This window comes from Dendrobates tinctorius, unplaced genomic scaffold (genome assembly GCF_039654945.1).
Source record: "Dendrobates tinctorius isolate UK_male_01 unplaced genomic scaffold, ASM3965494v1 ptg000086l, whole genome shotgun sequence".
In the NCBI taxonomy this organism is placed as follows: domain Eukaryota; kingdom Metazoa; phylum Chordata; class Amphibia; order Anura; family Dendrobatidae; genus Dendrobates; species Dendrobates tinctorius.
Window position 1 is genome coordinate 57920836 of NW_027361754.1, and position 144179 is coordinate 58065014.

Genomic DNA, 144179 nt, shown 5'->3' on the forward strand with positions numbered 1-144179 from the left:
AGATGGACCTCAGCCATCTCCAGAATCTTTCCCGCGATAGACATCAGTGGCATTGACCGCGTGCCTCCTTGCCGGTTTATATAGGCCACTGCGGTGGTATTGTCTGTCTGGATCTTTACGTGGGCGCCTCTTAACTGCGGGAGAAAGTAGGATAACGCGTAAAAAAAATCGCTGTTAGCTCCTTTACATTAGAGGAGGCCTCTTTCATTCTCCTGAGGGGTCTTGGGGTCCTTACTCTCCGGCAACCCCATGGTGTTTCGGACAGACTTCACAAGATTACTGACACTGTCCGTGGGGAAACACGTCTGATCCTCGTCCTCTGAGGAAAGATACTCCTGGGACTTATCGGAATCTAGTTCTCCGGTATCTGATGGCGACTTTGACGCCAGCGAGACTCCTCCTTTATGCGAACGTATTTCTCTCACGGAGGAGTGACCCCCTAGACTACTGGAACCGCCTAAGGCCCGTAGTTCCTCTCTTATCATTGCCCGGATATCCTCCTTCTTATGTGAGGATTCCTCCTGTAAGGCCTCCTCAATACATGATTGGCATAATCTCTTTGGGTGGCCATCCGGGAGGGGCTGCGAACATAAGGCACACTCTCTATGTTTCGCCTTCTCTGTTCTTTTAGCCTAAAGGGGGTATGGACCAGAAAGAGAAGGCTATCAATTATCTATCCTGACCAAAAAAACACTCACCCGTGAATTTCGTCAGCAACTACCGGCTGCGGTGTCCGAGACCCAGGCTGAGGCGAGGCATGGGACAACTTCTTTTCCTTACGTTTCTTCTTTAACGGCTCATCTTGCCTGGAAGGTCCACTGGATTCCTTCCTAGAGCTGCCACTTTTTCTGGTGCTGTTGGTTCTCCTTGTAGCACTGCTCTGTCTACTGCCAAGTGGGGATACCACTAGCTGACCTAATGGGAGCGAAGCTGGGTCATCTAAGGACGACATGACTGCGCACTAGCGCCGTGTCTGTGGCTTCCTTTTAAGCCTTTGCCATAGCTGCTCCTCTTTTTTTTTTTTTCTGTCCACCATTTTTTTTTTTTTCCCCTCCCCCTACTGCGCATGTGCGGGCGTTGTCCCGCGGTCTCTGCCTTCAGCCTGATCCCGGAAGTCCTCCTCCACTTCCGGGTTGCCTCTCCTGGAGCGCTGGGTCACCGCAAATAGTGATGCGGCCGGCGACACCACGCGTCTGCGCCCCTTCTCCACGCACGGGGTCCTTCTCCTGCCGCAGGTATGACTCCCAGCGGCGCCGCTCAGCACACACGCTCAAGCCCTTCTGCCACTCAGGAGGGGGGCGCGCGCCTCAGTACGCCGCTAGTAATGCGTCTACCCCCGGGGGGGGGGGGGGGGGGGTACGGGGGGAGTATAGCCATGCCCCCAGTGAGCTTTGGCACCACTGTCGCCTCCAGCCTCACCTGCATTACACCAGCTCTGGGGGGGAATACACCTCTCCGCCCGACGCTGCCTCCGGTCCTGGGGCCCCTGCTGCTCATATTCTGCACGCAGGCGGCTACCAGACCAGGCATCCTCTTCTGCGGGTTCCTTCCCAGGAACAGGAAACCAAACTGAGGGAGCGAGGGGGACCGCCCCATTTATCTCTCTGTAGGTTTCCTGTTCCGGGGGCGGATCCCCTCTCTCAGTGGGTGCTGTCGTGGCGAAGAGGAAAAAAAAGTGTTTTATAGTCCGAAAAATACGGTACTTCAATTATTTTCTAATAAAAGTTTGATTCATGGGGTGCACTTCATTCCCCCCCACCACTTCTGCCATTTGGCAAATAATGATATGATGTGGTTTGTTGTGGGTACTTAAGCTTTTCTGATGCCGTTGTACCAGTAGCCAGTTATTTCCAAGTCCTACATGGCTGTAGGGGATAGAAAGACACGAAGATGACACTTTAAATATAAAATCCAATACTTTATTGAGTAAAGAGGAATAAAGCTTGGATATACCAATAAAACTGATATGGCCAGCTGTGGTAGGTTTCCATAGACCTGGTAAACAAGCAGAAAGACTAAACCTTCTTAGATATACTTGAGATATCAAATATCCTGAGTAGAATGTCACACACGTCCTATCGATTACAGGACGGTCTGTGGGTGGGCTGCACGTGTCCGGCACGGGCATGTAAAGATATAAAATAATCTATGATACAGAAGTGTCCAGGTCCATCACTCACTGTGCACGTGTAACTCAGATATGTACAAATGTCCAAAATGCTATGGTCGCTCCCGTAACAAGAGAATCCGAAACATTTAGCTCTGACCTAATGTAGGTCTACATGAAAAGAACGTCTACATCCATAATGTACTGTTCAGATACATCGCGTTACTGACTGTCTATTCAGACTAGGTGGGCTATGAACTTTAGCACTCAACTTTCCAAAGAAATATAAAATAAATGCCCCTAAAATTCCGGTTTTGGGTTTTTAACTAGCACCAGAATAATCCGTAGTCATATCCATGGCTCTGATCAATATCCATCCGGCAGAAATTTTCATCTTCGGTGATGGCTGTGACCCGGATATTCGCGGTCATAATGCCGATGCGGCACTCTCTCAAAAGACCGAGAACGCTCTCGCCGACGGTCGCGGTAATAGTGACTTTTCTTCTTGTACTTCCTGGAGTCTGGACTTCCACGTGAGCGGCTATGAGGGGAAGAACTCCTGCTGCGGGAACGTCTTTTCCTCCCCGTGTATTTGTAGTCATTATCCTTTCCATGTAACTGGCTTTTGGAGGAGCCGTGGTTTGCTTTTCGAGGTGGGGAGTCGCTTCGACTTCTGGAGTGGCTACGAGACTTTGAACCGCTGGAGGTAGAGTAGCTTTCACTTTTCCTAGGGGAGGGGGGTTAAGAGACACCAGGATTAGTAGACTCCTTGCTGGCACAACATGAATATTTACCTCATTCTTCAAAATCTGGCTTGGCACATTACATATTGGAATTAAAAGGGCATATTCAAACTGCAGAAGCATAGAAACCATACAACAGCAAAGTCAAACGCACCTTCGTTTTGGAGACGCAGATCGGGATCGGGAGTAGCTCTTGTCACGGCTTCTGCTACCACTTCGGCTTTCTCTCCCTTTTATGACACTGTTACAAGAAACCAAAATATTGTCAGAAAAGTGAGGAGGAAGGGGAGGTGTCATCAATTTCTGCAAACTAATTATATGAATAGGAGCAGAGCTGTAGTTTTATGCAATGGTTACTAAAACAGTGTACAGAGCAGATCGTTGTGGGGGTGATGTGTGTCGGACCCCCATTGATTTGATATTGATGACCTAACGGGTACCATTATAAATATGCAAGTCCCTTTAACCCCTTAATGACCAGGGGTATTTTAGGTTTTGCATTTTCATTTTTCCCTCCCCTTCTTTCCAGAGCCATAACTTTATTTTTCCGTCTATATGGCCATGTGATGGCTTATTTTTTGCGGGACGAGTTGTACTTTTAAATGACACCATTGGTTTTACCATGTTGTGTACTCGAAAACGGGAAAAAAAATTCCAAGTGCGGTGAAATTGCAAAAAAAGTGCAATCCCACACTTGCTTTTTGCTTGGCTTTTTTGCTAGGTTCACTAGATGCGCAATTTTCCGAGACCCGTAGCGTCTCCATTTTTCAGGATCTGGGGTCGGGTGAGAGCTTATTTTTTCCGTGCCGGGCTGACGTTTTTAGTAATACCACTTTTGTGCAGATATGTTCGTTTCATCGCCCGTTGTTGCATTTTAATGCAATGTCTTGGCGACCAAAAAAACGTAATTCTGGCGTTTTGAATTTTTTTCTCGCTACGTCGTTTAGCAATCTGGTTAATGCTTTTTTTTTATTGATAGATCGGGCGATTCTGAACGCGGCGATACCTAATATGTGGGATTTTTTTTTTTTACTGTTTTATTTTGATTGGGGCGAAAGGGGGGTGATTTGAAGTTTTAGGTTTTTAATTTTTTTAAATTTTTAAACATTTTTTTTTTTTTTACTTTTGGCATGCTTCAATAGCCTCCATAGGAGGCTAGAAGCATGCGCAACCCGATCGGCTCTGCTACATATGGGCGATGAGCAGATCGGCCATATGTAGATTTACTGCTGTGCTTTCAGCGCCGACCACCGGGTGGTGCTGAAAGCCATATGCCTGGAACAACCATAGAGTAGAGACCTCTGGGTTGTCCAGGCAACATGACGCCGACCCCAGATCACGTGAAGGGGGGGGGGGGGGGGGTCGACGATGAGGTCATTTCCGGCCCGGCGGCCGGAAATGCTAAATGCCCGCTGTCAGCTTTGACAGCGGGATTTAACTAGTTAATAGGCACGGACGGCGATTCCACTCGTGCCTATTGCGGGCACATGTCAGCTGTTCATAACAGCTGACATGTGCCGGCTTTGATGCGGGCTCAGCGCCGGAGCCCTCATCAAAGCAGGGGAGATGTCTGATGACGGACTGTGTATGTCATTGGACATTAAGGGGTTAACTGTGCGTTCATAAGTTACTACTCACCCATTCACAGGGCTTGATGACGTGATCCTTTTTGCATCCTCCACTTTTCTTTTGACGTTTTTCAGTGCATGTACAGTCTCGGGTGAAGGTTTGTTCAATTTTCCTTCCTTAGGAGACACTATAAGAAGAAATGATTTGTCATCTTACTTGTGCAGGAAAAAAAACAAAACAAACAAAAAAAAACAAAACACAAACATGGCAAGTTAGAAAACGTCCAAGAATGTGCAAACATACCAGTTTTCACATTAGGTGAGAACTCGGGGGCATTATCGATACGTGGGGTGCCATCGGGTAGTAACCCTTTCGCCTTGGCTTTAGCCTCCTCCAGCATTAGCCTTTTCTTCTCAACTGTACCGTCCAGGTCAGTCAGATCAGCCTGTAACATAGGAGAAGGGTTTTATCATGTCACTCATGTGCAAGTGTAGAAGTCGTGGTGAATTCGACATCCTACATACCTTCTTTCTCGTGTACAGCCTTAAAATCTGAAGACAGATCTCCCGAATGTTTTCTTCGGAAGCACCAAACAGAAGGAACCAGTGAGGACGATTTGGGAGGCAGATCTATAAAAATAAATAAAGTGAATAAAAACAAAAAGGTTTTTCATACAGATAAAGAAGTATCTTCACAGCACCTTCATCCCCCCCCATTTAAGAGTAAGGCTTAAAGACCACAATTTCCTTACCGGCCACAGCATCTCACTGGTTGTCAGCTCAATGGCTGGTCTGAAAATTGTACTGCATGCATGAACATGTGAATTCAATCTTACTCCTGTTGTTGAAAGTCATTACCTATGGATTTTGCGGGGGTCCCAACTATGAGGCCCTTAAATACAGTGGTGGGGTGGAACCCACAGATGACTTAATGCCATGTTTAAAAGTTAACCCATTAAAGGGGGGGGTCCCAGGATTCAGAAAACCACTGGTTCCCCAGATGAGATAGATTTAAAAACCACTGTGCTTTACTCACCCTACCCAGTTCAAGCACCAAGTCTCCGTTGCAGCAACGGCTTCACAACCACAGCACTGCAGCTACTATGCTAGCTCAGAGGATTTGCCCAAGTCGAGGGCACGATCCGCTGGTGTCAGATTAGCTGCAGCGCTGCAGATAATAGAAACCAGGAGCAGCAGGAGACTCAGCGCTGGAACCATGGAAGTCAAGTAAAGCACAAGGTTATTTTCAAAGAAACCACAGCTAGGGGATAGACAGGAGTTCTCCCGAAACCAACAAATACTTTTAGTCCTACAATGAAAGATTCTTGGTGCATACCAACCTCCAGTGTTCTTGCTGCCAGGTAGATGCAGGCGCATGCAATCGTTTCAGGATTGAACCTCTCAAAGACATCGGTGCGGAGGCTGTCATTCATGTAGTTCCTGAAATGGCACAAAAGGAAGCAAAAATGTTGTAGCCGCGACTTAACGTACAATCATCTGGTCATTAGATGTTTCAGGCATATAAAAGTGTTAAATTGTGAAGGATGGAGAACATATTTTAACTTCTTGTTGGGAGTGCCAAAAAAGGCTTTACATATATAGATGGTGTGCCAGACTAAAAATCAGTGCCAATAAAGAGTTCAATTTGGCTTCATCCAGATGGAGAGTCCTAATATCATCCACCGGCGGTGTGCGGCCAGCATACAACCTCCATGTGGTAGAGACATTCTGCTGCAAAATACGGCATGGGATTTTCACAAGGATGGCAGACCTAGACAAGGCTAATCAAAATTACAGAAAGAACAGAATAAAAACTATTACAAGTCAGAGGTTAATATACAGTCTATGGAAATATACTGGTACTTCAACTACAAAATAAACGGCAAATTAAAATAAAAACTACTGTTCATTTTAAATTAGGTCATAAAAGGTAAAAAAAACAAAAAAAAAAAAAACAAAAAAAAAAACAAAGAAAGGAAAAGGAAACCATAAGGAGCGGTGAGCCCCCTTACTCCACGGGATGTATACCACCTGACCAGAGGCAGCCTTCGTTTCTGGGGAACCTGCTTGGGATTGACTGAAGACGGCAGCCATCCCTGCACCGAAGCGCTTGGACAGCAGAGGAGAAGTCTTAGTCACTTACCCTCAGAGGCTAGCCTTTGATCAAAAGAGTACAGAAAACAAAAGTTAATATAGGTTCTCCATCCATTGAACAATTAAAACAGCACCAGACATTTGTCAGCATCCCTCCCAACCATACAACATTTTAAAACTATTTAAAAAGGGGTATTCTGATGGAGTATCCCTAGGATGTGCCACCACTATGAAAGTGATCCAGAAAAAGGAGAAGCAGCACTGAATTAGGGCTGTGCTTTTTTTTTTTTTTTTTAAGTTCTGTACATTTTTAAAGGATTGCACTACAACTGCCAGCACAGCAGATGGTCCTGGAAGTGACCATTTTTGCTTTACCATCACTCTCACCTAGTGATATTCCATCACTTTATAACATAAGAAAACCCCTTTAACGTCAAGAGTCTTGATAAACCCAAATACATAAAAACGTTAAAATGCAAAACCCTTCCCAGGAGTGCACCATAGTCAATCCACACATTTCATTCCGCTATAACATTTTTTTATGTCCCTTAAAGAAAAATGCAAAACTAGGATTGTGAGTTTACACTTGAGCTACAAAACCATGAGAAGAGCCTTGAAAATGTGCCAAGGCAGTCGGCGGCACACATCAAATGTCTCCCAGCTCTTCGCTCCAAATAGGGGAAAGCTGAAGCCATTTCCCATGTATTTCCCTTCAGATCTTCTACAGGTCAACAGTAGATAACGGCTGCAATTGACTGATCTGTTAAAAATTGCCTCGATTCCCCAGGATTCGTACAGCATCGCTTTGGCAATGCTCTACAGATCCTGCAGCTTACAGGGTACATACGAACTACAGGAGAAAGCGACACTCACCATGAAGTCTGGACCAGATGCTTATTGCGTTCACACTCCAAAACTTGTAGGTACATCACAATAATCTAAGAAAAGAGGGAGAAAAAACAAGTTATACTTTTATGAGGGCCACTACAGCATCTAGTAAGAGAAGGGCTCACACAACGGTCTACTAGGAGTTTGGCAAATCTATGAGTTTTCACCCAGAACTACACACATTACATCCCACATCACTGGGCATCATACGTGGATATAATAGGAGCAGCTGATCGCTGTAGGAAAATCAGTCGAAATATAAACCTGCACAAAGTAATATCTGCAAACACCAAAATAACTCACTTTATGGGGGTGTTTCACATGCACACAAAAGCCCAATTCCTTCAGAACCCTCCGCTCCGCTTTTATTATTTGGTTCTTCAAGTTCACGTAGTCCTGATCCAACACCAAAGGTGACAGCTTCCTGAAAAAGTCAGACTTGGAAGGTTAGATTAAGATCAGTCTGTGCGAAACCCCAGCCGAGGGCAAAACCCCAAGAACTTACTGCTTCTCCCTTAACTGTCGTAGACGATGAAACACATTGATCACGTCCCTGATGCGTCTTGGAGCCTCTTCGATCTTGGATGCTAGATGGACGCAGGCCATGGACACGTGCTAGGAAGAAAAAAAAGGCGAACACGATACCCTGAAGATGACCAGCAAACACAGAACATGGCAATAAAGAGCCCCTCAAAGATCTAAAAATGTAGCAGAACACAGATGATGACGCTTACCTCCATTGAATACTTTACAAACGATTTGGAATAGAAGAACCGCTGGAATAATACTTGCCCTGTGGCCATTGCGACCTGAAAAGCAAGAGACATGAGACTAAGCATCGCAGAACTGGCAGGCAGAAAGCCAGGAACACACTGTGATCAACACCTCTGCGTGGGCTGCAATGAGAATGTTACGCTGGGATGATCTAGAGGCGATCACTTGATCAGATGATAAACTATAAGGCGGCACGAGTCACTTGAATTACTATATAGACACCCCGAATTAATAAAAATACCTCTAACTACTATGGGCCTAAAAATTAATAGGCAGCTAGGTGTCATCTCAGAGAGGTCATGGATCACTCTTCTTCTGGGCTGCGACCAACAACGTCATGCTGAATGATAGCCAGCTCCCTGCAGTGAGGGAGTGGGGAGTCGGCTGTCAATCAGCATGACGTAGGCAGTTGCAGAGTAGAGTAGAAGTTGCTGCTCTCTCAACAAGACCTCCGCTGAAATCGGTGAATAGTCAGAAATGGCCTGTGACCGCTCTATCTGCTGAGATCAGTGCCCGCCACAACACACTACTAATTAGTACCATAAGAAATAGTCCCAAATAACCCGTGAAAAAAAATATGGTAATATAGGAATCACATTGTTCTTCATGGCTTATCTAGAGTGAAGACACTGTACAGAAAGTCCACCTGTGCTTCCAGGGTCGACCATGCTGACTTCCCACCCTCAATATTCCTGGTCATTTTTTTTTTTTTTTTTAACAAAAGCAAAGAGGTCAGCAACCACAAAACAGAAAAAAAAAAAAAAGCCATAAAAATAAAAAATTGCTCCAGTTTCATGATGCACCTTCTGCTTCAAAAATGTGGGAAAGTTCACTGTGACGTCAGAAACTAGGAGGTTTAATTTCAGACCATGAAGCAACAAATCTAATATTAAACATTTCCTTGTATATCGTCAGGCTCAGCCGTGTCCTACTTGTGCTGGGACACAGGCCGAAACATTGAGTAACAGCAGATGACATGAGTCAGGTACAGGTGTCTGGTCACATGCAGAGGACACGGCGCCCTCGCAGGGTGGATCTGAGGAGTAACGTGACGCGAGCTACACAGAACAGGACTGCCTCGGTTTCTCAGAAACGGAACAAAGGAGCAGCTGGCTGGGAGCGGACGTCATGTCCCAGAGATCAGCAGGGAGGCCGCCTCATCCACTTACGGGACCACTACATTAGCTGCGACCCCTCCCATTAACCCTGAGGTGTAAAAAACAAAACGTATAGGTAGCCAAAGAAACCAGAGTACACACACCCAAACATAAGCAGAGACTAAAGAGGGGGCATATGTCTGACATTGGGGACAGCAAGAGGGATGCAATAGAAGACAAGGCACTACTGGGGTCTGTACACCAGTACAGTAATGACTGACTGGATGGGCCCCTCAAAAAACAAAAAAAAAAAAAAAAAAACCCACATACGGGTATATGGCTGGAGGCCAACTTTAAAACTTATCACGATCCAAAAGGATTAGCGCTGTGGCTCACATCAATCAGAAGGATTTGTCCCTAAACTGTCCGGTAGGAATGGAGTGATGGCCGGGCACCGCTGCTCTAATAACTTTACGGGACGGCCAAGTGCAGCTCTCCAAGATTACTGGTGGAATGGAGCAAACCGCTACATGGACGACTACCGCTTCATGCCAATCGAGCGCCTTCGTTTTCCTCCACTGCACCCACAAATACACGAAGAATCAAAGTGTCGCCCCAAAAACGGCGCCAATAAAGCCATCAGCTCAAGAACAAGACAGCAGAAAATAGCAACAAAAGCAGGTTTCTTTATAAATATAGGAATAAAAAAAAAAATATTACAAGTTGGTTGCTGCTGTATTCTCACTGCCAGGTCACCTGTACAGTAACGTCACAGCTCGGTTTGGTTTCCCCCGTTTTTCAAGTACATTGAAAGAAAAATCAAAACAGCAACAAGTCCAACAAAAAAAACAAAAAACAAAAAAAAACACAAGCCTTTATACAGCTATGGGTCTGGAGAAAAAAAAAAAAAAAAAAGAGGACGGGGTTCGGATTAGTTGGCCCCCCAAAAAGCAGATTATGCTTAGACGTGTCTGCCCCTCACTCCCATAGGAGGGGTCCCGGCCCCCTAGCTTGCACACGTAGGACAGGGGGAGCGAGTGTATGGGGAGGACTGGATTGTACCCCAGATGACATGGAGTAGGGGGCTCGGGTAGAAATTATGACGGTAAATATAGGGAGTCAGGAGATAAGTGACGGAGTACAGGTTTTGGGGGTCCCGCACCGCTCTGCCCCTTTCACCCCCGTCAGTGCAGCTGTGCTCCGCCATTCATTCCCCATGGAGCTCTCTGGGAGCAGGCGGAGCGGTGGTCCGGGGAATAACACATCCGCCGTCTCCTGACCGGTCGGTGCGGGGCCTAGTTGTCACCGGATAACCCCTGTAAAACGGAGTACATTTCTGAAAACCCCATAGAAGAAAATAATTGGCTAGAAGTGTATTTTCCCAAACGTCTCCGTGATCACCCGGAATCCCCTATAGTCCGGCACTCCCCTGTCACACATGAATGGCCATTCGCGCAGATTCCTCCCATACTCCGGCCTGCCCGCACGGCAGCCATTGTCTGCTCACTCTAGGGCAGGCCTCGGGGCCGGTGTAGGCCGCAGCGCGCTCCCCGGTGACACAGCAGGCCCGGCTCCGCTCCCGGCTCCCCCACTCCGGCACGGGCCGCTCTTACCTGCGGGAGCCGCAGCAGGATGCCGGCGGACTGGATGAGCTCGCAGCCCACACAGCGCAGGTCCGTCTCCGTCTCGGCGTCCAGCCCGTCCACGATGGAAGGGGTGAGCGCGCACTTGTCCTCCGGCATCAGGCAGTTCTCCAGAGAGATGAGGACGCCGGAGTACATCTTGTCCCCGATCAGGATGCCCTCGGCAGGGCCGGTAGTCGCGGCGGCCATCTTCTCGTCTTCCTTTCCTCTGAGCTTCCAGCGCGGCGCTGTCCTGCGATTTCTTTTTTTTTACAAATTCTTAAGTGTCGAACCCGAACGTTCTGATTGGCTGGCGTCGCCTCGGCTTCGGCTCTGATTGGATACAATCTAAGTCATTCAACGTATGAGGCAATCTTTAGCGACGTCACTGAACGTGCCTGGACGCCCGGGCTGGCCCCGCCCATATCCGGTCCGATGACGCAAACCAGGAGTTTTCTAACAAACACGTCCCAGAATGCAGCGCGGCGGCCGCCATGATTCTGCCCTATTGTTATTCGGTGCCAGACAGAAACTGCTGTGTGTTTGTGCTTAGGAGGGCAGGTGGTCCCCTCCCCTGAGTGAGGGGGCGGCGGGGCAAGGCAAAGTGTATTTACATGACAAAAATCGCCTGTTGTGACTTGTGCTCATGTCACACCATAAGGTCCAGTTCACACGTCGCAAATCTGCATTGCGATATTGTGGCTTTTTGCAGTCACAGCCAGTCCATTATTTTGCATTTAAAGACATTTAGAAAGTTCTTGCCCTTAAAATCAATGTTTTTGTTAATCTGCAAGGTATGACGTTGGCCTAAGAGTGCGAAGACAGGTGACAAACACCTGGTGACGACAAGAAATTCAGCTAAAAAAAAATAGCGTTTTTCCCTCTAAGTCCAGGATCACACTTGGGAGAAACTCGCACGAGTTTCGCACCTCAATACCCGGCACTCGGGACCGGAGCACTCAGCTCCATGTATTTCTATGCAGCCACATGCTCCGCTCCATGTGCCGGGTATTAAGATGCGAGACTCGTCCAAGTTTCTTGCAAGTGTGATCCCGGCCTAAGAGAACAGGTTTTGGCTGCAGAAAAAAAAACAACGACAATGAAGATGGCCTAACTTTCATTTTTAGTTAATCATTGGTACTTGTGAAAATAAGAAGCTTTGTAACATATCAGGAAAACCTCCCTTTCCTCTTAGACTGATCTCTAAATTCACAGGTAAAATCTGTCTTCTCTCAAGATTTTCCCATTACTGGGATATGGGAAGACAGTTGGTGCCTTTAAAGTTCTATGGAGGCAGACAGACATTCTGCAGTAAGTTCTCCTGAAATTAGTCAGTTCTCCATTTATGAGCCCCATTTTTTTGGAGTTTATATTGGGGTGTGTCACCTCCATCTGTACACATCCTCTCCAGACAAGGTTTTAATTGCGAGCTACGCCTGGTCTCCTTTCCCTCCCCGTTCAGATGAGGCCTGGTTTGGTACATGGAGAGGTAGAACATACAGTGTGTAGGGACCATCCATACTTAGGTACACCGCGACATGATTGGATGGCTTTACGTTCCTTAAGTACTGTACGTTACGTTTTTAGCATTTCCAGCAATACTGCTGTTCATGTATTCATACCTCGCAGTGTGCTGATGCATCGTGTATGTATATTGGCCACAGTTGATTTGTGTATCTGTACATTAATTTTATACTAAAGTTGTATCAAACTCTTCTGTGCAACATACACCACTATCTGTCTTATCTCCCGACCTTTATGACTGACAGAACAGAGCCTAAGACCGGGGTCACACTAAGCGACTTACCTTGATATCAGTGTCAGGATCGCTAGTAAGTCGCTATGTGATCGCTGGTGAGCTGTCACACAGACAGCTTCACCAGCGATCAGCACAGCGATGCCGAGCGCCCGGCATCACTGGCCATCCTGTAAAAAATAGAATCAAAATAAAAAATATATTCTCACCTTCCGACGTCCCGTTCAGCCATCCTGCCTCTCTCCACGCTCCGGTCCCAGTGATCCTTTGCACGAATGACCGCGAGATGTCACGGTCTCGCGGGATAACAAAGTCTCGCGGTCATTCGTGCAAAGGATCACTGGGACCGGAGCGTGGAGAGAGGCAGGATGGCTGAATGGGACGTCGGAAGGTGAGAATAACTATATTTTTTATTTTTTTAATTATTTTTTTTTACACCTGATCGCTGGTCTCCTGCTGTCACACACAGCGATGCGTGCTGGCCAGCGGGAGACCAGCGACCAAAGAAATGTCCAGAGGTTTCTTCCAGCGATCAGCGATACCGGCAGAGGGGGCGCTCGCTGATCGCTGTCACACACAGCGATCTCGCTGGTGAGATCGCTGTTACGTCACAAAAGTTGTGACTCAGCAGCGATCTCGCTACCGAGATCGCATAGCGAGACGGGGCCTTAACCAACGCAAAATACGGTCAGTATTTTACATGCGTAATACGGATGAATGACCCCTAAACAGTGCTCCGTATGTCATCCATAATCAAGGTGAGGTCGCGTATTTTGCGCATGTAAGCATCCGTATGTAATCCGTATGGCGAGATTTTCTCGCAGGCTTGCAAAATGGACATATAATGGAGCCCAATGACAGGGCTTCTAACAGAAACCAAAGAATAGATATAGACACATATATATATATATATCCATTCGTTTCTTTATTAAAACTGTCAGTGTGAGTTTACAGTATAGCGCACTGAATTGCCGGCTTTGCTAAAAGACACCTGGTGCGTATTTCTCACAAGTCACACGTGTGTTCCGTGTGTAATCCGTATTTTTGGCGCACCCATAGACTTGCATTGGCGTATTACGGGCGTAGTACGCTGACAATCGCAGCATGCTGCGATTGGCACGGAGCGTAGAATACGGATGAGAAATATACGGCTGGTGCGAGGGACCCCATAGGGAATCATTGGTCCGTGTCTAATGCGTGCTTTTAGCGCCTCTCACTCGGCCGTATTCCTCGCCAGTGTGACCCCGGCCTAAGTGCTCGTTCACACCTCAGCTTTTCTCATACGAATGCTATCCGTTTTTTTCACAGATCATGCTATGGGGCTGTGCACATGCTCAATTTTTTCTTCGGACCAAGTGGTCAGCAGTAAATATTAGAAACATGTCTGGTTTTGATCCAAGGGTTGGATCAAAATCAGCAATGCAGGTCTATGGGAAAGCCCTCTGATGCCATCAAAGTGCAGTCTGATTTTCACAAAAAAGAGAAAGTTGAGAACTAGTAATGAGCAAACGTGCTGGGATAAGGTGTTATCTGAGCATGTTCTTGTGCTGGCCGAGTGTCTTCGGCGTTCTCAAATAATATGTTCCAAGTCCCCGCGGCTGCATGTCTCGCAGAAGTTTGACAGTCGCAACACATACAGGGATTGTCTATCAAACAGGCAATCCCTGCATGTGTTGAGGTTGTCGAACAGCCACGAGACTTGCAGCCGCGGGGACTTGAACATATTCGAACACGCCGAAGACATTCAGTTAGCACCAGAGCATGCTCAGATAACACCTTATCCCAGCACATGCACTCATCACTATTGAGAACCTTTTTTCTCTCTCCATGTGCAAGAGTCAAACCCTGCTCAAACTCACTGGTCTATTTTTCTTGTATGTGGAAAAAACAGACTTCTGAACAATCCCTTCGGTTGGACATATTTCATGGTCTGTATATGGACCCCGATCCCGGACTAACCGTGGATCCCCCAACCCAAAACTTTGAGCTTCCAAGACATATATGAGGTTGGACATTCGGATAGCCAGACCGGGCATTCGGTCCATATATAGGTCATGAAATACACTATTTTTTTTTAAAGTTGGTTGCAATCAATCAAAAAATAAAGTCCAATGTGCAAATACCTTCAGGAAAAAAGTCTAGATTCCAATATTCCCCTGCAGATAACCACTACTGAGGCCATCAAAAATCACAGAATCTTTTTAATGGTCATAGAAAAGTTATAAGATGTCAAGTAAATAAACCAGACATATGCAACACATGACGACAAAAAAATCAAAACTGCCTCACTGCCGGGTGTATCCTCTTCTTCTGACTGCCGATGTAAAATGTAGGACACCCAGGTCTTCTCAGATCTTTTCTTCTATGGTCCAAGATGGTGAATACCTACCAGCCAACAACTTGGAAATTGTGTAAATTTTAGTTACACACATGAGCGAGGCGCCAACTTTCAGCGCTCTGTACAGTTCAGTCAGTTCTCAGCTACAGATTTTTTTTTGGAACTAGTGATAATGAACCACCCGAGAAAATATTCCTTCAGGTTCCTTCTCATCTCCAAGTGCTGAGACCAAACCTTCTTCTCCTCTCCTCTTAGCCAGAGCGGCCAATGATTTGAACGTTTTGGGTTCACAGATGGCCAAATCTGACAGCACCTTCCTGTTAAGAGCCACCTGACACTGAGAAATGATTAAAAAGACAAAAAAAAAAAAATAGAAAAATATTAAAAAAAAAATATGGAAAGGAATAATTATATGGTTCTAGATGAGACAACTCAAATTATACACGAGGCATCAAATCTGGAGCTTGAGTTTTAGGAAAAGAAAAACAAAACTTACTTTGGCAAGATTGGAAATAAAGTGCGGATACTTCATGCCATGTTCCTGGACAGCGGCGGTCATGCGGGTTATCCACAGCTAAAAGGAAGCGAGCACAAATAATATGACTGAAAGCAAGGCACGGCTCTTAGAGAAGTAGGCCCAGTGTCCGTCAGTAGCAGGACGAGCTGCAGCTCCTAAAGGACACTGACTTTTTTTTTTTTTTTTTTTTTTTATTCCCGCTTTTAGTTTTTTGTTTTTTTATTTTTTTCCGCCAACGTAGGTCGTTATAATATTTGCAGGATGACTTTAGGTTTGAATGACACCATTTACTTTACCATGCTGTAAAAAAAGAAAAAACTCCTAGTGGGGGTAATTTTGATGTAAAAACAGGGAAGAGGTTTCTTCTGGTCAGTACAAATAGGGCAATACCAAACTTGTATCAGTTTTTTATATTTTATTGATTAAAAATGAAATAAAAGAATAAATAAATACATTTGTTTTGTCGCCATATTCGGAGATCAGTAACTTTATTTTTCCTTCTATAGAGCGGTGTAAGGATTTTTTTCCCCATATACAATGATCAGTTTTTGGGAGGAGGTGTAGTGACTGAAAAATGACAATTCTGCCTTTTCAAAACATTTTTGTTCCTTTCACCCTATTGGTTCATTTATTTTATTATGTTTTCCTAAATTAAACTTTTTCCTATGAAGCAATACAAAATGTTTTTTTTCCTTTATATTTGAACGTTTTTATTCTTTAAAAAAATCCAATATGTATATTTTAAAAGCTATCTAGTATTATCGTTGCACATTTTTAACAATTAAAAATAAGTCATTTCTTGAATTACTTACATTGCGGTACGTGTCACACGGATGTAATCTGTGTGCGGTATGTGTTTTACATGGGTCTATAGACTTGTAAAAAACTGATGTCTCTGTGTGTGGGGAAACAGACTGCACTCGGATGGCATCTGAGGGCAGTCTGATTTCCAAGGACTGACAGAATGAAGTTAGGAGAATTTTGCTTCTCCATCTTTTCCTCATCCGGAAGACTCTAAGCCACACTCTGGCTTAATTGATCCAATTTTCTCAGATGACAATTAAAAAAAAACCAAAAAAAAAAACACGTGGCCTGCACCTAAGCCTGTTATCCCACCTTTACCATGAAGTGGTATGAAACAGGTCTGTGTATGAAGGTGGTAATATCTGTATCCCTGCTGTTCTATTCTATGGACCTTTGGTGTTGTTTTCACTCAAATAATAAAAAGGGATCCGTGGCAGCCGCAGGTGGAGTGTGAAACTGCAAGTGTCAATGGGGCAGGGATAATGTTTATTGTGGCAACTCAAGTTTTCTGCACCTTTCAATGATGAAAACGAATTGAAGAATGCCCCATTGTTGGCTTTTGTGATTCGGGAAGGACTTCCTAAAGGTCATCCCAAAGGTCATCCCAGACAAGATGTCTGTACAGAAAGGGGGGGGGACATAGATACTTTTTTTTTTTTTTTAAATTTTACCGTTCTCATGATGCGTGGCTTAACCTTCCTGGCTTTCGTTGAATACACAAAGGCTCGGCGGACAGCTCGTATCGCCATGCTGAAGCAGCGATTTTTTCTTCCACGGAAATGCTATTGAAAAAAAAAAAAAAAAAAAAAAAAAAAAGAAAAGCAAGTTATAAGCATCCAAAAGTATAAACAGCACCGATATATAAAGGAGGCAAAAACTAAAAAGTCAACAAGTCTTTATAAGGCATGTCTACCTTTGGAACCATTATTTTTTTTATTAATACACCCACATTTTCTGCAGTCGTAGATATACAGGAAGGTATGGAGTAGGGAAGAAACCATGGAGATCTGTGTGTTTGCATAGGAGATGGATGCACAGAACGGTAAAGGCCCCGTCACACACAGCGATCTCACTAGCGTGTGCTAGTGAGATCACTGATTTTGTGACGCGCCAGCGAGATCGCTGTGTGTGACGGGGATCAGCGACCGGCCCCCCTGCCGGGTATCGCTGATCGTGCTCAATCGTCCTGGGCATTCTTTTAATCTCTGGTCTCCTGCTGGCCAGCGCGCATCGCTGCGTGTGGCAACGAGAGACCAGCGATCAGCGACGCTGGTTTCTAATGTAAACAACGGGTATCTAAGAGCTGCGCGGCTCTTAGATACCCACTGTTTACATTGGAAACCAGCTTGCTCGCTGGTCCTGATCGCTGGAGGGGCTGTCTATGTGACAGCTCACCAGCGATCAGCCTAACGATGTCCCAGCGATCCCATCGTGTCGGATCGTTGGTGGGATCGCTGGGACATCGTTATGTGTAACGGGGCCTTAAGGTTACGTTCCCGTGATGAGATTTTGCGTACTTTGGCAGCAAAAAAATACAGCCTCTCAACGTTCCAGTAATGTGGATAAGATTTCTACAAATCTCACGGCGACGTTTTTTTTTTTTTTAAATGCAGCGCAAATTGACCTGCAGTGCGAGTTTCAAATCCACAACATGCCAATTTCTCGTGGGTACGCCGAGATTTATGTGCGGATCTTCCCCATAGACTTGCACTAGATGTGGAAAATCTGCAGATACAAACAAAGAATATAAGAGCTAAAAACCCATGTAATCCGCACATGACTCCTATAGGGCCAAAAAGGGTTTACATATCGTACGGGGGACAATAAAGAAGTATTTTTGGTGGCATACAGGGGAGTTAGGGGATGGTGGACACATTTGGGTGATGCAGGACAGGCGCTCAGAAAGGAGGTGGCATTGGATCACACACTGAACAGCTGCTGATGGGCTCTCTTTACTGGGTAGGGTCATCCTTTTGAGACTAGCATTAGCCTTTGGCTAGTGTTGGCGTCATACTTTCCTTACTGCATTTCATTCACTAATCTGTCTTTAGGGATTGGGTCGCTTGTGAGCTACGTGTTTTGATTAATCAAAATAATCTACAGCTTTTAGGAGTCATTTACACTGATTGCTAATAACTAGCAATCAGCTTTCCTAGGAACAGTCATTTCCAAATAATGTACACAGATTGTCGATCGCCTGAAAAGGCAAAGCATTAGTTTGTCAGTAGAGAGGAGCGAACCTGAACTGTAAAGTTCAGTACGTACCGGACACCTAGTGGGGTTCTCCCGGAAGTCCATTTTAGAGTTTGGCTGGAGAGAGATAGCGATATAGACAGATAGATAGTGTTGGAATCCCCATTGACTTCATGGGGTTCGGGTTCAAGTTCGGGTAGAGTACTGGTACCTGCACGACCAACCAAGAGCATGGGAGGTACAGTCTGCCTGTCTAAAATGGCTGCTAAATGACTGCAGACAGGTTTTCACGCTTAACTGCTGCCAACGGGCAGTGTACATTTTGTCCAAATGATGGTAAACAGAGGCTGAAGTCGACCAGCGACAACATATTGGTTGTAGCAGTCACAAGATGGCGGCACGCTGGCAGCGCTGGGGTCCTGGGTTCGAATCCCACCAAGGACAACATCTGCAAGGAGTTTGTATGTTCTCCCCGTGTTTGCGTGGGTTTCCTCCCACATTCCAAAGACATACTGATAGAGAATTTAGATTGTGAGCCCCATCGGGGACAGCGATGATAATGTGTGCAAACTGTAAAGCGCTGCGGAATATGTTAGCGCTATATAAAAATAAAGATTATTATTATTAAAGACATCCAGATCAGATGTTGACTGAAGTGGACAGTGTGAAAGGAAAAGGTTGAGAACTAGTGATGAGCGAACGTGCTTGGTTAAAGTGTTATCTGAGCATGCTCAGATGCTAACCAAGTGTCTTCGGCGTGCTGGAAAATTAGGTTCAAGTGGCCGCGCCCGAATGTCTCGCGGCTGTTCAACAGCCGAAACACATGCAGGGATTACCTGTTTGGTAGCAGCAGGGACTCGAACATTTTTTTTTTCTCCCACCCCGAACCTACTGAAAAGAAAAAAAAAATAAAAAATCTTTAAGGCTATGTGCCCACGTTAGCGTTTAAAACCTGACACAAAACCGGACTCCTTTTCAGAAAACGCGCATTTTACTTCCGCGCGTTTTTGATGCTTTCTTTTCCACGCATCTTCTGGACTCAAAGGAAATAGCTAAAAACGCGGACTTATGCGGAAAATAATGAGCATGCTGCGTTTTTAGCTGCTAAGTGTTTCCTATGCGGAAAAAAACCACATCAATTGGCACAAAAAAGGCCAAAATGCATTAAAATGAATGGGATGCTTATTTTAAGCGTTTGCGAAGTGTCTGATCCGGCACAAACGCTTAAAAAAAACGCAACGTGGGCACGCAGCCTAAAAGTGGGCTAAATCCCTTTAAGGGACTAGTATCAGCATCTGTCTTTCCAGGGCCAAAGGCTTACATTCTTTACATTTGTACAAATTACTTTTGGATTTATGTATTCTCTATAAGTTCCAGTGCTGCTGCTTCAGGTCTGCTGTGCCCGCCATTGGTGATGTGCCGCGCAGCCTTTATGTGACTTCCGCAGTCATATGCCTTATCACAGCTTAGGCCAGTGACTGGCTGCAAAGGTGAGGTAAATGGTGTATGGCAGGCAACCATCTGCAGGACTGGTGGAAACCACTGACATTGCAAGGGGGTTTGCAAGGCAAGCTATGGGTATTTATTACTTTACATCATTGCCTGCTGCTGCATAAATGTCAGAAAATCATATGCAAAAGCCACAAAAAAAAATGAGTACGTGGAATTCAAACTCCTCATTCACTGAAATTGCTCATCAAAAGCAAGAAATGTGTAGCACAAGTCACATTATCGATTTTATCCACCAGAAGGCAACAAAACAGACTCCAAGTCATATGTCGCTATGTTTTAATGTCATAACTAGCACATAGTAGGTTGTCATGTAGAGTCAGGCCATTTTTCCTTGCATAATGGCTGAACCAGACTCCGTGTAATCCTTGGATGTGATCCACATCTCTGTTATGATTGGGTCACCGAGGAGGAAAGCAAGACCAAGCTAAGCCACAGAAAACCAGAGAGGTTGGTAACTAAGTGGATTGCAGACCCCTGATCCTATCCACACAACTAACAGTAGCCGTGGAGCGTACCTACGATGATTCTAGACGCCTCGACACAGCCGGAGAACTAAATAAGCCTTAAGCAAGAAAGGGGAAATCTAAACTGCCCCAGAGCAGACACCAAAGGAATAGATAGCCCCCAAACATATATTGTCGGTGAGACAAGATGAAAACACAAACACAGGTAGGAAAATAGACTGAGCAAATGATGGGGCCCACACTAACTAGACAGGACAGGAAAGGAAAGACACTGTCTGCAATCACGCAAAAAAACCTGCAAAAAATGCCCAACACGTCTGATAGAAAAATACTGAAGTCACTCGACTTCGCCCACTATATCAGCACTCTGGTATATTCTGAAAGCAGAGCAAAAAGAGGCCACTCTAATAAGGGACAAAAACAAACTGGCACAAACAGTAACAAAGATGGAAATTCAGCACAGCCCCAGCCGGAGCTGGCTGCCCACACAAAACTTAAATAGACAAAACCAAATCAAATGTGAACAATAGCAAAAGAACACTTAGTTTCCAGCTCAGTCCCTGCATGCTCAAGCTAAGACCTCAAGAGGCAGGAAAAAAATCACCAGCAGGGATAGAGGGAGTCGGCTGTCTTAAATCCAATCAGAAACTCCAGACGTCCAATCGTCCTCATTATCAGGTGGCAGACCTCTGTCAATTAGATCAGATCCATTACCTCCTGTAACCACCAGAGGGAGCCCGGAAAGAGAACTTGTGACCCCTCTGTCAATACAACCATCTCCACTACCTTCACTAGCAACCAGAGGTAGGCCAGAAAGTGAATTCACAACACATCTCCTTAAGAGACTCTAAGCAGGTCAGGACTGATCCTCCAATCCACGCAGAAAATGTCAGGTCACTCGGGGCAATAACTTTAACCTCAACAGTCTCTGGTGCCAGGGTTCCGATTTCTTTGTAAATTCTATCCTGAAGATCCCGGAAGAGGGTAGATGCACCAGTCAATAAGATGTTCTTGAAAAGAGACCTTCGGACATCTATATCACATCCATAAATGCTCTTGAGGATCATTTTGTGCACATCCAGGGTAACCATCCTACTGATACATGGAGAAAATAGGCTCTATAGTGCAAGAAACTTCTAGGGGCCAATGGTAACGACCTTCCCATCAGGGAAGCATGTATTCAGCAGGACACTTTTCCGCTTCCTCCTTTGGATCTAAAGCCACATAGCAAAGTTTCTCCTTCATATGCCTTGCAATCTCTTTCTCTGCCCTGCTGGAAAAGAAAAGTGTCACGGTCACTGTGTGTCTGGACGCAGATGTTACCGCAAGGCGAACCCATAACACACGTGACCCTGGATACAGCGCCTCCAGTGGGGCGAATTTAAATAATAAAACGTGCAGATGGATACACCGCCTCCACCTGGCGAATTTAGGTATTACACGTTAATATAAATTCTGGAAACCCCGCCTCCAGTACGGCAAATTTAAATAATAAGGGGGACCTGGGAAACATTAACAATGGTGGGCCCTGCGATAGGGAAAAGGGAATTGGAGACCTCCTGAGCTCCCCCCGAGCCAGTGTCCCTGCACTCCTAACGTTCCCTATGCCGGTTCCGCACCGGGCGCCGCACGCGTACCTCAAAGCCCTTGCTCGCCCTTACCCTAAACCCTCACTAGGGAGTAGGCCGGTGTGGAAACTAATCCCACCACTGCACTAACAACAAACATGAGGGAAAGAGACAATACAGGGGGACACCACTTAGCTTTATGCTCTGTGCTTATGCTCCTGCAACAGAGCCCTCCACCTGCGTGCGTCTTCTCCTCCACCCGGATCCATCACCATAACAGGATCCTTCACCATAGTGCAGCCTTGGAGCAGGGTCCACCACCAGTTGCTGCTGCTTAGTAACAGAGTCCCAAAGAGGAGTTCAGCTTCTGCCACGAAGTCAAGCATGCTTGAGTACAGCTCAGCAGCCAAGTCCCACATGGTGAGTGCCACTCTCCATAGTCGCCACTCCACCAGTCCATGCACACTTCCCGCTGACACCATCACTGCGACCCCACCACGCCATGCCAGCCCTTCGTCCAGACACCATAGCTGACACACTTTCCCCCTGGCTAAGCTGCACAGGACTCCTCCTCAGCTCCATCCTTCCACCAGGCTCTCACCAACTCAGAATCCATGAATGAATATCACCAGCAGTGATTGCACACCCTGAGACTCATTTATAGAGCCCCACACCTGAATCATAATTACAGAGAACTTTAAACTGAAAACCTAAGGTGCGATACCACTAACCACCACCGGGGACAGTCAAGTCACCTTGGCAACTTGCCAAAAGGAAAAAAAGTTCACTCTGTGCTTTTAAAACTGTCAGATCACTTCAGATCATGACAAAAAGTCTCCAAAAGAAGCCCCAATAAATAGTCTGTGATGCCCAGCGTAGTTAAGATGTTTTCCTGCATGGGGCAGTGGAGTACCTTCAAAAATGGGGAACGTAGTGGTGACGCCATCTCCAATGTCTACGACTAAGCCGGATGTGCGACCACTGGCATAGAGAGACGGCAGCATGTAAAGCCACATACTTGGCTGGGACATTAAAGCTTTCAAACATCACTTCTGCCAACATCTCACGGTTGCTACTTGGATTGAAAGGAACTTCGGATAGCAAGACGGGACTTTCATTGGACTGAATGTGAAGTTCATACTCATACACATGCTTCCAGATCTTCTCATCTTCTCCATGTACGGCCATGATTTCACAATGCTGTGCTCTATGGGATATTTCAAATCCAAGACTCCTCTTATGGCCTGAGCTTCTTCGCCAACATAGTAAGCTTTTCTGTTGGCTCCCAGCATACTGTATTTGGTTCTGAGCTAATGACTGATCTTGGAATATTATCACTGGATAGTCCGGCTTTACATATGCTAGATCCATTGTCAAAAATGACGACTGGAGCATCTAGATAAATGGACATTCACGCCTTGGCCAGATCTTCACTGAGAGACGAGGACTTGTTGGTGTCCAATGCGCAGCAACAATCGGTGACGTCACGACATTCTGAGCGTATTTAACCCCTTCACCTGAAGCCTGTCTTCATCTTCCTGACCAAGCCAATTTTTTCAATTCTGACCAGTGTCACTTTACGACTCTGGAACGCTTCAATAGATTCCACTGATTTGAAGACCTTTTTCATGACATGGTGTACTTCATAATAGTGGTAAAATTTATTTGATATGACAAGTTAATTTGAGGAAAAAAAACAAAATGGAAATTTGGTGAAAATTTTGCAATTTTCAGACATTTAATTTTTATGCCCTTAAATCAGAGAGTTACGTCACAAAAAATAGTTAATAAATAACATTTCCCACATGCCTGCTTTACATCAGCACAATTTTTGAAATTTTTTTTTTTGTTAGGAAGTTATAAGAGAGTTAAAAGTTGACAGTTTCTCATTGTAACAAAATTTACAAAAACATTTTTTAGGGACCACATCACATTTGAAGTGACTTTGAGGGTCTAGATGACAGAAAATGCCTAAATGTGACACCATTCTAAAAACTGCAACCCTCAAGGTGCTCAAAAACACATTCAAGAAGTTTATTAACCCTTCAGGTGCTTCACAGGAATTAATGGAATGTGGAAGGAAAAAATAAACATTTAACACTTTTTCACAAAAATTTTCCTTTAGACCCAATTTTTATTTATTTTCACAAGGGTAACAAGAGAAAATTGACCACAAAATTTGTTGTGCAATTTCTCCTTAGTACGCAGATACCCCACATGTGGGGGAAAACCACTGTTTGGGCGCACGGCAGGGCTCGGAAGGGAAGGAGCTCCATTTGACTTTTTCAAAGTAAAATTCACTGGCATAATTAACGGACGCCATGTTGCGTCTGGAGAGCCTCTGATGTGCCTAAACAATGGAAACCTCCCAAAAGCGTCACCATTTTGGAAAGCAGACCCCTCAGGGAACTTATATAGATGTATGGTGAGCACCTCGAACCCCAGGTGCTTCACAGAAGTTTATAACATTGAGCTGTGAAAATACCTCAAATAAAAATATCTAAAAAATGGAGCATATTTGTTTACATGTCACCACTTCAGAAAAATATGTTACTCTGTTCCAACAATAGAGCACCATGAGCTGTCATTACAGGGGATATAAAGGGAACCTATCACCCCCCCGGGCCTTTTTTTAATTAAAAGAGCCACCATCAGCAGCACTAAGGCTCCATTCTGTGAAGGTGGCTCTTATGTTTTTTTTATCCCTAGGAACGCTGAAATACAGACTTTTATAAATTGCCCGCCATAACTCTATTGTGTCCTGGAGGTATGTTTTCTCCCCGTGTCAACCGCCTCGCAGCCGTCCATCATCGCCCTCTTGCCTCTGTGCGCCTCGTTACGTGACCGCTGCCTGTGCTCTGCAAAGACTTTTCGGGCATGCGCCGTGCGTGCTACCCGTGATTATGTAATGATATCGCGCCTGCGTGTAGCGGTGGCCCCAGATCCCGTCCCGCAGTGTGTTATGATGTATTCACACTGCGGGGCTGGGAATCTGGCGCCTGCACACTGGTGATCTCCCTCCTCCTCTTTCCTACACTGTAATACGTCGCCACTTCAGCTCACTAAGACGCTGCCAAGTGCCGACGTATTACGGTGGAGGAAAGCGCAAAGTGAAGACTAATATGAAAACCTGTGAAAAAAATAAAATAAAAACAATATCCCTCATCTGTCCGAAGTTGTAAGAATCCATAGTGTCCCACTCCGTAATCCTTCTGTGCGACATTTGCTTATCAGCATGAGCAGTGGCCGGAGGCAACCACTACTTCTGAAGAGCAGGGGAGAATGACTTGCTGCAGCAAAAACAGGCCCATGAACTTCGCTGACCTCAGTAAGATCAACGCAGTTCGCAGCTGGGGAACCGCGCGAGTAGTACCACTGATTCCCAGGCACCAATACGTGTCACACTGATGACACACAGATTTCAACCGTGTGTCATCCACGTGCAGGACGTTTTGCAGCCTGTGCTGTTAAAAAATGGATATGTCTGCGTGTGTTGCCCATGGATACACAGTCTGTGAAAACACACTGACATATGCAGAGACCCATTCACTTGAATGGCTCGAAGTGTCTTCAGTACGTGTGAAAACTGTCATCACATGTACATGAGACACAGACTTGTAAAGGGGGCCTAATGCTACATATTTGCCCCAAACCCAACCTGCAAGACAAGAAAAAAATAGAATTAGTCTTACTAGCAATTCGGTTTCTAGGAACCTTCGACAACAGCAGCATCGGAGGATGTCTCCCTGCCCTACTGGGGGACAAGAAACACACTGAGGTTAAATACCCCTCCCTACAACCTCCAGTGTTTTTCCTGACACACTAGCATGAATAGTTGTCAAAGTGCAGGAATGATCCAATAATTAAATCTGATAGGGAGGGAAATTAGTGCTGTCGTGGAAGGTTCCTAGAAACCGAATTACCGGTAAGACTAATTCTATTTTCTCCAGTCACCTTCCACGACAGCATCGTTGAGTAATACCAGCAATTAATTTCTTAGGGAGGGACCACAGCCTGCAGCACTCGTCTGTCGAATGTTAAATCCCTATTAAAATTCCGTCCTGATGGCTGAATGAATAAGTTTTGGTCGATCCTCCAACCTTTGATTTGTTGGAGGTAATACAGAACCACCCTACGAACATCAAGGGTGTGAAAGGATTTGGGCAGAATGAGGGCAGCACAATATCCTGACCTCTATGAAAGTCCGAGACTACCTTAGGCATAAGGAAGGGATCTAAGCGGAGAATAATGCTATCTGCAGTAACTATTAAGGCTCCTGTATTGATAGGGCCTGCAGCTCTCCTACCCGCCTAGTGGAAGTAATTGCCACCAGAAAGACAGTTTTAAGGGAAAGGTTTTTTTAAACTCATGGATGACAGGGGTTCAAATGGATCTCTGGCTAAACTGTTAAGCACCAGATCTGAATCCCAAAGGGGGATCTGGCTACGAAGTCTAGGTCGGATTCTAGCTGCTGAGGTCATAAAATCCTTTATCCAGCAATGACCAGCTAAGTTCTGGTCAAGGTAAGAGCTAAGAGGTGACACTTGTACCTTCAGGGTACTAGGTGTAAGATCTAGATCAAGTCCATTCTGAAGAAAATCCAAAATCTGATCAATGTTAGGATGAAAAGGATCAGGAATATTCGGAGAACAACAGAACAAGAATTTCTTCCAAACCTTGCCATAAATGGTGTTGTTCACTGGCTTCCTACTCTTTTGGAGAGTTTGTATTACTTCCTCTGAAAGCCCCTTAGCTCTTAGGATCCTGGCTTCAGAAACCAGGCCACAAGGTTCAACCTGTGAGGGTCCAGAGGTAGCAGAGCGCCCTGGTGAAGGAGGTAGTCTTTCTGGGATAGAAGTGGACCTTCCTGGGCCATGTCCATCAAAATGCTGAACCAACTTCTCTCCGGCCACATGAGAGCGATTAGAATCATGGTGACCTGACTGGACTGTATCTTCTGCAACGTCCTTGCTACAATCGGGATCTGTGGGAAGGCATAGGCCAGGGTGAACTTTGAAGGGTGAGCAAAGGCGTCTATTCCTCATGCTCCGCTCACAGGACTGAGGGAAAAGAACATCTTCACCTTCGCATTCTGGCCACTTGCAAATAGAACCACATCCGGAATCCCCCATCTTGATACAAGGGATAGAAAGACTGCTTGGTCCAGGCACCACTCCCATGAATGGACCTCCTTTCTGCTGAGGAAGTCCGCCTGGACATTGGTGGACCCCTTCAGATGGACTGCTGTGATGGACAGAAGATGTTTCTCTGCCCAGGAAAAAATTCTTGCAGCGGTCAACTTCAATCTGGTGTATTTCGTGGCTCCCTGGTGATTGAGGTAGGCCACTATGGTCATACTATCAGAATAGACACGTACATGATGACCTTGGACAAGGGCAGATGCGGCTTTTAATGCCTCCTCTACCGCCTTTAGTTCTCTGAGGTTTGAGGAACGGTATCTGACGTCTGCGGACCATAAATACTGGAAGTGAGTTCTCTCTACTACAGCACCCCAGCCCCTCTGACTGGCGTCTGAAATTAATATCTTCAGGGGAAGCTGATCCCAGCTGACTCCCCGCTGGAAGTTCCGGTAGTTTAGCCACCATGAAAGAGAAGACGTCACAAGACCGGGAAGGAGAACTCTAGGCCAGAAAATTTTGATGCCCGTCCCAAGACAAAAGAACATGAGTCTGGAGGACTCGTGTATGGGCTTGAGCACAGGAAACTGCCTGGATGAATGATTTCAGCGATCCCAGGACAGACATTGAGTCCCTCAGGGTAGGAAGCCTGTGGTTGGAGATTCTCTGAAAAAGATCGAGTTGGCGATCTCTGGGCAAGAAGGATGCCGTTTTTTTCTGAATCCAATAGGATTCCCAGGAATTTCTTCCTTGGTGAAGGAAGAAGATCCGACTACTCCAGATTTGGGATCCAGCCCAGGGATTCCAGGATTTCCAAGGTTTTTGCCACATCTAGATTTAGACGAGGACTATATGGTGCGACGATGAGGAAGTAGTCTAGATACAGAATGATGCAAATCCCAATGGCAAATGAAGATTACTGCATCTGCCATAATCTTGGTGAGGACACAGAATTGGTAATGGCTGACCTGCTGACCATGGGAAACTGCACATCTGAGGAACTTTCGGTGATCTGGGTGGATTGGCACATGGTAATAGGCATCCTTCAGATCTAGTGTAGCCATTACCCAATTCTGTCCAATGAGTGGGATTGCTGATTTGATCGACTCCATCTTGAATCGTGTGTATGTGATCACTTGATTCAGGGGTTTCAGATTGATGATAACTCCGTGCTTCCCTGAAGGCTTATCGACTAGGAAGAGGCGGGAATAGTGGCCTCTGCTTCTCTCTTGTAGGGGTACTCGAGAGATCACCTTTGCTTGACGCAGACCTTGAATATCTAATAGTAAGGAGTCTTGAAGGTGTAGAGATTGTAGTGAGGTAATGCTCAGGCATTGAGAGGGAAACTCTCGAACTCTAGTTTTAATCAATGGTACAGAGGACCCACTGGTTCAAGGAGATAGATTGCCACTGAGTGACAAAGCCAGAGAGTCGACCCCCGACAGGAAGGCAGTCATTGCTTGTCAGGGGTTTGCTGGTGGTGAGGGGCAAGGATATTTTTTGCCTTTTCCACCCTTTGGATAGCTCCAGTGGCCCGATTTGCCTTTCCCTTTGTAATCCCTCTGGGAAGACTGATCTCGGGAGGGCCAAAAAAAACACGTTTTTTAGGGATTTTCTGCTCAGGGAGTGATTTCTTTTTATCCATAGCTTTCTCTACTATTTAGAGAGCTGGACCAAAAACATAGTGTCCCTCAAAGGGAATGGCACAAAGCTTAGCCTTAGAGGTGATGTCGCCACTTCAATACTTCAGCCACAGAGCTCTCCTAGCTGAGTTGGAGATGACTGCGGACTTTGCTGCTACGTGTACAGATTCAGCAGAGGCATCGGCAAGGAACCCTGTTGCTTTCTGAAGGAGGGGAAGACAGTCAAGTATCTCCTCCCTAGAAGTTCCCTGAGTTAGGTGGTCTTCTAATGTACCGAGCAAGCGAAATAGAGATCTGGCAGCAAAAGTGGAAGCCACGTTCGCTTTTAGCAGATTAGTGGAGGTGTCCCAGGATTTTCTTAGTAAGCTCTCGATCTTACGATCCATGGGATCTTTGAGCTGAGACAAGTCTTCAAACGGAAGAGATGTCTTTTTAGTCACACTGGACATCTGCACATCCACTCTGGGAATTTCCCATAAAGAGCGATCTCCGTCTAGGGGGAAACAATTTTTTAAATCTGACGGAATGCTAAGCCCTTTCTCAGGGAGGTCCCATTCATGAAGGATAAGGCTTTGGATGTTCTCGTGTATGGGAAAACCTTTTTGTATTTTAGGTTTCAGCCCCCCAAACATCTTGTCCTGCACTGACTGCCTCACTTCCTCCTCCTCAACCCCCATGGTGCTTCTCACCATACTAATTAATTCTTCCATATCCTCGGAGGAGAAATAATATTTTTTTATTATGGGACATGGGGATAGAAGTGGAACCCTCATTCTCCCAAACATCCTTCAAACCAGAGGTACGGACTAAGCCAGAGTCTGAATCAGATTCCACAAATGCCATTTTCCTTTTCTTAGGAAGGGGTTGTGGTACTGGGGCCTGGGAAAGGGCGAACAGAGGATTGAACCTCTTGGTTGATGAAGGATTTGATGCTGTCCAACAGGGAGGGCTGTTCGGCACGCAACACATTGTCAGTGCAGGGCTGGCCAAGCTTCTTATATGGTGAGGGAAGCCTGGTAGCACCTACACCACACTTGCGGCTGGGCACTTTATCCTTCTTAGTGGCAGGGACCTTGTCTCCCTAAAGAGAGAGAAGGTAGACTAAGTCTCCCATGAGGCCATAACCCAGATAGCAAGGGACCTTCATCCACTACTTACAGTAGGAGGGTGGATGCTGGGCTCTGCAGAAACAAAAAGAGGTTTTGTCGCCGTCCATTGTCAATCCTTCAGAAGTCACAGAGGGACACAGACAATGGGCCTTAACTGGAGGCATCCCCCGACCAGGATTAAATAACCGAGGTCCCAGCATTTTATGCTTGTGCTCCTCCTCCCCTAGGTCGTCAGGGGTGAACCCCAAAGGGAACACCCCAACCATGCCAGCAGCTCCGGAGTAGCCCCACACATGCAGGGAGCGCGTGAGTTACAACGTGGAACGCACCAGGAAGTGAACCGGACGTTTGGCCTGATGTCACTTCCGGTACGCACGGCATCCGGAATCTGCTGGCATGTGAAGAGGAGGACGCCAGGGAGCTGCAGGAGGATCCCGGCCGCACATCACTGCCTCGCTTTAACCCCCAAGGAGGCGCAGAAGGGGTGGGAGAAGGTCCCGAGTCACATGGAGATCATGGAGACAGGATCAGCACATGGAGGAGGAGAGCGGAGTCCCCGACCTCAGCTGCCCGGCATAGAGAAAGTAAGCTTAAGGTGCTTCAGATCGCCAGCACCATCAGGAAATCTCTTCATGCCCCATAGGAGACAGGAAAAACACTGGTGGTTGTAGGAAGGGGAGGGGTATTTAACCGCTTTGTTTCCTGTCCCCGATTAGGGCGGATAGACATCCTCCGATGCTGCTGCCGTGGAAGGTGACTGGAGAAGGCAGTTTTATTATACTGTGGGGTGGTCCGGTCCGAGGGGTGTCACTGGCCTTGGTCCAATGCCTCCCTTCTTCTTGCGTCCCTACGTCACCCACACAGTGTTCCCCAGCATTGCACTCCAGTGCAAGCGTACTTCTCTGCCCTGACTAGTACAGAGTAAAGTACTGGAGTAAATCCCCACATAGTGTTCCACACAGTATAATGTGCCCCATATGTTGCTCCATACAGTATTATAATAGCACCATTTATTCCATGGAGCTTTACATGTGAAAAGGGGTATACATAATAAAAACAAGTACAGTATAATGTGCTCCATATATTGCTCCATGCAGTATAAAGGCCCCATATAGAGCTCCATACTGTATAATGGCCCCCACATAGTGCTCCATACAGTACAATGGTCCAATATAGTGCTTCATACAGTATAATGTGCTCCATGTGTTGGCCCCATAGTCCTCCATACAGTATAATGGGCCTTTCATAGTACTTCATACAGTATAATGGACTCACACAATGCTCCATACAGTATAATGCCCTCAAAAGCCATCCTCCAGCTTTGGTTAATGTGGATGAGGTGTCCAGCCGAAGATCTCGTGCCTGCGCTTTAGTATCGTCAGCTTGCCAGGCGCACTTTACTTTGCCCTACTGCAGGCAGAACACAAGACATAACTGCTCCGGGGAAATGGTTCCTGGGTGCAGTTACGCTTTGTGCTCTGCCTGGCTCCTGCACTGTGCGAGCTGGCGATGCCAAAGCGCAGGCACAAGATCTTTCGGCTGGACACATCATCCACATTAACCAAAGCTGAAGGATGGCTTTTGGGGGAAATAAGAGGCACAGATGCCGAGGAAAAGACGGCCATCAGACCAGACAAAAAGTATTTGCATACAGTGCAGGGGGGAATAAAAGGTATATTTGGTGGTATACAGGGGATTTAGGGGATGGTGGACACATTTGTGTGATGCAGTACAGGCGCTCAGAAAGGTGGTGGCATTGGATCACACACTAAAGAGCTGCTGACAGGTTCCCTGTAACCTGTGCACAAACCCGAACAGCAGAGACTGGAGCAAGCTCTGATCGCTGATCACAGACAGCTACATGTGTTTTGGCGCCAATCACGCCCCATCAACCACCTGTCAGAGCCTAGCTGGATAATGCAGCTAGGGGGTCCATGAAGACACCCGTCGCTGCCATCTTGGTCTGTGGCCAGGCTTCATAGATGACCTGGAACATCCAGTATATACTGCAATCCTGCAGCACTGGAATATACAGCGGGTTCAAGATTTGTGTTTTTCCACCACTAAAAGGGTGAAGTCCTATGTGGATGTTCCCTAATGCAACAGCAGGAAGTCATGTTGTGCATGCTGGGACTTGTAGTGCCCCATACACAATGGAGCTTCAGTGATACATGGTCAGGGAAGACACCGATGACCTCTGGCATTCCCCCAGCCCCGTCTTCCTCCACTCACCCTGGCATGTTGGACCACCTCCTGCACCCGCCAGTAACGAGGAGGCCCACGGTTCCGGATCCACCGCGGCAAGCTCAGGAACACCATGTTGTGCCCTCTATGACGTTCCCCGGCTGCCCTTAACCAGCATGGACGCCTCTAACAACTCCGTCCTGTGTAATTTACGTCACAACCTTTTTTTTTTTCCCGAACTTTATTGACACATGAACAAACAGCTCTTGCAGTGCTCCGAAAGTGGCGGACGTCTGCTCAGTTTTGACTGCATTACCTCACAAACATGGGGCAATGGAGATGAAATTGTTGTAAAAGAAATGTGGGATGTTATCAATGTGTCATGGTTCTCTGATACTGTCACTGAGAAATGTGTGGTATATATATATATATGGCTGTCAAAAATGAAAAGCCATATTATTAGTAATAAAAGGAGCTTAATCTGCGGCTATATGGCGACTTGAGCCACGACGCAGGTTGCCCCTGCGATGGCCCTCCATGACGCTCCTTTATCACAACGCAGTATAAGCGATTGGGGTCGCGTTGCGACATTGTGCTGTGTCTGGGACAAGTGAATTGGTTTTTTTTATAGCTCGTTTGTTGCAGTCGCTGTACCTTAGAGGTCACAATGTGACCCCAATCGCTTGTATGTAGCGGCGGCACATAAAAATCATTGGTAACACAACCTGTATCACCGCCAAAGTCGCCATAGCACCAGCCTTACGGTCAGGCCACGTTCACACTTTCAGTATTTGGTCAGTATTTTACATCAGTTTTTGTAAGCCAAAACCAGGAGTGGGTGATAAATACAGAAGTTTCTATAAGGCCAGGATCACACTACCTTGTGTGGTGCGAGAAACTCGCATGAGTCTCTCGCATCAACACCCGGCGCTACCACCAGCACTCAGGACCGGAGCTGCGGCTGCATAGAAAAGAAATACATTTAGCTGCAACTCCGGTCCTGAGTGCCGGCGGTAGCGCCGGGTGTTGATGCGAGAGACTCATGCGAGTTTCTCGCACCACACAAGGTAGTGTGATCTCGGCCGTATACTTTTTCTCTGATTGTTCCACTCCTGGTTTTGGCTTACAAACACGGAGTTAAAATACTGAAGGTGTGAACATGGCCTAAGATCAAGACTTCACTGTTCGACGCACGGTAGCCTTGCGGTGATTCTATGGGAAGTGAGCAGTAGGCCAATGAGACATGTTCTGACTCAAATCTAGGTACTTTACTCCAAGTTAAGCTTAAAAAATCAGTCAAAGTTCGCACAGGGTTTTTTTTTTTTTAGGTGGGAATATCTTACATGTTTTACAATAGGAATTCAATTCAGGAATCATTGATTTCATTTTTATTGTTTTTTTGGAGGTGTTATTTTTCCTGAAATGTTCTTTTTAAACATTTCTCCCTCACACTTTTTTTGCAGTGTTTTGACTTGTTTTATTGTGTGGCAAAGAGATGTTTTTATTGACGCCATTGGCATTGATCACTTTTTATTGCATTTTTTAGGCCCTGTGCACACGGTGCAGATTCTGCAGTTCTGCAGCAGATTTGGCCCTGCAGAACTGCACGTGATGTACAGTGCCATTTAAGGCTATGTAAAACAAAAAACGCTGGGCACATGCTGCAGGTTTTTCCGCGCCGATTTGGTGCAGAATAAAAGAAGCAGCATGTCGCTTCTTTTGTGCGGTTTTGCTGCAGTTTTCCACCTGCTCCATTATAGAAATCTGCAGGTGAAAACTGCAGGGGAAATCCGCACAAAAACTGCACTAAATTTGCACTAAAACTGCACTAAGGCTGTGTGCACACGATGCAGATATCCTGCGGATCCGCAGTGGATTTTACCGCGCAGAAACGTTGCATATCCGCATTGTGATGTACAGTAGCATGTAAATCAATGAAAAAAAAAAACGCTGTGCAGACGCTGCAGATTTTTCCGCGCGGTTTTCCTGCGGTACAAAATCCGCAGCATGTTACTTCTTTTGTGTGGCTTTCCACCTCCCAGTCTCCAAATCCGCAGGGGGAAAACCGCAATGGAAAACCGCACAAAAACCGCAACAAAACCGCATTAAAAATGGAAGAAATCCGCAGGAAAAATGCAGGTCATTTGACCTGTGGATTTCTTCAATTCTGCGCTGAAAAATCCGCAGGGCAAAAAAGTACGTCTGCACTCAGCCTTAAACTGCACTAAAACTGCACTAAGACTGCAGGTAAAATGCAGGTCATTTTACCTGCAGATTTAGCAAAATCTGCGCGGAAAATTCCACAGCAGAATCCGCACCGTGTGCACATAGCCTTATGCTGCAAAGGAAAACATTTGATTCTGGCATTTTTTTTTTTCAGTCTTCAGAGCGTTTAGCAATCAGGTTAGTTTATTTTTAGATTTTAATAAATCTGGTTTTTACCAATGGGCAATGCCAAATATGTTTTTTAATGAAAAGTGGAATGGAAAATAATAATAAAAAAAAACAAGAACTTTATTTTGTAGCCGCCTTAGAGGTTTTGAACCTGCAATCATCTAATCTCTTCTTCTATATAATGCAATATCACAGTCCTGCAGTTTATAGTGAATATCATGGTTACCTAATGGTAGGCATGGGGGTCTTCAGCAGACTTCCATCTGCCACAGCAACCAATCAGCATTTTTCCAGATGTCCCAAACTGTCTGACAGGGGCTTCGTTAGGCAAAATAACTTTGCAGGTAGTACAGGGATTGGACTGCGGAGTACTAGGTGAAAAGTTATTTTCTCTGATGAAGCCCCCTTCAGACTGTTTCTGGAAGAATGATTGTTCAGAGAAGTAGAGGTGAGCTCTACCATGAGTTTTGTGTCTGTCAACAGTGAAGCCTCCTGAGTAGGGATGGGCGAACCCGAACGGTAAAGTTTGGGGCCCGTTCCGAACACCTAGTGTCCGTGCACGGACCCCGAAGACAGACTTCTCAAGGAAGTCCGTGCTACAGTTCGGACTCGACAGCCCAAAGTTTGTTGTAAAGCTGCAGTGCAGCCAATCAACGAGATTTGCTGGTGTGGGTTTCCGGCAAATACTTGTCATGGCTGTGATTGAGCCGGAAGTCTATGACAATGGATTTGTTCAATAACCGTCCGTTTTTCTTTCATTTGAGAAGGATCTATTTTTTGCTTAAAGGATCTGTTTCAAATGAAAAATAGTGGATGGCTTTTAAACAGATCCATTGTTGTAGACTGCACAAGAGCGCTCGGCCGAATGAGTGCTCCTCTCTGTGGGAGAGTCAGCCTAGATAACTGTTGGCGGAACGATCGGCCATTGCATCGTTCGTCCGACACCCCAAAGTTGTAACAACGCCTATGGAGTGTGACTTATGCTCTTTTTGGACGGGCATAATAAATACATAGGGGACGTTTGCTAAAGTTTCTTTTTCTCCCCACATCAGACTAATTCTCTTGTATGTGGTATTTGCAAGTCAGGAAGGACTATGTGCATAAAAAATGACATGTAATAATAAAAGAAGACGCACAAAACAAAAATATTTTTAATGTAGTGTAAATATGTTACATTTATAATAAAGAAGCACATTCTTTTATTCCTGTCTCTTTATCCCTTCAATTCTTTTTTGCTTGTATTGATACTTTAGTTACTCAGGTCTGACAGATGCGTAATGAAAATTAAATGCAAATACCATCACTAATGAGCCTGTAAACCATACCCAGCCTAGACAGAGAAGGGCAGCATTTTGCTTCCTCGCTTTTTCAGATGGGTTTTTATGGACGCAGTTAACCATACACAAACAGACTGCAATAGTGGACGGATCGCAGATGTACTGACCTAAACTTAAAGCCCATCCATGAGGCAGTACGTTCAGATGTGAAGACCTGCAGTCAGTCTGAGCCTTGTAATCCATAATATGTGGACTATGTTTCACACTGTGATAGTCTTCGGTAATGAAGGGGGGGGGCTCAACTTTCCCTGGAACTGGGACCCAAGCTATCCTTATCCCGGGGGTACTCTTGATGGAGGAGAGGTCTGAGTCTCTGACCTTACTATGCTCCTGATGTGCCCTAAGCTGTCCCCTCCCCCAGGAGGCCTGGGATAGATATGCTAGTGTATAAACACATAAGACTAACAGGGATAACAAAAGGATAGGGAAGGATAGGCAAGTACTAACCAAATGGAAATAGGATAATGGAGAATGCATACACCAAAAACAGCACACAACAAACTCCAGCAGCAACTACGAATTCCAACTTCAGCACACCAACGCCAACAACAAGGAATTAAACTGTCACAGGTAGGGATAAGAAGGTCTTGCCAGGTTTCAGAGAGGGAGAAAATTAGCAGGTCAGGAGCATCTGTGAGATGGAGCACTGTGAGATCTCTAACCAGCATAGAAAGAGGCGTTAACCTCTTCAGCGCCTAAGGGGACGAAGTCCATTTAATATGAGCAACAAAACACAGGCTAAATGGAAGACCTGCGATTTACAGTACATAAAAATCGCCTAACCCCAGATCTCCCAAGAGGACATTGGCACACTTGTGACACAATGAATTACGTGCATCCGAACCCGGCCTTACCGTGTGATGTACTGACATCAGAATATAAAATAATTGGCAGAAATTAATAAATTGGCACCTCTTGAGTGGTACAGATTAGTCACAAATAAGGAGAAACATAAAATTTAGCTCTTAGACATCGAATCCAAAACCGCTATAGGCCCCCTCGATTTGGTTACCCAATGTTGTTGGTGTCTACGAGTATAATTCCAACCTCTGTACCCCTATTGAAAACCAGCTGACTGAAGTCAATAGGGGTGCAAAATGTGAGGATAGGCAGATGGGGCTCAGTGGGGGTCCAGCAGCGGTCAAGAGGAGGAGGTTCAGCCAAACATGTTAGGCTAGGGTCGCACAAACGTTTTTCTCTCATCTGATAAATAAATTAAGTCTGATTTAGTCTAGTCATTCTCTGATCAGACTTCAGAGTTTGATCCGATTTTCCTAAATGTGAGAGTAAAAATGAAAAATTGCTTCATGACAGATAGGACACACATTTTGATAATGAAGAACACCCAGCAGGGGTCAGGAAACTTCTCTGTGACTCCGGCATGTTCCTGTGAAATTCTTCAGACCCTGAGTCATTCCCATTTCCCGGAAAGTGACAGAGTTCGCTATTCCCACATGGGAACAATGGATGGCGGATTGTTATGGAAAAGGAAGGAGGAATGCACATGGACATTACAGGTACACTGTGACTTTCATGCATTTTAATTAGTTGTTTTATAAGATAATGAAGTTTATTTGTAATCCTTGTAAACAACAATCAAGTCAATTATAACAGTAAGTGACGCAGACTCTGATTCTATTCATACTGAGATTTATTGGCTTTTTTTATTGCATAGCAACAAGTCATCATTCACAGAGACATTGCTTAAAAAAAATAAGAAAAAATATGACAGCTGTGAGAAGTACCAAACTACGCGAGATAAGAGGGGACACAGCGGGCTGGGAATGAAATTTATTATAGCGATGCAATGGATGTGTATTAAAAGGTTGTCATACAGTTAGGCTATGTTCACACTGAGTTTATGGAAACCGAGCGAAAACTTTCCCAAATCCTCCTCCAGAACTTGGAGTTTCAGCTTAGTTTTTGCTTCAAAAACTCAGCATAAAGACTCCAAAAGGCTACGTGCACACAATGTCTTTTTTTTCAGGCGAATTACGCCTGAACAAGTGCTGCAGTAGCGCCCCAGCCGCCTGCTCTCTATACTTCACAGCATTGAGTAGGGCGAAAATCCCACCATGGGCTTTTGGTTAGTTTTTGCCATTTTAGCACCCACTATAGTTTACTTGCATTTTTTCGAAAATAAGTAGTGTAAAAAACTCAACAAAAAATAATTGTGGGAACTTAGTCTAAGATCGATGGTGATACTGCCGACGTAGCCACTTCAGGAAAACAACACCGGGCGTCTTCCTGAAGCGACTTCACTTGGGAAAACTCCTCAACTATGCCAGCATCTAAAAGACTCCATGAGTACATAGCCAATGAGTTTTTTGAGTTTTTAGGAGTAGCTCAAATCCTCCTCAAATACTGCTTCAAAATCCCTTGGAAAACTCTTCCTAATCATTTCTATGAGACGTTTCTTGCTGTTCATATGAGAGGTTTCTTGAGCTTGTTTTATTCCTGAAGATGTTTTGAAAAATAGTGAAAAATAAAAAAGTGCACGTCTCTTCTCTTCTTTGAAGCGGATCCTGATGGAATCTACTCCAAATTAGGCGTTGGCCAATTAAAAGGCTGTACAAAACATTTCAGTAAAAAAAAACGCTTCCAAAAACGCAAACCTCCTCCAAAAAAAGGAAGTGGTTTCTGCTTGAAAAACGTGTCATTTTTGAAGGCCTCAAAAAGCACCATGTCAATGACCAAGGAAAATGACCACGTATATTACCAGGCTGTGTAAGGCCAGATTCAAACTGCGTTACAGCAGCACAGTCAACGCATAGCGTTGACGTGCTGCGTTAATGCTATAGCATAACGCGATCGCGTTATGCTATACCCGCTAGCGCTGATGATTCATCTGCGCTAGTGGTGACGGACCCTCAGACGCTGCAGCCCGCATCCAAGGGTCTGTCACTGAATGACGGCACATCGCTAGTGCCTGCCGATTATGGCATGCATTGGCGATGCGCCCGATAATAGGGGTTAATGGCAGCATTAACGGACTGTGCTACACCGCGTTATGCCGTGGTGTAACGCAGTCCGTCTAACAAACTGTCATAACGCAGTATGAACCCAGCCTAACATAATGCAAATGTTATTATAGACTCTCAAACATATTACCAAAAAATTGGGTTATACCCACTAAAATTTTGTTGGGACTGGGTGACCATGTAATGCATATAGGGGTCTCCCGAGAAGAATTAAAGATGTTAAAAACAACACCCAATCCTTTTGTTTTCCTGGGAGATAAGTTGACGCCAGTGTTGTCTGGCAATGGGTTAGTCCACTTTCCCATCGAAAACACAGGCATGCTCAGCTGAGCATGCACGTTTTAAAAGAGTGAGGATAGATGGCTGCCAGACATATAAGGTATGCGAGTTAAAATTCTAATATAATTATTACTCAACCCCTTAATACCCCATCACACCAACGCTGCCGCATTCGTGTTCCCCACTTGTCCTGCAGCAATGATGTCACGTACATCATTTGCACGACTGCTGCATAGTTTTGTGGCTTTTTTATGCGTTTGTACATTTAAGCATTTTTTTTTTATTTTATATTTTTAACACAGCATGCTCTTAATTACGGTAGCTTTTTGTTTTCAGCCATTTTTTCCAAAGTCTTCTGTATAGGAAAAATATACATACAAACGATATACGTAAATAAACAAATCTCTTAAACTTGTTGAGGCAGTTGTACTTACTTTATAATGCAGAATGGCTGTATATTTCTGATATTAAGATTAGCAGCTAGGCTAAAAATAAAGGCTCAAGTGAGAAAACTGTCAGAAAGAATCATGCAGCCATTCTAACAATAAGGACACTAGCATCATCAGGACTAACACTTCTATTTAATAACGTCTTATATGAAGTCCTTTAATGTGATGGTACTGTTATTTTTTCTTTTGTTCTACAGATTAATGTATGGTTCCTGGTGCAAAGATGGCACTTCCGAAACCTCAAATAACCAGAGCAATTTTTGAGCAGAGACTGAACAAGTAGAAGATAATAGGAGATTTCAGCTCCGAAGCCGACAGAATTATGAGCATATATTATGAGCATATATTCTGCTATAGTTGAGGATCGGATTTTTATAAGATGATGTTTGCAGATACTTTTATATTTTAAACTAGTTTTTTCACCAGATCAGTGACGTGCAGTTTTAAAGTACGTTATGGACTGTGGGTAGTGCTCCTTGCAGAAAAGTGGTTACGTGACTGTGTCCCATCATGGCCGCCCTCTGCATTGGCGTGAGGCTCAGACTGTCCTTAATATTCAATGAGGCCCCGTTTTGGACAAGTGTCTGTACCACGTCTAGATGTCCTGCTGCTGCTGCTTTGTGTAGGGCGGTGCGTCCATGATTGTCCACAATGTTCAGCTGAGCTTTAATACCCAAAAGTGACTGAACAACCTGCCCAAAAAAAGGAAAAAATGGAAATAAAATTACAAAATACCAAGAGTAATGAGTAAATTTCTTTTGAAAACACATCACCTTTTATCTTTTACCAACACCTATCTAGAACTCCGCTCACATCTTATTTTTAGCCACGCCAAAGGTCTACGTCGAGAGTTCTACCTTGTATACACCAGTGACATGTCCATAGGCTCCCATGCACCTAGTGTACCCCAAAAGAGGGTCCTCTTGGATACGCCAACTAAATTTTGATTTTACTGTATAGGAAAGTGTAGTCCCAATTAGTGTATGCCGATAATTTAATATCTAAGCTTCCCCCAATGGTCCACCTGGGTCATATCAATTACAACCAAGGACTGAATACTGTAGGTTGAACTTGGCAGTTCCTAATCTCCCTTTCCACCAATGTGGGGGAAGTACAGGTCCTCCTTAAGGAGACCAGCTGAGGATGGAGACCTACAGGCAATGCTATGGGTTGAACTAGACTTAAAGTCTCCCTTCAACCTTAAATACTATGTTACTATGTAAAGCGCCATGGAATAAATGGCGCTATAATAATAATAATAAAAGGATGCAAAATAACTTTCTTGTGGAATGAATGAACTTTGAAGGGCGGGTGTCCTATAAGTCAATATTCGACCTCTTTAATGAGCCTTGTAATATGACCAAAGATAAATGCCAATTTTCTCATCTACCTTTGCCCTAATCAGTAAAGAGCAGAGTCTGGCTTGTAACGGAGAACCAATACGACCCCCATGTTGCCTTAAGGGCACCACACTCAGCCAGCCAGACTTTACTCTACACTGATGAGGGGCAAATACTCCAAAACAGGCTATGTATAGATGAGTCAGGTGTTAAGGTTAAATATATATTTCTAACTAAAACATGTAAAATTTCCCATATTCCAGCGACATAACGATCACAGTTGTAGATAGTGCGACTGTGACCGTCCTTGTGCGGAAGGTGGGCCTGCCGATGCCAGCGCCTACTTCAGCTGGATGTGTGTCTGATGATGACCATTCAGATGAAGTATATTGCAGAGCAGAGACCCTCCAGCTCCCTGCACTGCAATACACGCCGACGGCCAACCAGAGGCTGGCAGCTGGCATCGGCGTGCCAGTGACGAGGGGCGGGTGGCACTGACATCATGCGCTGCCTATGCTGGCACACAGAAGTCTGCTACATAAGATGACACCTGTGGGAGTGGAGGAAGGCGAGAAGAATTGGTTCGTATTTTTATGTTTTGTAAAACAGAATGGACAGTATACTAGGAAGGGGCCCAAGATGGGGGTCATTATACCAGAATGGGGGTTATTGTATCAGAATAGGGTACAGAATGGGGGTCATTATACCTCGAAGAGGCCCATGACAAGGGATATTATAAAAAGAAGGGGCCTAGGATGAGAGATATTAACAAGATGGGGGCCAGGACAGGGGACATTATTACAGGAAGGTACCCTGATGGGGACACTATTACATGTATGTCTTTATGGGATCTAGAATGCTACAAAGGCCCTTACAATATAATCAACGTGGAGCTGGGGGCCCAGGTCCAAATTTTGCACCAGGTCCCATGGGATTCCAGTTATTCCACTGTCCTTATTATTTTTTCCATATTAAAAAAAATCTGGTAAGTTGTACATTACACCAATCACTAATTCTCATAGTATGCTCACATTTTGTTTAGTGTACAGCAGCTACATGGACAGTGGCAGCAAAAGTATAAGGCCGGAGTCACACTAAACATATGAAAAATCGGTGAAATGCGAGTGTCATGCGAGTACAATACGATTTTTCACACCTAGCATTTACATCCGAATGCAATGCGATTGCTATATGATTGCAATGCGATTTTAAAATAAGCTTTTATATTCAGCAATTCTCTGTCATTTACACATTGTTTCCAACGGATATATTGGTCAAAACACACACATATATATAGATATGGGGTAGATAGATAAAGCGATAGATAGATATCTAGATAGATAGATATGTAAATAGAATAAAATTCGGCAATTCATGTGCAGCGTACAGCAAAATCACAGAGTGACAGGTTAGAATAGAATAGATATATGGAAGCTTGAATGTGTGTTAATCAGCAGAGGTACTGCTGAGGTTTTTGTTGCAGTGTACCAGGGAAAGCTTCCAGGTGGCTTGGTGAGATGGGTGGGACCAGTCACCTACAACCCACCCAGGGGCGTGTCTAAAACGCCCATAGTAAGCCTGTATATGTGTGTGTATGGCTGGGTGTCTGAAATAGGACCTACAATGAGGTCATAGCCATGTGATCCATATCTCACCGGTGGGCGTGACTACGAACCATATAAGGTGACCAGGGTAGGTCACGAGTGAGTGCCTGGATCTGATTGGTCCGTGTGGAAGGTCCTAGAAAGCCGACGTGCTAGAAGGTGTGCTGCCTTCCTGAAGCGCACAGTCGGAGACCGCTGACCCGGTGAGGCCTGTGTATAATGGCCTGTGTGTGTGGGACAGTCCCCAGGAAGGAGTGGACGTCCTGAATAAGAAGTAACTAATAGGTAACCCCAGGTAACCTCAGACAGGGGGAAAATAACTGTGAGGCTATAGAGCCTGGTTGCTCGACAAAGCACAGCCTGTGTGACCACAGGGCTGAGAGAGCGGAGCTCTATCATGAACATTCTGTTGTTGGATATAAGCCTGTTGCAGTATACGGTTTATGCTGATTAATAAACCGCATGGACTGTTTATGTTGAAAAGCCTGTGCCGGACCTTGTTTATCTGCAGCCAAGTGAGTATCCCCCAATACACTCAGTGATCACTACCTTACAATATATATAAATAAATGTCAGTGACACACACATATATTTACGTATTTATATTGCATAGATAGAAGAAAATCCATCAATTCAGCAGCCGCATACTGTTAAATCACAGCGGGAGCCGACAGGCTAGAAGAGATGGATTACATACAGTAAATACAAATAGAATCGGTAGATATATAGCTGTCAGTGACATATACAATTAGTACAGTGTGTGTGCAGCTTACTGTACATGTATTTAATTAATAAAAGATAATTTTTCTGAAAAAAAAAATGGCGTGGGCTCTCGCGTAATTTTCGTAACCAGCAGAGGGAAAGCCGACAGCTGGGGGACGATGTTTATAGCTGGGGAAGGAGGTAATACCTATGGAGCTATTAAAATGGGGGACTTTAAAAAAAAATTACGTAGGGTCCCCCTATAAATAATAACCAGCAAAGGCTATGCAGACAGCTGCGGGCTGATATTAATAGCCGAGGAAGGGGCCATGGATATTGGCCCCCCCAGGCTAAAAACATCAGCTCTCAGCCACCCCAGAAAAGGCACATCTCTAAGATGCGCCAATTCTGGCACTTAGCCTCGCTCTTCCCACTTGCCCTGTAGCGGTGACATCAAGTCCCAAGGTTAGCAGTGGAGAGACGTTAATATGATACCCCCATTGCTAACCCCATAGTCGCATTGTATGAACATGGTCTAATCTGGGCAAAGGTTATTGGGAAGGAATGGGAGGAGGTGAGCTGTGATATCACCTATTGTGATTAGTGGTTTGTGTGTTATCAGCTGTGCATAGAGGTTTTACCTTTCTTTATAATCCTACCTGTAATGATAATGACACTTTGAAAAGTAATTCACACAGAACAAGAACTATGAGTCTAATATGATGCTTAGTGGTCAGTGTGAAAATTGCAGGATATCTGCATTTTTTTATATTGGAAACATGGAGAAAAAAAATTGCATGAAAATATGAATTAAACAATCGGTTGTTTACTGGTGACGCATTCCCTTCAAGGCTACATTGTCACCATGAGCTTTTGATGAGTTTTTGATGTAGCAGATTTTCTGCACCCATGAAATAAAATAGGTTACTTGTATTTTTTTAAAAATACGCAGTGTAAAAAAATTCACCAAAAACTCATCGTCGGAATGTAGCCTAAGCAATATTGCCCTTCTATGTTCTATGGGTTAACTAAATCCAAGCCCATTTCTATTTTACTTCAAGATCAAAGGCTTGTACTAAATACCTGTTTCTCCTGCCTTATGTACATTCGCACCATGCTTGTTTGCCCGTCTCCTTCCCATGACTTTTGGGTTGATTTTACACACTCTTATTTGCTAATATTGTACGACCTGAGTTGTCACCAAAACTAAAATAGGACAAGGTCACCATGAACTTGCCCCATCCCCTCCATCCTCTGGGGCCCCACAGTGATTACAAGGCCTGTCTCTATGGTACATATAAGTTTGCATAGTCTTAAAGCGTGTTTATCATGCTACAATACATACCTCTAGGCTACCATTACTAGCTGCGATGGCCAAAGCTGTTCTGCCCAGCAAGTCTTGGACGTTGACATCAACTCCTTTTTCCAGGAGATAGTTCAGAGCCTCCAATTTTCCAGTCTCAGCTGCAACATGTAGAGGGGTCAAATTCCCTGAAGCCATCAGTTCAATGGAGATATTGTGCTCACTCAGAATTTCCATGATATGGACCTGATTGCTCACGGTCGCCCAATGCAAAGGGCTCCACTTGTTGTTGTCACCAATACATGGGTCTATATTTTGCTTCAGTAATAACTGTGCAATGAGTGTATGGCCATTAGCTGCAGCTAAATGTAAGGCTGTTAGACCTCCAATTGTAGGGGAAATAGCACTGGACCCACGGATTAGTAGCATCTCGGACAAGTGGGTATGGCCACTCCATGCTGCATGGTGGAGAGGGATACAACCTGAAGCATCCTGGGCATCCACTGAAGCTCCTCTCTGGATCAGGAGCTTTGCTGTAGCTAAGTGACCATTGGATGCTGCACAGTGAAGAGGAGTCCAGCCGAGATCATCCCTAAAGAAGACAAAAAATATGTTTTACCATCGTATGAAAAAAAGTTTAAAGAAAGTTTAAAGCACAGCCAGTGTTTCATGTTGTTTTTATCTTGAAGAAGAAGATGGTACAACTCCGAAACACGTCAACCCAATAAACTACTACCTTGTAGCATCCTCTACTTGTGTGAGTATATATTCCTACCAGCAACGCGGCACCACATTGATGGACAATCTCAATATCTTCTCGAAAAAAATAATTTTTACCATTATATGATAAAAAAACATTGAAAGCACAGCCATTTAGATGTATCCGTGATAGTGGAGGATGTCATGCAAGGTTGTGTCAAGTCAAATTTGCCCCATATGCCCTTTGTGGGTTCATACCAATGCACAGCCTCGTTCTGATAGAGGAGGGTCCATTGTTTGGTTATCTGAGAGAAGCTAAATTGATTCTTATACACTTACTTCAGTCAGTAAGAATTTCCAATTCTAGGAATTCAATACCAGGAAAATAAATAAGTTGGATGGTTTCAATGTCTTTTTCTGCAAATGGAAGGGAGCTGCCAGCAGCGGATCTTGATGATTTCCTCAAGTGCATTTAGCAAGGCAGAACATTCCTCAGACAATCATTAATAGAAACCAAGGCGTGTAAGTGCGGGAATTTCTCGATACAGCGTTCATACTCGATACTGGATAAATCGAGAGGTTTTGAGGATTTTGTTTCCATTTTCTCATCAGTAACATGTCTATCCATCATGTGATTTCCACTATTCCATGACTTCTTACAGTTGCTATTTAATGTTAAGGAGTGTATACTGTATACACGTCAACCATTACAATCAGGTATATTTCTGCATGTCGTGGATATGTAAGTCCACTTGTTATGTCAATGATTTGTAGACGTCAACTAGATCAACAAATTCCTGAGGATCTTTTGTGAGTGGAAATGAATCATCTATAAGGATTAACAAATACTGTAATTGTTTAGTTAAGTCTTAGCGCAGAGACCACAAGAAGTAGCTCGAATGACACAAATGTCCCCGTATATGAATGGTCATCTCATTGAAATCACATCTATTGTCCTGTCTAGATTAATCAAAGATATCTCCTTTCGGTTGCCCAGTCACCTACAAGAGCCTTAAGGCTATGTGCACATGTTGCGGATTCTGCTGCGTTTCCGCAGCGGTTTTGGCCCTGCGGAAGCGCAGCAGTACCGCTGACATGGTACAGTACAATGAAAGCCTATGGGTTTTCGAAAACGCTGTGCTCACGCTGCGGTTTTTTCCGCGCGGTTTACAAACCGCAGCATGTCAATTGTTTGGGCGGTTTCCGCAGCGGTTTCACACCTTTAACATAGTAGAGGTGTGAAACCGCAGAGCAAAACCGCAGACCAAAACGCAGGAATACCGCAGGTCACTTTACCTGCGGTTTTACCTGCGTTTCCGCGCGGAAAAACCCGCAGCGGAATCCGCAACATGTACACATAGCCTAAGTCAGTAATCACCAGCATGTGTATAGTGTTAACACTATTAGTGGACACCATGGGGAGGAAAGAATTAACACCATGAAAGGGCACTAAAACCCAACAAAGCACCCAGCTCTGGAGATAAATTTATGTCCACAAATAATCTTAACTATTGAGGTGTGAGGGGAGGACATTGGTGGAAATTTACACATACCGGTCATCAATCATTTCTCCTTGCTGTAGAAGTTGTTTAACAAGACGAGTGTTCCCGTTCCAGGAAGCTAAATGGAGAGCTTTCCATTCATAGGTGGCATAGCCCAACTTCTCCGGAAGACCACGCTCTTCACTCAGTTGTAAGCATCTTCTTGCCAGTTCTGCCTCCGCAGTTAGTCTACCTACTTTCTGCTGCATATCTTATAAGAAGAGAACATTGCTATAAGGTTACTCTTAAAAATCAATATAATATAATGCCGAAAACATAGTATCATACAAGGTAAATCCTAAAGATATGAGGACATTTGGGCATTTGCTGATAGGTCAGCAAGTAAGGGCTCACAGGTCATAAAGGCTGCAAAGGTGGCTGCAATGATGCACAGTGTAAATGACCTCAAACAAAGTGGATAAAAGTTGGCCAAACTGGTTAATTTTACTGACCGATTGATGGCTTTCTCCATGGCAATGTCTGCCTTCACCAGAACATTTGACTGGGTTGATATTCAATTCATGGTCTGAGTATGGACCACAATATATGTACTGACTGACAGCGGGTCTCCTGACCCAAACCCAACAGCCTCAAAGGCATAAAGGAAGCTGTGAAGTTTGGGTGAGGAGACTGCGGTCAGGCAATACATCCCAGTCCGTACTTTGTTCATGAACGTCAAATGCATGAAACCAAACTTTGACGATTATTATCAATTAAGTCATATTAATGTCAAAGAAGGAGCAAGAACAGAGGGCTGCAATGTAACAGCTGAATAGCTACCATGTAATTCTACATTTCATCTTATAAGCAAAGAAGACCACCTGCAAACAAATCTCTGGCAAACTGTTGACTTTGCGGGTGGCCTTCTTTGCTCAGAAATTGAAAAGTAGACCCATGATGATCAACTGGCCACCGCCATGGCTTCAGTATGAGAGGAATTGTGTCTAATGATGCATTTAATAACTCACAGACATTTATGGCATTTCCATGGTATATAAGAATCCCATCTATCCTATAGGACCCACAAATACCTCCAGAACAAGAGTTCCCGGATTCTCTGTTCGGAAAGGGGTCATGGCCATTGTGACTGGAGATGAGGTTGCACATGAGCTGCTCTGTGCATTTCTTTCTTTGTGAGTTCCTAAAACTGCCAAACAAATGCACTTGGATGTCTTCAGAACTCTGTAGATGTCCTATGGATGTGTGAGTGATAAATGTTTCTGGTGAACTTCGGTCTTCTAATCTGTATTTACTGAAATCAGTTTCCTACTTAGAACAGAATGGACCCAATGGTAAAGATCTAATGGGGTCTCCATTGGGTCTGCATGGTGGTGCAAGGTTTTGCTAGGACAGAAGTGAATCAGAACAGCCAGGCATAGACCTGTATCTGTCCACGTATCTCCTAGAAATCACCAAACCACTAGAGTCCAGGAGACTCTTTAAAGATAGACATCTTCCAAAAAGACAAGAAGTTACACGTGAATAACAAATGATAAATCAATCTTCTCCAAACTGGTTTATAAGGAGAGACTTATCGGTAATGCACCATGGTGATTATCACGTGACTCGTAATCTCAGTGCTTGTATGCTAATTACAGTGTGCGGTAGATGTATAATGATGGAGGATTACAAAGATCAAAACAATAAGCAATAAATACCACGTACACATCTGTCCTTAGGACATGTATGGAATATAGCAACATACAATTACATTTCAATTATAAGTCCATGAAACCAGAACAGAGTGTCCACTCAAAGGGATTTTTCACCCCATCTTCAAGTTCTAAAAATCACTCTGTGTGTCTGCTGATTACCAAATCGTGACAGTGTGCACACTATAAGGATTCCCCTGTATTTCCAATCGGTAACATCAAGTATGCAACTAGCTTGTAAGTGCTGCACTCCTTGTCTAGGAGACAGGCTACCGCTGATAGACTGCAGAAATGTGGCCGGAAGTGTGCGAATCGGTGGCACAGAATCCTCACAGCGTGCAGTTGTGCTCACTCTGTGCTAGCTATGCCATTTTGATTTTCTTTTTTTCATTAGAAATTTTGCAACCCTAGGAATTTTGAGCCCAGGACAAAAGCCCTTTTGCCCCTCCTTTATGCTACTAAGTGGTCGACACATCATCTTTGCAGGTAACAGAGACCACGAAGAGACTATACAAGCATCACCACAGGGGCTGCAGAAGATGGGAAAGGTATTCATGTTTTTTTTTAGATGTATCTAGTATGAACAATTAAACGTACGTATTTTGCTTCTGATTGCAGATTTCTTCATTATCAATAAACTTAACAGGGAAAATCTGCAACAAATTCTTGCTTTTTTTTGAAATGCCAAGCAAGACAAAATGATCCGCACCACTGCAGCACATATGCTGGATTAATTGTGTAAATCTAATCTGCTATATTGGCTGCCTAAATCAGACTCCTCGGTGCCCACTCGTGAAAAAGACAATGATGCAGTCCATGTGGCAAGTAGAAAAAGAGTGGCACTCACCGTCCTTAAAATTTCACTTTATTTCGGGAATTTTTAAAACATCCAGGTCAGGAGAGTTGTTGGTGGAACAGAGAGCTGGGACGATGATCGTTTCGCGCTCGCGCGCTTCAATTGGACCTGTTGAGCTCTCTGTACCGCAGGTGAAGCTCCATGTAGGAAATGTCAGCACCATGTGAATAAAATTTGTTATAATTTCCCCCATTTGTCTGCTATTGTATTTCGCTATAGCATGGGATGCCAACGCCTAAGTCAAGGCAAGTATTTTGTGTGAATCGTTAGTGCTCCCGTAGGTTCAGTATCGAACCCTTTATCTCCCAAGCACGTGTTAAAATTTGAGGAAAATACTGATATAATTGTTATGTTTTCACCTTCAACTCCTATTTTCTTCTTCTTGTTTTGCTAAAATATTAAAAATAAATAAAACATTGAGAAAATTGGATTTTCAAGCTTGTCGGCACTTATCAAGTTGCATACTGTCAGTTACATTACCTTCTTGGGCTGGAAATAGTGGGCAATCCTAAGTGTGCGCACAGTGCGCACTGTCAGGATTCAGCAATCTGAAGTTGCATAAAGTGACTGCAGAAATTTATGTTGGGTCTGAATATTCCTTTAAATTACACTCAAGTATGCAAACTTGTAGAAGTGATCGGCTGCAGCTTCAATTTTATTGCCCCATCCGTTTGCGTTCCTTGGAGATAAAGCTACCACCACAGAGGCTTTCTCTTCTCTCCACATTGAAAACACATGAACGCTCGACTGAGCTCATCTTGAATGTATATGTGGGAGTTGGGGGAGTTACCGGTATTTATGAGACCCTTTTATGGTTTATCATTTGTAACCTCATACGTTCCTTTAAAGTTGTCACTTTCAACTCTGCATAGAGAGACGGGATGTGTGTAGAGTGCGAGGGATACCCAAAAGAAACAGAAGTCATCTTCTGGAGGACGAGGCGTTGGAGTACAAGCTTTCGCCTCCAGGTGAATACTCGTGGAGCCCTCTTGAGTCAGAAGGACAGCTGACGTTGGGGAAGGTTGCGTTTGGCTTCAGTGATTTTTTTTCAACAAGTTATCCAATCTTTCTCCTATTTTGTTTTGTCTGATTCACACAAACAACTTTCGGCTATGAAAGATTGCTTCTTTTTGGGAAAAAAAACATCGGAAACAGTTGTCAGGCTACAAACGGCCTACAAGAAAGCTGCCAAGCATAAAATCCAAGCTTCTGAATGGTTCTCCCAAGGTGAAATGTGATGTATGATCAACTTCGTTCCACACGTCCTTTGACCCCTTCCCCCCACACAGAGGAAAATGTGTCGAATATCCGTCATCACATTCTGGAAGATCTTAGTCGGATTGTTGATGAACTTGTGGAATTTACCTGGACTTTATGGATTTCTAGTCAGCGAATGCCAATGGAGGAATTGGGCATGAAACGAGTTGAAAGCAAAATTCGTCCCTCGCAACAACCAAAGGGAACAAAAATTTCATAGCTACCATGTTGTTCGTGAGAATCATCCACCTCAAAATAGATGAAATGTTGAACAACTCATTGAAAAAAAAAAAATCACTGGAGTCAACCGCAACCTTCCCCAATGAAGTTGGCCGGCATCCTGGCTCAAGAGGGTTCTGCGAACCCTCTACGCCCTCCAGAAGACGGCTCATGTTTCTTTTTGGCACGCCTGTCATACATTTCTTTGGCAAACACAATGAAAACTGCACCATCCTCAGGATTAGTTGGAGCTCTACCTGCCTGACCTTTCCTACAGAATAAAATATGGTGTGAGTGTATTGTAGCTCATGACAGCAGACATGCTGTCAGTCATCCAAGCTCAAGTTACGAAATTTCTATTGTGCCAGATAATTTTTTTAATACCCCTCCAAGCGAAACAGTCCAAAGCTGTCCATACATGATAGATAATTGCATGTGCATTCGTCCGTAAGCAATTCCAGCTCCTCCTTAAACATGCACGCTCGGCTGAGCATGCATGTTTATCATTAATTGGAGTGTACAGGAGAAGGTTACTTCCAGTCCTTAGCAACAAAGTGTTTGGCATATTGGATTTCAAGAACTGGCACCAAGAGAAAGTCAAGTGGCATCTGTACATAACAGATCGTTAGACAATCCCACCTGAATTGTCAGGGTCAACCATATTTTAGTTTTGGGGAATTCTTAGGAACACTCCTTTCCAAATAATCATGCTGGATAAAGAGGCTGCCTATTACATGACAGATGAGCAAAACGCTCATTCATCGTTTGAAATGATCTTTTAGCTGATTTAAAAAAATCATTGTTCTCGGTACTGTCGGCAGCACATTGTTCTGTGTAATAATAATAATAATAATAATAATAATAAATTTTATTTCTATAGCGCTGACATATTTCGCAGCACTTTACATTTCAGAGGGGACTTGTACAGACAATATACACTCACTGGCCACTTTATTAGGTACACCATGCTAGTAACGGGTTGGACCCCCTTTTGCCTTCAGAACTGCCTCAATTCTTCGTGGCAGAGATTCAACAAGGTGCTGGAAGCATTCCTCAGAGATTTTGGACCATATTGACATGATGGCATCACACAGTTGGCGCAGATTTGTCGGCTGCACATCCCTGATGCGAATCTCCCGTTCCACCACATCCCAAAGATGCTCTATTGGATTGAGATCTGGTGACTGAGGAGGCCATTTGAGTACAGTGAACTCATTGTCATGGTCAAGAAACCAATCTGAGATGATTCGAGCTTTATGACATGGCGCATTATCCTGCTGAAAGTAGCCATCAGATGTTGGGTACATTGTGGTCATAAAGGGATGGACATGGTCAGCAACAATACTCAGGTAGGCTGTGGCGTTGCAACGATGCTCAATTGGTACCAAGGGGCCCAAAGAGTGCCAAGAAAAAATTCCCCACACCATGACACCACCACCACCAGCCTGAACCGTTGATACAAGGCTGGATGGATCCATGCTTTCATGTTGTTTACGCCCAATTCTGACCCTACCATCCGAATGTCGCAGCAGAAATCGAGACTCATCAGACCAGGCAACGTTTTTCCAATCTTCTACTGTCCAATTTCGATGAGCTTGTGCAAATTGTAGCCTCAGTTTCCTGTTCTTAGCTGAGAGGAGTGGTACCCAGTGTGGTCTTCTGCTGCTGTAGCCCATCTGCCTCAAAGTTCGACGCACTGTGCGTTCAGAGATGCTCTTCTGCCTACCTTGGTTGTAACGGGTGGCAATTTGAGTCACTGTTGCCTTTCTATCAGCTCGAACCAGTATGCCCATTCTCCTCTGACCTCTGGCATCAACAAGGCATTTCCGCCCTCAGAACTGCCGCTCACTGGATTTTTTTTCTTTTTCGGACCATTCTCTGTAAACCCTAGAGATGATTGTGCGTGAAAATCCCAGTAGATCAGCAGTTTCTGAAATACTCAGACCAGCCCTTCTGGCACCAACAATCATGCCACGTTCAAAGGCACTCAAATCACCTTTCTTCCCCATACTGATGCTCGGTTTGAACTGCAGGAGATTGTCTTGACCATGTCTACATGCCTAAATGCACTGAGTTGCCGCCATGTGATTGGCTGATTAGAAATTAAGTCTTAACACACAGTTGGACAGGTGTACCTAATAAAGTGGCCAGTGAGTGTACATTACAGCATAACAATAATCTCATAGATCATAACAGATACCAAGAGGAATGAGGGCCCTGCTCGCAAGCTTACAATTTATGAGGAAAAAACACGAAAGGTGGGTGGTAACAGTTGCCCTGATTGTATGGACCAGCCATAATGTTAAGTGTGTAACAGTACGGATGCAGAGGGCTAGTGGATGCATAAAGCATGTGGGAACATGATGCGGGGAACCTGGTTATGGTAAAAAACTTTTGGCTGTGCCACACAGGGATAGATTAGGTTAATATGTTGAGGCGATAGGCCAGTCTGAATAAATGCGTTATCAGGGCACGCTTAAAATTGTGGGGATTGGGGACTAATCGTATTGACCTGGGAAGTGCATTCCAAAGAATTGGCGCAGCACGTGTATAGTCTTGAAGACGGGAGTGGGAGGTTCTGATTATTGAGGATGCTAACCTCAGATCATCAGCAGAACGGAGGGCTTGGCTAGGATGGTATACTGAAACAAGGGAGGAGATGTAGGGTGGTGCTGAGCCATGGAGGGCTTTGTGGGTGAGAGTAATAAGTTTGTACTGGATTCTGGAGTGGATGGGTAGCCAGAGTAATGACTGGCACAAGGTAGAGGCATCGGTGTAACGATTGGCGAGGAATATGATCCTGGCAGCTGCATTCAAGACAGATTGGAGGGGGGAGAGTTTGGTAAGAGGGAGACCGATTAGAAGGGAGTTACAATAGTCGAGACGAGAATGAATAAGAGAAACAGTAAGAGTTTTTGCAGAGTCAAAAGTAAGAAAAGGTCGAATTCTAGAAATGTTTTTGAGGTGCAGATAACAAGAGCGAGCCAGTGATCGGATGTGGGGGACAAAGGAAAGCTCAGAGTCAAGTATGACCCCAAGACAGCGGGCATGTTGCTGGGGAGTAATAGTAGAACCACACACGGAAATGGCAATGTCGGGTATAGGTACATTAGTACCGGGAGGAAACACAAGGAGTTCAGTCTTTGACAGGTTCAGTTTCAGATATAGTGAGGACATGATGTTAGACACAGCTTTTAGACAATTGCCGGTGTTTTCTAGAAAGGCTGACGTGATGTCAGGAGAAGAAGCGTATAATTGGGTGTCGTCAGCATAGAGATGGTACTGGAAACCAAATCTACTGATTGTTTGACCAATAGGGGCAGTGTACAAAGAGAAGAGGAGGGGGCCTAGGACTGATCCTTGAGGAACCCCAACAGTAAGGGGAAGGTGAGAGGAGGAGGAGCCAGCAAAAGATACAGTAAAGGAGCGGTCAGAGAGATAGGAGGAGAACCAGGAGAGAACGGTGTCCTTGAGGCCAATGGAACGGAGCATAGTGAGGAGGAGCTGATGATCCACAGTGTCGAATGCTGCAGAGAGATCCAAGAGAATTAGCATGGAGTAATGACCATTTGATTTAGCTGTTAGTGGATCATTAGAGACTTTAGTGAGGGCAGTTTCAGTAGAATGTAAAGAGCGGAAACCGGATTGGAGAGGGTCGAGAAGAGAGCTTTCTGAGAGATAGCAGATAAGACGGGAGTGGTCCAGGCTTTCCAGGAGTTTAGAGATGAAGGGAAGATTAGAAACAGGTCTATAGTTAGCAGCACAGTTTTGGTCGAGGGATGTTTTTTTAAGTAGTGGATGTATGATGGCATGCTTAAATAAGGAGGGAAAGATACCAGAAGAGAGAGAGAGGTTAAATATTTTAGTTAGGTGAGGGGTGACAGCAGGGGAAAGGGTCTGGAGTAGATGTGACGGAAATGGGTCACTGGTGCAAGTGGTTGGGCGAGAAGATGCAAGGAGCCTGCTTACTTCTTCTTCTGTGACTGGTTCAAAGTCAGAGAGTGAGCTAGATGCAGTGAGGGAGGGAGGACAGTGCATGGTATGAGGTGATTGGGAGATAATTTCCTGTCGGATCTGGTCAAATTTTTCTTTGAAGTAATTGGCCAGATCGTCAGCTCGAAGCTCCGTGGTAGGGGCCTGCACTCTTGGGTTGAGTAGAGAATGAAAAGTGTCAAAGAGACGTTTAGGGTTATTGGACAGTGAGATGATGAGGGTGTTGAAATAGGTTTGTTTTGAGAGGTGAAGGGCAGTGTTGTATGTTCGAAGCATAAACTTATAATGGATGAAATCTTCGGGTAGGTTGGATTTTCTCCACAGACGTTCGGCGCACCTGGAGCACCGCTGCAGGAAACGTGTTTGCAGGGTGTGCCAGGGTTGTCGCCGTCTGTGTTGTGGTGTTCTATGTATAGGAGGAGCAAATTCATCCAGGGCACTTTGAAGTGTTTCATTGTAATGCTTCAATGCAGAATCAGGACATGAGAGGGAGGAGATAGGAGCCAATGAAGTGTGCAAGTTCTTCATAAGTTTCTGGGTGTTAATGGCCTGTATGTTTCTATAAATATGGGCAGTGGGGGTGACCTGAGCAGCCTGGCAGTTCTTGATAGAGAACGAAAGAAGGTTGTGGTCAGAGAGCGGGAGAGGGGAGTTTGCAAAATCATCCACTGCACAAAGCCGAGAGAAGACCAAGTCGAGGGAGTTCCCGTCTTCGTGCGTTGGAGAATTAGTAAGCTGCAAAAGGCCAAACGAGGAGGTTAGAGATAATAGGTGAGTAGCAGATTGGGAGAGTGGAAGAGCAATGGGGATGTTGAAATCGCCCATGATGAGGGTAGGAATGTCACAGGAGATAAAATGTGGAAGCCAAGTGGCAAAATGATCCAGGAACTGATGGGAGGGGCCGGGAGGACGATATACCACCGCCACTCGCATGGAGAAGGGGGTGTAGAGTCTGACGGCATGGACCTCAAAAGAAGGAAAGACAAGTGAGGGTGCTTGAGGGATAACCTGAAAGGTACATTTTGATGATAGGAGCAGGCCAACGCCTCCACCTGCTCTATTGTCTGATCTTGGGGTATGAGAGAAGTGTAGTCCCCCGTATGAAAGAGCATATGTGTAAACAGCACATGTGCTGCCGAGAAGAATGACAGTCTATACACATAAAATGAAATATTACTGAAGTACGGACTGCCTGTCTAAACAAGCTATTAAACAATCGCCGATTGTCAGATATGTAGCTGATCAGCGGTTGTTTAAATTCGCAGTCAGTTGGTGTAAAGCCGGATTTGAAGTTATGTGCACACAAAGCTTTTGTTGGAGACTGTCAAAAACTATGAATTTTGTAGTGAAAATAACTTCAGAAAACTCTTGAGATACGTCTATGAAGAGTTATTCGAAGAGTTTTTGGATCAGAAACTGAGCAGAAACTTTCCAAATTTTCCTCCAAATATTAAAACTTCTCAAAAATGTTGCATTTCTGCTCTGAAAACTCAGCAAAATGACTCCGCAAAATAGACTTTGGGACGTTTTTTGGTTTTCTGAAGAAAATTTAAGGAGTTTTTCAACCATATTTGGAGCATTTTTTTTTACCCTGAAACATTGGGATATGTACACACGATGTCTGTTTTAGGATTATGTGGCGCTCCTTAGGGTTCAGTCGCCACAGAGGTACTGCACCTCCTCCTGAGGTGTGGTACCCCACCATCCAGGTAAGGTGGGGACACCTGACGAGGTCAGTCTGTGAAAGGAGATCCCCTGACTGGGATGGATAGATGAAGGAAGTGCTGCAGTCGACCTCAGTGACCTGCGTCTGCTGGCATGGGAAAGGAACATTGATAGAAAGCCTGACTCTCCATAAGAAGGAAAGGATTAGTACGGAACGTGGGAGAAGAGGAGAACTAAGGATTAGGGTTAGAGGAGAACCCTTCCCAAGTTCTAAGCGCAAGGCCGGGGTCCGGTCCCCGAGGTTGTATGGATACTAATAGTCCTGCAGCAGACACCGGAGGAATAGAAGTTGTCACCACTTTATTCCCACACAAGACTTGGGGGCACAACAGCAACGATAGTGAGCCGGGACTAGGTAGTAAGGAGTCCCTGAAGCAGGCTACAGCTGTCTGCCGTACAAGTACAGTCATGGCCAAAAGTATTGACACCCCTGCAATTCTGTCAGATAATATTCAGTTTCTTCCTGAAAATGATTGCAAACACAAATTCTTTGGTATTATTATCTTCATTTAATTTGTCTTAAATGAAAAAACACAAAAGAGAATGAAGCAAAAAGCAAAACATTGATCATTTTACACAAAACTCCAAAAATGGGCCGGACAAAAGTATTGGCACCCTCAGCCTAATACTTGGTTGCACAACCTTTAGCCAAAATAACTGCGACCAACCGCTTCCAGTAACCATCAATGAGTTTCTTACAATGCTCTGCTGGAATTTTAGACCATTCTTCTTTGGCAAACTACTCCAGGTCCCCGATATTTGAAGGGTGCCTTCTCCAAACTGCCATTTTTAGATTTCTCCACAGGTGTTCTATGGGATTCAGGTCTGGACTCATTGCTGGCCACCTTAGAAGTCTCCAGTGCTTTCTCTCAAACCATTTTCTAGTGCTTTTTGAAGTGTGTTTTGGGTCATTGTCCTGCTGGAAGACCCATCACCTCTGAGGGAGATCCAGCTTTCTCACACTGGGCCCTAAATTATGCTGCAAAATTTGTTGGTAGTCTTCTGACTTCATAATGCCATGCACACGGTCAAGCAGTCCAGTGCCAGAGGCAGCAAAGCAACCCCAAAACATCAGGGAACCTCCGCCATGTTTGACTGTAGGGACCGTGTACTTTTCTTTGAATGCCTCTTTTTTCTCCTGTAAACTCTATGTTGATGCTTTTGCCCTAAAAGCTCTACTTTTGTCTCATCTGACCAGAGAACATTCTTCCAAAATGTTTTAGGCTTTTTCAGGTAAGTTTTGGCAAACTCCAGCCTGGCTTTTTTATGTCTCGGGGTAAGAAGTGGGGTCTTCCTGGGTCTCCTACCATACAGTCACTTTTCATTCAGATGCCGACGGATAGCACGGGTTGACACCGTTGTACCCTCGGACTGCAGGGCAGCTTGAACTTGTTTGGATGTTAGTGGAGGTTCTTTATCCAACATCCGCACAATCTTGCGTTGAAATCTCTTGTCAGTTTTTCTTTTCCGGCCACATCTAGGGAGGGAGGTTAGCCACAGTGCCATGGGCTTTAAACTTCTTGATGACACTGCACACGGTAGACACAGGAACATTCAGGTCTTTGGAGATGGACTTGTAGCCTTGAGATTGCTCATGCTTCCTCACAATTTGGTTTCTCAAGTCCTCAGACAGTTCTTTGGTCTTCTTTCTTTTCTCCATGCTCAATGTGGTACACACAAGGACACAGGACAGAGGTTGAGTCAACTTTAATCCATGTCAACTGGCTGCAAGTGTGATTTAGTTATTGCCAACACCTGTTAGGTGCCACAGGTAAGTTACAGGTGATGTTAATTACACAAATTAGAGAAGCATCACATGATTTTTCGAACAGTGCCAATTTCGAACAGTGCCAATACTTTTGTCCACCCTCTTTGTTATGTTTGGTGTGGAATTATATCCAATTTTGGCTTTAGGACAATTCTTTTTGTGTTTTTTCATTTAAGACAAATTAATTGAAGATAATAATACCAAAGAATTTGTGTTTGCAATCATTTTCAGGAAGAAACTGAGTATTATCTGACAGAATTGCAGGGGTGTCAATACTTTTGGCCATGACTGTAGAGTTCATAGGAACATCTGACAGGAGGAACTCCAGTGTAGCTCAGTACTGTGAGTACTTCACTAAAGGCGCTAAGAGGGAGACGTTCAGAAAAGGCACATATGTTGGCGGAGTGTTGGAAAGGAGTACTTCATCTTGCCTGGAAGTTAGCTGAGCTCCTGACCCGGAGGACACGGCACAGATGCGAGCTCTTGTGCCACAACAGACTGTGAGTAAAGCTTTGGAACTACATGCCCTGGTATCCTTCACTTATTCCTGCGCCAACCTGCCCGGCACTGCTACCTCCCCTGCGCCCGACACTACACCATCTACGTGTCACTTCACCTACTCTGCCCTGGGACTACAGCCCTGCCTGTGGAGGGCTATAACATCATTGCTGCACCACACCATCTGTCCCAGAGGATCTGCATGCAGCGTCGGCTTAACATCTTCCTTGCTGAACACCACAGGTGGCGTCACGACTCATTCACTCTAATCATTAAAAGCACACTGAACTATCCCCCCTTTTACAATGGGCGCCCAGGGCCACGGGCCGGGTCCCAGCTGCCGTGACATCTCCCATTGAAGCTCATCGGGCCCGGTACCGAGTACCCCACAGCCCTGGGAGGGCGACCCAATTACATCTGGAATCCATCTGAAAATTCACCGCCAAAAATAAACATATGGAGCAGTGTCAAAAAAACGACATTGCTGTGCACATTTCCCATCTAACGTCTCTTCATTGTTCAGAAACCTTGAAGTGGTTAAAAGTAGTAGCATGTTCATCCTTCGGTGCGCTTTATAAAACGCCCGCTCTATCCACAATGGTAATGTAAAAACTTCGGCTTTGGAGCTGCTGCAAAAACAATGTCAAAACCAACAGCAAAACCGCTTAAGGAAAAAGACCACCAGCTTTTACCTGGAGTGTACATCTGCTGACCGGATGTTAGGATCAGAAGACCCATGGCGGGACCATGCATTGCAGTTCGTACTTGTACATGATATACAGATGCATGAATTTGGTGTAAAGGTTCAATTTTTAGATGGGGTATATAAGACTAAGGTGGCACATATGATTTCTCCGAGTGTTTAGTTGTGTGTTACAGATCTGGTGAGCAATTAGGTCATATCTTGGGGACCATATATAACTGTATTTTCTGTCCAAGTGCTGTCCATGGAAAAAATGGACCTCACTCGGAGCAAAGTTATTCAATAGGGCCGGTTAGATGACCTTTTTTTTAAAAAAATGGACCGAATGTTCACGTGAATAAAAATTGCAGCGTGCACTAAGTGTCTTCCATTCAGAAAAAAAATGGATGATTTTTCTTCTGTAGTGTTATTCGTATGATATTTGTGTTTTGTTTTTTGTTCACATTAGCAGTGAATAAAAATTACAAGATGAAATTCCTATGTCAAGAATTGCATGAAGTGTATCCCTTATGTATGCCCACAGGACTGCCTCGTAAGGAAGCGCTATGGGGCAGCAAAGTCTGCATGGCTGAGTAATGTGTAGCTGTGGGCATCGAGTGCGGGACCTTATGACAACTTCATACAATGTTTCTAGAGGAGAATACCTCCGTAATTTAGCATCTAACGTGCCTTTGTATGGGTGTGTTCACACAGTGATTTTTTGCTCTGTGTTGGCAGGAAAGATACTACATACATTACGTGTGTCCTTGATACTTTTTACAGAAATGTTATTTTTTTCTTATGTTTTTTATATACGTGAATGAGCGTTATCAGGAAAAACGCTGAGCACATTATGCACATTTTTGATGCAATTTTTTATGTGTTCTTATTTTTATGTGTTCTTATTTGTTTGGTAAAAAAGCTCAGAAAAAAACTGCCACAATGAGCTTTCGGTGAGTTTTTTATGTGGCAGATTTTTGTCACCCATAGGTTACTTGCATTTTTTCAAAAATACACAGTGTAAAAAAACCAACTAAAAATGCACTGTGGGAACGTAGCCTAAGAATTGACATAAAAAAAAAACTCCACAGATTAAAAAAAGGCAAGAAAAATAATGCACAATGAGAATGAGTTTTTAGAAATTGATTTTTTTTTTGCTGCTACCGTAAAACGCATATAAAATCATACGGAAAAAAATGCTACTTGTGAACCAGCACTATGAAATCATAGGCACATGGAGGTAAGATAAATTTATATGACAGCAGACCTACAGTATAAAACTCTTAGCCATTTTTTTAGGTTAAAGTAACATCTGGATTCTGCATTGCAAAGAAAAGAAAAATATTAGTTTAGTGACGTAATAAAGTGGTTTCTGGGATTTACCTGGAGAGTGTTGGTGGCTGCTCAGCTCAGAGTCACTCCACTTTGACTGTTGGGTTCCACTCTGAGGAGTCTTGTGTTCACTGCACCCCGTGTGTCCTCCACACTCCACTTGTCCACTACACCCCACACGTCCACTACACCCCGCGCGTCCTCTATGACCCACTTGTCCACTACACCCCGCGCGTCCTCTACGACCCACTTGTCCACTACACCCTGCGCGTCCTCTACGACCCACTTGTCCACGACACCCCGCGCGTCCTCTATGACCCACTTGTCCACTACACCCCGCACGTCCTCTACGACCCACTTGTCCACGACACCCCGCACGTCCACTACACCCCACTTGTCCACTACGCCCCGCTCGTCCGCTATGCCCCACTTGTTCACTACACCCCACGCGTCCACTACACCCCACTGCTCCAGACCCTGCCACACTCTCAGCGCTCAGCAGGTTGACATGAAGTGAAATCAAGAGGAAGATTAAACAAAACAGACCTTGTGCAATTACACTCACTGGATACCTTGACAAGTAAAAACTTGTTCCCCTACAGGGCTTCCCTCTGTTAAAGGATAATCTGCTAATGACATCAGTGAACTTTACAAAGCACCAAGGGACCGGGGGAGGAGGGGCGCAGATGGCGGTCAAACACAATGGCCACAAAAGACACATCAGGACAATGACAGGCACTGGGATAAATCATTAGGCTCGGCTCCTTTGCTAGTGTTGCCATGCGCTATAATCTTTATGTCGTACAATGTATCCTGCTAATATTTACTAAAAACAAAATGCTAAAAAAATATAATATTGTCTTTGTATTAATTGCTAATTGTCTTGACTTTATAGAGAATATGTCATCAGATTTTACAACACAAACTGCTCACATGATTAAATAGATCTCTGGGGTCTGATGAGACTGTCATGGTGGTCATATTGGTTGTCATAAATGGGCTAACTTGTGAACTGCAGACTGCTGTCTGTAAATAATGGGCTAAGATTTCCCACCAGAAGCCAGAATCTGGCTATGTATCAGGCTTGCAGCAGGTTATAACAGCCAGAAAGGCTCTATTAAGTAGTAAAGATGCTTGTTATGAAGGGGTTGAATAATTTTGAAACTGCATTAGTGTAAAAGTGTCATCTCCCTGACTCTGGTGCAGGCTCGGCTTGCGTTGACAAGAGGCATTGTCAGCACACCAGCAAGGGGGCGCGTTATTCTATGCCCTTGACATGATCGCAGGGCACCGATGTGTTGCCATGACAGTCAGGGGTGTGCTGAAGACCCCTATGCCTGTCATTATGATTCTCCTGTGAAAGTCTGATCTATCAAAATCTAAAATAAATTAATACGATCGGTAAACGGCGTATTGAAAAAAAAAATTAAAACCATAGAAATGCAATTTTTCAGACACCGCAAAAAAACCACACAAAGAAATATAGTCAGAGGCGATCAAAACATTGTATTTACCCCAACACCTGATCTGCAGCGCAAAAATCAAGCCTTCACACAGTTCCATATCCCGAAAATTGAAAACGTTACAGCTCTCAGAAAATGGAGGCAGAAGAAAATTATAATTTTTTTTTAAATAAATTTCTGAACTTTTTTTTCACCACTTAAATAAACTATACATGTTTAGTATCTGCACAATCGCACTCAACTGAGGAATCAAATTGCTACATCAGTGTTACCGTAAAATAAAAAAAAAATAAAAATTGCGGAGTTGCATTTTTTCACCACACTTGGATTTTTTTTTCCCGCTTTCTAGTAAATCCCATTCCCATAATAGAATGAATGGTGTCATTCAAAAGTACAACTTGTCCTGCAAAAAACAAGCCATCACACAACTATATCTAAGGAGATATGAAAAAGTTATGGCTTTTACAATAAAGGGAGGAACAAACAAAAGCGCAAAAACTAAATATGTTTAGGAGGCAGGAGGAAGATAAGTGGCTTATAAGTGGTGAAAGAAGAAGATTTCTCTAATAAGAAATGTTACAAAGTTTCTTATAGTCTCTTGCACTATTAATTTGCACAAAGTTTGTTGAATGTACAGTTCCCATTTAAGGCTCTGACAGTAAAGGACCTCGAGGTCCAGCTGAATACAGCTGTATTTATTTGCTTACCTCGAGGTCCAGCAGAAGACCGCTGTATTTAGTTGCTTACCTCGAGGTCCAGCAGAAGACCACTGTATTTATTTGCCTACCTTGAGGTCCAGCAGAAGACCGCTGTATTTAGTTGCTTACCTCGAGGTCCAGCAGAAGACCACTGTATTTATTTGCCTACCTTGAGGTCCAGCAGAAGACCGCTGTATTTAGTTGCTTACCTCGAGGTCCAGCAGAAGACCACTGTATTTATTTGCCTACCTTGAGGTCCAGCAGAAGACCGCTGTATTTAGTTGCTTACCTCGAGGTCCAGCAGAAGACCACTGTATTTAGTTGCTTAAGGCCCCGTCACACACAGCGATCTTGCTGATTTTGTGACGCCACAGCGATCTCGCCAGCGGGATCGCTGTGTGTGATGGGGATCAGCAACCGGCCCCCCTGCCGGGTATCGCTGATCGTGCTCGATCTGCCTGGGCCATTTTTTGATCGCTGGTCTTCCGCTGGCCAAAGCGCATCGCTGCGCGTGGCAGCGAGAAACCAGTGATCAGCGAGGCTCTCAGCGCTCTAAGCAGGCGCTGGGAGCTCGTCTCTAAGGTAAATATCGGGTTACTAAGCGGAGCGCATCACTTAGTTACCCGATGTGTACCTTAGAAACCTGCATGCTGGCAGCTCCCGGCGCGAACACGCAGGTTTCTAAGATACACATCGGGTAACTAAGTGACGCGCACCGCTTAGTAACCCGATATTTACGTTAGAGACCAGCGTCCTGGCTGGTGCTGATCGCTGGTGAAGCTGCCTGCATCTTTATGTGTGACGGGGCCTTTACCTCGAGGTCCAGCAGAAGACCACTGTATTTAGTTGCTTACCTTGAGGTCCAGCAGAAGACTGCTGTATTTATTTGCCTACCTTGAGGTCCAGCAGCACGCTGTATTTAGTTGCTTACCTTGAGGACCAGCAGAAGACCGCTTTATTTATTTGCTTACCCCAAGGTCTAGCAGAAGACTGCTGTATTCATTTGTTTACCTTGAGATCCAGCAGAAGACCGCTGTATTTATTGGCTTACCTCGAGGTCCAGCAGATCACTGTATTTATTTGCTTACCTTGAGGTCCAGCAGAAGACCGCTGTATTTAGTTGCTTACCTCGGGGTCCAGCAAAAGACCGCTGTATTTAGTTGCTTACCTCAAGGTCTAGCAGAAGACCGCTGTATTTATTTGCTTTAGAACAAATTTCTTAGCACTAGGATCAATTTGTTGTGAATAGATTGGGAAATGATGGAAACAAAGGAAATCTGCAACTCAGAGAATTGAGGGGGTTGACCAGAAACTGTGGGGTCCGCCTTTTTAGTCTGATACAATAGTGTAGTAGACTGCTCTATTGTGTCTTTCTAAATGATGGACACCCCCTAGGAAAGAGGTCAAGCAGAGTGTAACTTGCAGACTTTGGACTTTGTCTGCCTCCTTATGCTACATGTCTGGGAATCTGCAGAGTCAGGAACGTGCAGCAGAAACCTAATATGTCGCCAGTGTAAGATGCATCTCTCTTGGTGTCACAGTTATGTAGCTCTCTGCTGCATAGTGTGAACACGAGTTTAAAGGATCATTCCAATAAACGCATCTATGGCACAAAACATATGATAAATGCTTGATTGGCAAGGTTGGCGCCCATACCTATCAGGAGACTGGCCAATGATATGCATAGCTTTCACCATGTAAGGCTATGTTCCCATGATGAGCTTTTGGTCAGTTTTTGATGTAGCAGATTTTCTGCACCCATTAAGTATAAGGCTATGTGCACACGCTGCGGTTTTTGCTGCGGTTCCGCTGCGGTTTTGGCCACAGCAGAACTGCAGCAGTTCTGTAGATGTTGCGCCCCTGAGGCTCAGTCACCACAGAGGTACTACACCTCCTCCTGAGGTGTGGTATCCCACCATCCAGGTAAGGTGGAGACTCCTGACCACCCTCCAACACCTGCACCCCACACCACAAAGTAGTGTAGCAAAGCACCTTCGGCGGCTCCCTGCTTGGAGCATAGCAAAGCACCCATTGGTGGCTCCCTGCTTGGAACACGAAACGTGCTGGGAGGTGGGTGGAGTTAGATGACATTACGGAAGAGTTTAGGATTAGAGGTCAGATGGTTAGAGAGTGGGAGAGAAGAAGATCCCCGGAGTGAGGGATAGATGGATGGAAGTGCTGCAGCAGATCCCAGTGACCTGGGTCTGCTGGCATGGGAAAGGAAGAGAGAGAGCAACATAGACTGAAAGCCTGATTCTCCATAGAAAGAAAGACTAGTACGGAACATGAGGAGTAAAAGAGAACAGAGGATGTGGGTTAGAAGAGAACCCTTCCTAGAAGTTCTAAGCGCAAGGCCGGGGCCCGGTCCCCGAGGTTGTATGGATACTAATGGTCCTGCAGCAGACACTGGAGGAATAGAAGTAGTGACCACTTTATTCCCACACAAGACTTGGGGGCACAACAGCAACTGGATAGTGAGCCGGGACTTAGTAGCAAGGAGTCCCCGAAGCAGGCTACAGCTGTCTGCCGTACAAGTAGAGCTCATAAGATCATCGGACAGGAGGCACTCCAGTGTAACTCAGTACTAGAAGTACTTCGCTTAAAGGCGCTATAAGAGGAGACGTTCAGAAAGGCACAAGTTGGCGGAGTGTTGGAAAGGAGTATTTCATCTTGCCTGGAGGTTGACTGAGTCCCTGACCCGGAGGACACGGCACGGAGGCAGGCACCTGTTTGTACAACAGACTGTGAGTAAAGCTTTGGAACTACATGCCCTGGTGTCCTCCACTTATTCCTGCGCCAACCTGCCCAGCACTGCTACATCCCTTGCGCCTGACACTACACCTTCTACGTGTCACTTCATTTACTCTGCCCTGGGACTACAGCCCTGCCTGTGGAGGGCTATAACATCATTGCTGCACCACACCATCTGTCCCAGAGGATCTGTCTGCAGCGTCGGCTTATATCTTCATTGCCGAACACCACAGGTGGCGTCACGAATCACTTATAAACTTTCATCACTATAAGCACACTGAAACAACCCCTTTTACAATGGGCGCCCAGGACCACGGGCCGGGTTACAGCTGCCGTGACATCTCCCATTGAAGCTCATCGGGCCCGGTGCCGAGTACCCCACAGCCCTGGGTGTGAGGGAGACCCACAGACAGTGTACAGTAGCATGTTATCCTATGGGATTAACAATTTTCTGTGCACATGCTGCGGATTTTTAACTGCGGAAAAGCTGCGGTTTTGAATCCGCAGAAAGAAATGACATGTCAATTCTTTTCTGCGGATTCTGCTGCGGTTTACCATCTCCTCCATTGTAGAGATGATAAACCGCAGGGAAAGCTGCAGGCCAATCCGCAGGGAAAAGCGCAGGTCATTTTACCTGCGGCTTTACCTGCACTTAGCCTCATAGGTTAGTTGCATTTTTTCAAAAATACGCAGTGTAAAAAAATGACCAAAAACTCACAGTGGGAGTGTAGCCTAAGGCAGGGGTCACACTTGTGAGAATTTCGCACGAGTCTCGTGTCTCAATACCTGGCACTGCTGCACATACCGGTCCAAGTACAGTCCTCAGTGGTTAGCCTTGCAGCGCTGGGGTCCTGGGTTCGAATCCCACCAAGGACAACATCTGCAAGGAGTTAGTATGTTCTCCCCATGTTTGTGTGGGTTTCCTCTGGGTACTCCGATTTCCTCCCACACTCCAGAGACATACTGATAGGGGATTCAGATTGTGAGCCCCATCGGGGACAGCGATGATAATGTGTGCAAACTGTAAAGCGCTGCGGAATATGTTAGCGCTACATAAAAATAAAGATTATTATTATTATTATTAAGTGCCGGTGGCAGTACCGAGTATTGAGACGTGAGACTCGTGCGATTTTCTCGCAAGTGTGACTTCAGCCTAAGAGTTTTTCCAGAAAATCCCTGTCTCCCAGCTGCAGTTTGCTTAAAATACAAGCACATTGCTTTACTCACCCCCCCAGGTCCATCGTTTAGGCTGGGTTCACACGTAGCGGAACTCCCGCGGAAGTTACCGCAAGAATTCCGGAATTCCATTCCGTGGGAAAATCGCATTTTAAATTCCCCTGATTTTCCCGTGGAAAAAATAGCGATTTGCAAGCGTAATTAGCTTGCAGAATTGCTAGCGTTTTCCAAGCGATCTGGAGCATCACTTGGAGAACTCATTGACAGGTTGGTCACACTCGTCAAACATAGTGTTTGACGAGTGTGACCAATTTTTTACTATTGAGGCCGCCTATGCTGTGTCAGTAGTAAAAAGATCTAATGTTAAAAATAATAATAATAAAAAAATTGGGTTAAATTCACCTTCCGATGTCCCTCACAGCATCCCCAGGCCTCCGCGATGCTCCGACAGGTCCCGTTCCCAGTGATGCATTGCGGCAATGACCTTTGATAATGTCGCGGTCTCGCGAGACCGCTACAGTATTGCGAGGCAGCGACGTCAGCAAAGGTCATTATCGCAATGCATTACTGGGAACGGGACCTGCCGCGTGTATTGCTGAAGCCTGGGGACGCTGCGCGGGACATTGGAAGGTGAATATAACCCGATTTTTTTATTTTAATTCTATTTTTTACAGGGATATGGTACCCACAGCCTGGAGGACAGTCTCCTCTCCTCTAGACCGTGGGTACCATCCGCAAATGTTCTGCTTACTTTTCGCATGGTGGGCACAGCCACATGCGGAAAGTAATTAGAACAATGCATTCCTATGTGGGTGCAAAATAATGAGCATGCTGCAGATTTTTCCTGCGATGCGATTCCGCCGCGGGAAAATCAGCAGCATTAGCACAGCATTGCGGAATCCCATAGAATTGCATGGGATGCTGTTTTTTTTGCGTTTTCGGGGCAAAATCGTGCGTTAAAAACCGCCGCGAAAAAAAGCGAAAAAACCGTGACGTGTGAACGCAGCCTTAGTGTCCTGTTTCTTTTATTGTCTGCAGTTCTGCCATGACATCAAAAGCACTGCAGTCAATAACTGAGGTCAGCGCCTCTATTTAGTGTTGGACCTGGGGAGTGTGAGCAAAGGACAGCTTTTATCTATTTTTTTAATAACTATTCTTTATTCTCCCTCACTGGGTCCAACGCTAATCTCCACCAATGCTCCTGGCACTGCAGCCAATCGATGAGCTCAGTGACTGTAAGCAGCTCGTGCCGTGAATTCAGTTAGAGGCAGTGACCTCAGTTATTGGCTGCAGTGCTTTTGACGTCATGTCAGAGCTGCAGACAATAACTGACACCGGAGACTAAGAAATGGACCTGGGGAGGGTGAGTAAAGATTTGTGGCTTGTTTGTTTTTTACAACAAACTGCAGCTGGAGAACAGAGGTCTTTCAAATTGGAAAAACCCTTTAAAGACTATGGGCATTAGACACTGTTTCACATCACATTTTTGCACCAGTTTAATGCTGGGAGAAGCTCCTTGCACAATGAATAGAGGCTGTGAAGGATGCTGTGTGCTACTCATAGACACCAAAAATCTAATGTGAACAGATCCATACTCAGCCAACTCAGGGGCGTAACTAGAACTGATTGGGCCCCATAGCAAACTTTTAAACGGGGCCCCCACAAAGACACACCCCCTCAAAGACACATCCCTCCAGGAACTACATTTCCCAGAGGTCCATGCGGCAGGCAGCTCTGCAGAGAGCTAATAGACAGCGAGGGCTCAGGGAAGGGGCGGGACTGAACTAGTGTAGGGTTCTAGCAGGTTCGCAGGATGCAGTGACGAGATACGAGACTGAGTGTGGTTTGTGGAAATAACTTTTATAAACTGTAGCCACTGGGGCTATATTGAGCAACCAAAAAAAAAAGTATTAACAGCAACCAGTCCACGCAGGGACTCAACAAACCTAACAACACTTTCTTATGGGTAATGCGACTAACCCGGTTGGCCCGGGTGCTATAGGCCACGTATGACCAAACTGGGGGATCCTTATCTCTTATAATAAACGTAGCATTCCAGGGGTCTGTCAGTATCCCAGGCGTGGCCGCGTAGAGGTCGCTGATGCGGCTGCCTTGACCCCTCGATATTCCGGGAAGGAGCTGGGCGCAACAGGCCCTGTAGAAACAATGACGGTGGGGCGCAACAGGCCCGGAAGAAACGACGGTGGGGCGCAACAGGCTCTGAAGAAACGATGACGGTGGGGCGCAACAGGCCCTGAAGAAACGATGACGGTGGGACACAACAGACCCTGAAGAAACTGTGCCGATGGGTGCAACAGGCGACTCCTTGCGGCTCTCGTCTCACTGCGGGGTTATGACGCAGTCTCAAATTATAACCGTTCACCGACCTCTGCTCAGGGTCCCTGGACAGGGGCCTCTACTATCGCCTGTAGCGAGGTGGCGCCCCCTGGGGCCGGTGATGACAAGGCCGCAGCTGTGGGAGAAGGCAGGGGGGCAGTGTCCTGACCACTGTAAAGGAATGGTCTGTCGTCGCTGCGGTCGCCTGAGGTAGCCGCCTTGTCACAACAGGGTGGGAAGCAGCGGGAGTCGCTGAATGGGACCGTATGCGGGGAGCGGCCGCCGGTGCAAGTCTCTCAAGTGTCACTAGTCAGTGAGTCCGCAGCTTTCCTTTCACAGGCCTCTGTCAGTCTCTCCACAATACACCGTCTGCTCCCTCGATCCTCTCTGTCTCACAGGGCTTCCTGTCTGTTGTCCTGCTCTCTGTCAACTGCCACTTCAGCGCGCCCCCTGCTCCTTTTAAGCTTGCCCCGCCCCCTGTTTCCCTGACAACTTCAGTCAAGTCTTTCCTTTTACTGTCTTCCCAGTATCGTTCCCTCAGGAACCCTGATGGCAATCCCCTGGGTACCTGTCCATTCACTGTCTGGGAGTCCTCCTCCCCACACTCCTCCACCCTGTAAGCTCGCCAGTCCTCGGGCGAGGGCCTTAGTCTATTGAGATCGGTCTGTAGAGGTTTCAATGTTCGTTGCCATATGAATTGATCTTGCTCATATCGTTCAGGGGGTTTGCCGGCTGTTGACCGCTCGGAGCGTCTAAGTTTGACTGAGATAGAGTCGTCTGGGGTGGTGGACATAGGTGGGCTGGTTGGTGCGGGCGGGCTAATTGTGTCAGATGATTCATTACTGAGTGGAGGCCTCCGGGTCCTGGGAGACAATCTTCGTCGTCGTCCGGGTCCCAACATACGGAAGACGGTTCAGATGTCGACGGGATAGGCTCCGGTTGCTTCGGGTCGGAGGAAGTACATGGGCGTAACATATTATGACGCACAACATGAATGGGCAGTGTTTCATCCTCCTCGGGACGTATTTCGTACACCGGTCCGTCCGGATGGATACGGCGTAAGACCCGATAAGGACTTTCTTTCCAACGCGGCTCCAGTTTGTTCTGGGGGCGTTGATCTAGTACAAGCACCCGGTCCCCGCTTTGGAGGTGAGGAGGTGGGGTTGCATTCTTCCCTGGGTGCTCCCAGTCTCGGAGCTTGGTGTGTACAATTCGGTGAAGAGTTTGCAGCCGATGGCGATGATTTCGGACCCAAGACGACACTCCAGTCCAGGGCTGAGGTTCTTCGGGGTCTAACTCCACCTCCGTGATCCCTTTACCTTTTCGCCCAAACAACAGGGAATAGGGGGTATAGCCAGTCACTCGATGTACCCTATTGTTATAGACCCAAACTAATTCAGAAACATATTCGTGCCAACGGGTCTTCTTGTCACTCTCCAGAGTGCGCAACATCTGATTCAATGACCGATTAAATCGTTCACAAGCCCCATTCCCTTGCGGGTGATACGGTGTGGTCTGGGATTTGTCAATTCCATAGAGGTGATGTAGTTCTTCCATGACTTTCCCCAAAAAACATGCTCCCTGATCAGAATGTATTTGTTGAGGACAGCCGTATACTTGTATAAAGTTTCTACAATGGCGGAGGCAGCTGACTCTACCGTCTGACCCCAAGTGGGGTTTACCACAGCGAACTTGGTGAAATGATCTACCATAACGAGACAGTGTTCGTATCCCTGTAATGCGGGCCCAATGGTCAGATAATCCACCGTCAGGAGCTCAAGGGGCGCTGAGGTCACAATAGTCTGTGTTGCGGCTCGCTGAGCGGGTGGTTTGGCTAGTTCACACAAGCGGCAGGTCCGGCAAATTTCGTCCACCACAGCCGGCAAGCGCGGGTGGTAAGCTTTCGGTTGCAGCCATTGCAAAGTTTTTTTTGTTCCGAAATGGGCCCCTTTTTTGTGAGCCTCCCGAGCCAGTACGTGAAGTTGGGCTCCTGGCGTAACCACCTGCCAAACTGTTATTGAGGTTGTTTGTGATGTTATTTTACGATACAATAATCCCTTTCGGATAACCAACCTCTCCCATTGTCGCAGCATAAGCAACAGGTCTTGAGTCAAATTTTGCTGTTGAGAGTAAGGGGGTAGTTGCCCAGCGGCGACCCATGTCCTGAGAAGGCCAACCTCTTCGTCTTCTTGTTGCTGTTGTATCCACCTATCCCGGGATTGTTCTAATATGCCCCTTGGGGTCTCAGAGGAAGATATTTGTTTATTGTCAGGTGTGAGTACGGCAGCAGTGAGAGTGAACGGTATTTCCTCTCTTTCTAATTCTTCGTCTCGATTCTGTCCTGGAGTTGTATGTCGAATCCTGGAGAGGGCGTCTGCATGGACATTCTCGGCCCCTCTTTTGTAGATAATCTTATAATTGTACTTCACCATCCAGGCCACCCATCGCTGTTCCAGAGCCCCCAATTTGGCGTTTTCCAAATGAGCCAGCGGGTTGTTGTTAGTTCGCACTACCACCTCGGAGCCCGCTAGGTACTCTGCGAATCTCTCCGTCATAGCCCACACCACTGCGAGGAGCTCGAGCTTAAAAGAACTGTAATTGTCAGGGTTACGTTAGGAGTCATGGAGTGAGCGACTTCCATATGCAATCACTCTCTCCTGGCCATCCTGAACCTGTGACAACACAGCCCCCAGCCCATGAAGACTCCCGTCAGTGTGCAGGATGAATGGTTGGGAGAAATCCGCATAAGCCAACACTGGGGCATCCGAGAGCGCAGTATTGAGGTCTCGGAAGGCCTCTTCCTGAGGGTGTTGCCACTGGATTTTTCGCCCATTGACCCCAGCGGGAGCCCCCTTCAGCAGGTCGTGCAGGGCTCGAGCTGGACATGCAAAATTCTTTACGAAGCGATGGTAATATCCGGCTAACCCCAGAAAAGCCCGCACATCTTTCACCGTCTCGGGGGTAGGCCATTCCTGGATAGCAGCAACCTTCTCCCGGGATGGCCTCACACCCTCTGCCGAAATGACATGACCCAGATACTCAATCTGAGAGCGAAATAGGTGGCATTTCTGAGGCTTCACCTTCAATCTGTACTTTTGCAACCGGCTGAGTACCTGTCCTAACCGCTTCAGGTGGTCCTCAAAGGTGGCGGCATAGATGATGATGTCGTCCAGATAGATCAACGTAGCCTCAAAATTGAGATCTCCCAGACACCGCTCCATCAATCGCTGAAAGATCCCGGGGGCGTTGGCCAGCCCAAACGGCATCCGATTAAACTCAAACAGTCCCATGGGCAATATGAACGCCGTCTTGGCTCTATCTTCTTCTGACATGGGCACCTGCCAGTACCCACCAGCCAAGTCCAGGGTTGAAAAATATGTAGCTTTTCCCAAGGCGGACAGGAATTCTTCTATGCGGGGCAGTGGATATGAGTCTTTAATAGTGCAAGCATTCAGTTTACGATAATCCACACAAAATTGTAGTGTACTATCTTTCTTCTGGACCAACACGATTGGGGCAGCCCAGGGGCTTTGACTTTCCCGTATCACCCCTTTTCGCAGCATTTGGGCCAGCAAAGTTTTCACCTCTTGATAGAGTTGCGGCGGAATCTGTCGATATCATTCCCGGATAGGGGCCGCTCCTGCTGTGGGGATTTCATGAGTGATGGCGGTGGTACACCCAAAATCGTCCTCATGACTAGCAAATACTTCATGGTACTGTCCCAGCAATGTTTTTATCTGTGAGAGTTGAGCTGCAGTTAATCCAGAAAGCTCGGCCAACATCTGCTCCAAAATCTTTCGACCCTTCTCTTGTGCCGAGACTTCGTGGGCCTGTAAGGTTCGTATTGTTACTTCCCAAGGATCCTCGGGGTGTACTTGTAATTGAACCGCAGGAGCTGGCAGCACTTCTTCTAAAGGCCTTACTAGTTTGGCCAGCACAGTCCGTGCTTTCAGAACGGTGTCTTGGTCTTCAAGGTTAACGCAGCGCACCAGGACGGCTCCTTTTTGCACGGTAGCCAGGGAACGGGCCACCAGTATGCCAGGAGGTAAGCGCTCCGAGTGACACGGCTCCACCTGCACCTCCACGCCCTTCAAGGGTATCGGGGTTCGAATGGGCAGGGCCACCACAGTCTGTCCAGGAGGTAACACAAGCAGGGGAGTCCCTGGCGTGATGACCTTACCCAGAGCCTCGCCTTCCTGGCGGTCCTGATGTACCCGTGCTCCCCGCACCAGCTGCTGGAATACCTGTCCCTGGGCTGTGCAAGAACCCCACTGCTTCAGAATCCTCTGTGTAGGGTCATTGAGCAGTAGGTTGCCGAACTCTCGTAGAACATTCATGCCTAGGGTGACGGGGTGTTGCTTATCAGCTTCTCCTTGAGTCAGTACCACCCCTTTGCGACCAAGGGATTTACCGCACAGCGTCACTTGCACCCACACAACCCCGGCAACTGGGACCGGCAGTTGGTTGGCAGCTACTAGTCTGATCACGGGCCCCCACTGAGGCCTTGCTGCTTCCGGGAAGTTCTGTTGAAAATACGTTGCGGGCATAGTGGTTACTTGTGACCCCGTGTCCACCAGGCACCGGACGGCCCAGCCCTCTTCTTCTGCCCAAACCACCAGGCATTTTGCTACCAAATCTTTGGGACTTCCACCACCCCTAGTTGTGGTTTTCGGCTCTGAGCGGCGTCCCCCCAGCCCGGAGCCCTTTAGTTTAATGGCAGCCGGGGTGTGTATCTCCCACGCTGCGGACACTCTCGGTCAAAGTGGCCTGGTTCTCCACACTCAAAACACCGGGCCTGTGCAGGTTGACCACCCCGCGGGGAGCGGGATCCCCAGAAGCCGGGGGTTAAAGCCAGGTCGTCCAGTCCCGGTCTCGGTTCTTCTCTTTACTTCGGCCAACTCGCCCTTAATACTTTTCAGCTCTTGCTTCATCTCTTCCACCCACTGAGGCTCCTTGACTACATTCGCGGAGGCCTCCACACCTCGGACTTTCCCCATGGGGACCGCCATCCCCTGCTCCTGCTCTCGAGCACGTGCCTGACTTCCCACCTCTGAAAAATCTATTCGGGGATTCATCCTGATCTGTTCCCACAGTGCCTGTTTGACTAATGGATCTCGCAAACCAGTCACCAGTAGGTCACGTAGGGTAATGTCAACAGGTCCTGCAACTATCCTTTCTTTCTATAGCCGTATGCAATTCTTGGAGGACATTCATATACTCTGTGATCGTCTCTCCCTCTACTTGCATCCGACTAAACAAAAGGGTTCTTAACTCTCCCCCATCAGTAGGGTCCCCATGGGTCTGTTCTACTATTTGTAACACTTTTTCAAAAGTGTTGCGGTGACCCGGAGGTTTCAACATCACTGACCTCCGCGCCTCCCCGTCCAGTGCCATAAGTGCCACCTCAGCCTCCAGATCAGGGGTCATTGGGTGCATCCGAAAGAGCCCCCGCATCCGCTCTGTCCAGCTCCATAACATAGTATTGGAGCCGGAAAATCTAGGCAGGTTGTTCAGCATGGCCCCCAATGATATGCTGGTACGAGGACCCTCATCATTTGTAGAGTTTACAGCTCTACCCTGATCTGGGGCACCACTGTCTGTGCTCGGAGACTGCATCCTGCCGACTAAGCCAAGTGTAGGGTTCTAGCAGGTTCGCAGGATGCAGTGACGAGACACGAGACTGAGTGTGGTTTGTGGAAATAACTTTTATAAACTGTAGCCGCTGAGGCTATATTGAGCAACCAAAAAAAAAGTATTAACAGCAACCAGTCCACGCAGGGACTCAACAAACCTAACAACACTTTCTTATGGGTAATGCGACTAACCCGGTTGGCCCAGGTGATATAGGCCACGTATGACCAAACTGGGGGGTCCTTATCTCCTATAATAAACTTATCCTTCCAGGGGTCTGTCAGGATCACAGGCGTGGCCGCGTAGAGGTCGCTGATGCGGCTGCATTGACGCCTCGATATTCCGGGATGGAGCTGGGCGCAACAGGCCCTGTAGAAACGATGACGGTGGGGCGCAACAGGCCCTGAAGAAACGATGACGGTGGAGTGCAACAGGCCCTGAAGAAACGATGACGGTGGGGCGCAACAGGCCCTGAAGAAACGATGACGGTGGAGCACAACAGGCCCTGAAGAAACTGTGACGGTGGGGCGCAACAGGCCCTGAAGAAACTGTGCCAATGGGCGCAACAGGCGTCTCCTTGCGGCTCTCGTCTCACCGCGGGGTTATGACGCAGTCTCAAAATATAACCATTCACCGACCTCTGCTCAGGGTCCCTGCGCAAACCGGACGGGGGCCTCTACTACCGCCTGTAGCGAGGTGGCGCCCCCTGGGGCCGGTGATGACAGGGCCGCAGCTGTGGGAGAAGGCAGGGGGCTGTGTCCTGACCGCTGTAAAGGAATGGTCTGTCGTCGCTGCGGTCGCCTGAGGTAGCCACCTTGTCACAACAGGGTGGGAAGCAGCGGGAGTCGTTGTATGGGACCGTATGCTGGGAGCGGCTGCCGGTGCAAGTCTCTCATGTGTCACTAGTCGGTGACTCCGCAGCTTTCCTTTCACAGGCCCCTGTCGGTCTCTCCACAACACACCGTCTGCTCCCTCGGTCCTCTCTGTCTCACACGGCTTCCTGTCTGTTGTCCTGCTCTCTGTCAACTGCCACTTCAGCGCGCCCCCTGCTCCTTTTAAGCTTTCCCCGCCCCCTGTTTCCCTGACAACTTCAATCAAGTCTTTCCTTTTACTGTCTTCCAGGTATCGTTCCCTCAGGAACCCTGATGGCGATCCCCTGGGTACCTGTCCTTCACTGTCTGGGAGTCCTCCTCTCCACACTAGTCTGAAGCAATACACTCTGTGACTGGCTGCAGGCAGGGAGGCGGGCCCAATATGTGCTTCGCTCCGCACAGCAGGCACAGAAATGCAGCGTAGGCTGCGAAATCATAGTGTACATTTTTTTCCGCCGGGGCCCCGGATCCCCTACACCAGTGGTCCCCAACCTTTTTTGCACCAGGGACGGCTTCAAGCAAGACCATTCTTCCATGGCCCGGCAGGGCGGGGATGGAGGTGTGACAGGGGTGGGGCTTTGGTCATAAGGGGGTGGGGCTATGGACGCGGTTGTAGTTTAGCAGTGCATACTTATAACATTTACAATGTGACACAACTCACCATAGGTTTTGAATGAGTGGGAGCACCCGGCTTGTTTATTTCTCTGCTTCAGTGGGAGCACTGGGCTACTTCTACTGATGACTGTCACTGCTAATGATGATTGGAACCTACAAAGAAATGGAGCATTGAGCACTTAAGAAAAATTGTACTGGAATACTGTACATGCTGATTATTTTCTAATCATCAGAAGATGTATGTGTGGTTCCCCCCATCCTGTCCAGCTCTGTGTGGCTTCCTCTGTTGTATGCATGGCTCCTCTGTCCAATCTGTTGTGAGTTCATTTTCCCCTTCACCATTGAGGTCTGATGAACTCCCTCTTCTGGTGAAGGAAGGTAGTGAGGCTGATTACAAAGCACCTGAGCAGAATGATGATGACTGGGTGACTGGGATTGCTGACTGGATAAAAGACAGCTGACGCCTTTCTGCCTTGCGGGTGATTACTCTGAGGGATTCTTGGAGACCAGTCTGATTCCTGCTCCTCAAAAGCTAAGTTTTCTGCTCTACTTTTTGCATTTGTGTTTTGGTTTTGTTTTGCCTTGTTTTTCTGGATTTCTGCCTTTCCCTGCTGGGTGAGCTGAATTCCTTTTTGCTCTGTCTTCAGATAATACCTGAGTACTGATGTAGTCTTTTTGAAGCCTAGCGTCTTCAGGGCTTTTTTCCCTATCAGTCTGTAGGCTCTTGTTTTTGAGAGGGTTTTGGCGGATTGCAGACAGCAGCTTTTCTATTCTGTCCTATTTAGTTAGCTTGGGCCCCATCATTTGCTCAGCCTATCTTTCTATCTGTGTGAGTGTTTTTTCATCTTGCTTCCCCGTCATTATATGTTGGGGGCTGCCTATTGCTTTGGGGTCTGCTCTGGGGCAGTTTAGATTTCCCTTTCTGTCTTTAGGCTATGTAGTTCTCCGGCTGTGATCGAGGGGTCTAGGGCACCGTAGGAACCCCCCACGGCTACTGCTAGTTGTTGTTGTTAGGTTCAGGGGTCTTCAATCCGATAGCTGCCAACTTCTCTGGTTTTCTGGACTTAGCTAGTATTTCTGTTTTTGCCTCCTACGGTGACTCATTCATAACAGAATCACCCGCCATACCGCAGATCCTAGGGTACTCAATAGCAGGAAAGAATTGTAAAAAAAAAGGTGTGTGTATATTTTTTCCTCTATATCTCTGAGGCCGTAGGGGGAATTTTTTTTTCTCTCAATGGAGATAAAGCAATTGTCTGATCGTGTGGAGCAGCTCGCCGCAGAAGTGCGGGGAATTTCCGCCTACCTTGCTCATTCACATACTGGTGAACCAAAGATCCCTACTCCTGATGTGTTTTTTGGGGATCGGTCTAAATTTTTGAATTTCAAAAATAATTGTAAATTATTTTTTGCCTTGAAGCCTAACTCGTCAGGGAGCTACGCGCAGCAGGTTAAAATTGTCATCTCTTTGCTGCGTGGCGATCCCCAGGATTGGGCGTTTTCTTTGAAACCAGATGATCCTATTCTGACTAATGTGAACGCATTTTTTCAAGCCTTGGTGTTGTTGTATGACGAACCTAATGCTATTGATCAGGCTGAAAAGACCCTGTTGGCATTGAGCCAGGGTCGAGATTCTGCAGAATTGTACTGTCAAAAATTCCGAAAGTGGGCGGTCCTTACTACCTGGAATGATAATGCCTTGGCAGCTCTCTTTCGGAAGGGTTTGTCAGAAGCCGTAAAAGATACTATGGTGGGATTTCCTGTTCCCTCTGGTCTTGACGATTCTATGTCATTAGCCATTCAGGTTGATCGGCGTTTACGTGAACGCAGGACTGCACGAGAGGTGTTGCCACCTGTTGAACAAGTGTCTGAACCTATGCAATGTGATAGAGTTTTGTCCAGGGAGCAACGTCAGGAGTTCAGAAGGCGTAATAAGCTGTGTTTTTTTTGTGGAGATGCCTCGCATATTATTTCTGTCTGTCCTAAACGAGAGAAACGTTTTGCACACACGTTTTCTGTGGGTGGTGTTCAACCTAAGTTTCTTCTGGCAATTACTCTGATCTGCTCCCTGTCCACATTTTCCGCCAAGGCTTTTGTGGATTCGGGAGCAGCCCTGAATCTAATGGACTTGGATTTTGCTAAACATTGTGGATTTCCGATGACACCTCTGCGGACGCCTATTCCTTTGAGGGGGATTGATGCTACTCCTTTGGCGAAAAATAAACCTCAGTTTTGGACCCAGGTGGTAGAGCGGGTCGTCCCAGACCATCAAGAAAATTGCAGATTTTTGGTGTTGCATAATTTGCATGATACCATTGTTCTGGGGTTTCACTGGTTGCAAATTCATAATCCAGTTTTGGATTGGAAATCTGTGTCTGTGGTGAGTTGGGGTTGTCGGTGTGCCCTTAGTGAGGCTCCGTTTTTTTCCACCTCTCCTCAGTCGCATGATGTTCCTGACTATTTGGCGGACTTTTATGATGTATTTAGTGAGAATGAGTCTGCGTCTTTGCCTCCTCATAGGAGTTATGACTGTGCAATTGAACTGAGCCCGGGGTGTAAATTTCCTAAGGGTCGGCTCTTCAATTTATCTGTACCCGAGCACGAGGCTATGCGATCCTATATTAAGGAGGTGTTGACCATCCTCTTCACCCTTAGGTGCCGGGTTTTTTTTCGCGGCCAAAAAGGATGGTTCATTAAGGCCTTGTATTGATTATCGTGCCCTCAACAAAATTACTATTAAATATCAGTATCCATTACCCCTGATTTCGGATCTATTCTCCAGAGTTAAAGGTGCTTGCTGGTTTACCAAGCTTGACCTCAGGGGGGCGTATAATCTTATCCGCATTAAGCATGGGGATGAATGGAAGATGGCGTTTAATACTCCGGAGGGACATTTTGAGTACCTTTTGGGCTCACTAATACCACTTCTGTCTTCCAGTGCTTCATGAACGACATTTTCCGAGACTTTGTGGATAAATTTTTGATTATCTATCTGGATGATATTTTGATCTTCTCCACGGATTGGGATTCTCATGTGGAACATGTTCGGACTGTGTTCCGGATCTTGAGGGAGAATTCCCTGTATGTCAAAGGATCGAAATGCCTTTTTGGGATACAGAGGATTTCATTTTTGGGATTTATTTTGTCTCCGTCAACTATTGAAATGGACCCGTCCAAGGTACAGGCCATTTATGATTGGGTTCAGTCCACTTCTTTGAAGGCCCTCCAGAAGTTTTTGGGTTTTGCTAATTTTTATCGGAAATTTATAGCAAAATTTTCTAGTATTGCCAAACCATTGACTGATATGACTAAAAAGGGTGCTGATGTGTTGAATTGGTCTCCGGAGGCTGTTTCTTCCTTTCAGGAGCTGAAGCGAAGATTCACTTCTGCCCCGGTTTTGCGGCAACCTGATGTCTCACTCCCGTTCCAGGTAGAGGTGGACGCTTCTGAGATTGGTGCAGGAGCTGTTTTGTACCAAAAGGATCCTGTAACATCTAAAATGAATCCCTGTGCTTTCTTTTCCCGAAAGTTCTCTCCATCTGAACGTAACTATGATGTGGGGAATCGGGAACTGTTAGCCTTGAAATGGGCATTTGAGGAGTGGAGACATTGGTTGGAGGGAGCTAAACACCAAGTCGTGGTCCTCACCGACCACAAGAATTTGATTTACCTGGAGTCGGCCAAACGCTTGAACCCTAGACAGGCTAGGTGGGCCTTGTTTTTTACACGTTTTGATTTTGTGGTCTCTTTTCTTCCTGGCACTAAGAATGTCAAGGCAGACGCCCTCTCTAGGAGCTTCTTTGCTGATTCTCCTGTGGTGACCAAGCCTGCTACCATCTTAGGCGAAGGGGTAGTTCTTTCTGCCATCTCGCCCGATTTGAGACGTGCTCTGGAAGAGTTCCAGGAGGACAAACCTGAGCATTGTCCCAGTGGAAAGTTGTATGTTCCTGACAAGTGGAAGAAGAGAGTGATGTCTGAAGTTCATTGCTCTGCATTGGCTGGTCATCCAGGTATTTTTGGTACTAGAGATCTGGTGAGTCGGTCTTTTTGGTGTCCCGCCTTGTCTCGTGATGTCAGGAATTTTGTGCAGTCCTGTGGGACTTGCTCCCTGTCTAAACCTTGTTCTCGCTCTAGTTGGTTGTTGATGCCTTTGCCGGTCCCCAGGAGGCCATGGACCCATATTTCAATGGATTTCATCTCTGATATGCCTGTCTCAGAGAATGACTGTTATTTGGGTGATTTGTGATAGGTTCTCTAAGATGGTTCATCTTGTACCACTCCCTAAGTTGCCATCTTCCTCTGAGTTGGTGCCCCTGTTTTTGCAACAGGTGGTTCGCTTGCACGGGATTCCTGAGACCATTGTATCTGACAGAGGAGTTCAATTTGTGTCTAAATTTTGGAGGACTTTCTGTTCCAAGCTGGGAATTCAGTTGTCCTTCTCCTCTGCTTTTCACCCTCAGACCAATGGGCAGACGGAGAGAACAAACCAGACCTTGGAGTCGTATTTGAGATGTTTTATTTCCGCTGATCAGGATGATTGGGTTTCATTTTTGCCCTTGGTCGAATTTGCTTTAAATAATAGAGCTAGTTCTGCCACTTTGATGTCACCTTTTTTTTGTAACTTTGGGTTTCATCCTCGATTTTCTTCAGGGCAGGTGGAGCCTTCTGCCTGCCCAGGTGTTGACACTGTGGTGGAGAGAATGCACCAGATCTGGGACCAAGTGGTGGATAAGTTATCTCTCTCCCAGGAAAAGGCCCAGCGGTTTTCCAACCGACATAGGACCATTGGTCCCCAGTTTAAGGTTGGTGATATGGTTTGGTTATCATCAAAAAACATCACTATGAAGGTGGCTTCTCCTAAGTTTAAGCCTAGATTTATTGGACATTACAAGATTTTGGAGATTATTAATCCGGTCTCTTTTCGTTTGGATCTTCCTGTCACATTTAAAATTCATAATGTGTTTCATAAGTCCTTGTTGAAGAGGTTTGTTGAACCAGTTGTTCCTGGGGTGGCACCTCCGGACCCTGTATTAGTTGAAGGTAACATGGAATATGAGGTAGAGAAGATACTGGATTCCCGTCTGGCTAGACGGAGACTCCAGTATTTGGTTAAGTGGAAGGGATATGGTCAGGAGGATAATTCCTGGGTCTCTGCCTCTGATATTCATGCCAAAAGATTGGTGCGTGCCTTTCATCGGGCTCACCCTAATCGCCCTGGTGGCGTGGATGAGGGTTCGGTGACCCCTCCTCAAGGGGGAGGTACTGTTGTGAGTTCATTTTCCCCTTCACCATTGAGGTCTGATGAACTCCCTCTTCTGGTGAAGCAAGGTAGTGAGGCTGATTACAAAGCACCTGAGCAGAATGATGATGACTGGGTGACTAGGATTGCTGACTGGATATAAGGCAGCCGACACCCTTCTGCCTTGTGGGTGATTACTCTGAGGGATTCTTGGAGACCAGTCTGATTCCTGCTCCTCAAAAGCTAAGTTTTCTGCTCTACTTTTTGCATTTGTGTTTTGGTTTTGTTTTGCCTTGTTTTTCTGGATTTCTGCCTTTCCCTGCTGGGTGAGCTGAATTCCTTTTTGCTCTATCTTCAGATAATACCTGAGTACTGATATAGTCTTTTTGAAGCCTAGCGTCTTCAGGGCTTTTTTCCCTATCAGTCTATTGGCTCTTGTTTTTGAGAGGGTTTTGGCGGATTGCAGACAGCAGCTTTTCTATTCTGTCCTATTTAGTTAGCTTGGGCCCCATCATTTGCTCAGCCTATCTTTCTATCTGTGTGAGTGTTTTTTCATCTTGCTTCACCGTCATTATATGTTGGGGGCTGCCTATTGCTTTGGGGTCTGCTCTGGGGCAGTTTAGATTTCCCTTTCTGTCTTTAGGCTATGTAGTTCTTCGGCTGTGATCGAGGGGTCTAGGGCACCGTAGGAACCCCCCACGGCTACTGCTAGTTGTTGTTGTTAGGTTCAGGGGTCTGCAATCCGATAGCTGCCAACTTCTCTGGTTTTCTGGACTTAGCTAGTATTTCTGTTTTTGCCTCCTACGGTGACTCATTCATAACACCCATCCTTGTATACATGGCTCTGCGGAGCTCGGTACCCCCCGGGTCCTGTGTGCCATAGACTGTGTTTGTGAAATTGGTGCCAATAGCCGCCATTGCCGCGCTTGGCACGCGCGGGAAGAAAGAGGCAGGCCTTCGTGGGCGGAGCCTGCTACAGAGCGCGAAGAAGTGAAGTGCCACGCGGGAAGAGAGGACAGCGCGCGAGAAGAGGAGGAGCCGAGGCCTGCAGCCCGGAGCATCGGGCCTGCGAAGCGGTCGCTAGTGAGCTCACATAACCCCCGGCCCTGGCTAACGTTAAGTAGGGGGGGAAGAGGATGTCCGCGCCAAACGGCGATACAGCGGCAGGCGCCGTTACCAACCCCGCAGCACCGCCAGGAGGAGCACCCGCCACAGCGGTCTCCATAATGCCGATGTCTATGCCCTGTATACCGGGAGCGGCCAGGTTACTGCAGTACTCGGGTGAGTTGCATACCCTGAGTGAATTTAAAGAGAGACTGTGCAGTTTGTTTAAAGTATACCCTCTGTCTGAAAGCCAGAAAGTGAATATCCTGATTGGACAGCTAACGGGTGCAGCACAGAGAGAGGTGAAAGCCTGGCAGGACACTGATAAAGATTCTGTTGCAAAGATGCTGGCCAAGCTGAGAAGCACCTTTGACACCCGCACTGCAGCTGAAATCAAGATGAGGTTCTTTGGCTGTAAACAGAAGGCGCAGGACAGTATCAGGGATTATGCTCTCAACCTGCAGGAGGCGCTGCGAGCCGTTAAGCAAGTTGATCCTCACAGTGTAAAGGAGGAAGATAAACTGTTAAAGGAGCAGTTCATTGAAGGACTCCTATCCAGTATCCACAGAGGACAGTTGCGTATTTTAACTCTGCAAAACCCTGATCTGGACTTCGCTGATTTTAAGGACAGGGCTATTCGGGTACTGCAGGAATCCACTGACAGCCGTCCAGTGCCCCCTAGGCGCCCTCCGATCACCTACCATCAGGAAGCAACATCTTTCCCTTCCATCCCTGTGGAGGCTGATGCACAGACCCTGGATAAAGATCCAACTGAGGAGCTGCGTCTTCAGGTCCAGGAGTTGACCAAGGGGATGGCTGCACTTACCAAGACGGTGCAGTCCCTGCAGGTGTCCTCCAAGGAAAAGATCCAGCTTGCTTCCAGTCCAGAGGATGTCCCATGGCTCCGGAGGATCGCTATGACCAGGACGGACGTCCCATCTGTCGTCGCTGCTACAAGGCCGGTTATCTTGCAAGATATTGTCCTTTAAGTGAGCAACCCCTGGAATAGGATCCCCAGGCCCAAAGAACTGGAGAGCCAAGTATGTGGGAGGGAGACCAATCCTTCCTGTGGTGATTGACGGCATCCCCATGAACGCTTTGCTGGACACTGGCTCCCAGGTGACCACTATGCCGTACATTCTGTACAAGAGGTATTGGGCTGATTCAGAACTTACCCGTGGCCCAACTGATGAACTGACAGTAGTTGTTAGTAATGGTCAGTCTTTACCACAGATAGGATGTAAAGAAATTACTGTCAAAGTGAGGCGGGTAGAGCTAAAGTCTCAAGGTTTAATAGTTGTTGATATTGATCGACGTGAATGTAATCCCATGATGACTCTTGGTACAAATGTAATTGAAAACTGTCTGTCCGAGGTTATTATCTTGTTGCAACAGGTGGCTGAGACTGCTGGTTCCAGTGAACAACAAGTCCTGCAGAAGGAGATCAGAGCCCTGATGCAAAGACAACAGGTAGAACTCTCTGGCGGAGAAATTGGCAGTGTCAGAGTGAGTGACCCCTTCCCCATTGCAATACCCCCCAGATGTGAAATGTTGGTTTGGTGTCGGGCAGCTATAAGTCTTAGAGGGAGAGATTACCAGGCGTTGGTAGAACCAGTATACTCCGAGAGCAGGCCCACTGTCCTGACAGCCAGAGGGGTGGTTGACGTACGAAAGGGGAGAGTACCTGTACGCCTTTTGAATTGTGGGGAGGAGGAGGCCACGATACCTCGGTACGCCACCATTGCTAAGCTGCTCACTGTCAATAACAACTCTTTGCAGGCAGCAGAACCCTTGGTCTCATCCGATCAGGTGGAGGACAATGGCTCTGTGAAGCAGCCAGAGGAGTGGTGTCAGCAACTGCAGGTGGGAACTGACTCTACACCTTCATACCAGAAAAATGGGGTTTACAGAGTGACACAAGAGTATGAGCGGGTATTCAGCAAACACCCACTAGATTTTGGGCAGGCAAAAGGGGTTCAACATCATATCCCCACTGGAGGCCATCCAGCCATAAAAGAGAGGTACAGACCTATACCCCCAACACAATACCAGTGTGCTAAGAGTATGTTGAGAGAGATGAAGGAGGCAGGGGTCATCAGAGACAGTTGTAGCCCCTGGGCAGCTCCAATAGGGTTTGTAAAGAAAAAGGATGGTACCATGAGAATGTGTGTTGATTACAGGAAAATTAACAGCATTACACATAAAGATGCCTACCCATTACCCAGAATTGAGGAATCTTTAGCTGCACTGAAAACTGCTCATTACTTTTCCACCTTGGAACTCACCAGTGGGTATTGGCAGGTTCCCGTGGCAGAGGCAGACAAGGAGAAAACCGCATTTACCACTCCAATGGGTCTCTATGAGTTCAATTATATGCCATTTGGGCTCTGCACTGCTCCCGGAACATTTCAACGACTGATGGAGTGCTGCCTGGGACACATGAACTTTGAGACGGTCCTGTTGTATCTGGATGATGTCATTGTTTTCTTCAAAACCTATGAAGATCATCTGGAACACCTGGCTGAAGTGTTTGAAGCTTTGTCCAATTTTGGCCTGAAGGTGAAGCCTTCCAAATGCCACCTCCTGAAGCCCAAGGTACAGTACCTCGATCATGTGGTCAGTGCAGAAGGTGTGGCACCAGATCCTGACAAGGTCACAGTCATCCGGGACTGGCCGAAGCCCAGCAACCTTCATGAAGCACGCCAATTCCTTGGACTGGTAGGCTACTACCGAAGATTCATCAAGGGCTTTACTGAAATAGCCACCCCTATGCAAAATCTCCTGGTGGGGCAGTCCAAGAAGACCTAACAGAAAAATTCCACCTTTGAGTGGACTGAAGAGCTGGAAAGGTCCTTCACCAGATTGAAGATGGCTCTCACAGGAAACGAAGTTCTAGCCTACCCAGATTATGACAAACCCTTTGTGCTATATACAGATGCCAGCAATGTGGGACTAGGAGCAGTACTGTTGCAGGTACAGAATGGGAAAGAAAGAGTGATCTCCTATGCCAGCAGGAAGCTGCGCCCCACTAAAAGGAACCCTGATAATTACAGTTCTTTCAAGCTGGAGTTCCTTGCCATAGTCTGGGCTGTCACCAAAAGGTTCAAACATTACCTAGCCTCTGCCAAGTTCACTATCTTCACGGACAACAAACCGTTGACGCATTTGGACACTGCAAAACTAGGTGCACTGGAACAGCGATGGATGGCTCGGCTATCGAACTATTAGTTTACCATCAAGTACCGGGCAGGGCACAAGAATGCCAATGCTGATGCGCTGTCCAGAATGCCTAACCTACCAGATGCCGGAGAAGACCCTGAGGCTCTAGAAGAGATAGAGCTACCTCCCTTTCACCGGCCACTTGCGGCCCAGCGTGCTCAAGGAGTGAGAAACAGATGGTCTGGCTTGAAGGAGGTCACCCTGAACCCATTGCCCCATCATGATTGGGCAGAAACGCAAGATAGTGACCCTGCAGTCCTCCTGGTGAAAGAGCTGCTGACACGAGATGACTCACGTCCCGAGTCGAATGCTCCTGAAGAAACTCAGCAGTTGTGGAAGGAGAGAGGCCGGCTGTTCATTTATGAAGGGAAGCTGTGTCGGAGGAGTATCAATGCCCGCACTCATGAGCTGGTTTGGCAGGTGATAGTCCCAAAGAGAGAGGCATCAATGGTTCTGGAAGCATACCACAATGGAGCTGGACACTTCGGATGGAAGAAGTTGTAAGCATTGCTCCGAGAGAGGTTCTACTGGGCTGGTATGAGGAAAGCCATTGAGAGGTGGTGCCGGGAGTGTGGACAATGTAACCTGCACAGAAAGGATCAGGACAGCCAGAGAACTCCCCTACAGCCAATTATCACCAAACAACCCCTTGAGTTGGTAGCCCTGGACCATGTGAAGCTGGTTCCATGCTGGTCAGGCTACATCTATGCACTTACCATTATGGACCACTACTCAAGATTCCTGGTAGTTGTGCCTGTCAAAGATCAGACGGCCAGGACAGCAGCCAGAGCATTCAAACAGCACTTCTGTAGACCACATGGATATCCTGAAAGAGTGCTGACAGATCAAGGTCCAGCTTTCGAGGCAGAAGTGTTCCAAGAATTCTGTAACTTGTATGGTTGTAAGAAGATTCGGACAACACCGTACCACCCACAGACCAATGGCGTGTGCGAGAAGATGAACCAAGTAGTGATGGACCTCTTGAAGACTTTGCCCTTGGAGGAGAGGAATCTGTGGCCAGAGAAGTTGCCCGATCTGGTGGACCTCTACAACCATATCCCCGTGAACTCCACCAAATGTACCCCAGCCTATTTAATGAGAGCCCGACCTGGTAAGCTGCCTATTGACTTAGACATGAGAGTCCTGACACCTGAAGTAGCGTCACCAGAGGCTGATTGGGACACGGAGAGGCAGCAACAGTACAGGAGAGTTCAAGAATGCGTGGAAAGAAGTCTGGCTCAGGCAAGACAAAAGCAGGAGAAGCTTTACAATCAAAATGCACCTGCCATTCCTTTGTCGCCGGGAGAGCAAGTCTTGAAAAGAGAAGATTGCACAAATTGGATGATCAGTGGGAAGCTGAACCTTATACCATTCTGCCCTCAAATTTTGATAATACTAAGGTATGCCTTGTTAGTAAAGATGGAGAAGAGCCCTGAGCAGCGGTATCGAGAGATCATTTGAAGTTATGCCCTGACCAGTTAAAAGAGAGAAAAGAAGAACCAGATAACATCCAACCCATAGTGGAAGAAGAGAAGGTCAGCACAGTGCTTGTAGAATTCACTGAGAATTGGACTAAAGTGAACGATGCTATAGTGGTGCCAGTGTTGCTGTTTCCCCAATTGGTAGCACAGGAAGATGTGACTCAAGAGAATCAGGAAAATCGGGTAGCAGATGCCACACCAGCAGTGGAGCCAGAGAACCCTCGCCCTGCCAGTGGTGAACCTGTTGTGCCCCTGGTGAGTCTAAGAGTTCACAGTCAGTCTAGTATCCCTGTGTTACATAGAACCCCCAGTAGTGTATCCAGTACATTACCCACTACACCAGTCTTAGGCCTGTTTCACACTTCCGTTTTTGACCATCAGTCAAAATCCGCCGGTTTTTGAAAAAAACGGATCCGCCATTTTTTTGCGGCTCCGTTTTTTTCCCCATTGAGTTGCATTACCGGCGGATGTTGACGGATGGCCATCCGTTGGATCCGTTTTTTTCGCGGATCCGCCAAATTTTTTGCGTCCACCGACATGCCTGGACGGACCCTGCAATGTTTTTTTTGCCGCAGGATCCGCATTTTACAGTGCGCATGCCCGGAGAAAGGAAGTCAGCCGGAAATTTAACCCTGAAATCCTTTCTGGAGGACGAAAAAAATTCTCTCTCTCTCTCTCTTTCCCGGGCAGCGGCTGCTTTAAAATTCTTCATTCATCGGATCCGTAAAAAAACGGATCCGGTGGCATCCGTTCACATCAGTTAGCCACGGATCCGCTTTCCTCCATTTTGGCAGATTTTAACTGAGCCAAAAAAACGGAAGTGTGAAACAGGCCTTACGCAGGTCTACCTGCACTACACAAGGTATACTACCCCTTAGATATCGCATATAAGTAAGTTAAAGTAATGTTCACCTGTACCTGTAAATATGTAACTGTTCTCAAGTTTTGTGCCTACAGGTAACCTGTAAGAGTTTCCTTTGGAATTTGTTTTATGGACACTGAACCACAGGACTTGGGTGTGGTCAAAAACTTTCTTTGTAAATATTTCGCCATTTGCCAAGGAATGGACCATGGACATTGATGCTTGGACTTGCCATCATAGGACCATTTTTGAAGCACTTGGTTTTTGTACATTTTTCATTTTTAAATCTTGTACAATTGTTATTATCTAACTGTTTTCATATGTTCATGTTTTTGTTCAGCCCAGGAGTGCTGACTTGCACTAGGGGGAATGTGGCGCCCCCAGGAGTATGGCCGCCACAGTGGCTTTGCCTTCCTCCAGGGGAGGGTAATGCCAGGCTTGAAGGCAATGATGGGTCTCTCTCGCAGTCAATCCATACATAGAATCATAGAATCGTAGAGTTGGAAGGGACCTCCTGGGCCATCTGGTCCAACCCCCTGCCCAAAGCAGGACTCGCTAAATCATCCCAGTCAGATGTCTGTCCAGCCTCTGTTTGAAGACTTCAAACACACAGTTCCACTCCAGGCCACCAGGGGGAACTCTGAACCAGGATTGAGGGGAGGATTGCTCTCTGAGGGCCAAGAGGAAGGAGTGGTCAGTTAGTCTGCGGAGGGTGAAGTGTGCAGACGTGAGGAGAGAAGTTGGAGGTTGAGCTGGGAAAGGAGAGCTCCCTCACAGTGAGCGCATGAACTGGAGCCTGGTCTCCACAGTTGTATGGATACTAACGGCCCTGCAACAGATACCAGAGGAGTAGGAGGCTGTAAATGCCCTACTCCCATCTAAGACTTGAGGCACAACAGCAGCTTGGCTAGGGAGCCGGGACTCAGGAGAAAGGAGCCCCCGAGATAGGCTACAGCTGTCTGCCGTGCAAGTAGGGTTCTTGGGAACATCTGACAGGAGGAACTTCAGAGTAACTCAGTACTTGGAGTACTTCATTCAAGCAGGCGTTAGAAAGGAGACTGCACAGCCCGTCTGCTGAGAGAGAATCCCTGAATTGCTTCCAGGCTAGCCTGCTCCGTTACCATCTGTAATCACGACCCTGGACTGCAGTTATCAAGTAAAGGTACAGAAATTGCACCCCGCTGTGTCTTGTCTGCTTCCTACCTTTCCGGCACCGCTACATCCCCATGCCAACCACCTCTACACTGCCCTGGGACTATAGCTTCACCTGTGGGGAGCTTTTACATCCTTGCTGCACCCTATCATCAGTCCCAGCGGATCTGCATGCAGCGTTGGCTTAACACCTCCCTTGCTGAGCACCACAGGTGGCGTCACGAACTATTCCATTCCATTAACTACATTCCCCCATTACTTGGGCGCCCAGGGCCACGGACCGGGTCACCGCTGCTGTGACACATTCCCCTGACACCGGCCCGGTACCGAGTACCCCACGGCCCTGAGAGGGCGACCCACATTTACAGCCAACTACTCCAACGGTGTCTGCTGCAGAAGCATAAGTGTCCATACAACTCGGGGACCGGGCCCCGGCCTTGCGCTGAGAACCTATAGGCAGGGTTCCTCTTCTAACCCACGTCCTCTCTGTTCTCTCTACTCCTTCGTTCCGTACTTGTCTTTCTTTCTTATGGAAGCTTAGATTTCAGTTCTACGTCTTTCTCCTTCTTTTCCTTTCCCGTGCCAGCTGGCTCAGATCACTGAGGCAGCTGCAGCACTCCTTCCTCCATCCCTTCTTCCAGGGATCCTCACTCCTGTCTCAGTGACTTCCTACCCAACTGACCTTCCGTCAGACTGACCTGTCCTCCTACACTTTCCCACTCTTTTATGTATCTCAACTCCACCCACCTCCCAGCACATCCAGTGTTCCAAGCAGGGAACCACCAAAGGTGCTCTGCTACCCTCTGAGCAAGGAGCCGCAATGTGGTTATGCCGAACTACCCTGTTGTGTGGGGTGCGAGTGTTGGAGTGTGGAAAGGAGTTCCCACCTTACCCGGATGGTGGGGCACCACACCTTAGGAGAATGTGCAGTACCTCTGTGGCGACTGAGGCTCAGGGGCGCCACATATACATGGCTCCGCTCCCACCCTCCCATCCTGTAAACATGGCTGTGCTCCCACCATCCCGTATACATGGCTCTGCTCCCACCCTCCCATCCTGTATACATGGCTCCCCTGTCCCATCCTGTATGCATGGCTCCCCTGTCCCATCCTGTATGCATGGCTCCGCTCCCACCCTCCCTTGTATATATGGCTCTGCTTCCACTCTCCGGTAGTTACGCCCCTGAGCCCACAGTTTCTGCAGCTCCCGCACAGCGGGATTTGGCTGGTTGTGCCACTGCCGGCCGGTTGATCTCACCCTGCTGTCATCTTCGGTGATCCTCCTATTGTGCGTTTCCTTTCTCCTCTGATGTCCACATTCTGGTAAATCCCTCTGGTGTGTACACAGCCGTCACATTACATTAATAATGCTGTATCTTAGTAATACAATGTTTCTCAAACAAAAGAGCAGCTTGTTCTCTGTTATATCGGGCTATATTACAGGCACATAAAAGCTATTGCTATAAGTCTTATTCCCTGCCATCACCAGTAACAAAAAAGGAAGATGCAACCAAGGTACATCACACTGCAAGATGTGAATGAGCCAAATTTTTCCAGCTGGCTAAAAATTAAAGAGAATCTTAGCAAGGTTTAGCAGCATAAAGTGAAGACAGAGACCCTGATCCCAGCAATGTGTCACTTACTGGGCTTCTTACACTGATTTATCTGCTGCAGGTCTGCTAGTCTTCTCTCTAATAAGCTCCTGTTATCTAGTCCTCCATATGCATGAGCTCTGTATAACCTCGCCCCCCACTTATTGGCAACTTTCTGCCTATGCACAGTGTACAGAGAAAACTGCCAAACAGTGGAGCAGAGCTATTCTGTGACCCTGTCACACGATCTTTTATCTATAGCTCTGGAAAAAAATAAGAGACCACCACATCAAAACCCTGTCATGGGCAGCCCATTCTCCAGACCTGAACCCATTGAAAACCTCTGGAATGTAATCAAGAGGATGAGGGATTGTCACAGGCCATCAAACAAAGAAGAACTGCTTAAGTTTTTGCACTAGAAGCAGTGTGAAAGACTGGTGGAAAGCATGCCAAGACGCATGAAAGCTGTGATTAAAAATCATGGTTATTCCACAAAATATTGATTTCTGAACTCTTCCTGAGTTAAAACATTAGTATTGTTGTTTCTAAATGATTATGAACTTGTTTTCTTTGCATTATTTGAGGTCTGAAAGCACTGGTTTTTTTTTAAATTTTGACCATTTTTCTTTGTCAAAAAAAAAATGCAAAATTTATCGCTTAGAAATTTGAAGACATGTTGTCAGAAGTTTATAGACTAAAATAACAATTTACATTTTACTCAAAAATCTCTATATATAAAAATCAATCTGTGTGTGTGTGTATCACCAACCAATCACGAAGCATCTTTCATTTCACCAGAGCTGTTCAAAAGAAGCTAAGCTGTGATTGGTTGCTATGACCAACAGTTTTCCTTGCAACCAATCATGAAGCATCTCTCATTTCACCAGAGCTGGTTAAAAGTAGCTGAGCTGTGATTGGTTGCTATGTGCTAGTTTTCCCACTTGACAACACCTCAGCAGACACTGACATGGTGGGAGAAATCTAGCATCCCCAGGAACATAAGCTCCAGCCATCGTCTGTCCCCCAGAAAGGAGCAGTGAGTACATGACAGAAATGAATCCCCCCGTCCCGTGTGGTATCATTAAGTGACACACATGAATGTAGAAAAGTGCACATATTAAATGTCATGTGGATTTAATATTTTCTCAGACACTTTTATGCATTATTGATGTGTTACTGTGCTCTGATGCTGTGAGTTTTTTTTAAAGTGCCACTTTCCCCATAATTCACCTAAATATACCCATATAACACGTAATGCTTTTCCCATAACAACTAGTGTTGAGCATTCCGATATCGCAAGTATCGGGTATCGGCCGATATTCGCTGTATCGGAATTCCGATACTTAGTTCCGATACTTTTTTCATATCGAATACCGGAATCGGAAGTTCCCATAATGCTAGGAGCCCGCTCGATTTGATTCAGCCAATGGGGATCCTCAGAAGTGTGGGCACATCCTGTTAGGCATGTAGGCATGTTAACTATTGGCATGGCTGTGATTGGCTGCTGAAATGATGTCATGATGCACTATAAAACCGCTGCAGCTGCCATTTCTGGTCACTCTGCTGTGAATTCAGTTAGGGACAGGCTGCTGTTGAAGACTGTGAAGGACAGTTAGAAATAGCAATTCTCAAAACAATATTGTGCTCTACCCAGGATACATAATCCACCACTGTAGCATTTTTGTAGCCCAGCAGCGCTGTTTTAATAGCTGTCTGCAAGGGCTGTGTGAGTGCAGACCCACGCTGTGTAGTGTGTCCTGCAGGCACGTCTGCTTGTAGGCCGGCCAGCGTGTGTCTCTGCCTCATACACATTTTTCTTTTATTGCTGCTTTTTTTTTCTCCTCTATGGTGTGCTTCCATACGTATCCATATACGTTGGTTGCAAACACTAAAGGAGTGGACAGCAGAGCCTTTCAGCAGCCTTTCAGTGCTATAGCCCATTTCTCTGCACTGTTTTTGGCTGTCTGATAGGTCTCTCTGTGTGTGAGTGCAGCTCACGTTGCAGTGTGTTCTACAGCCACCGCTAGCTGTAGTCCGCTCAGCGTGCGTCACTGCCTCATACATAGTCCTTTTTTTGCAGCTAATTTAGCCACATTTTTTGCTCCTATATTAGTGTGCTTCCAACCGCATCCATTGTAATTGGTTGGTTGCAAACACTATATAGGATTAGATAGAGGAGCCTTTTTGCTGGCTTGTGCCCTTCAGGGCCAGCCAGACTAGTATCACCCTATTTTTTGGAGCCTCATCATATGCATTGTAGGTTAGCTTCCTGCATTGTAATCGCTCCAAAAAGTTTGTGATACTATAGCTTTCAAACTTTGGTCACATCCTTTTCTTTCCCCCCCCCAAAAAAAAGAAGGAAATAAAGGTCACCAAACACTCCACTTTACAGTTGTGTAGGCCACATTAGATCATATTAAAGTGTAGTACACACACTCTTAGCCAAATTAGTGTTTCTTATACTGGTTAGCAGGTGTTCAGGAATAAGAACACTAAGCCATCCCTTTTTTACTTTTCTGCCTATCTTTATCAGTCTACCAAGAAGAAGGCAGGGAGTAAGGCACGTGGTCGTGGCCATGGAGTTTCAGCATGGAGAGGACGGGGGGATTCAGCAGGGAGAGGACGTGGGGATTCGGTGTCTGCTGCGGCCACCAGTGACCCGGCATCCCCCACTTTTACCAGGCAACAGTCCTTCATGCGCAGCTTTGTAGGACCTCGCCGTACCCCACTGCTGCGTGACGAACAAATTGAAGCCGTTGTCGGATGGATGGCAGCTAACGCATCCACTTCAATGACTTCCGCATCCTCCCAAGGCCAGAGCACTGAAGAGCAACCATCTGTCTCTTCACCACCTGCCAAATTGCCCAGGCAGTCTGAGAGCCCTGGACAGGAGCCATCTCAATCTTTACTTCTGTTCTCAGAATCTGTTGGCTTGGAAAGAGGTGGCCAGCCAAGCAGCATTCTAGAGTGTGAAGAAGAGGGAGTATGCAGTGATGCGCAACTGCTTTGTCCCTCTGAATCTGAAGAGGCGGGTGGGCCAGTGCCTATTGTCAGCACACCTCAGTGCTCATCTTATGATGATGAGACTCAGTTGCCAATTTCTGGTGCGTACGGTGCTGGCGAGACCACCCAGGACCAGCCGGTGCTTGAAGAGGGGAGTGGAGATGATGAGGTCCTTGACCCATCATGGCGTCAGCCACAGGAAGGTGGTGGGAGCAGCTCTGAGGAAGAGATTCCCCGAACGGCCAAAAGAGGAGGGAGAGGGCGGGGGCAGACTTGGTTGCCTGTAGCCTCCACTTTGGCACCCGTGAGGAGCAATCCTCTTCCAAAACACAAAACGGGCGCTCCCAGGACTTGCAGTGCGTGGTCTTTTTTTGACACAGTTGCAGATGACATTTGCTTTGTCAAATGCAAGCTGTGTCATCAGAAAGTGAAACGAGGGAAAAATGTGAGCAACCTCAATACCACAAATATGTGGAAACATGTGCGTACCAAGCACGAGGTGGAGTTACACAGACACACTGAAGATGTAGGCCAACCTTCAGCAGCACCTACCACCTCTTTAGCTCGTGTTGGGGCCTCTTCCTCCAGCTCACACACAGCTGGTTCGGCTTCCTCACTGGAACGCCATGGAAGAACCACTGCCACTGTTGTCCAGAGACCCAGTGAAATTCCACCCACTGAACCAGGTTCGCAGTCATCAGCACACTCCCAGGCCACTCACCAGCAATCGGTAGCACAGGCATGGGAGAAAAAGCGGCCATACTCGGCAAACCATCCCCGAGCACTGGCTCTGAATGCCGGCATTGCCAAACTACTGGCCCTTGAGATGCTGTCATTCAGACTGGTGGAGACTGACACCTTCCGGAACTTTATGTCATTGGCAGTTCCACAATACAATGTGCCCAGCCGCTTTTATTTCAGCAGGCAAGCCATCCCTGCCCTGCAAAAGCATGTGGAGGGAAAAATTAAAAATGCGCTACTAAACGCCGTCAGTAGCAAGGTCCACCTGACCACCGATGCGTGGACCAGTAGCCATGGACAGGGACGATACCTTTCCCTCACTGCCCATTGGGTCAATGTTGTGGAGCCGGGTACAGATCTGGAGAGTGGCTCTGTACGTATTCTGCCAACTCCAAGGATTGCAGGAATGCAGTCTGTACATATTGAGTCCTCCTCCTACTCTAGTTCCTCGGAATCAGCACTGTGTGAGCCTGTTAGGCCAGATATGAGCACAGGTGTGGCCAAACGTCAACAGGCCATCCTTAAATTAATTTCTTTGGGGAATCGGAGCCACACAGCACAGGAGCTCTGGAATGCCATCAAGCAGGAGAGCGATGTGTGGTTTGTGCCAGCGAATCTCCAGCCAGGTTTGGTAGTGAGTGACAATGGCCAAAATCTAGTGGCAGCTCTGGGCCTAGGCAACCTCACTCACATACCATGTCTGGCACATGTGCTCAATTTGGTCGTGCAGAGCTTTCTGAGGGACTATCCGGATCTTGATGCACTGCTGCACAAGGTTCGCCTACAGTGTGCTCACTTGCGGCGTTCCAGCATGGCAAGATCGCGCATTGCATCTCTGCAACGCCGATTCCGCCTACCAGAACATCGCATCATATGTGACCTCCCCACCAGGTGGAATTCAACGTTACATATGTTGGAGCGGTTGTGTGAGCAGCAGGCAGCAGTAATGGAGTACCAGCTGCATCAGGCGCAAACAAGTCGCACTGTGCGCCGGACACACTTCACCACCACTGAGTGGGCCACTATGAGGGACATCTGCCAAGTTTTGCGTGCCTTCGATGACTCCACGCGGATGGCCAGTGCAGATGATGCACTAATCAGCATGACTGTCCCCCTCATCTGTCTGCTTCAAAAAACCTTACAAGCACTAAGTGAGGAGGTTTTTGAAGAGGTCGAGGATGAGGAGTCAGAAATGCCATCTGCTTCTGGCAAGTCTGCGCAACGTGCTTCCACACAAAGGCCCAGGCAGGGGACACTTAGTGAGGAGGATGACGAGGAGTCAATGGAGGAGGAATACATCTCTCCAGAGGAGGGAGGTACACAAGGCTCTAGTAGTCAGTGTGTACAGCGAGGGTGGGGTGATGCTGAGCAGGCAGAGATGCTGCCTCAAGCTGGGGACAGCGTTTCCGGTCCAGTTGGCAGTCTGCAGCACATGGTTGATTTCATGCTGCAGTGCTTGTTAAATGACCGCCGCATCGCCAACATTCTCCACACGGCTGATTATTGGGTGTACACCCTCCTAGATCCTCGCTACCGGGACAACTTACAAAGCCTCATACCACAGTTGAACCGGGAGCGAAAAATGCGGGAGTACCAAGAAACACTTGTGCAGGCCATAATGTTCTCCATTCCCCCCGCAAGTGTTGCTGGTAGTGCTTTTCAAAGCAGCCATGTGGGTAGAGGCAGTGGAGGAAGCTCTGCACAAAGAGGTAGCAGAGGCAGTGCCGCAGGACAAGGCAAGGCCAGTATGGCCCAAATGTGGAAAAGTTTTGTTGGACCGCCACAAACGGCTACACCATCACAGACGGCTCCAGTCAGCAGGAGGCAACGTTTCCGTCAGATGGTGACAGACTACTTGTCTTGCCCTGTTAGTGTACTCCCAGACAGCTCTTCCCCGTTCAAGTATTGGGTCTCTAAGCTGGATACATGGCCAGAGCTTAGCCAGTATGCATTGGAGGTGCTGGCTTGCCCTGCTGCCAGTGTATTATCGGAACGTGTCTTTAGTGCTGCAGGTGGTGTTGTAACAGACCGTCGCACGCGACTATCGGCCGATAATGTTGACCGGCTTACTTTTCTGAAAATGAACAAGGCCTGGATCTCACCTGAATTTGCCAGTCCTCTTCCAGAATAAATAATTGGCTGGCAACAGGATCCAGGTCTCCTGTTGTGTTCATGTTTCTATGACCTGAACTTTATTTCCTGGGCTACAGCAACGCCCGTTGTTGCTCAGAATTGCTGTCCGCACAGACAAAATACTCGCTCATGTGTAAGTGGGGTTCGGTAACGTCAGCTGATCCCCTGCTGTGTGTACAGCAAACTCTACTGCTGCCTACAACTTCTGACTACCTCTGATTTAATATGTTCTCTGATTTGCCCTCTGTCTCCACTCTGTTTTGAGTATTTCCTCCGGCCTACAACACCGCCTGTTTCTGCTCTCAAGTGCCGTCTGCACAATCTACACTTGTTCCTGTGTTACCTGGGTCCTGTAATATCTGCTCATCTCCAGAGGTGAGCACGGCAATGTCTCCTGCTTTGTCTACATTCCCACTACTTGGAGTGGAAATGTGGACAGAGCAGGAGACATTGCCGTGCTCACCTCTAGGGAGAAGCTGCTGTTACAGAACCCCAGTAACACAGGAACAAGTGTGGGTTGTGCAGATGGCATTTCAGAGCAGCAACTGGCGTGGTTGGAAGCCACAGGAAATACTCGAAACAGAGTGAAGACAGAGGCCTAATTGGAGTACATTGACAGTTAGTAGTAGTCTAGAAACAATTGCAAACTGCCACCAAGTAGGCCTCGGCCTACTACCTGATTTTCCCTGGGCTCCGACACCGCCAGTTGTTGCTCAGAAGTGCTGTCCGCACAGACAAAACACTCTCTCATGTGTAAGTGGGGTTCGGTAACGTCAGCTGATCCCCTGCTGTGTGTATGGCAAAGTGTCCTGCTCCCTCCACAGTCAAACAACCTCAGATTTACGCCTGGCTTCAAGTAGGCCTCGGCCTACTACCTGACTTTCCCTGGGCTCCGACACCGCCAGTTGTTGCTCAGAAGTGCTGTCCGCACAGACAAAACACTCGCTCATGTGTAAGTGGGGTTCGGTAACGTCAGCTGATCCCCTGCTGTGTGTATGGCAAAGTGTCCTGCTCCCTCCACAGTCAAACAACCTCAGATTTACGCCTGGCTTCAAGTAGGCCTCGGCCTACTACCTGACTTTCCCTGGGCTCCGACACCGCCAGTTGTTGCTCAGAAGTGCTGTCCGCACAGACAAAACACTCGCTCATGTGTAAGTGGGGTTCGGTAACGTCAGCTGATCCCCTGCTGTGTGTATGGCAAAGTGTCCTGCTCCCTCCACAGTCAAACAACCTCAGATTTACACCTGGCTTCAAGTAGGCCTCGGCCTACTACCTGATTTTCCCTGGGCTCCGACACCGCCAGTTGTTGCTCAGAAGTGCTGTCCGCACAGACAAAACACTCGCTCATGTGTAAGTGGGGTTCGGTAACGTCAGCTGATCCCCTGCTGTGTGTATGGCAAAGTGTCCTGCTCCCTCCACAGTCAAACAACCTCAGATTTACACCTGGCTTCAAGTAGGCCTCGGCCTACTACCTGATTTTCCCTGAGCTCCGACACCGCCAGTTGTTGCTCAGAAGTGCTGTCCGCACAGACAAAACACTCGCTCATGTGTAAGTGGGGTTCGGTAACGTCAGCTGATCCCCTGCTGTGTGTATGGCAAAGTGTCCTGCTCCCTCCACAGTCAAACAACTTCAGATTTACACCTGGCTCCTAGTAGGCCTCGGCCTACTCCCTGATTTTCCCTGGGCTCCGACACCGCCAGTAGGTGCTCAGAAGTGCTGTCCGCACAGACAAAACACTCGCTCATGTGTAAGTGGGGTTCGGTAACGTCAGCTGATCCCCTGCTGTGTGTACGGCAAACTCTCCTGCTGCCTACAACTTCTGACTACCTCTGATTTAATATGTTCTCTGATTTGCCCTCTGTCTCCACTCTGTTTTGAGTATTTCCTCCGGCCTACAACACCGCCTGTTTCTGCTCTCAAGTGCCGTCTGCACAATCCACACTTGTTCCTGTGTTACCTGAGTCCTGTAATATCTGCTCATCTCCAGAGGTGAGCACGGCAATGTCTCCTGCTTTGTCTGCATTCCCACTACTTGTAGTGGAAATGTGGACAGAGCAGGAGACATTGCCGTGCTCACCTCTAGGGAGAAGCTGCTGTTACAGAACCCCAGTAACACAGGAACAAGTGTGGGTTGTGCAGACGGCATTTCAGAGCAGCAACTGGCGTGGTTGGAAGCCAGAGGAAATACTCGAAACAGAGTGAAGACAGAGGCCTAATTGGAGTACGTTGACAGTTAGTAGTAGTCTAGAAACAATTGCAAACTGCCACCAAGTAGGCCTCGGCCTACTACCTGATTTTCCCTGGGCTCCGACACCGCCAGTTGGTGCTCAGAAGTGCTGTCCGCACAGACAAAACACTCGCTCATGTGTAAGTGGGGTTCGGTAACGTCAGCTGATCCCCAGCTGTGTGGAGGGCAAAGTGCTGCTGCCTCCAAATTGTAACTACTTCAGATTTAAACATTCTCTGATTTGGCCTCTGTCTCCACTCTGTCTCTAGTATTTCCCCTGACCTCCAACACCGCCAGTTCCTGCTCACAGTTGCCGTCCGCGCATTCCACACGTGTTCCTGTGTTACTGGGGTTCTGTAATGTCAGCAGATCCCCCAATGTATGTCCGCCACTGTCTCCTGCGCTGTCCACCTTCCCAATGCAAGCGGTGGGAATGTGGACAGAGCAGGAGACAGTGGCAGACACACATAAGGGGCTCTGCTGACATTACAGAACCTCAGTAACCCAGGAACAAGTGTGGATTGGGTAGACGGCTGCTGTACGCATAAACTGGCTGTGTTGGTGGTCACGTGAAATCCTGGAAACAGAGTGGAGACAGATGCCTAATTGGAGCACGTTGACAGTCTGTTGTAGCCTACAAACAATCTAAAACTGCCACCAAGTAGGCCTTGGCCTGCACCCTGATTGTCCCTGGGTTCCAACAACGCTAGTTGGTGCTCGGAAGTGCTGTCCACACAGAAAAACACACTTGTTCATGTGAAAGTGGGGGTCAGTAACGTCAGCTGATCCCCTGCTGTGTGGAGAGCAAACTGCTGCTGCCTCCAAATTCAAAATACCTCAGCTTTACACCTGGCTCCTAATAGGCCTCGGCCTGCACCCTGATTGTCCCTGGGCTCCAACAACGCTAGTTGGTGCTCGGAAGTGCTGTCCACACAGAAAAACACACTTGTTCATGTGAAAGTGGGGGTCAGTAACGTCAGCTGATCCCCTGCTGTGTGGAGGGCAAACTGCTGCTTCCTCCAAGTTCAAACACCGTCTTATCTTAAAATGCCTCCAAGTAGGCCGAAGCCTACAAAATGACTATCCCTGGGCTCCAACATTGTAAGTTGTTGCTCGGAAGTGCTGTCCACACAGAAAAACACACTTGTTCATGTGAAAGTGGGGGTCAGTAACGTCAGCTGATCCCCTGCTGTGTGGAGGGCAAACTGCTGCTTCCTCCAAATTCAAACAACGTCTTATCTTAAACTGCCTCCAAGTAGGCCTCAGCCTACAAAATGACTATCCCTGGGCTCCAACATCGTCAGTTGTTGCTCGGAAGTGCTGTCCACACAGAAAAACACACTTGTTCATGTGAAAGTGGGGGTCAGTAACGTCAGCTGATCCCCTGCTGTGTGGAGGGCAAACTGCTGCTGCCTCCAAATTGTAACTATTTCAGATTTAAACATTCTCTGATTTGGCCTCTGTCTCCACTCTGTCTCTAGTATTTCCCCTGACCTCCAGCACCGCCAGTTCCTGCTCACAATTGCCGTCCGCGCATTCCACACGTGTTCCTGTGTTACTGGGGTTCTGTAAAGTCAGCAGATCCCCCAATGTGTGTCCGCCACTGTCTCCTGCGCTGTCCACCTTCCCACTGCAAGCGGTGGGAATGTGGACAGAGCAGGAGACAGTGGCAGACACACATCAGGGGATCTGCTGACATTACAGAACCCCAGTAACACAGGAACACATGTGGATTGGGCAGGCGGCTGCTGTATGCCTAAACTGGCGGTGTTGGTGGTCACGTGAAATCCTGGAAACAGAGTGAAGACAGATGCCTAATAGGAGCACGTTGACAGTCTGTTGTAGCCTACAAACAATCTAAAACTGCCACCAAGTAGGCCTCGGCCTGCACCGATTGTCCCTGGGCTCCAACAACGCCAGTTGGTGCTCGGAAGTGCTGTTCACACAGAAAAAAACACTCGTTCATGGTAAAGTGGGGGTCCGTAACGTCAGCTGATCCCCTGCTGTGTGGAGGGCAAAGTGTCCTGCTCCTTCCAAAGTCAAAATACCTCAGCTTTACACCTGGCTCCTAGTAGGCCTCAGCTTGCACCCTGATTGTCCCTGGGCTCCAACAACGCCAGTTGTTGCTCAGAAGTGCTGTCCTCACAGAAAAAAACACTCGTTCATGGTAAAGTGGGGGTCCGTAACGTCAGCTGATCCCCTGCTGTGTAGAGGGAAAAGTGTCCTGCTCCCTCCAAAGTCAAAATACCTCAGCTTTACACCTGGCTCCTAGTAGGCCTCGGCCTGCACTGATTGTCCCTGGGCTCCAACAACGCTAGTTGTTGCTCGGAAGTGCTGTCCACACAGAAAAACACACTTGTTCATGTGAAAGTGGGGGTCAGTAACGTCAGCTGTTCCCCTGCTGTGTGGAGGGCAAACTGCTGCTTCCTCCAAATTCAAACAACGTATTATCTTAAACTGCCTCCAAGTAGGCCTCAGCCTACAAAATGACTATCCCTGGGCTCCAACATCGTCAGTTGTTGCTCGGAAGTGCTGTCCACACAGAAAAACACACTTGTTCATGTGAAAGTGGGGGTCAGTAACGTCAGCTGATCCCCTGCTGTGTGGAGGGCAAACTGCTGCTGCCTCCAAATTGTAACTATTTCAGATTTAAACATTCTCTGATTTGGCCTCTGTCTCCACTCTGTCTCTAGTATTTCCCCTGACCTCCAGCACCGCCAGTTCCTGCTCACAATTGCCGTCCGCGCATTCCACACGTGTTCCTGTGTTACTGGGGTTCTGTAAAGTCAGCAGATCCCCCAATGTGTGTCCGCCACTGTCTCCTGCGCTGTCCACCTTCCCACTGCAAGCGGTGGGAATGTGGACAGAGCAGGAGACAGTGGCAGACACACATCAGGGGATCTGCTGACATTACAGAACCCCAGTAACACAGGAACACATGTGGATTGGGCAGGCGGCTGCTGTATGCCTAAACTGGCGGTGTTGGTGGTCACGTGAAATCCTGGAAACAGAGTGAAGACAGATGCCTAATAGGAGCACGTTGACAGTCTGTTGTAGCCTACAAACAATCTAAAACTGCCACCAAGTAGGCCTCGGCCTGCACCGATTGTCCCTGGGCTCCAACAACGCCAGTTGGTGCTCGGAAGTGCTGTTCACACAGAAAAAAACACTCGTTCATGGTAAAGTGGGGGTCCGTAACGTCAGCTGATCCCCTGCTGTGTGGAGGGCAAAGTGTCCTGCTCCTTCCAAAGTCAAAATACCTCAGCTTTACACATGGCTCCTAGTAGGCCTCAGCTTGCACCCTGATTGTCCCTGGGCTCCAACAACGCCAGTTGGTGCTCGGAAGTGCTGTCCTCACAGAAAAAAACACTCGTTCATGGTAAAGTGGGGGTCCGTAACGTCAGCTGATCCCCTGCTGTGTAGAGGGAAAAGTGTCCTGCTCCCTCCAAAGTCAAAATACCTCAGCTTTACACCTGGCTCCTAGTAGGCCTCGGCCTGCACCGATTGTCCCTGGGCTCCAACAACGCTAGTTGTTGCTCGGAAGTGCTGTCCACACAGAAAAACACACTTGTTCATGTGAAAGTGGGGGTCAGTAACGTCAGCTGATCCCCTGCTGTGTGGAGGGCAAACTGCTGCTTCCTCCAAATTCAAACAACGTCTTATCTTAAACTGCCTCCAAGTAGGCCTCAGCCTACAAAATGACTATCCCTGGGCTCCAACATCGTCAGTTGTTGCTCGGAAGTGCTGTCCACACAGAAAAACACACTTGTTCATGTGAAAGTGGGGGTCAGTAACGTCAGCTGATCCCCTGCTGTGTGGAGGGCAAACTGCTGCTGCCTCCAAATTGTAACTATTTCAGATTTAAACATTCTCTGATTTGGCCTCTGTCTCCACTCTGTCTCTAGTATTTCCCCTGACCTCCAGCACCGCCAGTTCCTGCTCACAATTGCCGTCCGCGCATTCCACACGTGTTCCTGTGTTACTGGGGTTCTGTAATGTCAGCAGATCCCCCAATGTGTGTCCGCCACTGTCTCCTGCGCTGTCCACCTTCCCACTGCAAGCGGTGGGAAGGTGGACAGAGCAGGAGACAGTGGCAGACACACATCAGGGGATCTGCTGACATTACAGAACCCCAGTAACATAGGAACACATGTGGATTGGGCAGGCGGCTGCTGTATGCCTAAACTGGCGGTGTTGGTGGTCACGTGAAATCCTGGAAACAGAGTGGAGACAGATGCCTAATAGGAGCACGTTGACAGTCTGTTGTAGCCTACAAACAATCTAAAACTGCCACCAAGTAGGCCTCGGCCTGCACCGATTGTCCCTGGGCTCCAACAACGCCAGTTGGTCCTCGGAAGTGCTGTCCACACAGAAAAACACACTTGTTCATGTGAAAGTGGGGGTCAGTAACGTCAGCTGATCCCCTGCTGTGTGGAGGGCAAACTGCTGCTTCCTCCAAATTCAAACAACGTCTTATCTTAAACTGCCTCCAAGTAGGCCTCAGCCTACAAAATGACTATATCTGGGCTCCAACATCGTCAGTTGTTGCTCGGAAGTGCTGTCCACACAGAAAAACACACTTGTTCATGTGAAAGTGGGGGTCAGTAACGTCAGCTGATCCCCTGCTGTGTGGAGGGCAAACTGCTGCTTCCTCCAAATTCAAACAATGTCTTATCTTAAACTGCCTCCAAGTTGGCCTCAGCCTACAAAATGACTATCCCTGGGCTCCAACATCATCAGTTGTTGCTCGGAAGTGCTGTCCACACAGAAAAACACACTTGTTCATGTGAAAGTGAGGGTCAGTAACGTCAGCTGATCCCCTGCTGTGTGGAGGGCAAACTGCTGCTGCCTCCAAATTGTAACTATTTCAGATTTAAACATTCTCTGATTTGGCCTCTGTCTCCACTCTGTCTCTAGTATTTCCCCTGACTTCCAGCACCGCCAGTTCCTGCTCACAATTGCCGTCCGCGCATTCCACACGTGTTCCTGTGTTACTGGGGTTCTGTAATGTCAGCAGATCCCCCAATGTGTGTCCGCCACTGTCTCCTGCGCTGTCCACCTTCCCACTGCAAGCGGTGGGAATGTGGACAGAGCAGGAGACAGTGGCAGACACACATCAGGGGATCTGCTGACAATACAGAACCCCAGTAACACAGGAACAAGTGTGGATTGGGCAGACGGCTGCTGTACGCCTAAACTGGCGGTGTTGGTGGTCATGTGAAATCCTGGAAACAGAGTGGAGACAGATGTCTAATAGGAGCACGTTGACAGTCTGTTGTAGCCTACAAACAATCTAAAACCGCCACCAAGTAGGCCTCGGCCTGCACCCTGATTGTCCCTAGGCTCCAACAACGCCAGTTGGTGCTCGGCAGTGTCTTTGGCACGGGTACTCCCTGTTGCCCAGCCTGGTTCCAGCACGCCAGCTGTTTCCGGGTAGTGTCAAGGTCACTATGCCACCAATCCGTTGTCCTGTCATCTTGCGGCCGGGTTAGCCGACTCTACGGTGCCTGCAGTTTAGGTGACTCCTATGTGGGCTGCGGGAACTGGCACTGAAGGCTGGATCCGTAGTGCCAATGGGACATGGACCCCCTGTAGGACTGTGGGTTTCGGTAACTGCGGCCGGCTTGCGGCTTGGCTACTTTGCTTTGAATGGGTACCTTCTGCTACCCACCCGGGTTCCAGCACTGTCTTCTCGTTCTCGCCAGAGCCTTTGGCCTAGGTGCCTCCATCTCGGTATCCGAAGTCCAGCACCGTCAGCTGGTCCTTGGTAGTGCTTTCTAGCACAGGTAACTCCTGCCTAGTAACCGTGGTCCAGCACCGTCAGCTGTTCCTCGGTAGTGCCATTGGCTCTTGTAGCTTTTGCTACCCATCTGGGTTCCAGCACCGTCAGCTGGTTCTCGGCAGTGTCTTTGGCACGGGTACTCACTGTTGCCCAGCCTGTTTTCAGCACGCCTGCTGTTTCCGGGTAGTGTCAAGGTCACTATGCCACCAATCCGTTGCCCTGTCGTCTTGCGGCCGGGTTAGCCGACTCTACGGTGCCTGCAGTTTAGGTGACTCCTATGTGGGCTGCGGGAACTGGCACTGAAGGCTGGATCCGTAGTGCCAATGGGACATGGACCCCCTGTAGGACTGTGGGTTTCGGTTACTGCGGCCGGCTTGTGGCCTGGCTACTTTGCTTTGAATGGGTACCTTCTGCTACCCACCCGGGTTCCAGCACTGTCTGCTGGTTCTCGCCAGAGCCTTTGGCCTAGGTGCCTCCATCTCGGTATCCGAGGTCCAGCACCGTCAGCTGGTCCTTGGTAGTGCTTTTTAGCACAGGTACCTTCTGCTTAGTAACCGTGGTCTAGCACCGTCAGTTGGTCCTCGGTAGTGCCATTGGCTCTTGTTCCTTCTGCTACCCATCCGGGTGCCAGCACTGTCTGCTGGTTCTCGCCACAGCCTTTGGCCTAGGTGCCTCCATCTCGGTATCTGAGGTCCAGCACCGTCAGCTGGTCCTAGGTAGTGCTTTTTAGCACAGGTACCTTCTGCTTAGTAACCGTGGTCCAGCACCGTCAGTTGGTCCTCGGTAGTGCCATTGGCTCTTGTTCCTTCTGCTACCCATCCGGGTGCCAGCACTGTCTGCTGGTTCTCGCCAGTTTCTCAGCCTTCTTGTACCTTCTGCTACATTTCCAAGATCAAGCTTTTTGAAATTGTCTTTGGTAATCCTTATTGATCTCCATGACGACGACCCTGATGACGACGACCCTGAAGACCACACCAAAGAAGACCAGAAATATGACCCTAAATAATAAGACCAAGAGGACAAAGAACATGAAGACAACCACCAAGATACAGAACAAAAGACAGAAGAACAAGAAGCAGAAGAAGCAAAAGCAGAAGAACAGAAAGCAGAAGAACATTAAGCATAAGACTAAAAATCAGCATAGAAGAAATCAAAATTATAAGCAGAAGAAGACTAAGCAGTAAATGGGGGTGAGTCTGTTCCTCCTCGTGGTGCCCCTGGAAAATGCCTGCTGCTGCAGGCCAAACTGAACGCGGACAAATCCTGTTGTAAATCTTTAGTGACAGGCAGGACGTAAGGTGTAATCTTATAACTTTTATAGATAAGTACTACAGGAATGCCTGTCACCATAACAAAATGAAGACAAAGAAGAATAGGAAGAAGATGAAGAAATAGCATATTAAAATTAATAATAGCTGAATAAGAAGAATATGAAGAATGGAAAAAAAAATTAATGGGAAGAAGATGAAGAAGAAGAAGATAAATAAGGTGAAGAAAAAGTTGATGAAAAAAATGCTACTGCTGCGGATCATGAAGGAGAAAGTGTGGGAGAAGTACAAAAGAAGGTGAAGAGCATGGAAGTTGTGAAACATACATATCTGACAAAATATAAAAAAGGTTAACATAGTCAATATCTTTTTAACTCCGAACGTCTTGAAAAAAAAAATTGGAATTAATGCTATGCCATGTGATTTGAATAAACCACTAGGCCTTTAATGTCTTCTCCACCTCCCACAATACATTCTACATGATTCTTATTTGTTTTCAATTATGTAGAATTAGCCAACAAGGAAATAAAGGGCTTTTTTAAATTCCGATACCGGAAGTCCCATTGACTTGAATGGGACTTTCGGTATCGGAATCGGCGATACCCGATATTTTTTTCGTATCGGGCGATACCATCCGATACGATATTTTTGGGTATCGAACAGTATCGCTCAACACTAATAACAACCCATTAAATATGATGCTATACTGCACACAGATGCTGTACATCCATGAGCAACTCAGCCGGACAAATTACAAGTTGACCTGGGATCTTAGTGAACTATGTTTCTGTGCAATTTCATTATTCTACTTTTACTGGCCTTGACGGGATGATGTGGGATATTAGGGGTAGTAGTCTGGTGGCTCTGGCTGATGGGATGATGTGGGATATTATAATGAATGTGGCTATGCGGAGTGGGCGGGGCTCTACACTCAGCTTTATATATATTACGATGTGGGATATTAGGGGTAGTAGTCCGGTGACTCTGGCTGACGGATGATGTGGGATATTAGGGGTAGTAGTCCGGTGGCTTTGGCTGACGGGATAATGTGGGATATTATAGTGAATGTGGCTATGCGGAGTGGGCGGGGCTCTACACTCAGCTTTATATATATAACGATGTGGGATATTAGGGGTAGTAGTCCGGTGGCTCTGGCTGATGGGATGATGTGGGATATTAGGGGTAGTAGTCCAGCGGCTGTGACGGGATGATGTGGGATATTAGGGGTAGTTGTCCGGTGGCTATGGCTGATGGGATGATGTGGGATAATAGGGGTAGTAGTCCAGCGGATGTGACAGGATGATGTGGGATATTAGGGGTAGTTGTCAGGTGGCTCTGGCTGACGGGACGATGTGGGATATTAGGGAAGTAGTCTGGCGGCTGTGACGGGATGATGTGGGATATTAGGGGTAGTAGTCCGGTGGCTATAGCTGACGGGATGATGTGGGATATTAGTAGTCTGGTGGCTCTGGCTGATGGGACGGTATGGGATATTAGGGGTAGTAGTCTGGCGGCTGTGACGGGATGATGTGGGATATTAGGGGTAGTAGTCCGGTGGCTCTGGCTGACGGGACGATGTGGGATATTAGGGGTAGTAGTCTGGCGGATGTGACAGGATGATGTGGGATATTAGGGGTAGTAGTCCGGTGGCTATAGCTGACGGGATGATGTGGGATATTAGTAGTCTGGTGGCTCTGGCTGATGGGATTGTGTGGGATATTAGGGGTAGTAGTCTGGTAGCTCTGGCTGACGTGATGATGTGGGATATTAGGGGTAGTAGTCTGGAGGCTGTGACGGGATGATGTGGGATATTAGGGGTAGTAGTCCGGTGGCTCTGGCTGACGGGACGATGTGGGATATTAGGGGTAGTAGTCTGGCGGATGTGACAGGATGATGTGGGATATTAGGGGTAGTAGTCCGGTGGCTATAGCTGACGGGATGATGTGGGATATTAGTAGTCTGGTGGCTCTGGCTGATGGGACGGTATGGGATATTAGGGGTAGTAGTCTGGCGGCTGTGACGGGATGATGTGGGATATTAGGGGTAGTAGTCCGGTGGCTCTGGCTGACGGGACGATGTGGGATATTAGGGGTAGTAGTCTGGCGGATGTGACAGGATGATGTGGGATATTAGGGGTAGTAGTCCGGTGGCTATAGCTGACGGGATGATGTGGGATATTAGTAGTCTGGTGGCTCTGGCTGATGGGATTGTGTGGGATATTAGGGGTAGTAGTCTGGTAGCTCTGGCTGACGTGATGATGTGGGATATTAGGGGTAGTAGTCTGGAGGCTGTGACGGGATGATGTGGGATATTAGGGGTAGTAGTCCGGTGGCTCTGGCTGACGGGACGATGTGGGATATTAGGGGTAGTAGTCTGGCGGATGTGACAGGATGATGTGGGATATTAGGGGTAGTAGTCCGGTGGCTATAGCTGACGGGATGATGTGGGATATTAGTAGTCTGGTGGCTCTGGCTGATGGGATTGTGTGGGATATTAGGGGTAGTAGTCTGGTAGCTCTGGCTGACGTGATGATGTGGGATATTAGGGGTAGTAGTCTGGAGGCTGTGACGGGATGATGTGGGATATTAGGGGTAGTAGTCCGGTGGCTCTGGCTGACGGGACGATGTGGGATATTAGGGGTAGTAGTCTGGCGGATGTGACAGGATGATGTGGGATATTAGGGGTAGTAGTCCGGTGGCTATAGCTGACGGGATGATGTGGGATATTAGTAGTCTGGTGGCTCTGGCTGATGGGATTGTGTGGGATATTAGGGGTAGTAGTCTGGTAGCTCTGGCTGACGTGATGATGTGGGATATAATATTGAATGTGGCTATGCGGCGTGGGCGGGGCTATACACTCAGCTTTGCACACTAACTAACCGTAACTGTAGTTAGTTACTATGCCCGGGCAGCATCGGGCTCTTCAGCTAGTATACCTATAAAGAGAAAAATCAGACAAACTGAACATTTGAAAGTGGTCTCTTAATTTTTGCCAGAGCTGTATCAATCTATCTATCTATCTATCTATCTATCTATCTATCTATCTATCTATCTATCTCATATCTATCTATCTCATATCTATCACCTATCTATCTGTAGGGAGATGGACCGGGCTGGGGCAGCTTCTTGTGTGTCTGGGCTGGAACCATCGGGGCTGTCACCATTGTTGCGGGGGGAAGTACTTTCTCACCGGAGCAGACCTTTGCACCTGACTGCAGGGGCGGGATAGGGATAAAAGGGGCTGAGCACGTGAAAGGGGGACTTCTGGTGGGAAGACAGAGATCACGTCAGGAGAAGGTTGACTCCGGCTCCACTGTTCCACGCCAATCAGCAGGCCGACGCCGCGGCTTACCCGCACAGCTGTAAGGAGGTCAAGGGCTTTGCCCTGCAAATGTTGACGTTGTTATATCTTTTGTGTGCAGTATGCATGTTGTGTGTGTTTGTGTCCACACAGCATTAGGTAGATAGTTAGGTGTTATTTTAGAAAAGGGCCACTAGACGGGGGCACTGAGCTCAACTAGTGAGAAGACCGATAGAAGGGTTAACTTAGAGGAGTGGCTAGATAGGAGGAAAGGAGATAGATTTCCCTCAAGAGTTAGTTGAGTTGGGAGAAGTGAACAGGACAGAGCGAAGAACAGCGTAGTGACTACAGCAGTAGCCAGCACGTAGTGGTGCTGGAGGCCTTGCAGTCAGAGACTGGGGACTGTAAGGCTAGAGAGACAGAAGAAGAAGTCTCGTCGGTCAAGTCAGCTAGCAAGGAAGAGCTGAAGTGACAACCCAAGCCAGTCTATTGAGTCCAGCCCATGTCTGGATTATTGCAAGCCAGGGAGATCCATGGGAGAATCCCCTGTGGGAGTAGCAGCTGGAGTATGGAGGCTTTGTGGAGTGTCTAGTGAGCTGCGAACCTAGGACATGAACAGGAGCAACATTGCCGTAAAGGGGTGAGCTGTAACGGATTAGTCAGGTACCTTCGTGGGCTGAAGTCGGGCTCTGGAAGAAGGGAAGTGTTCCGAGTTCATCGTGCTCCGTGTGACGTGTCAGCTTGTCTGGGTGGTGCATACGTGTGAGGTGAAGGAAGAAGTGACGTACTGCTGTAGATCAAGATGTATTGCTGTTACTGAGTAAAGAGTCCTGTAGCCACTGTGGATATGCTGTGCCCTGAAGAGAATAAAGCTGAGTTGTTAAAGTTGTTTCCAGCCTCTGTCTGCAGTCAATTGGGTCCCCAAAGTGAACAGCATACGGGTGATGAAATAGCCTCCAGCACAGTGAGTACTGGGATGACCGCAGCAGCTACCCCTGGCGGCCGTGGTATTACACAGCCACACTTCTACGCGCACAGCCTGCGTCCAGAGAGAGCCGAGCTCCCAACAAACTTCCACACCTGAGAGCTCTGATTGGGCAGCACCCATCGCAGTGCCTGACAGTCGTTATCAAACAGACCACGCACAACACGCTCACTACGAGGTCCTCTCTTCAGCCTCCTCTCCGGAACTTTGTGGCCCACGGGTTTTTCCATCTTCTACACCCTGTGCAATCCCGTGTACCAGGACCGGAACCCCGCATCAGGAAAAACCAGGAACCGCCGTTTCGTTCAAGCGACATTGCTTCAACGTCATCACTTCCGAGACTCCTTCTGTCACCTGCGTAGACACCGTGGAATTGTGGAACCCTGACCGGCTAGGAGCTACAGATTGATAAGTTTAATCCATTCCTTTACCGATCATTGTTAGCGTTAGATCTACACTGTTCATCTTTCCTGAATTTGTATTATTATGCTTTTGTGTTCTCCCTGCATGGAGTACTGACTGGCTGACGATTAATCTCTGCATAAAATACCCGTTAACTCTTGTTCTGCCTCCTGCTCGTCACCGCATCCCGCAGCCTCATATGCAGCAGCCTCCTAAGAGCTGGAGCTGCTGGCAAGAAAAGGAAGAGAAAGATCAGTTCTTCAAAAGGATAGAAAGGAAAGGACGGAATGTGTGGAGAAGAGCTGGGGATTGGAGCTAGAGCAGAGCTCATTCCTAAGCTTATGCGCCGAAGGCCGGGCACCGGTATCCGAGGCTGTGTGAATACTAATGGTTCTACAGCAGAAACCGGAGGAATAGAAGTTGTGACCACTTTATTCCCACCTAAGGCCTCTTTCACACATCCGGTTTTCAGCATCAGGCGCGATGCGGCGAAAAGTGTAAAAACCGGATCCGGCGCCGGTTGCCACCGGATCCTGTTTTTCCCCCATTCAGTTTCATTATTGCCGCATCACGCCGGATACCTATGCGGCGTATCCGGTTTTTGCCTGATCCGGCAAAAACAGCCTTCCGGCGTCTGGAAAAAACGTTCCATGTAACGTTTTTTTGCAGCGCCGGACCGGCTTTTTCCACAGCGCATGCCCGGACTCTGTGAATGTTAACCCCACAAGTGCCCGGCGAGAGAGAGAGAGATCTCTCTCTGTCACCCGGACACTTGTGAGAGATCTCTCTCGCTGGGCACTTGTGGGGTTAACACTCACAGTGTCTGGGTGAGAGAGAGAGATCTCTCTGTGGGGTTAACCCCACAAGTGCCCAGCAAGAGAGAGAGATTCTCTTGCCTGGACACTAATGTTAACCCCCCATGTCTCTCTCTCTCCACCCCCCTCCCCTCTCCTCCCCTCCCCTCTCCTATCCTCTCCTCCCCTCACCTCCCTTTCAGCAGCTGTCTCATTGGCTGCCTCTGTCCTGCGGCTCCTTTAATAATGTCCGAGCCGTATCATCTCGCCGCACACACATCCGGTGTCACGGCTGCAGGCCGGATCCGGCGGCCCGGCTTTTCGCCGCACGCCGCCGGACCCCACACACCGGATGTGTGAAAGTAGCCTAAGACTCGACGACACAGTAGCAACGTGTGTGAGCTGGGACATGATTGTAAGGAGTCCCTGAAGTAGGCTACAGCTGCCTGTCATGCGAGTGGAGTTCCAAGTAACAGCAAGAAAGAGGAATTTGAGTGTAATTCATAACTACAAGTACTTCAGATTAGCGCTAGTAAGGAGACGTTCAGAAAAGGCACACTGAAGGGAGTGCTGGAAGGGTGTGCTCCTCTTGCCTGGGATTTGGCTGAGCCCCTCACCTGGAGGACACGGCACTGAAGCGGGCACCGGTGTATGACAGAAACGTGAATAAAGCTTTGGAACTGCATTCAGCTGTGTCTCTGCCTTCTTCCTGCGTCACCCTACTCAGCACTGCTACATCTCTGTGCTAAAACACTACACCATCTACCTCAACGTCTACTACCGCTGTGCTGGGACTACAGTTCTGCTTATGGAGAGCTATTACACATTTGCTGCATCACGCCATCTGTCCCAGAGGATATGCACTGCAGCGCTGGTCCCCTTCTGACCAGATACCACAGGTGGCGTCATGAACTTATCTACACATAAACTTTATTGCTCTTAATTTACATGGACACCCAGGGCCACGGACCGGGTTACTGCCACCGTGACACATTCCTTTGAGACACCGGCCTGGTACCGAGTAAAACACCTCACTGCCCTGGGGGTGGTCCATTTTGGCATCACGAACAGAATTATGAAGCCCGATGCCACTGGGTCTTGTTTGCCAAAGATTTGATTGATTTGAGAAATGATAAACCCAAAATGTGCAAAGGAACAAGTTAATTGAACTGTGATTTTGACTGTAAAGATGGCCACCATGGCGGTGAAGTAAGGTGTGCCATTGTGGGCAGCACCCAGGAAAGAGTGCGAAACAACATGAACCTCCACTGCCTGTACTTCTATGCTACTGTGTCATGGCCGACCCAAAGAGGGATCCGGATCCTAGCCTGGTATGGTTGCCAAGGAAAAACACACCGCCCCCCAGGGGGTGGAGAGAAGCTCCGCGGCGGGAAAAGGAGCAAAGAAGAAGACACAGTACCAGGAGGCCATGATGGAGAGCAGCAGGAGGCCTGTAGAGCGCGGTGGGGAGATGTCAGCTTCTCCTGGCTCCATGGAATCAGGTTCCAGCTCCTCAGCAGACCTCAACCTGTCACAGCCGGAGAAGGAAGTGGAAGAGCTGCTCAGGAGATTACAGCAGAAACAGGCTCTGCTCGAGTGAAAAAGACAGGCTGCACAGGAGGAGTCTGCCATCTTGGTACCCTCACCACCGGTACTTACAGTCAGTCCCCAGGTACCCTCACCGCCGGTACCAACTGCCTGTCCCCGATACCATTATCACTGGTACCCGTTGCTCCACCAGTTTCCCCATCACCGGAGGCTGAGGATGAGGATCATCGAGGCCCTGGAGGAGCAGGTATGATCACCACCCCTGGGACATGGGAAGCCCTGCTAAGCCCCATCGGGTTGCCACCGACCCTGAAATCCTGCTAGGTCATCATGGACGTCGCCTGTGACCGTAAAGTCGAGCCCAGGGGGGGTATCCTGGAACCTGCTCCTATACCAAAGCCTCCTTCCTCCGCATGCAGCAGGCCGGCATTCCTCAGGGAATAAGTGCAGGGAGCTTACGTCAGGGGGTTCCCTCTATCCACTGAGGAGATATGCCGCAGGCAGGTACTCCAGTTTGAGCAGGAGGAGAGGGAGCGCCAAAGGCAGAAGCGGGCCTTGGCGGAACGGGACATCATGCACAAAAGGCAGGTTCGGAGGGAACAGCTAGAACACTGACCCCATGGGATGGGGCAAGGTCCCCTGTTTCAACACAGACAGGGGATTTGGCTTTATTTGGGACTCCAGGAGGGGTCCTGATCCCTTTGTCAACCGGCGGGATGGCGAATCTCACTTAATCCACGGGAATCCAGAGCGCGACCTATTTGAGGGGAGACAGGGGTTGGAGACAGGAGACAGGGGCTGGTACGCCCTTCATGTCCGCTGGATTCCCGCTGAATTGACAGCCCTGCAGGAACACCAGGGGGGGCAAAAACCAAGAATCTTGTCTGAACACCAGGGGGGCAATCGCAAGTACCACAGCCCCAACGGTAACAGCAGTTGCTTCCACAGCTAAACCAGTGGAGGGTAAGGTACCTGAGCCATCCACAGCAGCAATATCACCAGCTGCTATCCAACAACAGGCTGCTACTGTAACACCACGATCAGCAGCTCTTACTGCAGCCCAACTGAGTGAGGCATTACAACAGACACTCATGGAGAATGCAAGTCTCCTGTACCCCAGTAAGAAAACCACTCAAGTTTTACCCTGGAGGCAACCAAAGCCAGATGCTTCCAGTAATTAGGAAGTGACATCAATCAGGAAAATTGAACAGATCTTGCAGTAAAAATGTACATAGTTTACCCAGGAGGGTATTTTACAAAATGTTTTTCCAGTTTCCCAGTTTTCTTTCTTATAATTAGGCACAAACTCAGAGATCATGAACAGTGAGTGATCCGGACACTCTTATTGTAAATAGTTCAGCACCTCTTTAGGTGCTCCTTTTTGGTTTTACTTGTGCCTTTTAGGACAGTAAGCAATCATCATTTCATCACAACAGTAGACCTGAAGAAAAACCCATTGGGTGTGGCCAAAGACAGGGGCTAGGGAGACCAGGGATGTCCTGCAGCCCACCCAGGACCACCGTTGGAGGTTTTGAGCGGGTCCTCCACACATCTAGGACATTTGAAGATACCGGCTGGAACAGTATCTGCCACACACTTCACTCAATAAATAAGCTTTTGATGTAATAATTAAAATGATAATATAACTGTAATATTATGCTACGTATAGGAATATTGATAAATATTGGTAGCAGGTACCATTTGATGACATGACAGTGAAAATCTGAAAGCACTTTTTGTAGGAAGAATGTTTATAGTAAGTGGCGACCCTTAGATTGACGGTTGTCACCAAAGGGGTTTTGATACTGTGAACGTAAATGAAAATGTGAAGATGAATAGCACTTTGAGCACGTAGTGAACCTTAGTAATGGTTACTATGAAAAGCATTTGGTAGGGTAGTGTAAAATAAGAATGCATAGTTATTAGGTACAATATGAGTATAATAAAAATAATGTTATTTATCAACGTTCAAGTAAAAGAGCCTCTCCTTAGGAGAAGATGTTTTGTAATAATTGTTAACAGATCTGTCTAAAATAATTTTTGTATGTTCAGTTAACAACCTGTATTCTTACTCTGTTGCAGCCTGAGGATGTGCTGTGGTTAATAGGGTGGGGGGGTTTGTGGCGCCCCTGAGGGTTCAGTCGCCACAGAGGTACTGCACCTCCTCCTGAGGTGTGGTATCCCACTACCCAGGTACAATGGAGACACCTGACCAGACTCCAGCACCTGCACCCAGCACAGACACCTTAGAACAGCAGAGCACCCACTATGGCCCCTGCTTGGTTCATGAGGCGGGTGGAGCTTAGGTTGCACTAAAGAGTGGGAGAACAGATAGGAAGAGAGGCATATCCCCAGAGAGTGATGGAGTGAGAGGACGTATATGCAGCAGCCTCCTGTGAGCTGAAGCTGCTGGCAAGGAAAGGAAGAGAAAGATTAGTTCTTCAGAAGGATAGAAAGGAAAGGACGGAACGTGTGGAGAAGAACTGGGGATTGGAGCTATAGCAGAGCTCATTCCTAAGCTTATGCACCAAAGGCCGGGCGCTGGTATCCGAGGCTGTATGAATACTAATGGTTTGTAACAACCCTGCTGGTGTCACTGCATGGCCTCCCATCCCCCGCACATCAACTTAGTCACTGCTCCGGGTCATGCTGTGAATTCTGTCTGTTGCCAGTCCTGTGCTCTGTGCCTCTGCTCTCCTGTATGTTTCCTGGCTATGTGTGTATAGGGGGGCGGCACCAGAACTCTCTGGTTCTTATGCAGTCAGGGTGCACCGGTCTAATCTGTCTCTGACCAATCACCTAGAGCCCTTGACTATTTAGTTCCGCCACACCCACTGAAACATTGCCTGTACAATGTCTAATCTCAGTTAGTATCTTGCTGCTGAGCTAGCCAGGCCCTGTCCTATGTCTTGCCTTCTCTGAAGGCTCTTATTGCGTATTCCGGTGTCTTGGTACTTTGCCTAGTACTTCTCTGTCCGCCTGCCAGGAGGCAGAATATCCTGGTCCTTGTGTCTTTGTCCCTGTGTCTCTGTCTGAACTCAGTCTTACCTCTGTCTGTCAGTCTCCTTGTCTGTGGTTCCTTCTCTGCTGTGTCTTTCCTTGTGTCCTTCCTATCTGAGGCTCTGCACTCTTGCAGCTCTGCTCTCTTGCAGCTCTGCCTGCTCTGCTCTCTTGCAGCTCTGCCTGCTCTGCTCCCTTGCAGCTCTGCCTGCTCTGCTCCCTTGCAGCTCTGCCTGCTCTGCTCCCTTGCAGCTCTGCCTGCTCTGCTCCCTTGCAGCTCTGCCTGCTCGACTCCCTAGCCGCTCTGCCTGCTCGGCTCCCTAGCCGCTCTGCCTGCTCGGCTCCCTAGCCGTTCTGCCTGCTCGGCTCCCTAGCCACTCTGCCTGCACGGCTCCCTTGCCACTCTGCCTGCACGGCTCCCTTGGAGCCCAGCCTACTCCGCACTCCTGCGGCTCTGCCTACCTGCACCTCCTGTGTGAACAGGTCCAAACCTGTTCCTTCACATTCCACTCCTTCCTGCCTATATCCATACCTGCACCTCCTGTGTGAACAGGTCCAAACCTGTTCTCTCATATACCACTCCTGCTTGCCCTGTGTCTCAAGCCGTCACCTACCTGCTCTGTGTCTCCAAGCCGTGCCCGCCTGTCCTGTGTCTCCAAGCCGTGCCCGCCTGTCCTGTGTCTCCAAGCCTTGCCCGCCTATCCTGTGTCTCCAAGCCGTGCCCGCCTGTCCTGTGTCTCCAAGCTGTGCCCGCCTGTCCTGTGTCTCCAAGCCGTGCCCACTTGCCCAGTGTCTCCAAGCCGTGCCCACTTGCCCAGTGTCTCCAAGCCGTGCCCGCTTGCCCAGTGTCTCCAAGCCGTGCCCGCTTGCCCAGTGTCTTCAAGCCGTGCCCGCTTGCCCAGTGTCTCCAAGCCGTGCCTGCCTGCCAGTGTACCTAGCCGTGCCTGCTTGCCCAGTGTCTCAGCCTGCCTGTTAGTCACACCTGTCCAAGTGACTTGTCCCCGAGTGGGATCAGCAGCCACAGCCAGACACCACCCTGGAGTGGCACCCGACAGCTACCTGCCGCACAAGCCTGACCTCACCATCAGATGCTCCAGTGAAGACCGAGGTAGCTGTCGTAGTCACGCCCCTTCCAGGGTAGCCTGGTTTGTGGCACAGTGGGGCCACAACCCCCCGACTCACGCCATTCAGCCAAGGCGTGAGCGTGACAGTTTGCACAGGCCATGGTCCCCGCTGAGTCCCATGGACGTTCTGTTCAGAATACCTAGAAAACCGTGCAAACTAGTGACAGAAAGTAAATTACTTATTGTCATAATTCTGCAGCCCAGATATGTACTGAGATTATGTGAAAAGCCCGGACAACCCCTTTAAGGGAGTGACAGTTGGTGGCAGGAGTTAGTACTGAGGTAAAGAGAGTGTTCTGGAAAGAGTCAAGTCAGAGAGTGGTGAGAGAAGGAGTGAGGGCTGACAGAGTCTGAGGAGAGTGGGGGAGGAAGGGAGAAATTTGGGGAAGAGGCCCAAGCACAGCGTTAGGCAGCAAGGACCTCAGAGGGTAGCACAGTAGGGAGGCCTCCATATCCATTTGGCTCAGTGGATCCTGAACTGCTTCCAGGCTAACAGGATCTCCCTCACCATCTGTGATCCCCTGGTCTGCACTCTGACTATCAAATAAAGGTAAAAGGAAATTGCAACCCTGCTGTGTCCTCAGCTTTATGACTGTATCATCTACTTTGCATTACAACCGTCACCACCATTTTTAAATAAAACATACAACTGCCTTGGGGCCTAGCTCTACCCGTGGAGAGCTATAACATAACATCTATGTTGCATCACCAACTGCCACCAGTGGACCTGAACTGCAGCGTCGGCCATCTTCTCATTGCCGAGTACCACGGGTGGCGTCACGAATTAATCCCCCATAATAACTAATCCCTTCATCATTTGACTGCTCGCCCAGGGCCACGGTCCAGGTCACTGCTGCTGTGACATCCCCTGAAGTAACAGAACCGGCCAGGTACCGAGTACCCCACGGCCCTGCGGGGTGCGGCAGGAGAGTGCGGCTGCATGTATTTCTATGCAAAAACAATGCAAAACTGCAAGATGTGAGTACAGCTTTAATAAGGGACTGTATTGTGTAAAAATGAAAATATTACACTTCATACCAGGGATAGAACAAATTAAGCTATTGATTCTGTGCTGTTGGCTGCACTATTATTCCGCAGACTTTACCGAGAACTCCACAATTTATTTAATATCGATTCATCCAGCAACATGAAAGGTCTATGACAGCAGCAGCTGCATTAATGTCTTACTGCGTGAATGATGGCGCTGTAGCTCTGTAATAATGAACATGACAAGTAAAACTTCTGTAGTGTGACATGAGTAGGACATTGGGACATAAGGAGTGGTCTGGTAAGCACAAAATGTAGCTACCGGGGTGCAACAGGAGGCAGATGGCATGGACGCCACGGGCCCACTCACACAGTCAGGCCCACCGGCAGCGACTGCCACTCTTAACTTTATCCGCGTGCACATCATGCCGATACAGTTAAACTGTGCGCTAGAATTCTGTTGGCCGCAGTGGTGATGGGTCGCTCGTGACCGTTCCGGTCCAAAGAGGTGGCCCCCTTCTGTGTAAGATAGAAGCCAGCAGCCTAGTGAGAGCCACTTGCAGTTTCTCAACGGCTCTCAATGACGTCGTTCGGCAGCCTACTCCATTGACTTGCTGCAGGTGTTTTAGTTACGAAAGGGCAGGATTTCGACTGCGATGATGTGATCTTAAATATGTATTCACTGTATGACAGCGCTTACTGAGTGTGTTGGGGGAACTCGCTTGGCAGCAGGATGAAGGCACACGGTAACGATTTTCTCACATAAACAAGTCCATGCGGTTTATTATGCAATCATAAACCGTACCATGAACAATCTTTTACATTCATCACTGGAACATAACATTAAGTTTTGCGGTCTCTAAACATGCTTGACCATGCTCCGTCCAGTTGTCTGCACATACACGGTCTTCAGGTCCAAGGCCTCTCCATGTGCTATTCAGGAAGTTAGGACCTTCCAACACACAGATCTTACACACTGACCATTCAGGTCCATACACTCCGGCCATGTGATCAGACATCAGTCACATTATATAGCTGAAACCACCCCCATAGGTGGGTGGTGCATGTGTGGTTAGTCATTTCCGCCCAGCTCTCCAACTAACCCTGTAAGCCCCCCTATTATAACTAAGCAAAATTCATGGAACTACAAGTCCCAGCACAACAATATTATTTCGGGCTTACAGCGCAGAGGACCTCTGCAACACATACAGGCCTTTTACAATCCTTACGGTCACTGTTTCACCAGCATAATCACAGATACGCCTGCGACTGCCATGCAGTCCTATGGCCTCAATACGCCTCCGTGTGTATTCTGAGGTGTACATACAATGCCCCCTAGCTGTAACAGGGGTCACTGCCTTACATACCCCCCCTGTTCAAACTTGTGTGGTTGAACACTTGTCACACACCTGGGGTCTCGAGACAGGTCACGCATTTTACCTAGCCCCACCTGTTGAGAGAACCGTCTCAGTCGGTTTTGGGCCTTTCAGTGTCATGCCCTTGTTAGGCCTTCCCCACCCCCAGTGGTCAGTATATTGGCCTTAGGCTTCAGCCCTTGAGTCACAATCTGTCTGTGTCACCAGAACCTTTTTAGTCACCACACTTTCCAAGGGTGCCCCTTCACGTGACCTCTCTCTCCATGGCCGCCTCCCACGATTGTCGCGGTCATGAGACCCCCGTCCAGTTGAGCCTACTGTCTTGTCTGAGTCTGACCCATCTAGTACATCACAGGGGCTACTGTCCAGGTCTCCCAGCCTTGTACTGAGAGTAGAACTTCCATTTGCAGATTCTCGGCCTCCTAGTCTTGCTGAACATCTTTGGCTGTCAGCCATTACATTATTTGGAGGGCCCCTTCTGTTCCCTTTACCTTGGGTTGAAGGCGGCTGCCATTTTATATTCTGAAGCTGTTCATTAATCTGTAGTTGGTCCAGTCTTAGCTGCTCTATCTCCCTCAGGTATGTCACTCGATATTCAAGGAGCATTCGGATGTTCCAAAGGCTTTCCACTTAGCCAACAAAGAAGAATGGAACCATCCCATCTTCACCAGCTACCTGAACTTCACCTTCGGCTGGAATCCTTTCACTACAAAGGATCTATTCACATGTTCTTGCATCACTTTTCCAAGTCTTCCAATGACTTAAACGATGTCTTCCACAAAGCCCAGCCGATTTTGAGCTTCCCTCGCAAGCTCCAGATGTCGAGCGGCTTCCTTGTTCCTCAACAGGATCATCTCTTTCGTGCGGAGGCATTGTAGGTGCATGTCCCTCAGGATAGCCACCCACTTCACTGTGACTTCCTTAGTCGACAGTATCACCAACTGTTTCATCTCTGGTGCACAGTTCACACTACATGCTTCTACCACCTTTCTGAAGGCCTCATTCACAGCCTCCCGGGCACATGCCTCTCCTGCATCTTCGGGTACCTCTATCACGCACTTGAAGAGCGAGGCTTCACTCTCTTCATGAACGGACGGCTCCTGCTTTGCCCTGGACATTCCCATCAAGTCATCTGCCATGACCAGGTGACTGTCTTGTTCAGCTCTTAGAGTAAACGCTCCCTGAGCTTTATCTTTTGCAAGACCCTTCACCAAGATGGGCATTTTCAGCTCTGCCTCATTACCACTCTGGCACTGTCACTATAATTCTGCGACCACCAACTTCTTCTCTTGCAGAAGACTTCTTAATGCTTCTCTTCACCTCTTCCCTTAAGGCCTTATTCACGCTTTGCCACATTGACAGGTGATCTCTGAGCTCAGAGACTTCCTTCTCCAGCTCATCCACTCCACTCTGTGCTCAGCCGCTTGTCTCAGGGTTTTTTCTTGTTCGACATGCTCTTTTATTGTCCCTTTAAGCACCTCTAAAGAATCACTGTTCTTGTTCCTGGACTCCAAAGCAGTGTTTTCCTCAGAATTCTGGTCTCTCAGATGCTTTAATTCCACCTGTAAATCTGTCACCCTTTGCTTCTCACGAGACAACTCTTTGACGAGGTCCTGGAACGCCTGCACTTCCTTCTCTCCGAGCTGAGCCTTGACTGCCGAGAGCTCGGACTTCAGGTGACGCACCTGATCCAACTATGCGGAGTTGGTGACTTCCATACTCAGCACCTTCAACCTCTCATTTGCCAGCTGTTGACAGACCTCATCGCGCTCTTTCTCCAAGTTTTGATCGTGCGCTTCAACCTGGCGGAAACTATCGGCTCGCTCTTTCCATGTGCCCATTTCCTTGGTCAGCTTGTCGATTTGATCCTCTAGTTGTCAGGTGACAGCGTTCGAATTGGACAGCTTCTCCTGCAGGCTCTCTATTTTGTCTTTGAGTTGTTCCCCAACTGCGATGTTAGCTGTTGGAGCCCTACCACCACCCTGGGTCAGTTTTATATTTCCCACGTCATTGACTACCTCAGTACTGGGTTTTGTCAGTGGTAAAGTGACCTCTTTTTCTATGACATTATCCTTGTTGGCACCTGTCCCGGTCTCCTCTTTATTTATCTTCTCAGAGGGTGCCATTTGTTCAGCCCCTTTTCGCTCTTTACGTCTCCGGCGATGGGAGGAAGACTTGCCATTTATACCCAAGTCAGTCTTAATGTACTCTTTTCCACTTTCGTCACCTTCTGAATGGGAGTCACCACCACCCGACCGATCATTCTGGAACCAGCGGTCCCCATTTCTAACGGTGTCAGACCCCATTCCTGCAGCTTCCCCGTCTTCAATGCTCACACCTTTGGTCACCTCTGTCAAGTCCCAGAGTTGTTATCGGAATTAACCAGACAAATCGCTCCACCAACTAAGAAGGGCCATGCACCACCATCCACAGAATCGAGAAAGAGCTTTCAATCTGTCAATCCTTTCCCCAGAGTCCCAGAGTTGGTCAGACCCAGACTTCCGTCCAGTCATACATTCTGGTATGGCTACCACCGTCATCCTGACTTCACCTTGTGGAGCACTGTTGTTTCACTGTGTCAGTGCTTCTGTCAGCACCATTGTACTCAGCCCTAGTGGTTGCTACTGCAATAACACATCACAGTCACCCCCCGGAGTTGTGTCACACCCCACAGTATGGTGAACCCTCAATCTGCTCTCTATATGGGTGTCAGCTTCGCTCTTTTTAACTACCACATCATTATCAGTCACACTGTGGTACCCTTCAGGTGACGTCAGGTCAGTAAGTTGGACAGACGCACTTTTTTCCTCCGCTCACCCCTACGTCTGACCCGTCAATTTTGGGAGGTATTACTGCCTTAAAGTACACCCCCATCAGCCGAGAGGCCTCCATCCTCCTGCTGTAGAGAAGCTCCCCTCTCCCACAAGTCTGAGAACAGCTCAGAGTCCCGGCCTATTATCACCGGACAGGTTAAGTTTGGGACTATAGCGATATCATGGAGTGCAATGTCCCTGGCCGTCTCGAGGACCACCCTGGCCACTGGATAGTCCTTAGTGCCCCAAGGGATGCAGGTGACCCTGACCTTCCTATTGGGTTTTTCAAATCCCTCGGGTGCAACCCTCACTAGAGTCACTGGGCTTCCAGAACTGACCAGTCCGCAAATTTCTTTCTTGTTCATCTGCAGGGCACACCCACATAGACTCTTGACGGGTGGGTAGATAATATAGCAGACTGAACACATATAGTACACTTGCCCCTGGCAACACTTCGTCTGCGCCACCCCTTTAACTTCAGGATGCTCCGCTCCCTTTTGCGTAACTCTCATTCCCCGGGACTCATCCCCCTTTTGGGAAACGTCTCCCTTTTTTGATACTGCCCCCTTTGGGACTCCACCCCTTTTTAGGCAACCATCCCTGTTTGGGTTACCGTCCCCTTTTGCGACTCCACCACCTTTTGGGCAACCATCCCTGTTTGGGACACTACCCCTTTTAGGGACACCACCCCCTCTCTGGGGTACACCCCGTGGACTTCCCCTCGGCACTCTCAGGCCCCAGTTCACATAGTACTCTTATGTCTCTGGACTTGCACTGGCTCTTTAAGAGTTTGTACGACCTGGACAACTAATGTCCTTATGACACCTCACCAGATCCCGCTGGCACTGCCACAGCTTCTGCTGCAGCCACAAACCGCCGGCACCTCTGGCTGCTGATCACAAGCCGTTGCTGCTGCAACTGCAGCTCCTGCTGCTGCAGAACCTCTTGCTGTGATGGTTGAAACTGCAGCTCCTCTCCACAAGGCTCCGCATGGCTCCGCACCGCTCTGCCAGGCTGTGTTCGGCTCCGCAAGGCTCTGCACGGTTCTGTACAGCGAGGTTCCGCACTGCACTGCTCTACACCACTTTGCACAGTTCTACAAGTCTCTGCCAAGATCTGTACAGCTCCAAGTGGCTCTGCGGACCTTCAGGCGACTCTGTGGACTTTCGGACGCCACAGGAAACTTCGTAACCCTGCTGAGTTACAGCCAAACGCTTGTAATCTTCATGGACTCGCCAATCCACAGCAAACTTCGTAACCCCGCCGAGTTACTGCCAGAAGCTTGTAATTTTCATGGCCCCACCGAGCCACAGCAAGCAACCTTGAATAATTTTTCGTGGACCCGCCGATCCACAGCAATCACCTCCATACGTGCCTCGTGGACCGTTGCCCGCAGTCTAGCACCATATGTAACACAGTGCTTACTGAGTGTGTTGGGGGACACTCGCTTGGCAACAGGATGTAGGCACATGGTAACGATTTTCTCACATAAACAAGTCCATGCGGTTTATTATGCATTAATAAACCGTACCACGAACAGTGCTTTACATACATCACCGGAACATAACATTAAGTTTTGCGGTCTCTAAACACTCTGGACCATGCTCCGTCCAGTTCCCGTGGGTGACCACACAGTTCATTAACTGACCTTTGTCACTGCACACAGTTCCCCCATACTCTGGGTTACCTTTCAGGAGCTCCTCCCCTTGCTGACTCCTTGTCAGTCCTAGGTCCCCGAGGAAGCTGCCTAACTGGGATCACCATCCCAGACAGTGCCTTGCTCACCAGGCCACCCGACAGTCCAGATCCTCAGCAGGTCGGTAGCTTCCTCAACGCAGTAGCCGTCACAGGCTCTGCACATACATGGTCTTCAGGTCCAAGGCTTCTCCATGTGCTATTCAAGAAGTTAGAACCTTCCAACACACAGGCCTTCCGGGACCTTACACTGACCATTTAGGTCCATACACTCCGACCATGTGACCAGACCTCAGTCACATTATATAGCTGAAACCACCCCCATAGGTGGGTGATGTATGTGGTTAGTCATTCCCGCCCAGCTCTCCGACTAACCCTATAAGCCCCCCTATTATAACTAACTAAAACTCATGGAGCTACAAGTCCCAGCACAACAATATTATTTCGGGCTTACAGCGCAGAGTACTCCTGCAACACATACCGGCCATTTACAATCCTGCCAGTCACTGTTTCACCATCATAATCAAAGATACGCCTGCGACTGCCATTCAGTCCTATGGCCTCATTACACCTTCATGCGTATTCTGAGGAGCACATACAATGCCCCCTAGCTGTAACAGGGGTAACTGCCTTACATCACCTATAGTTATTGTAATGGTTAGAGGGGCACTCAAGAGGTATTATTACAAAATGGGCAAAATATGGGCACTGTTACTTTCCAGGATACTCACGGAAGGCATCAATACTTTCCAGGAGGAAATATTACTGTCTAGAGGGCACAAATTACAATGTCTTACTAAATCAGTGGGGGGGGGGGGCATTATTACTAACAGGGGCACAAACAAGAGCACTGTAAAGGTACTGTCACACTTAGAGATGAACCAGCGATCCTGACCAGTGATATGACGCGGTCAGGATCGCTGGTACATCGCTAAGTGGTCGCTAGTGAGCTGCCACACAGGCAGATAGTCAATAGATGAACAGTCGCACTCAAGTGTGGATTAATCTTGCCAAACAATCTTCAAGATTTTTGAAATTTTTGAATTTTTTACATTTCATTTACAATAAATCAAATAGTGTAACACCGCAGACAAAGGAAGTATCCAAAATGTGGGTATAATATGGTTATCCAGGATGTGAGTATAATATGGTTACGTTTCGACCTACTAAGAGGCAGATCTCACCAGCGGGTCGCTACTTACCTGTCACACTAGGCGATCCTGACGTCCTCCCGCCCGGCTCCACGCTCGTCGCTCGTCTCTCCACAGGAAGCGCCGCAGGAAGCTGACGACGAGAAACAGTCCTGGACGTTCTCGCGCGATCAGCGATAACCAGCGGGGGAGCGGGTCATAGGTAAGTATCAGACATAGCGATATCGCTAGCATTATCGCTATAACGTCACAAGTTATAGCGATATTGCTAATTGTGACAGTACCTTTAGTGTTACCGTGCCACATAGTAGGTGCATTAATAGGGACACATATAGCAGCAGTGGGCTCAGTATTGGGGTATCAGCAGGGTGAGGAGTTTGTACAGGTTGGAAATAGATGGGCAGCATGGTGGCACAGTTGTTAGCACTGTAGCTTTGCAGTGTTGGGGTCCTGGGTTCAAACCCCACCAAGGACAACATCTGCAAGAAGTTTATATGTTCTCCCTGTCCGGGTTCTCCGGTTTCACCCAACATTCTGATAGGGAATCTCTTCCGTGCAAGCGTGCCAGAAATCCCACCCATCGGTGACCCCATCAAGTGATCATGGGTCACAGATGGTGTGGCATGACCACTAGAGGTCTCCAGCAGACCTCTATGGTTGTCATTGCCAGATTGCTATGAGGGCCGCCCTGTGGTTGGCGCTCATAGCAAGTGAGCATTTCTTCTACACACAGGAGATCTGATCATCGCCTGTATGTAGCAGAGCCGATCAAAGTACTTCAGCTTCTAGTCTCCCATGGAGACTATTGAAGCATGCAAAAAGTAAAAAAAAGTTTTAAAAAATATTTATAAAATAAGAAATATATAAAAGTTCAAATCACCCCTCCTTCGCCCCATTCAAAATAAAACAATGAAAAAAATCAAATATACAAATATTTAGTATCGCCAAGTTCAGAATTGTCAAATCTATCAATATAAAAAAAATCAACCCGATCTTTAAATGAGAAAAAAAGTTAAAACGCCAGAATTAAGTTTTTTTGTTGCCGCAACATTGGATTAAAATGCAATAACGGGAGATTAAAAGATCGTATTTGCACCAAAATAGTGTAATTAAAAACATCAGGTCAGCGCACAAAAAATAAGCCCTCACCCAACCCGAGAGCATGAAAAATGGAGACGCTACAGGTATCGGAAAATGGCGCAATTTTTTTTAACAAACATTTGAATTTTTTTTCACCACTTAAATAAAAAAGAACCTACTTAAGGAAAGGAATAGAATTGGCACAGCCATACGTTTATGGTCCGTAATGCACAGGGGTGATTTTTGGCATTAAAATGTACGTGCTCCAGGGTGCTCACCCGGACAGAAGATCACAGAACGATGTGGGTGACACATGAGGACGTCGGCCCCTTTGCGCCGGTATGCGCTTCTATGGGTCATCATGATGTGTCATCCACATCATTCTCTCCTGCCTCTGCTGTTTTATGTGACTCCAGAATAAAGATTTGTTTTCAAAGGGATGGTTAGTGCTACCATCTTCCTGTTTATGCATAAAAAAGAACCTATACATGTTTGGTGTCTAAGAACTCGTAATGACCTGTAGAATCATAATGACAGGTCAGTTTTAACTGCGATAACCTGATCAGTTTGCCTGTTTGTAGCTGAATTACTCACTTGCTATGAGCGCCGACCACTGGGCGGCGATCACAGCAAGCCGGCAGTGACAACCATAGAGGTCTCCAAGAGATCTCTGGTTGTCATGCCAACCTATCGGTGACCCGCGATCACGTGACAGAGGTCACCGATGGGCGGCTTTCCGGCACGATTGCTGGAAGCACATGTTAAATGCCGCTGTCAGAGTTTGACAGTGGCATTTAACGAGTTAATAGCCACGGGAAGATCGCAATTATGACGGAGCCTGTATCAAAGGGAGGGTGTCCGACATCGGCGTACTATTACGCCTGATGTCGGTAAGGGGTTAATTAACAGTAACTTGGTGGGAACTATGTACAATAGATATTGGGTGCATAACTTCATGAATGTTTCCTTTACAATACTGAGCATCTTCACACACAATCTCTCTACATCTTCCAAGCTTACTTGTTTCTGCGTCAAGTTCCTCTATCTTCTTACAATCGAATGATGACATTAACCCTTTGTTAGATTAACCCACTCGCCACCAATGTAGGGCAAAGGGAAGCCCACGCATTTTTTAACAATTAATTAACCCCTTAAAATAACAACTACAACTCCCAAATTTTGCACACAATCCCTCATCTAATTATTAGTCAAGGACATATAAAAAAACATGAAATGAAATGGTTTACTGTATGTAAACCATGTGTCATTTCATGTCGGGTTGGGGAAGGATTTGATAGAAGCCGGTAATTTATTTAGCGGCTATTCTGCTATGAAGAACTCTGTGAAATACAAATATATATATATATGTTTGTCACAATGACATGTATGTATATATATATATATATATATATATGTATTCTATGTGTATATATCTATTCTTTCGTTTCTTTATTAAACCTGTCAGTGTGAGTTTACTGTATAGCGCACTGAATTGCCGGCTTTTCTAAAAGACACCGGGTGCGTATTTCTCGCAAGTCACATGTGTGGTCCGTGTGTAATCCGTATTTTTAGCGCACCCATAGACTTGCATTGGCGTATTACGGGCGTAGCACGCTGACAATGGCACGAACCGTAGAATACGCCCGATCTGCCCCATAGAGAATCATTGGTCCGTGTGTAATGCGTGCTTTTAACGCCTCTCACTCGTCCGTATTCCTCGCTAGTGTGACCCCGGCCTAACAGATTTGTACTCCAAGCAGGGAGAAGTATGGTAAATAAGGATAAGGCAGGGTATGAGTATGCAATAGTAAGGTATGATGCAGGTAGAAAAGGAGGGCAAAAAATCAGTTCTTAAAAGTATAACTTATCCGGTCCAGTAGACTCCTGGGTGGAACAACGGTCAGCGTGCGCTGAGTCCGGCGTGGTCCTCCAGACGTGGACACACAGGGACCTGCAGGAGCTGCGAGTCCTTGCTATCTGTCGTGGGTTCCAGGTTCTGGGAAAGCAGGGTCGGCAGAGGAATGGAGTTCAGGGTTCGGCCGGAGCTTAACGTGGCCTGGCTGATGTGGACTGGGGTGTCTAGGTACAGTTCTCGATAGTGGACCCGGTCTTTTTTATGCGGCAAGCGTGCGGCACTTATGGGCCCGGAGTCTCTGTCACTTTGCCTTTCGGGAGGCAGCAGATGCTCAGCACGTTCTCGATCAGCTAGCGTGACTGCTGCGGTATGGGCCTGCACTGCTCCGGTGCTCAGAGGACGGAGCACTTACTTCTCCCTGCCGCGTGCTGTCTCTTCCCGCCATGTCTGCCTGCTTCCGCGCGTGCTCCCTCCTATTAAACACAGCCATGCCCCCTTCCAACAAGTGCAAAGGTTGGTCCGGGTCTCTATGCTTTCCCCCGGACAACAGAGGAGACGGTGCCGACAGTTCCGGAGCCCGCGTAAAAGAGGTACCACCCGGCTCGTTCCTTCTTCTTACACCTTTACTCAGCTTCTCTGTTGACTGACACTTGGAACTCCTGCCCGGGGCAGTATCTTCATCTTGGGTTCCCTCTTCTGTTTTGGCCTGTTACCTCTCTGAGTTGTAAACTTGGGGCTGTACTGCTCGGCGTCCTATCCCAAGACCCGTTTCAGTAAATGATTCTGTCTTCAGTCACTTTCCTTCCTCTACTCTGGATTTCGCTATCCACTGTCCCGGGCCCATCTCATGTCGGGGATACCTATATTATGCTTCTCTGCTGACTATGTAGAACATAAGTCTACTTCTTTTGTACGCTGGGCCTTATCTGTCTTCCTCACAAGAAACTGTCTCTGTCACTTCAACTTAGCCCTTCCCACTCTGGGCTAGTCTTAAACAGTACCTCCCAACTCTCACCATTGCCGGGTGGAATACAGCGCTGTCACTACTAATACATGGCCCAATATACACATTACACGCTACAATACACGTTATGTCATAACAGTACTCATGTTTTAAAGGGGAAATGTGGGCAATATGTCCATCTTTTTACATTTCCCTCTTCTTTAATGATGGTCATTCACAGCCATCCAAAACCTGGAAAACACTAATGAATTTCACCTCACACAACATACACTAAACAAGATGGAGTCCTCATTTCCTTATAGAATAACACCGACCCGGTCATACTTGGTTAGGACCCGGGAACCACGACCATCTGATTCTTTTTAATCCGGCATTAGTTCTTCGGGTTGATCTGGCCTGTCTTGGCAAGGGCCCTGGAACTAATCACACGGCAAAGCCTATCTCTTAACATGCAGCCCATACGTCTAGGGCACGGTCCATGTGCTGAGATGTGTGGCCTTTCAGAAAGCTCGCTGCAGAGATTGAAGCAGCAGGGGAACAAGGATCAGAGATCAGTATTGTATTATTATTATTTTTTTAATCAGTGAGGATATTGTAGTAGCCAGAATACTGTATGGAGGACTGTGGGGAGAGCATTATACTATATGGAGGACTGTGGGGAGTGCATTATATTATATGGAGGACTATGGTGAGTGCATTATACTGTATGGAGGACTATGGAGAGTGCATTATACTGTATGGAGGACTATGGGGAGTGTATTATACTATATAGAGGACTATGCGGTGTGCATTATACCATATGGAGTAGTGTGTAGGGTGCCTTATATTATATGGAGGACTATGGGGAGTGCATTATACTACATGGAGGACTATGGGGAGTGCATATTTGTCCAGTAATTTTACCAGTGGAGATAATTTTTCCCTATGCGGGGTGTGTCCTGAGGATGCACCACTGTTCTTGATGTCCCTGAATCTCATTAATGGTCACTTCTATCTCGTGGTCTCCTTCACTCAATAGTACATCTAAGTCTGTATAGTTTAGTACCTCGTCCTCTTCACAGATCTAGAACCCGTCACCCTCCCAACGTCCAGAGGGGCTGGCTTCTTTTTACAGCATTTCATCAGGAGCTCTTGGAATACGTAGCCTTTGGCCACCCCATGCACAGTGTCAGCCCCGACCCTGAAGGTCGGGAGAGTTCTTGGATTTCGGTTCAAAGGACCAAGCTGCTAGAAAATCTATCTCCAGCGACATGGTCTCATCCGGAACCAGGCAGGTTTTTTTTCTCTTCATCTTGAAGCAAGTGGTCAAGGCATGGGTCATAAATGTTGTCTAATTTATTGTACATCACTGGACTTTTTACACTCTTAGGCCAGGTTCACATAGCGTTATTACAGTCCGTTCAACGCATAGCATTGACGGACTGCGTTAACACTACTCCCTAACGCGATCGCGCTAGTGCAGATGCTCTATCTGTGCTAGCATTGACAGACTCTCGAACCCTGCAGACCGCGTCCGAGGGTCCGTCACAGAATGACGGCACATCGCTAATGCATACCGCTTAGGACATGCGTTAGTGATGCGTCGCGTTATGGCAGTCTATGGCAGCGTTAACGGATGCGTTACATCGCGTTAATGCTGTGGTGCAACGCAGTCCGTTAAACGGACTGCCATAACGCAATCTGAACCCTGCTTTAAGGCCCCGTTACACATAACGATGTCCCAGCGATCCCACCAACGATCCGACATGGATGGGATCACTGGGACATCGTTAGACAGACAGCCCCTCCAGCGATCAGGACCAGCGAGCAAGCTGGTTTCCAATGTAAACAGCGGGTATCTAAGAGCCGTGCGGCTCTTGGATACCCGCTGTTTACCCTAGATACCAGCGTGTGCTAGTATCTAGGGTAAACAGCGGGTACCCAAGAGCCGCGCGGCTCTCGTTAGGCTAGCTAGGATCGTCTATGTGACAGCTCACCAGCTATCAGCCTAACGATCCTAGCTAGCCTAGCAATGCGTGCTGGCCAGCGGGAGACCAACGATCAAAAAATGGCCCAGGACGATCGAGCACGATCAGCGATACCCTCCAGGGGGGCTGGTCGCTGATCCCCGTCACACACAGCGATATCACTAGAGAGATCGCTGATGCGTCCCAAAATCAGCGATCTCGCTAGCGATCTTGCTGTGTGTGACGGGGCCCTTAGAATACAACAGTAACTCAGAGATACTTGTGTATTTCTTATTGGTTATATCTATTTGCGTAATTAACTTCTTGGAATGTTAGTTATCATACAGTACAAAAGATACTCGAAGCGATGAGGCTATGTTGAACTGTCTCCCCCGAATAGGCCTGCTTATCTAACCCACCGGTGTTGATAACACAACACACAAGTCCTGTATAAATCCAAGGTCATGGTCTCATTCTACCTCTATCCCAGAAACAGATGTTTGATAAGTACAAATCTACAAACATTCTTTTATGCCTGCCATGAGAACGTCTTTTGGATGGAAATACATTTTGGTATACTTTTAAAGGGCACCCGTCACCAGAAAAAAACGCTATTAACCTGCAGATATGGGGGGGGGTGGTTAATCTGCATGTTAATAGCATTATTAACCTGCCCGTACTTAGTCGAACGCTGCGGGGAGGAAATCAACCTTATTCCCCCTGACAGCGTTCCGGTTTCAGTCATCGCTCTGATAGTATACAGAGCAGCGGCTGTAACCGATCCCCTGACCCTGACTGACACTGGCTCAGCATTAGACCTGGCAGTCAGTCAGGGCAGGGGGGCGCAATTACAGCCACTGCTCTCTATAATCAGAGCTGTGACTGAACCAATGACGGTGCCGCCCCTGTGACTGAAACCGGAACACTGCGCGGGGGAAAGTAAAGTTCATTTTCTCACCACAGGGTTCGGCTAAGTGCGGGTTAACGTTTTTAACCTGCAGATTAACATATTACATATGTGTTCATTGCAGGTTAAAGTGATATCAATGCAGTTGATATCCCCTGATCTGGGGCTGATGTCCAGACTACCTGCAGCAAGGCAATGAGAATGATGGGTGAATGGGGTTTCGGCCACTGAACACCATCACTTTACAACTGATGAGAGCCATTCAGAGACTGCAAATAGCTCTCTCTGGGGTGCCAGCTTGCATTGTTCACAGCATAGCTCTTTTTCAGTTGAGAAATATAGAATAATAGAATGATGCATATATGCGATTAGGAAATCTTTTTTTTTTTGGCCATATTTCTAAAGATATTAAATGGGCTGTCCAGCACTGGGCCACAAGTCTGCAGTCACTCTATGTGACTGCAAACTTGTGAATCTTCACATCGTGCACACTGTGAGGATTCTCTGGTGCTGGGAGCAATGGACGTGTGTCTGCAAGTATTCAATTTGCATACATGTGGTCACATGCGGACTACACTTATCCAGCCTCACTCAATGCAAGTATAATGGGCTAGTCTCGGCACGTCTAGTTGGAATGTGGCCAGAAGAATTCAAATCATGTACTTGCGGTCACATGACTGTCTTCTCGCGATGCCAGCACCCGAGAATCCTCACAGTTTGCAGTGCGTGCGATTGAGGATTCACAAGTCTGCAGTCACGTAAATTCAGGGGTGGAATGGAAATTTTTAACAACAAGTTCCCTGTTTGTGTTAAGAAACCACACCATTTTAAAACCACTCCCATTTTAATAATTTTAAAGCCATTCCCATATTGTAAACCACCTCCATTTTCATGCACATTTTCCTGAACCACAAAGTACAAGTATCAGGAGCTAAAAGTAAAAGCACTTTCACCTTCTTACCCCACCTCTACCTTCATATAATTAGTCTCAATGTCTCATGTCATGTGCACGTTGTTCCGGTCACTGTCAGTCACTTCTTACAGTAGTGAATAAAATTTAAGGATTTTCTGCAAGTTTTTAAAATTAATACTAAAAGAACACTGCTCAAATAGGAAAACATGATCACCTGTCTATCAGTCACCTCAACTGTCTGCTGCACCTAATCTCTGGCCCCAGCATCCATATGCCAAATATGTACAAAATATCGCCAGACCACATACTACCACCATATAGTAACCGAATAATACCACATGTAAGGGACAAATACCACTGCACCATGGCCAGACCACATATTTCCACCACATAGTGACTGAATAATATATACAAGGGACAAATACCTCAACACCATGACCAGACCTCATATTACCACCACATAGTGACTGAATAATTCCCGCCACACCATGGACAGACCACATATTACCACCATATAGTGACCGAATAATACCGCCACACCATGTCCAGACCTCGTATTACCAACATATAGTAACCGAATAATACCACATGTAAGAGACAAATACTGTCACACCATGACCATATCTCATATTGCCACCATATAGTGACCGAATAATATCCCAAACCATGTCCAGATCTCATATTACCACCACATGGTGACCGAATACCACCACACCATGTCCAGACCTCATATTACCACCACATAGTGATCAAATAATACCGCCACACCATGATCAGACCACATATTACCACCATATAGTAACCGAATAATACCACATTTAAGGGACAAATACTGTCACACCATGACCAGACCTCATATTACCACCATATAGTGACCAAATAATACCACCACACCATGTCCAGACCTCATATTACCACCACATAGTGACCCAATAATACCGCCACACTATGATCAGACCACATATTATCACCATATAGTACTCGAATAATACCACTTGTAAGGGACAAATACCACCACACCATGACCAGACTTCATATTACCACCACATAGTGTAACTGAATAATACCACCACATTGTGACTAGACCTCATATTACCACCAAATAGTGACCAAATATTACATACAAGAGACAAATACTGCCACACTATGAACTGACCATATATTACCACCACATAATGACCAAATAACATCACATTATTCATGGGAGAAATACTGCCACACCATGACCAGACCACATATTACCACCACACAGTGACCGAATGCTATAATACAGATCATTAATAAAAAGCACAATACTAAGAACCCTAATGTCATCCAGGGCCACCATCAGGGCATTAGTGCCCTTACTGATGTATGGAGCCGGGTGAGCAGCATTACACAGAGGTTCGAGGCCATTCTTATGTGCTTCTGCTCATTGGGTCCCATCATGCCTTAAAGTGGTGCGTGCTGCGGAGCACACGTCGTTGCTGGGGCCCGGAAGCTTTCTCGGAGCTGTGCATGGCTGTCGTTCCTTGACGGCTGCGCAGCTCCCGCTCCCTCCGTCTTCTGTGTACTTCCTGCCAGGTAACGGCGCGTATGCGATGAAGGGAAGGAGGATTGCAAATAATGAAGTGGGGGTAAAGGGGACTGCACATGTTGAAGGGGGGGCTAAAGGGGACTGCACATGATGAAGTGGGGGAAGGGGGTTGCAAATAATGAAGTGGGGGAAGGGGGATTGCAAATAATGAAGTGGGGGGTTAAATGGGACTGCATATGATGACGAGGGAAGGGGGGTTGCAAATAATGAAATAGAGGTTAAAGGGGACTGCACATGTTGAAGTGGGGGGAAGGTGGATTCCAAATAATGAAGTGGGGTGAAGGGGGATTGCAAATAATGAAGTGTGGATTAAAGGGGACTGCACATGATGAAGTGGGGGATAAGAGACTGCATATGAAGTGGGGGTAAAGGGGACTGCAAATAGTGAAGTGGGGGTGAGGGGGACTGCACATGATGAAGTGGGGGTAGGGGACGGGAGACTGCAAATGACGAATTGAGAGTGAGGGATGGGTGACAGCAATTGAATTGAAGGTGGGGATGGGGAGAGCAAATGATGAATTTTGAGGGTGGGGGAGTAAATGATGTATTGAATGTGGGGGGAGACCTGTTGATAATGAATAGAGGGTGGGAGAGAGAGAAGACATGACAATGAATTGGGGCGAAAGGGACATGCAAATATAATGAGTCGGGGGAGTGGGAGGTACATAGTGGGGGTGGTTGAGTATGCAGTGAGTGGTAATGAATTGGGGGAAAGAGTACAGGTGCTAATTAATTTATATTTTTATTAGGTGGGGAAAGTGGCTATGTATAGTTAAAGGAGCTCAGTGGCGTATTACAATTTATATTTGGAATGGTGGGTTGCATAATAGCCAATTATGTATTAATGGTGGGTGCATATCTGTATTCAGATGTGTAGTGTAGAAGAAAGGCAAAAAGTGGGGAATGTGCTCTGGAAAAGGTGCTCTAGGTAACTATGTGTTATTTTATGCAGAGACGAGTCGTGGCTGGAAGAAGTGATGGCAGTCTGTGCTGCATGAAAAAGAAAAGCAAAGATGAAGGACTTCAGCTAGATATGTCACTGGTGAGTCAGTGTATTACATGTACACTGACACTATACACTGTATACTATGTACAGAGCTCCTGTGTATAATGTCACCATTGATCACTAAATTATCTGTACACTCGCACTGTACACAGAGCTCCTGTGTATAATGTCACTGGTGATCACTGTATTACCTGTACACTGACACAATATACAGAGCTCCTGTGTATAATGTCACCGGTGATCAATGTATTACCTGTACACTGACACTATATACAGAGCTCCTGTGTATAATGTCACTGGTGATCACTGTATTACCTGTACATTGACACTATAAATAGAGCTCCTGTGTATAATGTTACTGGTGATCACTGTATTACCTGTACACTGACATTATATACAGAGCTCCTGTGTATAACATCACTGGTGATCACTGTATTACTTGTACACTGACACTGTATACAGAGCTCCTGTGTATAATGTCACTGGTGATCACTGTATTACCTGTACACTGACAATAATTACAGAATTCCTGTGTATAATGGCACTTAGTATTGTGTATTGTTTTTTTTTTATTAACAACGATCAGTAGAGTTGAGCGAAACGGGTCGAAAAATGTCAAAAGTCGCCGACTTTTGCCAAAGTCGGGTTTCATGAAACGAAACCCGACCATAGGATGAGGTCGGCCATGAGGTCAGCAACTTACGCGCCAAAGTCGCGTTTCAAAAGTTTGTTTTGCGCTCTTTTTCAGCCAATCAGGATCCACGGACACTGTGGGCAACGTGATGACATAGGCAGGGGTAACCACCATCTTTCAGAAGGGCATGCAAGTGATTGGCTTGCTTTGGTGGGCGTCACAGGGGTTATAAAAGGGCGTGCACGCCGACCGCCATCTTACTTCTGCCGATCTTAGCATAGGGAGAGGTTGCTGCTGCTGATTCTGTAGGGAGAGCGTTAGGCAGGGAAGAAGAAAAAAAAACTGCTTCTGCTGCTAGCGATTTTGCCTGTACAACACACCAGTCACTGTGTGTGCAGTGCAAGGGGAGGCTATATTGTGGTGGATCAGCGGTGTTGGTTGTAAGGCTTCCTGACAGCTGCATTGCTGTTTACCCACTGCTCTGCAAACTGCTTTTTTAAAAGCAATCCCAATTTTCTTTTTTGTCCTGCTGAGGTACTGAGCGTGCATTTTTTCACACCATACAGCGGTGTACGCTCCTCACACAGTACCGTGTAACGGCTGTTATCACAGCCACAGTGAAGCTATTTGTGTGTCACTCTGTGAGAATAAGTCGAGGACATGTTCCGTTCTTACAGACCTGCACCTACTAGTTTTGTCTAGCTTTCAAACAGTTAAATATATTTGCTGTTTGATCACATTCAAAACTATAGAGAGACAGCGTGTGTCAGTCCGTATACTTAAAAAACACGGAGCTTGACAATTTTACGTACACCGGACAGCCGTGTACGTGCACGCTCCTCTCAGTACCGTGTAACGGCTGTTATCACGGCCACAGTGAAGCTGTGTGTCACTGTGGAAGGATAAGTGGAGGACTTGTTCCGTTCTTACAGACCTACACTCTAGGGAGATTCCTATTCTGCCCAATTCTACATACACCTTGTAGTTTGTGATACACTAGCCAATTTCTGCCTGTGACATAGCGCTCTGATATTCAGTGGGCCTCACACAATCCAAAAGTGTCCAGTGTCCACTAGTGTGTGCAGAAATTCAAAATCTCCCTTATCCTGTAGTCACTTTTTTCACACCTGTGCCATCGAGCCTGTGACATAGCGCTGTGATATTCAGTGGGCTTCACACAATCCATAAGTGTCCAGTGTCCACTAGTGTGTGCAGAAATTCAAAATCTCCCTTATCCTGTAGTCACTTTTTTCACACCTGTGCCATCGAGCCTGTGACATAGCGCTCTGATATTCAGTGGGCCTCACACAATCCATAAGTGTCCAGTGTCCACAAGTGTGTGCAGAAATTCAAAATCTCTGTGATCCTGTAGTCACTTTTTTCACACCTGTGCCATCGAGCCTGTGACATAGCGCTCTGATATTCAGTGGGCCTCACACAATCCAAAAGTGTCCAGTGTCCACTAGTGTGTGCAGAAATTCAAAATCTCCCTTATCCTGTAGTCACTTTTTTCACACCTGTGCCATCGAGCCTGTGACATAGCGCTCTGATATTCAGTGGGCCTCACACAATCCAAAAGTGTCCAGTGTCCACTAGTGCGTGCAGAAATTCAAAATCTCCCCTGTCCTATAGACACCTTGTACCTTGTTTTACATTACTATATAGTTTGTTGGATTTTGTCTACATTTCTACAAAAAATGAGGAAGGCTGGTGGAAGAGGCCGTGGAATTGGGCGAGGGTTGGCAGCTGGTAATGATGGTGTTGGTGGTGGATCTGATGGCAGTGGCAAGAGCAAAATAGAACCGAATGCAGGAGGTGTTGAGCCTGCGTCATCGTCTGGCTCCATAAGGCTTCGAAGGCTTAGTTTTCTAGGAGTTGGCAAACCGCTTTTAAAGCCAGAGCATCAGGAAAAAGTTTTGTCTTACATTGCTGACTCAGCCTCCAGCTCTATCGCCTCCTCGTCTGAAGTTGTAAAAAGTAAAAGCACCGAGTCGTCATTGGAGGCTCATGTTCATGAACCACACCTTTCCTTGTGTCCTTCACCCCAACCAAGATTGAAGGATGACGCAGGCCATACTACTGATTATTCCATGGAGCTGTTTTCACATACCATGCCTGGATTATCAAGTGAAATGGTGAATTACCCAGGCCAAGATGAATCTGACATGGAGTGCACTGATGCACAGCCGCTGATAGATGATTCTGCTGGTACAATCACTCAGAGCACTACATTGTCCTCGCAGTGTACAGAGCCAGATTCTGACCCTGATGAGACTCAGGTGCCCCTTCCCGCACACTATACCACCATACACGGTGACACAGAGGAAGGTGCACATGACATTGAAGAGGAGGTGATGGATGACCCAGATTGGCATCCATTGGGGGAAGAGGGTGCTGCTTCCAATAGCTCAGATGAGGAGCATCCACAGCAGACATCGACATCGCAACAGCTGTTATCTGGCAGGCCCGGAGCACTCCAAAGACAGGTTCCAAACATCAAAAGAGTTGCTGGACAGCTTGTCCAGAGGGGCAAAAGATCACAGCGTGCTAGGCCGCAAAATGTCTGCCAAAGTAGGAAGAGTGCAGTGTGGCACTTTTTTGAACAAAATCCTCATGATCAGGCCAAGGTTATCTGTAAGAAGTGCGCAAAGACCTTTAGCCGAGGGAAAAATCTGAAAAATTTGAATACCAGTTGCATGCTTAGACATTTAACCACCATGCACTTGCAAGCGTGGACACAACACCAAACCTCAAGTGCCACATGTGCAACTGATCAAAAAGAAGGTAGTCAGCAATGCTACATTGTTTCCCCCACTGTAAGCCCACCGGTTAGCACAGCAGCAAATGTTGAGGTGTCGTTGCAAGGCCACAGCAGTCAGGGAATCCCACTGTTATATCAACGAAATACTGAATCTAGGCCATCAGAAAGAACACCAACTCCATCACCATCATCAACCCTCTCTCAGTCCGCCCTGTCCACCGCTACTTCCACCATATGCAGCTCTCAAGTCCAGCTCACCCTCCCAGACACTATGAGTAGGTCAAGAAAGTACTCAGTCTCTCATCCGCGTACACTGGGTTTGAACGCCCACATTGCCAAACTAATCTCGTTTGAGATGATGCCCTATCGGTTGGTGGAAAGCGCAGCTTTCCGTGAACTCATGGCCTATGCAGTACCACGCTATGACCTACCCAGTCGCCACTTCTTCTCTCGCAAAGCCATCCCAGCCCTCCACCATCATGTAAAAGACCGCATTGTCCATGCACTCAAGCAGTCAGTGAGTGGAAAGGTGCACCTCACAACTGATGCATGGTCCAGTCGGCATGGCCAGGGCCGTTACGTGTCCATCACTGCGCACTGGGTTAATGTGGTGGATGCAGGGTCCACAGGGGACAGCGGTGGTGGGACAGTGCTGCCTAGCCCACGGTATAGGAAACAGTTGGCTGTAGGCGTTCGACCCTCCTCCTCCTCCTCCAGAAGCGAAAGCTCGTCCACAGAGCGCAGTCGTACGAGCACTCCATCTGCAGCTGCCACTGTTGCACACGAGGTGTCCCCCTATCGAGCAGCTAGTGGAAAGCGTCAGCAGGCTGTGTTGCAGATGATGTGTTTGGGCGACAGACACACCGCCGAGGTGCTGGCCGAGTACTTGAAGCGACAAACTGAGTCATGGCTGGGCAGTGTACATCTTGAGGCAGGCAAGGTAGTTAGTGATAACGGCCGTAATTTTGTGGCAGCCATAGCCCTTTCAAAACTCAGCCACATACCTTGCTTGGCTCACACCTTGAACCTGGTGGTGCAGTGCTTCCTCAAAAATTATCCGGAGTTAACAGCCCTGTGATATACAATGTCTGCAAAATATGTTTTCTGTTGGACTGTGCTAGAAATCCTCCATCCTAGGACATTGTAAACTGTCAGTAGTAGGAATTCCTTCCCCCCAGGTTTTATCAACCCTGCCACTTCCTCTGGCAGAGCAGGAATGTTAATTAGCTAGGACACTTCCTGTCACACCATTTGGCTTCTCTCAGCCTCAGCTGAAAGAGAAAAAAAAGTGCGGGAAAAAAAAATTCTTTGTTTGAAATCAGGAGTTAGAAGTAAACCTTTAAGAGCCTGCCCTGCGAAAGCCCTATAACATAGAGATATAATAACCATATCTCTGTGATCCGAGCGGTCCCAGCTCCGCTACAGTGTCACTTCCGAAGTTCTAACATGTCGAGAACCTGAGATATGATTTGCGCCCAAATGGACGGTCATATCGCATAGATGTTTGATGTTTTCTTGATGGGCTCATTACGCTGGGAAACATGATACCACTGATGAGTCCATACCAGCTTCTCCCATAAAGTTATAGCTAATGTAAGTTTTGTAGCCAAAACATAATTTGGATGAGAGAGGTGGGATCAACCCAGAATGCATCTCTCCGTGATGTCACAAAGCAAAGCCTATAAGGCATTCCCTTGGCAAAACCAGCTCAGAAGAGCTCCAATCCTCGTGCTGACAAGAATTCCAGATGAGTGGAGATGTGTGGCTCCGCCTTCTTTCTCAGCCGCATGGGTTTGCCTAACGAGTCATGAACAACCGTGAGTGTACCTCTGTTTTAATCCCTTTATTTTATATCTGTACTGTACATAATTAATGTCTCAATTTTATAGCAACTTTTATCTGTATCCACTGCCCTACTTTTTCAGGGAATAAATGATAAAATTATTTAGTTCTGTCTCTATGCTCTAAGAATCGAACTATACGCCTTTGATAGATAATCGCTACTAATTCAAGGGGTTTGCCACGGACCCTCTTAATTTAACACTGTGAATTAAGTAACCGTGCGGCTATTGCGGCTTGCTGGCAGTACAGAAGGGTCTTATATTGCTGAATAAGGGGCTGCGGCCACAGCATTGATAATTCCCTTACTGCAGAAGCCTAATTGCCGGTTCACAACAGGCAGTCCGTCCGGCGACTAATTATCCTAGGTGCAGTTCCCTGACTGAGGGTAAGGGGGGCGCCGGAGAGCTGCGAGTTCCAAAGTGGAAGTGAGAAAGTAGGATATACATAAATCCCCGCAGTACTTGGAAGATTGATAGCAGTGGTGGGGCATCCAAATTAAACTCCCCCTGCGGCAAATTGTAGAGCGAGATTAGCTTGCTGTATATTTTTGTCACATGGTGCCAGTGGTGGGATAACTAAGATAAGCCCCAACTGTGCCTGTGATAGCCGTGTGCCGACATTGTGTCTCGTCCCTCCGTCCGCTGATACACCCGTGTCAGTGGTGGGACTGTGACATAGTGGTGACACAGGGTCCGCTGTCCGTCGCGTTTTGGTGGCAGCGGGACCCCCGTCAGTCGCCTCCGTATTTGGACGAACGGCGGTGGGCCGTTCGTCACAAGCCCTGCTCCAGAAGGTGCGAAGACTGTGCGCGCACATCCGCCGGTCGCATGTACACTCCGTTCGTATGCAGAAGCTGCAGCGATTGCTCCACCTTCCCAACCACCGCCTCATTATCGACATTGCAACAAGGTGGAACTCCACCCTGCACATGGTGGAGCGGCTGTGCGAGCAGAGGCAGGCCATAATGCATTTGTGGGAGGATACACGGCCAGGCACTTTGAGAGCAGACATGGAGTTGACAGGTGTGCAGTGGTCGAAGCTGAAAGACCTCTGTAAAGTCCTTCAGTGTTTTGAGGAATGCACACGGCTGGTAAGCGCAGACGACGCCATCCTAAGCATGAGCATCCCACTTATGCGTCTGCTCATGCAAACTTTGACGCACCTTAAGGAGCAGGCGTCAGCAGCCAATGTTGATGAGGAGGAAGAGGAGGAGGGAATCCTTGATGACATTCAGCCATTGTCTGCTCAGGGACCTCTCCTGGACGAGGTGGAGGAAGAAGAGGAGGAGGAGGATGATGATGGGGATGATTACTTAGGGGAGGAGGATGCATCTCGTGGGGCAAGTGAAAATGTTGGCGTGGCAAGGTCTGGTACAGGGTTTGTGCGTGACTGGAGGGATGTGGATTTGCCAGAAAGTGCTCCTCCAACCAGCACTCGCAGTGCATCATTGACACCAGGAACATTGGCCCACATGTCAGATTATGCCTTGCAGATCCTAAAAAGGGACCCCCGCATTGCCAAAATGATGAACGATGACGACTACTGGTTGGCCGGCATCCTGGATCCACGCTATAAAGGCAAATTACAAAACATCATGCCACAGGAGAACCTTGACCTAATATTGGCTAATAAACAAGCAACTCTGGTAAATCGGTTGCTTGAGGCATTCCCAGCACACAGCAGCGGTGATGGTTCTCACACGAGCCGTACGGGCCGGGGGCAGCTTGGCAGAGGTGTTCATGGTGCACACAGCAGAAGTGGCGTTGGAGACAGGGGTTTCATGACAATGTTGTGGACTGATTTTTCAAGTACCGCTCACACAACTGGTAATACTGCATCGATGGAAAGTGACAGGAGACAGCAGTTGTCAACTATGGTTACAAACTACTTTTCCTCCCATATCGATGTTCTCCCACACAGGTCATTCCCCTTTGACTATTGGGCCGCTAAACTGGACACCTGGCCTGAATTGGCACAATATGCCTTACAGGAGCTCGCTAGCCCAGCTGCAAGTATGCTATCGGAAAGAGTCTTCAGTGCAGCTGGATCAATCCTGACAGAAAAAAGGACCCGTCTGTCAACCCAAAATGTGGATGATCTAACCTTCATTAAAATGAACCATGCATGGGTTTCCAAGGATTTTGTCCCACCTTACCCTGATGACACATAGGGTGACAGAAAAATGGCTTGCTTTGGTCCACCTCTTCCTGGGACTTGACCTATTTCGCCTTTTGCATAAGCTGAATGTCCAACATCAACATATGCCACTTTCTAAAACTCGCGAACTGTGCTGCCTCCCCCCCCCCATGGCCGGGGTCACCACCTAGAGCACGACACCGTGCGAGTGCCGTAGCCCTGGACAGGTGGGTAGGCCGACTCTTGGGCGCGGGCACTGGCACAGGGTCCCTCATAGTGCAATCAAGTGTCTCTGACGGTGGTGGTGCACACCCGCCGTCAGACACACCGCCGTACTATGAGGGGCCCAGTGCCAGTACCGACGCCCACGAGTGGGCCCCCCTTGCTTGGGCAGGGCCCCAGCATTTGCAATCTTTACCTCTCCCTGCTCCTCCGCTGTGTAGTCTGGGCCGTCAAATCCATACTGTGCCTGACACCGTCTGAGCCTGCCTCCTGATGTATAGACATATATTTTGAATGTGTACGCTATCCATACATGTTATCCGGGGATACGGTACCCTTTCTCACCTTTGTGCAATCACTTGCAATCCATACTGGGCCTAACACCGTCTGAGCCTGCCTCCTGATGTATAGACATATATTTTGAATGTGTACGCTATCCATACATGTTATCTGGGGATACGGTACCCTTTCTCACCTTTGTGCAATCACGTGCAATCCATACTGGGCCTAACACCATCTGAGCCTGCCTCCTGATGTATAGACATATATTTTGAATGTGTACGCTATCCATACATGTTATCCGGGGATACGGTACCCTTTCTCACCTTTGTGCAATCACGTGCAAGCCATACTGGGCCTAACACCGTCTGAGCCTGCCTCCTGATGTATAGACATATATTTTGAATGTGTACGCTATCCATACATGTTATCCGGGGATACGGTACCCTTTTTCACCTTTGTGCAATCACGTGCAAGCCATACTGGGCCTAACACCGTCTGAGCCTGCCTCCTGATGTATAGACATATATTTTGAATGTGTACGCTATCCATACATGTTATCCGGGGATACGGTACCCTTTCTCACCTTTGTGCAATCACGTGCAAGCCATACTGGGCCTAACACCGTCTGAGCATGCCTCCTGATGTATTGACATATATTTTGAATGTGTACGCTATCCATACATGTTATCCGGGGATACGGTACCCTTTTTCACCTTTGTGCAATCACGTGTAATCCATACTGGGCGTGAGAACGGCTGGCGAGCTGTTAAGCAAGCTACAGCACCTGTGGTTTGCACACGTAAG

At 47.3% G+C, this 144179-nt stretch overlaps 3 protein-coding genes, 1 long non-coding RNA gene and 1 pseudogene across 7 annotated transcripts; 1 reads left to right on the forward strand and 4 right to left on the reverse strand.

Moving 5' to 3' along the window:
- Positions 1-1897: 1897 nt before the first annotated feature.
- CCNL2 (cyclin L2) lies at positions 1898-11223 on the reverse strand. Of its 3 annotated transcripts, XM_073585449.1 has the most exons (11): positions 10885-11200; positions 8135-8209; positions 7906-8015; positions 7704-7824; positions 7386-7450; positions 5759-5858; positions 4944-5048; positions 4723-4864; positions 4489-4606; positions 3005-3091; positions 1898-2834 (listed from the first exon to the last, which is right to left on the reverse strand). In XM_073585449.1, exons 1-11 carry the CDS (start codon positions 11101-11103, stop codon positions 2498-2500), a joined length of 1479 nt encoding a protein of 492 aa, XP_073441550.1. In that variant the 5' UTR covers positions 11104-11200; the 3' UTR covers positions 1898-2497. The 3 variants fall into 3 exon arrangements, with proteins under 3 accessions (XP_073441550.1, XP_073441551.1, XP_073441552.1); XM_073585450.1 differs by lacking the exons at positions 7704-7824; positions 7906-8015; positions 8135-8209; positions 10885-11200 and adding an exon at positions 6562-6575; XM_073585451.1 differs by lacking the exons at positions 1898-2834; positions 3005-3091; positions 4489-4606; ... (1 more) ...; positions 4944-5048; positions 5759-5858 and adding an exon at positions 6362-6575 and having other exon boundaries at positions 10885-11223.
- Positions 11224-14832: 3609 nt separating this feature from the next.
- Positions 14833-32337, reverse strand: MRPL20 (mitochondrial ribosomal protein L20). The gene is made up of 4 exons (XM_073585452.1): positions 32168-32337; positions 16980-17090; positions 15484-15561; positions 14833-15324 (listed from the first exon to the last, which is right to left on the reverse strand). The coding sequence occupies exons 1-4, from the start codon at positions 32252-32254 to the stop codon at positions 15151-15153; spliced, it is 450 nt and encodes a 149-aa protein (XP_073441553.1). The 5' UTR covers positions 32255-32337; the 3' UTR covers positions 14833-15150.
- Positions 22568-23779, reverse strand: LOC141097922 (actin-1-like; annotated as a pseudogene).
- A 2495-nt stretch (positions 32338-34832) lies between the features above and the next one.
- LOC141097925 (uncharacterized) lies at positions 34833-40299 on the forward strand. Of its 2 annotated transcripts, none has more exons than XR_012234094.1 (3): positions 34833-34961; positions 37165-37367; positions 39757-40299. It is a non-coding gene; the product is annotated as an uncharacterized lncRNA (long non-coding RNA). The 2 variants fall into 2 exon arrangements; XR_012234095.1 differs by lacking the exon at positions 34833-34961 and adding an exon at positions 35884-36420.
- Positions 40003-61014, reverse strand: ANKRD65 (ankyrin repeat domain 65). The gene is made up of 4 exons (XM_073585453.1): positions 60782-61014; positions 46761-46959; positions 44551-45100; positions 40003-40251 (listed from the first exon to the last, which is right to left on the reverse strand). Exons 2-4 carry the CDS (start codon positions 46955-46957, stop codon positions 40003-40005), a joined length of 996 nt encoding a protein of 331 aa, XP_073441554.1. The 5' UTR covers positions 46958-46959; positions 60782-61014.
- Positions 61015-144179: the final 83165 nt, after the last annotated feature.

What these genes read in the sequence shown, in the direction of transcription:
- CCNL2 (XM_073585449.1), bottom strand. Translation starts at nt 11,103, where the DNA reads ATGGCCGCCGCGACTACCGGCCCTGCCGAGGGCATCCTGATCGGGGAC. An exon ending in TGGCAGCAAGAACACTGGAG is followed by an intron (nt 5,049 to 5,758) that starts GTTGGTATGCAC and finishes TTATTTTTATAG; the next exon opens with ATCTGCCTCCCAAATCGTCC. An exon ending in GGCTGTACACGAGAAAGAAG is followed by an intron (nt 4,865 to 4,943) that starts GTATGTAGGATG and finishes CCTATGTTACAG; the next exon opens with GCTGATCTGACTGACCTGGA.
- MRPL20 (XM_073585452.1), bottom strand. Translation starts at nt 32,254, where the DNA reads ATGGTGTTCCTGAGCTTGCCGCGGTGGATCCGGAACCGTGGGCCTCCT. An exon ending in AGGTGGTCCAACATGCCAGG is followed by an intron (nt 17,091 to 32,167) that starts GTGAGTGGAGGA and finishes TTTTTTCAATAG; the next exon opens with CATTTCCGTGGAAGAAAAAA. An exon ending in AGCCACGCATCATGAGAACG is followed by an intron (nt 15,562 to 16,979) that starts GTAAAATTTAAA and finishes GCTTCCTTTTAG; the next exon opens with CTGTGGATAACCCGCATGAC.
- ANKRD65 (XM_073585453.1), bottom strand. Translation starts at nt 46,957, where the DNA reads ATGCAGCAGAAAGTAGGTAGACTAACTGCGGAGGCAGAACTGGCAAGA. An exon ending in GGAGAAATGATTGATGACCG is followed by an intron (nt 45,101 to 46,760) that starts GTATGTGTAAAT and finishes TGTCTTCTTTAG; the next exon opens with GGATGATCTCGGCTGGACTC. An exon ending in CTAGTAATGGTAGCCTAGAG is followed by an intron (nt 40,252 to 44,550) that starts GTATGTATTGTA and finishes TTTTTTGGGCAG; the next exon opens with GTTGTTCAGTCACTTTTGGG.